Below are 144,179 nucleotides of genomic sequence, written 5' to 3'. Positions count from 1 at the left end.
GAGGTAATGATAATTTCGGTATTAACACCTAGTTTTCATCGTTCATAAATATGTATAAACATGATTTTGAATTCATTTATTTGAAAATTTTTTAAAATTTTTACAAAATTTGGCAAATAAACTAAGTGCAAACCCGAGAGAATTTATAACCCTTCCCCACACTTGAGATCATGCAATGCCCTCATTTGCATGAAATCAGACTCTAATTATAAATTCATGAGGGTGATTAGTGCAGAAAAGTAGTTAAAGATACCCAGTTTTGTAATTACAAAGCTCGTCGAATGATAGATGGCGCACCTCATCGTTCATTCCTTCTTGTTTTATCATACATGTTTTTCTTCAAAAACGGTTGCTTTTCTGAACTGTTTTCTAATCTTTGAAAATGCGTCTTTTACCCTAGCTTATTATGCATGTTTATTAACGAGTTATGCACTAACCCGAACCCCGAATTTAACGTTAAGTGGGGTTAGACTTCCCCACACTTAGCTGACGACATGTGAAGTCGGTAGAATAAGTTCCACGAATTAAAATAGTGAGCCAGTTATTTACATCTCGGGTGGTATAGAATATATCAATGGGTTTAAAGTTTAGACCCACCCGATCGTCACTACTTAATTCTTTTTTAAGTGTAGCTTTTAGTAAATGGATATGTCTCTTTTCTGGTTCTTGGTCAAATGGATCGATATATACCGACATACATATTTCTATAGGGTGGATAATTCCTAACATTTCCTTCCGTTTATTCTCGGGATCAAAGTTTTCACCTCTATTACCCAATTGGGTGAAATTCGAGGTGTCAATATCTATTACAGCTTGTAGTTCATCTTTGGTAGATGACTCGTCTATTGAGAATATTGGGTTGGAAGGTTGTGGAATGGTGAATTTCGGGATCGAAGCAAATTCTTCTTCATTAATGGTACTTATCGGTCCCACCACTTTGGTCTCGGGAGTAAAATTTTCAACGTTATCTTTTTCCCAAGAGTACCAATTTGTCACCCTTACTTCTTATTCATTTATTGATTGATTGATGATTTCGTTGGTAGAGGCTAATGTGTCGATATGTTGTGAAATTGGTAAAGCTGAATAAAAAGTATCATCGGGATAATTGGTGATTTCGGAGCTCTCGAATTCATCAAAATTCGATGATATGAGATTTTCTTGCACAATACTCCTCAGATCAACAGGTGTGTAATCTGATAGAGTTTCAGCTTGCCGATTTACAAACTCTCTCATTTGTTCATTTTGAGCATCGAGTTCTTCGAGTTTGATTTTCATATAATCTAAAGAATTTTCAGGCACATAATTTTCCTCGTCTTCTGGTTGTTGAGTATGGATATATTCTTAGGAATAATCCCAATTTGAATTGTATTCTTCATAATCATTCCATTCAGGTTCCATGGGTGCATAATTTTCCATAGGAACGTAATAATAACATTCCCATATTGAGTGATATTCTCCACAGATTTCACAACCAGTTATTGTTTCGTCATTCGTGATCCAAGATTTACCGAACGAATTGTCATCAACACTCGGTTGAGAGTATTGATTTCGTATGTCGTAAAGAGTTTCCAAAATATCTTCGAGACTTTTCATAATGCGCTTATTACCAAATTTTAATTATCCTATTAGTTATAAATATAAAAATTATATAAGTTATTAAATTAATAGACTTATCTGCTTTTGCCCACGTTTCGAATAGCCAATAGATGCAGCAGGGAGCCAGAACCCTTTAAATCGGAAGCTCACAACTCAGCCACTAACAAATCCAACTATTACTACGAAGCAGAAAATTTGGATGTCTATCAATTTAACCGCTTAAAATAATTTTTCGTTTTGAATTATTAGAGAAGAAATAGAGAAAATTCTAAGTCCTAAAACCTAGAATGACGAGAAATAAGAAAGAAAAAGAGCGCGTCAAAAAATGTTGACAAATAAAAATAAGAAAATAGCGCGTCGTAACTTAAAAGTCTAAAAATTAAATCTAAAAAGTTACGCCTAAAGGTATTAAAGCTTAAAGGAATTCTATATCCAAAACGGCAATAACTTAATTAGGCACTAAGATCTAAAAACGGAGTCGCAAAATTCTAAAGCATCTAAATCTTAGTCTAAAGAAAAAGCACTTAAGGGATTTTACGGCAATGCCTAAAAATCTAGAAGTAAAAATAACTACGGCAAAAACTAAGTTTAAAACTAAGTACGAGCGATAAAATACAAATATTACGCTAAAACAAACAAAAAGATACAAAATACAAAATATTATTATTTTATAAAACTATTAATTTTATATTTTATAAAACTAATTAAACTTAAAAATACAAATTAAATAAATAAAACTAAAGTAATTAATATTAATTAACTAATAAACCCTAATTAGGGTTTTAATAATAATAATTAAAATATACTCCGTAATTAATGCAGTTGCAGAGTCAAACCTGGCGTGTCAGTTGGCTTCATGCGATCGCATGGTTTTACGGCACCCGGCTCATGCGATCGCATGGGTCTGGGTTCCAGGTTTTTTTTTTTTTTTTATATTGTTTTTCTAAAAATGAAATATAAATATATGTATACAAATATATATTAAAAATATAGCGTTTCGCCGAGTCCCCGGCAGCGGCGCCAAAAACTTGATGTGCGAGCGGAGGGATACGAAATACTATTATTTTTATTGCGAAATATTATACAAGTTTTATTATTTTATTTACAGATGGGATATACCTAAACCTTGCTACAACACTATAGGCAGTGTACCTAATCGTAGAGTAGTATAGTTTTTAGTAAGTCCGGTTCGTTCCACAGGGAGCGGGCTTATTGTACACTATATTTTAATTAACTATATTTGTACAAAATATTTATAATTATATATAATAATATATAAAAGGGGGTTTACCGTTTAATGACCGGTTTGTCGATTTTAAAACTTTAGTCGCAGTTAAAACCTAATGTAAAATATTAAATAAATAAAAGACTTAATTTAAAGCGTAAAATAAATAACTATAATGAAATTGCAATAAATAAAAGTGCGATGAAATAAAATTGCGATAATTAAAAATGTGATAATTAGAAATGCAATTAAATATGAAAATAAAGGAATTATGCTTATTTAAACTTCCGTAATCATGATGTTTGACGTGTTGATTTTATTTTATTTCCATGGGTTAATTGTTCTTTGTCCTGGATTATTCAATATGTCCGTCTGGTTTTTGTCCATAACAGTCCATCAGTCATAAATATAAAGTGCGAGTGTCCTCGTCAAATTATCCTTATACCCGAAGTCAAATATTTCAACTAATTGAGGACTTAAACTGTAACAAGGTCTTAATACTTTGTTTAATAATTACACCAGGATATCGACTGAGTGTAACCCAAGGTTTTAATACTTTGTTATCAATTATGCCAAGTGTCCTTGTACATAATTTCACCCCTGTTTTAATAATTCTAGTGACTATTAATTCATTCCCGTGTCCGGTTAAATGAACGATTATTCATACATATAAATATCCCGCCCATCGTGTCCGATTTGAGTGTATATGGTTATTTATAGGTACGTCCAATTGTAAATCTTTATATTAAAATTAACAAACTATCATTTAGTTAAACAAATATAAAGCCCATTAATAGCCCATAGTCTAATTTCCACAAGTGTCGTTCTTTTGTCCAAACTCCAATTATGGTACAAAGCCCAATTACCCAATTTAATATTTTTAGCCCAACATCATGATTACTTCGTCTTAAATAAGCATAATAATAACTTAAGTACGAGACATCAATTTAAAAAGGAGAACATAGCTTACATTGATTATTTATCGCGTAGTGTTACACGGACAGAGCTTCGACTTTAAAACCCGTAAAATAACCTTTACATAACCCAAACTAATCTAATATAAAACTACCCTATACTATAATATATATATATATATATATATATATATATATATATATATATATATATATATATATATATATATATATATATATATATATATATATTATTAGAGGAGTATTATTGTAATGACCCGCACTTTTTCGATCATTCTATATTTATAAGATTAATATTTACATAAATTAAACCTTACCAACATGACAAGCAATCCAAATTGTTGAGACTTATGTCTTCGAAAAGAGTTTTACACAACGTTTGACCGTCCAATTTGACCGATGATATCACGAACTATATAACATACGATAATTATACGTTTATGTATATATATATGTATTTATATATATTTAACATGATCTAAGGATGTTTAACATCTCATTGGGTACTAATAACAATGAGTTATAAGTATATTTTGAAACTACTAACTTAAGTTTTCAAAACGATAACTATACGTAACGTTCTTCGACATAAATACTTATAACCTATAATACTTATACATGCATCGTATAGATATGTATTTTATCACTTTTAAAGGGCTTACATACATAAAACAATATAAGTATATTTACAAAAGATAGCTATATTTGAATCCTCGTTCCGTTTTCTCAAAGATTTCTACACGTATATCTAGGGTATATGTACCCGTATCATACGCAGCTTCTAGATGTATTTACTATTGGTATATACCAATAAAAATCTGCTCCTTAGCAGCCTTAAATGATTAAGAAACATGTGGAACCAACCATTTGTCAAGTAGCATGAATTATTTAGCAAGAAAACAAAGTTAGGTATCTTTTTTTTCCTTTATAACCTAAAAATGTTTTTATGCATGCACACCATTTCTTCACCCCATTTTCTCATACTTACACTCCCATTTCTCTCTCAAAATACTCTTAACTTCATACTTGATCATCTCCAAGCATTTTCCCCATCATTTAGCTTCAAAAACATCACTTAATCACCATAAGAAAACCCTTACAAAAACACTTCAAGAATCCTTCCAAGAACACAAACTTACTTCCAATCTTTCATCCAAATTCCATCACCCTTTTAGTTCTAGGTTCTTACTCCTCTTTTACAGCAACCTTGTACAAGGAACTTGAGGTAGTAACTATGTTCATAACCTTATTCGATTCATATATATATAACTATCTTATTTTGTGGTATAAAATTTTAACAACAAGAACATAGTTTGAAAGTTTTCAAACTTGTTTGCAAACTAAATAGATCCTTCTAACTTAACTTTTAAAATACTTCAAGACCTGTAATATAACTTAATTACATGCTAATTTAACAAGGTATAACTTGGTTTTTCAAAGAACACCTTAAAAACTATTTTTACGACGTCGGAGTGCAACCGGGGACTGTTTTGGGTTGGATAATTAAAAACCATCTTAAACTTTGAATTGGAAGTTTATCTTCTGGAAAAATGATTTTTAATATGAATATGATAACACATAAAAATTTCATGATTTAATTAAAAGTATAAGTATTTTTAGAAAAATAATCATTTAAGGTTGTTTACATAAAGGAAAATGTTTAACTTCATAAGTTTCACTAAAGTTTCACCTATGCCGTGTGATTTTGAATACAAACCAAGTTATTTTCAGTTCATAGTCTTAAAGAGGAACTCGATCCAAGGAGATGGCAAGTTGAATCAACGAAAACGGATTTGTAACGAAGAAACTATGACCGAAACAAAATTGGTTATCCAAGACTTGTTTAACTTCGGGATTAATTGGGAAAAATTAAATAAAATCACATCTTTCTAAGATAACATGATATTTTATATATATGTACTTATAATTCAATTTTATATGGTTCAGGATCACCCATAAACAATACGAGAAGATTAATCATAAGATCCCATGTTTGTACGCAACACGTCATTTGACAACACCGGTACTTTATGTACGCAACACGTCATTTGACAACACCGGTACCGTGGGTCAAGATTAATCTCGACCAATACATATACGATGGGGGTTTTTATTTATTTCATTGGGGGTTTATTAAACACCTAAAAATGAACCATTAAAATTGGATTACTAACATCGGACTGCTAACTACGGACTAAGGAATTATTAAAAGTATTAAAAGTATTATAAGTATATATATGTGACGTTTGTTTAAAAAGAAAAGATATTAATATATTATATATGGATAGGTTCGTGATATCAACCGGAGACCAAGTCAAAATATATATCTTCAAGGCAAAAGTGAGTATATAGTCCCACTTTTAAACTCTAAATATTTCGGGATGAGAATACATGTATTTTATGTTTTACGTTATGGACACAAGTAACTGAAAAATATATTCTACGTTGAGTTGTACCACTGGCATACTTCCCTGTAGCTTGGTAACTAATATTTACAGCGGTATTGTAAATGCGAATCCTGTTGATAGATCTATCGGGCCTGACAACCCCAACCGGACTGGACGACCAGTATTCAACGGTTGCACAGTACTTCGTTTTGTGACTACACTTGGTACGGTGTAGTAAGATTTCATATTAAAGGGAATATGCGACGTGATTAAATGTTAAGTATGGTTACCAAGTGCTCAACCACTTAGAATATTTTTATTAAACTGTTTATATACGAAATCTTGTGGTCTATATATATATATTGCTGCCGGCACTAAACCTATATCTCACCAACTTTATGTTGACCTTTTAAAACATGTCTATTCTCAGGAGATTACTAAAGCTTCCGCTGCATAATGTTGAATTTGAGCAGGATCTTGCGTACGCATATTTGTGTCAAAAATAAAACTGCATACCCGAGGATCTGTGTTGTAAAATATGCTAGAAACCGTGTTGTTATCATTATATGTAAAGTTTGTAAGTCGAAGATTATCGCTAAACGATAATCATTTTTATGTTGTCCAAAGCTTGTAACAAAAATAAGAATCATGGTTTGTAATGTATAATATATGCAGTTTTTCTTTTAAAAATGTCGCATATAGAGGTCAATACCTCGCAATGAAATCATACGTTATTTAACACGTTCTTATGGTTAAGGACGGGTTATGACATGTGGTATCAGAGCGGTGGTCTTAGCGAACCAGGTTTGTATTAGTGTGTCTAACTGATAAGTCGTTAGGATACATTAGTAAGTCTGGACTTTGACCGGGTCTGATTTAAAAACCATTGCTTATCATTGTTGGTTAAAATTTATATGTAAATATTATGTAGTACTAATGGGTTAGTTGTTGTGTGATAGATGTCGGGCTCAAAACTTGTTATCACATTCAGCGACTCCGAACCAGAATCTTCAGATGGTGTTCCAGTCATTAACCTATCCGATGACGAAAATGATATCTTTGGGGAAGACTCACAAATTCCGGATGAACCAACTATAGAGAACCCGGAAAGTGAACCCGAGGAGGAAAGTGAACCCGAGGAGGAAAGTGAACCCGAGGAAGAAATACAGGAAATTACAAAAGACGAGTTCGAACTAGGAAAGAAACGAAAGGCTAATGAATTAGAAAATTCAAATCCCGAGTTTAGTAAGGATGATGTGGCACCAACTCCACTAGACACTACCACCCCTATTCCTGCTATTCCTATTCGTTCTATCCCGGCATCCAGTTCTTCAGTCCCACAGCCAAAATATAGGCAGACAGCTAGGATAAGCGTTAAGCGATTCTTTGAACCTAAACGTCCTAGAAAATAGACCAAACGATGCGCTGCCGTATTAAACCATGGGATCATATAATGTTTTGTATAATATTATTAGTGTGGTTTGTTTAATGTTCGATGTAAGATAAGCATATGTAAAATAGTGAAGTGTGAAATGCAATAATTTTCCATGGTTAAGTATTATTTAGATGGTAGTAATTGATTCTGTACTAAGCTATTAAGTATGGACATTAACGGGTAGGTACTACCCTAGATATAATTATAAAACGCTAATAAGAAGAAAAGGCTTTTATAATAATACCTGGTTCATATTATTAATAAGCTATAATGTACTGTAAATATACACTACATCTATAATATTCCATGAGAATAATTATTTTCTTTTCATTCTTATAGAAGAATATGGCGCGATTGAACCGAATGACGGAACAAGAAATCCAGGAACTCATCAATCAGCGAGTGAACGATAGAATGTTATGGGTCGAGGCTGCAAGAGGTACTGCAGTTAACCCAAATCCTCGTGTGGGGTGCACTTACAAAACTTTTCAAGCTTGCAAGCCCTCATCATTCAGTGGAACAGAAGGACCGATCGGTTTAACCCGGTGGATAGAAAAGATGGAGACTGTGTTTAAAATCAGTGGTTGTGTTGAAAAGGACATGACCAAGTATGCATCGTGCACTTTACAAGATAGTGCACTCACGTGGTGGAAAAATTATGTGAAGGCTGTAGGAGGAGATGTAGGTTATGATACTCCGTGGGAAGAATTCAAAACAATGTTAATCAACGAATATTGTCCAAGGAACGAGGTTAGGAAGTTGGAAGATGAGTTACGAAGTCTGAAGGTTATTGGTACTGAAATCACCAACTACAATCAGCGATTCATGGAATTAGTTTTGCTATGTCCTGAATTGGTTCCAACCGAAGAACGGAAGATTGAAATGTACAAAGATGGTTTGCCCAAAAAGGTCAAGGCAAATGTTACAGCATCGAAACCTAAGACAATTCATGAAGCTATAACCATGGCAAACGAGCTAATGGATCAGGTCATCATGTATAAGAAAGTATCCAATACTGATGTGAAGGTATCAGGTAACAAAAGAAAGTGGAATGGAAATTATGATCGAGGTAACCAACAACAATCTTTTAAGAAACAAGAAAACACGCAAGGTACGGGTAGTGGTTTAAGCTTTGGTTATAAAGGACAAAATCCTTTATGCAACCGATGCCACAAACATCACTCTGGTTACTGTAATGTGGTATGCAACAAATGTAATCGAAAGGGTCATCTTGCTGAAGATTGTAGGGCTCTCGTTACAAATACAAATGGTACCAAGACTCCTGCCACCAATGCAAATAGAACTGCTTTGGCTACCATTACTTGTTTTGGGTGTGGAAAACAAGGTCACTATAAGAGCCAGTGCCCGAATCCAGAGAAGAATATCGGACCTGCACGTGGGAGAGCATTTGTTATTAATGCTAGAGAGGCATGTGAAGACCCGGAGCTTGTTACGGGTACGTTTACCATTAATAACTTATCCGCATCTATTATATTTGATACTGGTACTGATAGAAGTTACGTATGTAGAAACTTTCACGCTAAATTGAATTGTTCATCATTACCTCTAGATGCTAAGTACATGATTGAGTTAGCTAATGGTAAACTAATTAAAGCCGATAAAATTTGCCGTGATTGTAAAATAAATTTAGCCGGAGAAACATTTAAGATTGATTTGATACCCGTAGAATTAGGAAGTTTTGATGTAATAATCGGCATGGACTGGATGTCCAAAATAGGAGCTGAAGTTGTGTGCGCCAAGAAGGCAATTCGCATTCCTCGTAAGGATAAAACGCCAGTAATGATTTATGGAGAGAAGGGTAACTCAAAGTTAAAACTCATTAGTTATTTGAAAGCTCAAAAGTGCTTGAAGAAAGGGTGCTATGCTATCTTAGCACATGTTAATAAAGTCGAAAAGAAAGAAAAAGAGAAGTGCATCAATGACGTGCCTGTGGCAAGAGATTTTCCTGAAGTATTTCCGGAAGAGTTGCCGGGATTACCTCCATTTAGATCTGTAGAATTTCAAATAGATCTTGTACCAGGAGCTGCACCGGTTGCCCGTGCTCCATATAGACTTGCACCGTCCGAGTTAAAAGAACTTCAGAGTCAGTTAAAAGAATTACTGGATCGTGGATTCATACGACCAAGTACTTCACCGTGGGGAGCTCCAATTTTATTCGTCAAGAAGAAAGACGGATCTTTCCGAATGTGTATAGATTATCGTGAATTAAATAAGTTAACAATCAAGAATCGGTATCCACTACCGAGAATTGACGACTTATTTGATCAACTCCAAGGATCATGTGTGTACTCGAAAATTGACCTAAGATCGGGCTATCATCAATTACGTGTCAAAGAAGAAGATATACCGAAAACAGCTTTTCGGACACGCTACGGTCATTACGAATTTTTGGTTATGCCGTTTGGATTGACGAATGCGCCATCTGTATTCATGGACCTCATGAATCGAGTTTGTAGTCCATATTTAGATAAGTTTGTTATCGTTTTCATTGATGATATTCTTATCTATTCCAAGAGTGAGCAAGAGCATGAGCAGCATGTAAGGTTGATATTAGAGTTGTTAAGAAAAGAACAGCTATATGCTAAATTTTCTAAATGTGCTTTCTGGTTGAAAGAAGTGCAATTTCTTGGCCACGTTGTTAGTAGCAAAGGAATTCAGGTTGATCCAGCAAAAATTGAAGCCATTGAAAAATGGGAGACTCCTAAGACACCAACGCAGATACGCCAATTTTTGGGTTTAGCCGGTTATTATAGAAGGTTTATTCAAGATTTTTCCCGAATAGCTAAGCCGTTGACAGCATTAACGCAAAAAGGGAAGAAATACGAATGGACCTCGGAGCAGGAGAACGCATTTCAATTACTGAAGAAGAAGTTAACTACGGCGCCTATTTTATCGTTACCTGAAGGGAACGATGATTTTGAAATATATTGTGACACTTCGCGACAAGGTTTTGGTTGTGTTCTTATGCAACGAAAGAAAGTTATTGCATACGCATCTCGACAATTGAAGATTCACGAGCGGAATTATACGACGCATGATCTAGAACTGGGAGCAGTCGTGTTTGCGTTAAAGATATGGAGACACTACTTATATGGGGTTAGATGCACTGTGTTTACTGATCATAAAAGTCTTCAACATATTTTCGATCAGAAACAGCTGAACATGAGGCAACGTAGGTGGGTCGAGCTGATAAACGACTACGATTGTGAGATTCGCTATCATCCCGGGAAAGCGAATGTAGTGGCTGACGCATTAAGCAGAAAGGAACGAGAACCAATTCGAGTACGAGCGATGAACATAAAAATTCGCATGAATCTCAACTCACAAATCAAAGAAGTTCAACGAGAAGCACTTACTAAAGAAAATATAGGAAATGAAATAATGAAGAAGTATGAGAAGCAACTCGTTATGCGGGAAGATGGAATTCGATATTTTGCAAATCGTATTTGGGTACCGAAGTTGGGTGGATTAAGGAAGTTGATATTGAACGAGGCACATAAGACAAGATATTCGATACATCCTGGAGTTGGAAAGATGTACCAAGATCTTAAGACACATTATTGGTGGCCTAATTTAAAGACAGACGTTGCAACATATGTTGGGGAGTGTTTAACTTGTTCCAAAGTCAAAGCAGAACACCAAAAGCCGTCAGGGCTACTTCAACAACCAGAAATCCCAGAATGGAAATGGGATGGTATTACCATGGATTTCATCACAAAGTTACCAAAGACTGCATGGGGATACGTGTCATAACCCGTCCTTAACCATAAGAACGCGTTAGATAACGTATGATTTCATTGCGAGGTATTGACCTCTATATGAGACATTTTTGAAAGAAAACTGCATATATTATACATTACAAACCATAACCATTATTTTTGTTACAAGCTTAAGACAATAAAAAGAAGATTAACGTTTAGCGATAATCTTCGACTTACAAACTTTACAAATGATGACAACAACACGGTTTCTAGCATATTTTACAATACAACATCTCGGATATGCAGTTTTATTTTTGACACAAACATGCGTACGCAAGATCCTGGTTAGATCCAACATGATGCAGCGGAAGCTTTAGAAATCACCTGAGAATAGACATGTTTTAAAAGGTCAACATAAAGTTGGTGAGATATAGGTTTAATGCCGGCAGCAATATATATATAGACCACAAGATTTCGTATATAAACAGTTTAATAAAAGTATTCTAAGTGGTTGAGCACTTGGTAACCATACTTAACATTTTCACGTCGCATATTCCCTTTAATATGAAATCTTACTACACCGTACCAAGTGTAGTCACAAAACGAAGTACTGTGCAACCGTTGAATACTGGTCGTCCAGTCCGGTTGGGGTTGTCAGGCCCGATAGATCTATCAACAGGATTCGCGTTTACAATACCGCTGTAAATATTAGTTACCAAGCTACAGGGAAGTATGCCAGTGGTACAACTCAACGTAGAACATATTTTTCAGTTACTTGTGTCCATATCGTAAAACATAAAATACATGTATTCTCATCCCGAAATATTTAGAGTTTAAAAGTGGGACTATATACTCACACTTGTCTTGATGATATATATATTTTGACTCGGTCTTCCGGTTGATATCACGAACCTATCCATATATAATATATCAATATGTTTTCATTTTAAAACAAACGTTATATATATATATACTTGTTATACTTTTAATATTTTGAATATTTCCTTAGTCCGTAGTTAGCATTCCGATGTTAGTAATTCAATTTTAATGGTTCATTTTTAGATGTTTAATATACCCGCAATAAACAAAACCCCCAACGAAATAAATAAAACCCCATCGTATATGTATTGGTCGAGATTAATCTTGACCCATGGTACCGGTGTTGTCAAATGACGTGTTGCGTACATAAAGTACCGGTGTTGTCAAATGACGTGTTGCGTACAATCATGGGATCTTATGATTAATCTTCTCGTGTTGTTTACGGGTGATCCTGAACCATATAAAATTGAATTGTAAGTACATATATATAAAATATCATGTTATCTTATAAAGATGTGATTTTATGTAAATTTTTCCAATGAATCCCGAAGTCAATTAAGTCTTGGATAACCAATTTTGTTTCGGTCATAGTTTCTTCGTTACAAGTCCGTTTTCGTTGATTCAAATTGCCATCTTCTTGGATCGAGTTCTTCTCTAAGACTATGAACTGTAAATACCTTGGTTTGTATTCAAAATCATACGGCATAGGTGAAAGTTTAGTGAAACATATGAAGTTAAACATTTTGTTACAACAAAATCATTTAATGACCATTTTTCCAAAAATACTTATACTTTGAAAAACCAAGTTTTACCTTGTTAAATTAACATATAAATAAGTTATGTTACATGTCTTGAAGTATTTTAAAAGTTAAGTTAGAAGGATCTATTTAGTTTGCAAACAAGTTTGAAAACATTCAAACTATGTTCTTGTTGTTAAACTTTTGTACCACAAAATAAGATAGCTATATATATATGAATTGAATAAGGTTATGAACATAGATTCTACCTCAAGTTCCTTGGATAAGTTTGCTGTAAAAGAGGAGTAAGAAGCTAGAATCAAAAGGGTGATAGAAGTGGATGAAAGATTGGAAGTAAGTTGGTGTTCTTGGAAGGTTTTCTTGAAGTGTTTTTGTATGGTTTTCTTATGGTGTTTTAGTATGGTTTTTGAAGCTAGATCTTCAAGGTTTCTTGCTGAATGTTTATGGAGGTTAAGAGTGAAGAGAGAGTGTGTGTTTATCTTAAGAAATTTGGAGTTAAAATGAAAGAAAATGATGATACATATATAGCTAAAAAAAAACGTGAATGGGGGGGCATGGAGACAAAATTTTCAAGCTATCATTTTATGTATCTAGTCTTATTTGCATCTAAGTTCAATTACCTAGCTCTAAGGGCAGTAACAAGAGTAGGTTTGGTGGTGATTTGATGTGTATTTACTATTAGTAAATACGTATAGGAGCTTGGTATGATACGAGTACAAATACTCTAGGTATACGTATAGAAATTTTGTGAAAAATGGAATGAGGATTCAAATATAGCTATCTTTTGTGAATACACTTATATGGTTTTATGTATTTAAGTCTTTAAAAGTGATTAAATACATTACTTATACAATATATGTATAAACATTATATGTCTTAAGTATTTATGTCAAATAACGTTACGTATAGTTATCGTTTTGAAAACTTAAGTTAGTAGTTTCAAAATACACATATAACTTGTTGTTATTAATACAAAATGAGATATTAAAACATTTATTAATCATGTTAAATATGTATATATACATTTATATACAAAAACATATAATTATCATATATTGTATAGTTCGTGATATCATCGGTCAAACTAGACGGTCAAACGTTGTGTAAAACTCTTTTCGGAAATATAAATCTCGACAATTTGGATTGCTTATCATGTTGGCAAGGTTTAATTTATGTAAATATTAATCTTATAAGTATAGTATGATCGAAAAAGTGCGGGTCGTTACATTACCTCCCCGTTAAATAAATTTCGTCCCGAAATTTTAAAATTGTACCTATTTTGCGTCATCGAGAAACAAATGCGGATACTTTCGTTTCATCTGATCCTCTCGTTCCCAAGTAAACTCGGGACCTCTTCTAGCATTCCAACGAACCTTAACAATCGGTATATTGCTCTGTTTGAGCTGTTTAACTTCACGGTCCATGATTTCAATTGGTTCTTCGACGAATTGTAGTTTCTCGTCGACATGGATTTCTTCAAGAGGAATGGTGAGGTCTTCCTTTGCAAGACACTTCTTAAGGTTTGAGACGTGAAAGGTATTATGTACTCCGGCGAGTTGTTGCGGTAACTCGAGTCGATAAGCTACCGGTCCAATGCGTTCGATGATCTTGAACGGGCCTACATATCTTGGGTTCAGTTTACCTCTTTTACCGAAATGTATTACACCTTTCCAAGGTGACACCTTTAGCATAACCATGTCCCCGACCTGAAACTCTAATGGTTTCCTTCGAACATCGGCGTAGCTCTTTTGGCGACTACGAGCTGTTTTCAATCTCTCCTTGATTTGTACTATCTTCTCGGTCGTTTCATGTATGATCTCGGGACCAGTTAATTGTCGATCTCCTACTTCATTCCAACAGATAGGAGATCTACACTTCCTTCCATACAATGCTTCGAATGGCGCAGCTCCAATGCTCGCATGATAACTATTATTATACGAGAATTCTGCTAACGGTAGATATTTATCCCATCCGTTTCCAAAATCGATCACACATGCCCTGAGCATGTCTTCAAGAGTCTGAATTGTTCTTTCACTCTGCCCGTCGGTCTGCGGATGATATGCGGTACTCATATCCAAACGAGTTCCTAGTGCTTCCTGTAGTGATTGCCAAAACTTTGAGGTAAATCTACTATCACGATCGGATATAATGGAAATAGGTATTCCATGCCTTGAAACAACTTCCTTTATATACAATCGTAATAGTTTCTCCATTCTATCCGTTTCCTTTATAGGCAAGAAATGTGCAGTCTTGGTGAGACGATCAACAATCACCCAAATTGTGTCGTATCCCCAGGCAGTCTTTGGTAACTTCGTGATGAAATCCATGGTAATACCATCCCATTTCCATTCTGGGATTTCTGGTTGTTGAAGTAACCCTGACGGCTTTTGATGTTCTGCTTTGACTTTGGAACAAGTCAAACATTCCCCAACATATGTTGCAACGTCGGTCTTTAAGTTAGGCCACCAATAACGTGTCTTAAGATCTTGATACATCTTTCCAACTCCAGGATGTATCGAGTATCTTGTCTTATGTGCCTCGTTCAATATCAACTTCCTTAATCCACCCAACTTCGGTACCCAAATACGATTTGCAAAATATCTAATTCCGTCTTCCCGTATAACGAGTTGCTTCTCATACTTCTTCATTATTTCATTCTTTATGTTTTCTTTATTGAGTGCTTCTTGTTGAACTTCTTTGATTTGTGAGTTGAGATTCATGCGAATTTTTATATTCATTGCTCGAACTCGAATTGGTTCTCGTTCCTTTCTGCTTAAAGCATCGGCCACCACGTTCGCCTTTCCGGGATGATAACGAATTTCACAATCATAGTCGTTTATTAACTCGACCCACCTACGTTGCCTCATGTTCAATTGTTTCTGATCAAAAATATGTTGAAGGCTTTTATGATCAGTAAACACAGTGAATTTAACCCCATACAAGTAGTGTCTCCACATCTTCAATGCAAACACGACTGCTCCCAATTCTAGATCATGCGTCGTATAATTTCGCTCGTGAATCTTCAATTGTCGGGATGCAAATGCAATAACTTTCTTCCGTTGCATAAGAACACAACCAAAACCTTGTCGCGAAGCGTCACAATATATTTCAAAATCATCGTTCCCTTCTGGTAACGATAATATAGGCGCCGTAGTTAACTTCTTCTTCAGTATTTGAAATGCGTTCTCCTGCTCCGAGGTCCACTCATATTTCTTCCCTTTTTGCGTTAACGCTGTCAACGGCTTAGCTATTCGGGAAAAATCTTGAATAAACCTTCTATAATAACCGGCTAAACCCAAAAATTGGCGTATCTGTGTTGGTGTCTTAGGAGTCTCCCATTTTTCAATAGCTTCAGTTTTTGCTGGATCAACCTGAATTCCTTCGCTATTAACAACATGGCCAAGAAATTGCACTTCTTTCAACCAAAAAGCACATTTAGAAAATTTAGCATATAGCTGTTCTTTTCTTAACAACTCCAATATCAACCGTAAATGCTCTTCATGCTCTTGCTCACTCTTGGAATAGATAAGAATATCATCAATGAAAACGATAACAAACTTATCTAAATACGGACTACAAACTCGATTCATGAGGTCCATGAATACAGCTGGCGCATTCGTCAATCCAAACGGCATAACCAAAAATTCGTAATGACCATAACGTGTCCGAAAAGCAGTTTTCGGAATGTCCTCTTCTTTAACGCGTAGTTGATGATAGCCCGATCTTAAGTCGATTTTCGAATAAACACATGATCCTTGCAATTGATCAAATAAGTCATCAATTCTCGGTAGTGGATACCGATTCTTGATAGTTAACTTATTTAATTCACGATAGTCTATACACATCCTAAAAGATCCATCTTTCTTCTTAACAAACAAAATTGGAGCTCCCCACGGTGAAGTACTCGGTCGTATAAATCCACGGTCCAGTAATTCTTTTAACTGACTTTGAAGTTCTTTTAACTCGGACGGTGCAAGTCTATATGGAGCACGAGCCACTGGTGCAGCTCCTGTTACTAAATCTATTTGAAATTCTACCGATCTAAATGGAGGTAATCCCGGCAATTCTTCCGGAAAAACTTCAGGAAAATCTCTTGCCACAGGCACGTCGTTGATGCAATTTTCTTTCTTTTCGACTTTATTAACATGTGCTAAAATAGCGTAACATCCCTTTTCTAAACACTTCTTGGCTTTCAAACAGCTAATGAGTTTTAGCTTTGAATTACCCTTCTCTCCATAAATCATCACCGGTATTTTATCCTTACCAGGAATACGAATTGCCTTCTTAGCACAAACAACTTCCGCTCCTATTTTGGACATCCAGTCCATGCCGACTATTACATCAAAACCTCCTAATTCTACGGGTATTAAGTCGATTTTAAACATTTCTCCGGCTAGATTTAATTCACAACCACGACAAATTTTATCGGCTTTAATTAGTTTACCATTAGCTAACTCAATCAAGTACTTAGCATCTAGAGGTAATGATGAACAATTCAATTTGGTGTAAAAATTTCTACACACATAACTTCTATCGGCGCCAGTATCAAATAAAATAGATGCTGATAAGTTATTAATGGTAAACGTACCCGTAACAAGCTCCGGGTCTTCTCGTGCCTCTCTAGCATTAATAACAAACGCTCTTCCACGTGCAGGTCCGCCATTCTGATTCGGGCACTGGCTCTTATAATGACCTTGTTTTCCACACCCAAAACAAGTAATGTTAGCCAAAGCAGTTCTATTTGCATTGGTGGCAGGAGTCTTGTTACCATTTGCATTTGTAACGAGAGCCTTACAATCTTCAGCAAGATGTCCCTGTCTATTGCATTTAGTGCACAACACACTACAGTAACCAAAATGATGTTTGTGACAACGGTTGCATAAAGGACTTTGTCCTTTGTAACCAAAGCCTGAACCACTACCCGCACCTTTCGTGGTTTCTTGTTTCTTATAAGGTTGTTGTTGGTTACCTCGATCATAACCTCCATTCCACTTTTTCTTATTCCCCAATACCTTCACCTCAGTATTGAATGCTTTCTTGTCCAAAATGACCTGATCCATTAGCTCGTTCGCCATGGTTATAGCTTCATGAATTGTTTTAGGTTTCGATGCCGTAACGTTTGCCTTGACCTTTCTGGGCAAACCACCTTTGTACATTTCAATCTTCCGTGCTTCGGTTGGAACCAATTCAGGACATAGTAAAACCAATTCCATGAATCGCTGATTGTAGTTGGTGATTTCAGTACCAACCACCTTCAAACTTCGTAACTCATCTTCTAACTTAATAACCTCATTCCTTGGACAATACTCGGTGATTATCATTGCTTTGAATTCTTCCCATGGAGTATCATAAGCTACATCTCCTCCTACCACCTTCACATAATTCTTCCACCATGTGAGTGCACTATCTTGTAAAGTGCACGATGCAAACTTGGTCATGTCTTTTTCATCACAACCACTGATTTTAAACACCGTCTCCATCTTTTCTATCCATCAGGTTAAACCGATCGGTCCTTCTGTTCCACTGAATGATGAGGGCTTGCAAGCTTGAAAAGTTTTGTAAGTGCACCCCACACGAGGATTTGGATTAACTGCAGCAGCTCTTGCAGCCTCAACCCATAACATTCTGTCGTTCACTCGCTGGTTGATGAGTTCCTCGAGTTCTTGTTCCGTCATTCGATTCAATCGCGCCATTTCCTAATGAAAGAAAATAATTATTCACATGGAATATTATAGATGTAGTGTGTATTTATAGTACATTTATAGCTTGTTAATAATATGAACCAGGTATTATTATAAAAGCCTTTTCTTCTTATTAGCGTTTTATAATTATATCTAGGGTAGTACCTACCCGTTAATGTTCATACTTAATAGCTTAGTACAGAATCAATTACTACAATCTAAATAATACTTAACCATGGAAAATTATTGCATTTCATACTTCGCTATTTTACATATGCTTACATCAAACTTTAAACAAACCACACTAATAATATTATACAAAACATTATGTGATTCCATGGTTTAATACGGTAGCGCATCATTTGGTCTATTTCCCAAAACATTTATGTCCAGGGAATCCCCCAACGCGAATCCTAGCTGTCTCCCTACGTTTTGGCTGAGGTGCCGAAGAACTAGATGCCGGGATAGCACTAATAGGAATAGCGGGGATAGGGGTGGTAGTGTTGAGTGGAATTGGTGCCACATCATTCTCATTAAACTCGGGATTTGGATTTTCTAATTCATTAGCCTTTCGTTTCTTTCCTAGTTCGAACTCGTCTTTTGTAATTTCCTGTATTTCTTCCTCGGGTTCACTTTCCTCCTCGGGTTCACTTTCCTCCTCGGGTTCACTTTCCGGGTTCTCTATAGTCGGTTCATCCGGAATTTGTGAGTCTTCCCCAAAGATATCACTTTCGTCATCGGATATGTTAATGACTGGAACACCATATGAAGGTTCTGATTCGGAGTCGCTGAATGTGATAATAAGTTTCGAGCCCGACATCTATCACATAACAACTAACCCATTAGTACTTACATAATATTTACATATAAATTTTTAACCAACAGTGATAAGCAATGGTTTTTAAAATCAGACCCGGTCAAAGTCCAGACTTTACTAATGTATCCTAACGACTTCTTGGTTAGACACACTAATGCAAACCTGGTTCGCTAAGACCAACGCTCTGATACCACATGTCATAACCCGTCCTTAACCATAAGAACGCGTTAGATAACGTATGATTTCATTGCGAGGTATTGACCTCTATATGAGACATTTTTGAAAGAAAACTGCATATATTATACATTACAAACCATAACCATTATTTTTGTTACAAGCTTAAGACAATAAAAAGAAGATTAACGTTTAGCGATAATCTTTGACTTACAAACTTTACAAATGATGACAACAACACGGTTTCTAGCATATTTTACAATACAACATCTCGGATATGCAGTTTTATTTTTGACACAAACATGCGTACGCAAGATCCTGGTTAGATCCAACATGATGCAGCGGAAGCTTTAGAAATCACCTGAGAATAGACATGTTTTAAAAGGTCAACATAAAGTTGGTGAGATATAGGTTTAATGCCGGCAGCAATATATATATAGACCACAAGATTTCGTATATAAACAGTTTAATAAAAGTATTCTAAGTGGTTGAGCACTTGGTAACCATACTTAACATTTTCACGTCGCATATTCCCTTTAATATGAAATCTTACTACACCGTACCAAGTGTAGTCACAAAACGAAGTACTGTGCAACCGTTGAATACTGGTCGTCCAGTCCGGTTGGGGTTGTCAGGCCCGATAGATCTATCAACAGGATTCGCGTTTACAATACCGCTGTAAATATTAGTTACCAAGCTACAGGGAAGTATGCCAGTGGTACAACTCAACGTAGAACATATTTTTCAGTTACTTGTGTCCATATCGTAAAACATAAAATACATGTATTCTCATCCCGAAATATTTAGAGTTTAAAAGTGGGACTATATACTCACACTTGTCTTGATGATATATATATTTTGACTCGGTCTTCCGGTTGATATCACGAACCTATCCATATATAATATATCAATATGTTTTCATTTTAAAACAAACGTTATATATATATATACTTGTTATACTTTTAATATTTTGAATATTTCCTTAGTCCGTAGTTAGCATTCCGATGTTAGTAATTCAATTTTAATGGTTCATTTTTAGATGTTTAATATACCCGCAATAAACAAAACCCCCAACGAAATAAATAAAACCCCATCGTATATGTATTGGTCGAGATTAATCTTGACCCATGGTACCGGTGTTGTCAAATGACGTGTTGCGTACATAAAGTACCGGTGTTGTCAAATGACGTGTTGCGTACAATCATGGGATCTTATGATTAATCTTCTCGTGTTGTTTACGGGTGATCCTGAACCATATAAAATTGAATTGTAAGTACATATATATAAAATATCATGTTATCTTATAAAGATGTGATTTTATGTAAATTTTTCCAATGAATCCCGAAGTCAATTAAGTCTTGGATAACCAATTTTGTTTCGGTCATAGTTTCTTCGTTACAAGTCCGTTTTCGTTGATTCAAATTGCCATCTTCTTGGATCGAGTTCTTCTCTAAGACTATGAACTGTAAATACCTTGGTTTGTATTCAAAATCATACGGCATAGGTGAAAGTTTAGTGAAACATATGAAGTTAAACATTTTGTTACAACAAAATCATTTAATGACCATTTTTCCAAAAATACTTATACTTTGAAAAACCAAGTTTTACCTTGTTAAATTAACATATAAATAAGTTATGTTACATGTCTTGAAGTATTTTAAAAGTTAAGTTAGAAGGATCTATTTAGTTTGCAAACAAGTTTGAAAACATTCAAACTATGTTCTTGTTGTTAAACTTTTGTACCACAAAATAAGATAGCTATATATATATGAATTGAATAAGGTTATGAACATAGATTCTACCTCAAGTTCCTTGGATAAGTTTGCTGTAAAAGAGGAGTAAGAAGCTAGAATCAAAAGGGTGATAGAAGTGGATGAAAGATTGGAAGTAAGTTGGTGTTCTTGGAAGGTTTTCTTGAAGTGTTTTTGTATGGTTTTCTTATGGTGTTTTAGTATGGTTTTTGAAGCTAGATCTTCAAGGTTTCTTGCTGAATGTTTATGGAGGTTAAGAGTGAAGAGAGAGTGTGTGTTTATCTTAAGAAATTTGGAGTTAAAATGAAAGAAAATGATGATACATATATAGCTAAAAAAAAACGTGAATGGGGGGGCATGGAGACAAAATTTTCAAGCTATCATTTTATGTATCTAGTCTTATTTGCATCTAAGTTCAATTACCTAGCTCTAAGGGCAGTAACAAGAGTAGGTTTGGTGGTGATTTGATGTGTATTTACTATTAGTAAATACGTATAGGAGCTTGGTATGATACGAGTACAAATACTCTAGGTATACGTATAGAAATTTTGTGAAAAATGGAATGAGGATTCAAATATAGCTATCTTTTGTGAATACACTTATATGGTTTTATGTATTTAAGTCTTTAAAAGTGATTAAATACATTACTTATACAATATATGTATAAACATTATATGTCTTAAGTATTTATGTCAAATAACGTTACGTATAGTTATCGTTTTGAAAACTTAAGTTAGTAGTTTCAAAATACACATATAACTTGTTGTTATTAATACAAAATGAGATATTAAAACATTTATTAATCATGTTAAATATGTATATATACATTTATATACACAAACATATAATTATCATATATTGTATAGTTCGTGATATCATCGGTCAAACTAGACGGTCAAACGTTGTGTAAAACTCTTTTCGGAAATATAAATCTCGACAATTTGGATTGCTTATCATGTTGGCAAGGTTTAATTTATGTAAATATTAATCTTATAAGTATAGTATGATCGAAAAAGTGCGGGTCGTTACAATACGACACCATTTGGGTAATTGTTGATCGTCTTACCAAATCTGCAAATTTCTTGCCTATAAAGGAAACGGATAGAATGGAGAAACTATTACAATTATATATAAAGGAAATAGTTTCAAGACATGGAATACCTATTTCCATTATATCTGATCGTGATAGTAGATTTACCTCAAAGTTCTGGCAATCACTACAGGAGGCCCTAGGAACTCGTTTGGATATGAGCACCGCATATCATCCGCAAACTGACGGGCAGAGTGAAAGAACAATTCAGACTCTTGAAGACATGCTCAGGGCATGTGTGATCGATTTTGGAAACGGATGGGATAAATATCTACCATTAGCAGAATTCTCGTATAATAATAGTTATCATGCGAGCATTAAAGCTGCGCCATTCGAAGCATTGTATGGAAGGAAGTGTAGATCTCCTATTTGTTGGAATGAAGTAGGAGATCGACAATTAACTGGTCCCGAGATCATACACGAAACGACTGAGAAGATAGTACAAATCAAGGAGAGATTGAAAACAGCCCGTAGTCGCCAAAAGAGCTACGCCGATGTCCGAAGGAAACCATTAGAGTTTCAGATTGGGGACATGGTTATGTTAAAAGTGTCACCATGGAAAGGTGTAATACGTTTCGGCAAAAGGGGTAAATTGAACCCAAGGTACGTAGGCCCGTTCAAGATCATCGAACGCATTGGACCGGTAGCTTATCGACTCGAGTTACCGCAACAACTCACCGGAGTACATAATACCTTTCACGTCTCGAACCTTAAGAAGTGTCTTGGAAAGGAAGACCTCACCATTCCTCTTGAAGAAATCCATGTCGACGAGAAACTACAATTCATCGAAGAACCAATCGAAATCATGGATCGTGAAGTTAAACGGCTCAAGCAGAGCAACATACCGATCGTTAAGGTTCGTTGGAATGCTCGAAGGGGTCCCGAGTTTACTTGGGAACGAGAGGATCAAATGAAACAAAAGTATCCACACTTGTTTCCCGATGACGCAAAATAGGTACAATTTTAAAATTTCGGGACGAAATTTATTTAACGGGTAGGTACTGTAATGACCCGCACTTTTTCGATCATTCTATATTTATAAGATTAATATTTACATAAATTAAACCTTACCAACATGACAAGCAATCCAAATTGTTGAGACTTATGTCTTCAAAAAGAGTTTTACACAACGTTTGACCGTCCAATTTGACCGATGATATCACGAACTATATAACATACGATAATTATACGTTTATGTATATATATATGTATTTATATATATTTAACATGATCTAAGGATGTTTAACATCTCATTGGGTACTAATAACAATGAGTTATAAGTATATTTTGAAACTACTAACTTAAGTTTTCAAAACGATAACTATACGTAACGTTCTTCGACATAAATACTTATAACCTATAATACTTATACATGCATCGTATAGATATGTATTTTATCACTTTTAAAGGGCTTACATACATAAAACAATATAAGTATATTTACAAAAGATAGCTATATTTGAATCCTCGTTTCGTTTTCTCAAAGATTTCTACACGTATATCTAGGGTATATGTACCCGTATCATACGCAGCTTCTAGATGTATTTACTATTGGTATATAGCAATAAAAATCTGCTCCTTAGCAGCCTTAAATGATTAAGAAACATGTGGAACCAACCATTTGTCAAGTAGCATGAATTATTTAGCAAGAAAACAAAGTTAGGTATCTTTTTTTCCTTTATAACCTAAAAACGTTTTTATGCATGCACACCATTTCTTCACCCCATTTTCTCATACTTACACTCCCATTTCTCTCTCAAAATACTCTTAACTTCATACTTGATCATCTCCAAGCATTTTCCCCATCATTTAGCTTCAAAAACATCACTTAATCACCATAAGAAAACCCTTACAAAAACACTTCAAGAATCCTTCCAAGAACACAAACTTACTTCCAATCTTTCATCCAAATTCCATCACCCTTTTAGTTCTAGGTTCTTACTCCTCTTTTACAGCAACCTTGTCCAAGGAACTTGAGGTAGTAACTATGTTCATAACCTTATTCGATTCATATATATATAGCTATCTTATTTTGTGGTATAAAATTTTAACAACAAGAACATAGTTTGAAAGTTTTCAAACTTGTTTGCAAACTAAATAGATCCTTCTAACTTAACTTTTAAAATACTTCAAGACCTGTAATATAACTTAATTACATGCTAATTTAACAAGGTATAACTTGGTTTTTCAAAGAACACCTTAAAAACTGTTTTTACGACGTCGGAGTGCAACCGGGGACTGTTTTGGGTTGGATAATTAAAAACCATCTTAAACTTTGAATTGGAAGTTTATCTTCTGGAAAAATGATTTTTAATATGAATATGATAACACATAAAAATTTCATGATTTAATTCAAAGTATAAGTATTTTTAGAAAAATAATCATTTAAGGTTGTTTACATAAAGGAAAATGTTTAACTTCATAAGTTTCACTAAAGTTTCACCTATGCCGTGTGATTTTGAATACAAACCAAGGTATTTTCAGTTCATAGTCTTAAAGAGGAACTCGATCCAAGGAGATGGCAAGTTGAATCAACGAAAACGGATTTGTAACGAAGAAACTATGACCGAAACAAAATTGGTTATCCAAGACTTGTTTAACTTCGGGATTAATTGGGAAAAATTAAATAAAATCACATCTTTCTAAGATAACATGATATTTTATATATATGTACTTATAATTCAATTTTATATGGTTCAGGATCACCCATAAACAATACGAGAAGATTAATCATAAGATCCCATGTTTGTACGCAACACGTCATTTGACAACACCGGTACTTTATGTACGCAACACGTCATTTGACAACACCGGTACCGTGGGTCAAGATTAATCTCGACCAATACATATACGATGGGGGTTTTTATTTATTTCATTGGGGGTTTATTAAACACCTAAAAATGAACCATTAAAATTGGATTACTAACATCGGACTGCTAACTACGGACTAAGGAATTATTAAAAGTATTAAAAGTATATATATGTGACGTTTGTTTAAAAAGAAAAGATATTAATATATTATATATGGATAGGTTCGTGATATCAACCGGAGACCAAGTCAAAATATATATCTTCAAGGCAAAAGTGAGTATATAGTCCCACTTTTAAACTCTAAATATTTCGGGATGAGAATACATGTATTTTATGTTTTACGTTATGGACACAAGTAACTGAAAAATATATTCTACGTTGAGTTGTACCACTGGCATACTTCCCTGTAGCTTGGTAACTAATATTTACAGCGGTATTGTAAACGCGAATCCTGTTGATAGATCTATCGGGCCTGACAACCCCAACCGGACTGGACGACCAGTATTCAACGGTTGCACAGTACTTCGTTTTGTGACTACACTTGGTACGGTGTAGTAAGATTTCATATTAAAGGGAATATGCGACGTGATTAAATGTTAAGTATGGTTACCAAGTGCTCAACCACTTAGAATATTTTTATTAAACTGTTTATATACGAAATCTTGTGGTCTATATATATATATATATTGCTGCCGGCACTAAACCTATATCTCACCAACTTTATGTTGACCTTTTAAAACATGTCTATTCTCAGGAGATTACTAAAGCTTCCGCTGCATAATGTTGAATTTGAGCAGGATCTTGCGTACGCATATTTGTGTCAAAAATAAAACTGCATACCCGAGGATCTGTGTTGTAAAATATGCTAGAAACCGTGTTGTTATCATTATATGTAAAGTTTGTAAGTCGAAGATTATCGCTAAACGATAATCATTTTTATGTTGTCCAAAGCTTGTAACAAAAATAAGAATCATGGTTTGTAATGTATAATATATGCAGTTTTTCTTTTAAAAATGTCGCATATAGAGGTCAATACCTCGCAATGAAATCATACGTTATTTAACACGTTCTTATGGTTAAGGACGGGTTATGACAATTATATATATATATTTTTTACTCGTCGAATTCGTTGGTTATTTATAGATGTGGCCAGGATTTTGGCCCCATGCTATCGCATGGCTTTTTGCCTTCCAGGCCATGCGATCGCTTGGCCAGCTGGATCCAGCCACATTTGCTTGTTTTCTTCTTTGTCGACATAATATATAAATATATATAATATATATATAATATATATAATTATATATATATTATATTATATTCTTGTGCATAGTAGACTCATAATTTTTGGTCCGTTGCGTCGCGCGTTGATAGTTGGCTCAGGTCCCGGTTTCGGATTTTTGAACGTCCTTTCGTATAATTTAATATCTTGTACTTTGCGTTCCGCAACTTGTACTTTTGTCATTTTTAGACGTTTCTCATCAATAAATTGAACCACTTGGATTGTATCTTGTACATTTGAGCTTTTTGATCATTTGAATCTTCAAATCGTCGTTTTCGCCTTTTGTCTTCGCACTTATTTAATATAAACGATTACAACTTAAAATAGGACAATTACAACTAAATAATTTACATATTGGGAGGATATTGCTACTAAATATATGTTCATTTGGAGCACTATCAAATATCCCCACACTTGAACGTTGCTTGTCCTCAAGCAAGACAGAACTTGAAATTAAATCACACGAATCACTTCTTTATTCTTCACACTTTATACATTAGTGATTTTGATACGGCGGTATAAACAATGATAGTAACGATGTGGTTTACAGTCCCATATGACTATAAAAATTTAGATCCTTAAGGAAATTGGATCTTTATGAAAACATTTGATCTTTTGAAAATTCATTCTAGCTTTTACCCTAGATAAGTTTTCCGGAATAACCCTTCACCGGTGTTTGCAAAATATTTTTGTGGATTTTGTGGGTTTCAGATTTTAAAATTTTAGCTCAAAACTTACGGTTTTGTGTCACCCACTTGCTAACCTTGTATTAGGAAAGCAACACGTCCAGTATACTTGCTCCGTATATTACCTTTCGGCAAACTACCGTCCGGTTGTAAAGGAAAGCGTTGAACAAGCAATTGTTAAGGCAATGTCTAATGACATGCATTTGTTCATGGTCTAAAACGTGTCGGATGCAATTACTATCCTTTGTAGGAGCAATAGTAAAGATCATCCTATGAATTTTTCGGTCTGGCACAATATAGGTAATATAACCCTAAATTGAAAATATTGACGAAGTATATATGCTTGCCAACAGTGAAGGATCAAGAGATAACTAAGAGTGAGAGAGAACTCATAAACCCACAGATTGAGCTAAATCTGCACACAGATTGAGTTAATTCGCACCACAAATTGAGTTTGATCTGTGAGTTCTCTGAGTTCTCTCCCACCTTGGTTCTCTATGGATCCTTACCCCTGCCAACAAACCGTCCCCAAAAGTCAGCAAACAATTATCCCTAATTTTTCCTTACTCTCAAATCTAGGGTTACCACTATCCCTTCTTCCGCACTTCATGTTTGATTTCATCGGTATGAAGGCAATTATTCTAGATTACATGATTCCATTTCCAACATACATGATATATTCTTGATATCTCCAAAGGTTAGTTGTTTAAAGTTCACTTTTATGCAAAATCTTTTAATGTTAAAGAGGTTGATTGAACGGTGTTAAATTTTGTAAAATAACGTTACTACCAAAAACGTTGAATTCTTTCAATTTGTTTTGTACATATCCGTTTTATGGCGAATCAATTGTGCACTAACTAACTTATATGTTGATACTTTCATTTATTTGGTCGTCGGATAGATAGATCGTTTCTTTTCCTTTTGTTAGGAGTGTTGATTCTTCCTTGTTAGCATTATGTGGGTTTCCTTGTTTTTGGCATTTATTTTGTTATAATGTGGCTTCGTCTTTGTAGCCTTGTAATAGTGATGGTTTGATCGAGGCTCGGGTTTAGTTAGCTTACCCTCGATGTTTAGAGTTATGGGTCGTTTTTCTGCTTCCGAGCCTTGTGGTTTTTTTTTTGTTGGTCCGATTGTATCTTCGTTCGTCTTTTTCTTCTTAGAATGAAAAGACTTTGTTTTTAATTTTATCGTTATTTTAGCAAAAAAAAAGAAAAAAAAAATCATATATGATGAAACTAACTGTTGTGAAACTAAATCCATCGATTCACTGCAAAAATCGATGTCCGATTTTTGTAATGACATATATGTTCCATTAATATCTCACCACAAAATCAATGGTTTCAACATCTTTTGGCAAGAGCGATGGTTTCAAAGTTGATTTTGTGGTTAATTGAGTGGTAGTGGAATCATTATGTGAGTTCATTCGTGTTTATTGGTCTAAAATTAAAGCATTTTGTTGTATTATTATTATTATTATTATACTTGTTAGTATGTATTCTAACCACCACCGTAGACAACAAACTTTAGTGTTGTAAAGTCAAACTACCTGCAACATGGATAAAATTCATATTGTTAATTGTTGCATATTACAATACAATAGCGCAACTTCACTACTACAAAAAAGGAGAAAAGAAACCGATTTTTAAGGCTTTAAGAACCGGTTTTAAAGCCGATTTCTATGTATAGGAGTTTCTAAAGTGGATACTGTTTTTAAAATCGGTCCTAAAACTTGACTTTAGGAACCGGTTTTTTTTTAAAAGAAAAAAAGATCATATTCTTGACAATAAGAACCTTTTTTTAAAGGTTACAATCTAAAGGAAGATTTGTTTATGTACAGGTGATAGAGATTCAAGTCCATGGTGTTTTGACTTGAAAAGATAGCAAAATTATAAAAGATGAACACTTTCAGCAAAGTTTCAACTTATTTATCCTTGCAGGCTGAAGCAACTGGACTCTTAGTTCAACCTTCACTTCTTATAATGGTTGTTGATGTACATTGAAATGGAGCTCTTTCAAAGCAGACTACACTTTATTTCTTTCTTTGTTTCATTGTAAGGCATTTGTTTATTAACTTCATTCATACTTCTTGATACATGAAAGTTATAACTGGTATATGGACGGGTCATGCAAATTAAGTGTTCTATGGCTGGATTTGTTTGTCTTCGTGTTACTCTACTAATTAAGTGTTGTTGCATCTGATGATGGAGTGGTTACTATTGGCTTTCTGAAACATTAAATAAGATTATACTAGTGAAATTACCCGTGAAATCACGAGTTTGTTTAAACGAAACAGTTTAATGATATGTTTTAGGTATTAAGTGAACGTAAATGCTAAAGTTATTTAGTTTAATGACCCGTGGAATCATAGAGTCCGACTAAGAAACTCGTGAACTGAACATTTTATCAAACACCTAAAATTCATATTAAACAATCCACATCCAATCATAAGAGATAATATTGATTGTCATTTTATTTTAAAATTGTAAATTAAAATATAAATTTAGAATTAATTTTCTTCTGCCTAGCTTTTATACCTTTTCGTACTCAATACAAAATAATTAATTAAAATAATTCAAAATTATTTAATTTTAATAATTAAAATAATTATTAATAAGATTTAATAATAATTAATTAATAAGATTTAATTTTAATTTAAAATTATTTAGATTAATGACATCACCCACCATGCTTAGATTATTTTTTTTTCTTGATTTTTTCTTAACAAGTGAATTATCTTAATAATGACATTATCATTATAGGATTTTAATATTAACTATAGATAGATTGATGTCCAAGGAATCAATGTTTTCCACAAGAATAGGCTCATCAAGGTATGACTAAGGTTTTAAATTTTGATGCTAATTTCAGATTGAGTGGATACTAATTTTGATGCTAGCCATTGTTACTAAAACCTATAATATGTTTTCGATCGATCTTGAATCAATACATGTTTATTAGTAATACATTCATTGAGGGTGAAAATACAAATGGAAATGGAGACATAGTATCTATGTTGAGATAAGAGGTTTAGTAGAATATATTAGTATGTGCTTATTTTATCCACAAGATCTCTATTCTTTATAACACCGTTAAGGATCTGCTAAAGATTTATTAAAAATTTAATTCATTAATGATACCGCAACCCGCATGCGCACCTCATATGCATGCGGGCGCTTAATAGTGTGCGTATGTGTGTGCTTGTGTGCGGTATGCGGATTGTATCTGATTCCTTTGTTCCCGGTACGGCGGTTGCTTAGTTGTCAAGTAAATATCTTTTTCATAATTATATCCGTGATTCGGGGGAGTCAGTTATGGATGAGATTAACGTGATCTGGGACGGTTCTAGAATTAGGGTTTGCCTATAAATACAACCCTAATCATCATTTACCAGACACGGCATATTACGTAACTATCGCACACGAGATACATTACGCAAAACAGCATCATTCAGCATCTCTTCAAGGTTAACAGGTTAGTCTTTCGTAAGCTAGTACCTACGACCTTATTTGGGGCCTCTTGATCGACGACCGTTATCAGAGGTGGACTTAATCACTTGGCCACCCCGCCGACATCATCATGTCGGCCAGGGTTATTCACGGTAGCCGGACCGGAGAGCCACGTTCTAAGATCCTTAAACCCCTCCTTATGTATTGAACAGGCATATTAAACCCCACGGTTAAAATATGCATGATCAAGTGGTGCTTTCATTGAGAGTCGAATTAATTCAAGACTGTTTAATTGCTTTTTCTTTTTAAGATTTTGAATTGTATGACTCGTTATTTACAAAAATTTTGAATTTTTTCTTTAACAGTATCATGACTTCCGAGGAATCATCGGAACATACCCAAACAGATGTTCAGAACGCACCGTCTGGTAGTCAATAGACACCGGTTATGACTACGGGGGCCGCTATTCAGGCGGGGTACACGATGTACCCTCCACCTATATCCGGAGAACCCTTTCAGAGGTACAAGCCGATATATTCAGACGGGGTTACACCGCCAAGAGCAAACTCACCAGTCACAACCACGCGGCTGAACTTTTCATCAGTGGATCCAAGGGTCATCTTTGCAGGCACTAGCGGTGGAACAACGGGGCCGCATGTGGTTTGCTGCGGCCAGGTACCTATTTACAGTACCACTGTTTCAATACCTCTGCATACGCAGAGCATTCAGCAGAATTCGTCATTTACACCGTTGCAACCTTGGCAACCACCGCGCCCAGTTTCACAATTTTTAACTCCTGTGGATGCGCAGGCGTTACTTAATAGTTGGGGATTTGGTGTCATCCCAGATGCAAACTCTCATTGGGCGCCGATAACAGCGCAACAGCAAAGCACAGCGCATACAGTTGGGCTTTTAAGTGTGTATCCTCAAGTTTCGCAGATATCTGCGCCACAGGTTTCGCTTCCTTTACAGCCACCTGTGTACTCTGCGTCTTCAAGTTATCCCTCTTTTCCAACGCAACAGCCTTGGTTATATCCGCAGACGCAGGGTCAACCTTGGCAAAATGTTCAAGGGCAGGCAAATCTTGCAAGTCAATTCATGCAGGCTGCACCTCCTGATATGGTTCACTTATTTTCACAACCTGACTTTGTTCAGGACATGATGAAGCGTTTCTTTGCAAACTTGAAAGGGGATCCTGTTAAACCACCCTTCGAGCTACCGACTACCTTTGACAAGTTTCCTCCGCATATATCCGCATACCCGTTTCCATCAGCACCAAAGATACCTAGCACGTTGGGTACTTACAATGACCTGACCGATCCAGATGATTTTTTACAGCGTTTCGAAGGCGCAATGCGTTTTGAAGGCGCAATGCGCACTCAAGGCTGGGTGGATCCGGTTGCGTGTCAGATATTTCCTATGACACTACAGGGTATTGCTCGTGAGTGGTTTAATAAGTTGTCGGAGGGTAGTATTGCCGGGTTTATGGATCTGCGGATAAAGTTTTTGCTGCAATATCAGAATCAGAGACCACGCAAGCGCACTCACATTGAATGCCATGACATCGTGCAGAAGTCCAAGGAATCTTTGGGCGAATTTCTCACAAGGTATACTAATGAGTGCCTGCGTATACCAGATCTCAAACCAGAGCAACAGATTTCCGGACTCATACATGGTATAAACTCAGAACGTCATCCAACACTGCTAAGGCGTCTGCATCATACAGTCCCAACAACTTATGCTGAGGCGCTTAATGAATGCCACGACTATATGCGGAGTGGCGAAGATAATGACATCCCAACGGCTAGCTCACGCAACGAGAGGAAGGACGATGATGATCGTTCGCGCGATCAAAATCGTGGTAACAACTCTCGCGGAAGGTATCCTAGTGGTGGTCCTATCAGGAATGATAAAGGGAAATCAAGTGGCAATTATCGAAACAATAATCAGCGCGGCATCTATAATCAGAACTATGCGCTGCTCAAAAGTTTATCCAAAACGCCCAAGGAAATTTTGGCAACGGAGCCAGTATGCGCGACCTTCGCGGTTCCAACTCCGCTTACAGAATTTGGCAAGCAGGACAAAACAAAGTATTGTGAATTTCATGATGATTATGGTCACGACACCAATCGGTGTAAAAACTTGATGGAACGGGTTCTGGAGGCGCTTCGCGCGGGCAAATTGGATCATCTAAAACCACCTAAAAAGGATAAGGGAAAGGCCGCAGAAGGGGGTTCGAAGTCTAAAACTTTCGCATGGCAGAAAGTGGACAAAGCGAAAGATGCTGACTTAACCATTAACATAGTTGACGTAGAGAAAATCAGCCAGCGGAGAAAGTACAATGATCACCAAGATTGGGAGCTTCTCCCAATCACTTTCCCTCCTGTAATGTCAATTGATTCTATTAATGAGCCCATTATCATCAAGTGTCGCATCCCTGATTGCGGAATCCAGGTTAAGCGCATGCATGTTGACACTGGCAGCGGTGTCGATATTATGTATGAGCATTGTTATCGTTTCCTTCCGGCAGAAGTCAAAGCGCAGTTACGCCAGCCTGATATTACGCTATCAGGGTTTTCCGGAGAAAACTCGTGGCCGCTAGGCCGAATAGAATTAATGGTAGAGCTTGCGGATGACAGGAACCCGCAGATGATCAGGCATGAATTGGTCAATTTTTATGTGGTTCGTTCAACTTCACGATATAACGCACTGCTAGGGAGAAACTTCATACGGCGTTTCAACATCATACCATCGGTAGTGCATGGTTTGATCAAGTTTCCCATAGTAGGAGGCGTTGCCACGGTTGCGTCACATCAAACAACCGAGTTGTGTGGCTCAGTTGCGCCTATAAGCACTCCTAGCGTGGGAGATCAACTGGAAAATTGTGCAGTCATAGCAAATCGCTTGCATCCAGATAAGCGAATTAAAATCGGTGCAGGCTTGTCAGCCGAAACAAAGGCCAAATTGCGTGGAATTTTGTCCGCAAACGCAGATGTTTTCGCGTGGCGTGAGTCAGACATGACTGGGGTTCCGCGTGATATTGCGGAACATAAGTTAAATGTTAATCCATCATTGACACCCGTTAGGCAAAAGAAGCGGCATATGGCTCTAGACCGCAGTGATTGGTTGTGCGCAGAGGTGGACAACCTTGTCAAAGTAAGCATTCTGTGGGAAGTGCGTTATCAGACATGGGTTGCAAATCCTGTATTGGTAAAAAAGGCTGATGGTAACGGGAGGATGTGCGTTGATTTCAAAGATATTAATAAGGCATGTCCCAAGGACAATTACCCTCTCCCGGAGATAGACTGGAAGGTAGAATTACTATCGGGATTTAGGTACAAGTGTTTTCTGGACGCATACAAGGGTTATCACCAAATCTTAATGGCTGCGGAAGATGAGGACAAGACTGCTTTTCATACGCCGCAGGGTATTTATTGTTACACGAAGATGCCTTTCGGTTTAAAGAATGCTGGAGCGACCTATCAGCGTGTAATTGACGCAGTATTCAAGCACCAAATCGGTAGAAATCTTGAAGCGTACGTCGATGACTTGGTAATTAAAAGTAACACCGAAGAAGACATGCTCACGGACATCCTAGAAACGTTTGCATCTCTGCGCAGGATCAACATGAAGCTTAACCCGCTTAAATGTAGTTTTGGGGAAGAGGAAGGCAAGTTTTTAGGTCATGTGGTGACAGCGCGGGGTATCAAGGCCAATCCCAAAAAGATTGAAGCCATTGATAATTTGCCATCTCCGAAGACAAAGAAAGATGTGCAGAGTCTAACGGGAAAGCTTGCGGCTATCACACGGTTTCTGTCGAAAGCCGCAGAACGACAGTTACCATTCTTCAATACTTTGAAAAAAATTTTGAAGAAAAAAGACTTCGTATGGACTCAGGAAGCAGAATTAGCCTTTCAGGAGATGAAAAAGGTGCTTGCAGAATTACCAACACTTACTGCGCCAGTATCAGGAGAAATGCTAACACTGTACCTCGCGGCATCGAAGGAAGCTGTCAGCTCAGTCCTCATCGCGGATCGCGGAAAGGTAATCCATTAATTTACATGCTTTATTTATATCGCAGAAACTTAACGACTGAGGTTTTTCTCAGACGCAAATGCCGGTCTACTTCGTAAGCAAGACGCTGACATCAAGCGAAGTAAACTACTCACCGATAGAAAAGCTTGTATATGCGATGGTCCATACGGCGCGGCGTTTGCGCCGATATTTTCAAGCACATCCAATCGTGGTTCTAACTAATCAACCAATCAAACAGGTTGGTAAACGCCTACTTTGCGGCAATGACCGGGGTTACCGCATTGACAAACACAATCATTTTTCTTTCAGGTGTTATACAAGCCTGAGATTTCTGGCCGAATGGCTAAGTGGGCAGTTGAATTAGGTGAACATGAAATAAATTTCTCTTCGCGCAGTGCGGTTAAGGGTCAAATACTTGCTGATTACCTAGCAGAATTACCTGCGGATGCCGAGGCGTCAGCAGAACATCAGGATCCACCTGCACCAACATTGTCACCATGGGAATTGTACATCGATGGTGCGTGCAGCGCATCTGGTGCAGGTGCGGGTATAATTTTAACAGGCCCAGATGGCGAAGAGCATACATACGCACTGCGGTTTAATTTTGCTGTTACGAACAATGAAGCAGAGTATGAGGCTCTGTTAGCAGGTATGCGCATTGCGCATAGGTTAAATGTTAAAATTTTGCACGCATATGTGGATTCAAAGCTAGTATGCAGTCAGGTCAGCGGAGATTTCAAAGCGCATGACATAGCCATGCAGCAATATCTATCGCTTGTTCACAACCTCGCTGACCAATTTGAAGCTTTTCAAATCTCACACGTAATGCGTGGGCAAAATAAGAAGGCGGATGCGCTAAGCAAACTGGCTGCCTTGGCTTTTGATCATATGGGAAAGAAAGTTCTAATAGAAGAACTCAATGCGAAATACATTATTATGATGCCTTTAGTGGCACCAGTTGAGGAATCAAACTCAACATGGATGACGCCCATTGTGGCTTTTCTGCGGGATGGCACATCTCCTGCGAATTCCGCTGATGCAAAGAAAGTCCGCGTTAAGGCACCGCTGTATGCCCTTGAGGGTGACGTCCTATATCGAAAGAATTATTTGGGACCGCACTTAAGGTGCATTGGCCCGAAAGAGGCAGAGGAAGTTGTACGCGAGGTGCATGAAGGTGCATGCGCACTCCATTCGGGGCACAGATCCATTGTGTCAAAAATAATGCGGCTAGGATATTATTGGCCCACCATGTACGCGGATACTGCGTGCATACTTAAGCAATGTGAATCATGCCAAATACATGCACCTATTAGCAGAGCACCTGCGCATCCAATGATACCAGTCTCCTCACCGTGGCCATTCTGCAAATGGGCAATCGACATAGTCGGACCATTCCCAAAAGGCCGAGGTAATTTTATCATTTATTTTCTAAACATGTTACTCACATCAGTACCTTACGCACATTCTGCACACGCAGGAAACATCAAATTCTTGATTGTTGCAATCGACTATTTCACAAAGTGGGTCGAAGCGAGACTGCTGGCAGCAATCTCAGGAAAAAGGGTGCGAAATTTTGTATGGGAAGACATCGTCTGTCGATTTGGTATACCAAACGAAATTGTTAGCGATAACGGTACGCAGTTCGCGGGTGACCCTTTTCGCAGCTGGTGCGCGGAGCTTAATATTAAGCAAACTTTTACATCTGTTGCGCATCCGCAGGCGAATGGCCAGTACGAAGTCACCAACCGGGATATAGTAGCTGGAATCAAAGCTAGGTTGGGTCATGGTCGCGTTGGTTGGGTGGATGAACTACCGAAGGTTTTATGGGCGCATAGAACAACACCCAAAGCAAGCACTGGTGAGACCCCGTTCAGTTTGGTCTATGGATCAGAAGCTGTTGTACCCGCAGAAATTGGGGTACCAACATTCCGCATACAAAATTTTGATGAGCAAAATAACTCTGAAGCTTTGCGGGAAAATCTTAATTTGCTGGAAGAGCGCAGACTCTCTGCGGCTGTCAACGAAGCAAATAACAAGCAAAAAATTGCAAAGTACTATAATTAGCGTGTGCGTTCGTGCTCTTACAAGTGCGGTGACTTGGTTTGGCGTCAGAACGACGCAAGTCATGCGGAGGATACTGGGAAACTGGGCCCCCGTTGGGAAGGTCCATACATGGTAGCGAAGGCAAACAATACCGGGGCGTACCATCTCGAGACATTAGATGGAAAACCTATGAAACGCACTTGGCATGCGACGTTATTGAAAAAATATTATATGTAGCTAGGTGGACCTGATCACTCCAGTTTATTGTAGCACATTATTTTTTCTATGTATTTTTCGTCCGTTTGGATGTGTCGCGGTTGTAATTGTGATTAATGCCAATTAAATATTTACTCGCGCATACTTTTGTTGTTTAAATCTTTTTTGTATGCGGTTCCTGCCTACTTAAGGGGTGTCCTCTAGCCCCCGTGCGGCAGAAGCCTGTTTGGTTACAAGGCTAGATGCTAACGGCAGGCAAAGGGAATTGGTTTTCCCCTAGCCAAGCGCCACGCAGACTAGATGGCTGCAAAGTCGACTTAAAAAATTACAAGCATTGGTTTGCTTGTGCGTAATTACTCTCGCATTGGTTTGCTTGAGGAATTCAAAGCATAAAAATATTGGCTTGTTTTTAGTTGCGTTGCTTACCATACAGCTATAGTGCACCTCTAGTACATGACAAAGCGATAACGCAGTAGCTTTCGAGTCTAAATTATTAAAGGGTAAAATTGTTAAAGTATTGGTTTATTTTACGCAGTAATACCCGCATACGCATGAGTTTTGGTTAACTATGCGCATGGGCATGCGGTTCACCTTTTGTTTTGATTCGCGATATATAAACAAACAAACTACGCATGCATAATAGTAAGATACATATACATTGAATTAAGTTATTACATAAGTGGTAATTGTTTCAAATGCCTGCCCGACACGGGACTTAGGGCTCAAAAATACATTTACAATTGCCTGCCTAAGCATAGGACTTACGGCGCAAACCATCACAAACACAAACTAAAAATCCTCCTTGAGAAACCCATCAATCGGCATGTTTGGGTCCGCCGCAAATGCATCGATTAGAGGGATATGAATGGTGGTGGTAGCATTCTCCGCTTCCAGCAATGCCGCAGCCGTACCCTCCTTCAATTTCTTCTGCACAGCGTCAGGGTACGGTGGTGTGAGGCTGCAGGCTTGAATCACCTCTAAGACTGCCTTGTTGACTTCGTGGTCTTTCACCGCGTCAACATAGGCATTGAACTTATCGGTAACTGGCCCAGAATCCATCACCTTTTGCGCAATGGTGGGGAGTGCAGTGCGCAGCTTCGCCAGATCCGCCTCTGCCAGCTCGCGGTTGGTTACCGCGTCATCCCTTTCCCTCGTCACCCTTTCCAGCTCCACCCGCAGACGCTCCGCCTCCCCCTTGGACTGGTCAACCGCCCCAACCAGCTCATGGTTTTTCTTTCTCTCTTCAATCAGTGCAGTTTTGGTTTCCGTCGCGGTTAACTCCACCGCCTTGCGAGCTTCTTCTGCGGCGTCCCTGTCTTTCTTCACCTGATCAACCCCCGCTTGCAGCAGCCCTAGCTCTGTTTCTTTCCGCAAGGCCACTTGATAGAAGTTAGTGGAACGGTGGGCTTGATCCGCAACCATGCCAAAAAAGATGAGGCCGTTTTGGACGAAGGCGTTGAGCGCCTGATTAAAAGGCAGTGCGGCTAGTTGGTTGCGGAACTCAGCCGGGAAGATTTATTGGAGGAAGGCGGACTGCTCTGCGGCGTTTTTCGCCGATGACTGGGTGAGCTGCGCCAGGTTTGCCAATCGGAAGCTACCGTGTGGCGGGGTTGGTGTGGACTCGGAGTTCAGGTGTATCGTCTTATCCTTTGACTCGGCAGTAGCTTCGAGGTCCGGATTGACCCACGATGGGGTGTGATGAGTTTCTTCCGCATGCCCTGTGTATTAATAAGTGGTTAAATAAGTGCAAACTTAAATGTGCGGTATGCGCGCAAGCAGAACTCTTACCAGATGATGGGGGAGGTAGATCCGCAGAACGGGGTTCGATGGGAATGAAGTTATCGTTCCGCTTGTCCTCCCTCTGTTTGGGAGTGAGTTTCTTCTTCTTCTGTTGGGATTGGGAGGCTTCAGCGGTCTTGCGCTTATTGCCGGAGGTGGCAGGTGCATTCTCGCCAGTCTTCTCCTGCTCTAACGGCTGGTTCACATTCTGTTTGCGGAAGGCGATGCCCGCAATCTCCTTCGCAGTCAGTACTCTCTTCATCTTCATCTCTGCAAACATGCACGCATGCGTTAGAACACATAAATAGCAAACTGTTGTTAGTACGTGATTATACTATTCCTACCCTTTCCATCCGGTCCGACTATGGCTGGACGCACATCCTCCCATGGCCAGTGTGCGGATATCTTCCCTAGCCGCAACATCACGTTCCCGTATGACCGGTGCACCAGCTGTGCGTTAGCGCACTCCGCTAACAGCTTTGTTTCCTTGTCATCAAGGACCGGGGTTTTGTTCACATCCTTTTCCACCTTCTCGCACCATATAAGCGTTTGCGGAAAAGCGGTACCAACTACAGTTTGGTCAATGAAAAAGAAAGTTTCTTTCCAGTTACCCGCATTCGACTTTGGGGTTTTGGTGAAATTTTGTCGGGCGAAGAAGGTGAACCAGGATTTGTGGTGATTGGCTAGGCGGTATAGATGACAGAAAACTTTAACCAACGGTACCCTGTCGATTGCGGCGCACCACATTTCAAACAGAACTATTTTGCCTATGGAATACGGGTGTAGTTGCCCTAATCCCACTCTGAAGTGATCTAATAAGCCTAAGAAGAAGTCAGAGGGAGGAACCCTAAAGTTACCATGCTTGAACGCATGTTCATAGATGGCCACTTTCTTCTCCGGTGGCTCGTGAGCACGCTGATGGGGTAGGGGTGGCACCGGATTGTACTTGGCTAAGGGAGGATACTGTTTCACTAAGTAATCTATGTGCTTCTGCTCTATAACAGACTCTACGCTATCTACATACGCCTCGTTAGCTTTAGTCATTTTCTAGGAGTAATCGAATGAATACTAACCTTTAAATGGTGGCCGGAATGTTTGATTTTTGATCGGAATTCAAATTGGCAGCGTAACGAGGAAGCTTGAAGCAGGAAAGTGGAAATGAGCTGCAAAATGGGGTATTTATAGGGAAGATTGGGAGTCATGGGATGGAGTGGTGTGATCGTGGCTGTACACGTGTTACGCAATCGACGGCCAGCACTTTATTTATGCGCGTGGATGCCAGTTGGGTATGATTACATGTGCGCGCGTGGTTGGCACGCGCCTGACACACTGCTACTTTATGTCATGTCCGCCGAATGGGCTTCTGCGATTGTGACAGGCATTTAATGGCATCGAGGAGCACGCGAAATATTAAATGCTAGCCGTTTTCTTGTTTTTTCCGCTTAATAGTTTGATGTCATGTGTCTTGCGTCATATAACATCAAACTGGGGGGACATAATGATACCGCAACCCGCATGCGCACCTCATATGCATGCGGGTGCTTAATAGTGTGCGTATGCGTGTGCTTGTGTGCGGTATGCGGTATGCGGATTGTATCTGATTCCTTTGTTCCCGGTACGGCGGTTGCTTAGTTGTCAAGTAAATATCTTTTCCATAATTATATCCGTGATTCGGGGAAGTCAGTTATGGATGAGATTAACGTGATCTGGGACGGTTCTAGAATTAGGGTTTGCCTATAAATACAACCCTAATCATCATTTACCAGACACGGCATATTACGTAACTATCGCACACGAGATACATTACGCAAAACAGCATCATTCAGCATCTCTTCAAGGTTAACAGGTTAGTCTTTCGTAAGCTAGTACCTACGACCTTATTTGGGGCCTCTTGATCGACGACCGTTATCAGAGGTGGACTTAATCACTTGGCCACCCTGCCGACATCATCATGTCGGCCAGGGTTATTCACGGTAGCCGGACCGGAGAGCCACGTTCTAAGATCCTTAAACCCCTCCTTATGTATTGAGCAGGCATATTAAACCCCACGGTTAAAATATGCATGATCATTCATTGATATAATAGCTGAATGTAACATCTAAAATCTAAAATTCTATTTATGCTTTGTCATCCCATTTCAACCCACATATTGGAATATCCAACCAAACACCATGACCATCCGGTTTCAATCGCAAGTATCAAACTATCTCGATATCTCCCACTATCGATTTCAACACGAATGTATTCCTGTCGTTACCCAGACACCCAAACCTGAGACAAACCATCTTCTTGAGCTCTCATAACAAAGCAACATCCCCGAAAATACAGCCTGTATCATTGGAAGTTTCCGAGACAAGACCGTCTCACACTCACATCATCAAACCCGAATAGTTCTTCCTGAAACTCCAGCAACTTCAAAAAATCATATCTGAAAATCCAACTGTCTGATCGTCATCAAATTTTTAAGAATTCTCTAAATCTTTGTGTCATGTGTCTAGAATCTACAATCCTAAATTCAAGTCGATCTGACAGTTAACGAATAAGAATTTTCTCTTCTAGCCGCGCATGAACATCCAAATTTAGCTCAATCATTCCTTCGCACGGGATAACGAGGAAAGAGAGCTCATATCTAACACCTGGATGTCCCGAAAAGTCTCTCCTACAAAAACCCACCGTACTGACCCCTAACTCCATAACCTCCCCGAACAAGGAAAACCTTCTACATTTTACCTTTTACCTTTTACCTTTTACCAATAATGCAACTAGCGCCTGGCGCGCACCGTTACATAATTACCCGCCAGAAGCAGACAAAGCCCGTTGTGATCAACTTTCCTAGATACACGGACATACCCCCTAAGTTACCGCGGTCAACTAAGTCTATATCTCGATACATGTTGCAAAAACATAAACCCTAGTCGTCGGTTGTTAACCTAATGAGAACGTTGAATCATCAACATATCATATACGTGCTTTCGATTTTCCATCGTGCATGGTCTTCAAACCTTAACTCTGATACCACTTGTTAGAAATTGTGAGGACCCAACAAGACATGTGATTTACCATAATCACAAACCCACGACAGCCAACAAATATATTAAAGCATAAAATGATAAATACGGAGTAAATTATAAACGACATAAATATTTCACGTAGTTATATCCCATCTCCAAACATAGCGAAGAGTTTAATCCACAGACGTAAACCTGAGATTTTCAGTAATAATTTTCGTTCAGACAAGTTAGGAAGGCTAAGGTTACAATTTATAGGGAGAATACATTAAAAGGAAACAAATCGAATACTTTCTGTCCAAGTCAATTGTCGACATTGAGTCGCGATTCGCGACTTACCTCTTGATCGGTTTCTTAAAACACTTGACACATGTTTTCGCGTTTCAACATCACACCTCGCGTACCTGCTTACGGTCGCGTTTCGCGAAATACCCCTCACCACATGAGGGTTCATCTGTTGTTGTTTTGTTGTTCAAACTCTCCACATATCTCAACATGAGTGACATATATTGATAATCATTCACTTGAGTCTTGAAGTCTTTGACAAGGACTTTTGATAATGCTAAAAACGAACATATATTTCATAGCATTATTCCTCAAGAAAGACAAGCTTTTAGTTGCAATTGTTCTATTTACAAGTAATATTCGTTTAAATAATAAAAGGTGAAGACAAAAGACAGATTCGATGATTTAAAGACGCAAACGACCAAAAAGCTCAAAAGTACAAAGTACAATCAAAGTGGTTCAAATTATTGATGAGAAACGTCTAAAAGTTACAAGAGTACGAGCCGCAAAACGCAAAGTACAAAATATTAAATAGTACGCAAGGACGTTTGAAAATCCGGAATCGGGACCAGAGTCAACTCTCAACGCTTGACGCAACGAACTAAAAATTACAAGTCAACTATGCACATAAATATAATATAATATATAAATAATTCTTAAAATTATCTATATATTATATTATAAATTAAAAAACCGACGGCAAACTAGGTGACAAACGAATGTGAGCTGGATTCCCAGGCCATGTGATCGCATGGCCAGAAGGCACAAATGCCATGCGATTGCATGGAGCAAAAAGTTTGGCCGCATTGCTATAAAAGGCGCAGTTTCAGTCGAATGTAACACATCTTTTTCTCCTCTCTATCTCTTACGATATATATATATATATATATATATATATATATATATATATATATATATATATATATATATATATAATAATTTTAATTTTAATTTAAGATTAATAATAATAAGGGTATGTTAGCGAATGTTGTAAGTGTGTAAGTCGAAATTCTGTCCGTGTAACGCTACGCTATTATTAATCATTGTAAGTTATGTTCAACCTTTTTAAATTAATGTCTCGTAGCTAAGTTATTATTATGCTTATTTAATGCCGAAGTAATCGTGATGTTGGGCTAAATATTAAGACGGGGTAATTGGGCTTTGTACCATAATTGGGGTTTGGACAAAAGAACGGCACTTGTGGAAATTAGACTACGGGTTATTAATGGGCTTTATATTAACTAAATGATACCTTGTTAATTTAATATATAGACTTATAATTTGACGTATTTATATATAACCACATACGCTTGACTGGGTACGGTGGGCGGGATATCTATAAATACCAATAATTATTCATTTGACCGGACACGGGGATGGATTAATAATCAATAGACTCATTGAAACAGGGGTGGATTACATTCAAGGATAATTGGTGTAATTGTTAACAAAGTAGTAAAACCTTGGATTACACGCAGTCGATAACCTGGTGTATTAATTAAACAAAGTATTAAGACCTTGTTACAGTTCGAATCCCCAATTAGTTGGAATATTTGACTTCGGGTACAAGGATAATTTGACGAAGACTCTCGCACTTTATATTTATGACTGATGGACTATTATGGACAAAACCGTATGGACATATCAAACATTCCAGGACAAAGGACAATTAACCCATGGTACTAAACTAAAAACAACACGTCAAACATCATGATTATGGAAGTTTAAATAAGCATAATTCCTTTATTTCATATTTTATCACACTTTTATTTACTGTCATTTTATTTATCGCACTTTTTATTATCGTACTTTTTAATTATTGCAATTTTATTTATCGTACTTTTTATTTATCGCACTTTTATTTATCGCAATTTCATTTATCGTTATTTACTTTACGCTTTAAATTAAGTTTTATTTTTAATATTTTACATTAGGTTTTAACTGCGACTAAAGTTTTAAATCGACAAACCGGTCATTAAACGGTAAAAAAAATCCCTTTTATAATAATAATACTACTTATATATATATATTTATATATTTACAAATATAGTTTTAAAAATATAGCGTTAAACTTGGCTAGCTCCCTGTGGAACGAACCGGACTTACTAAAAACTACACTACTGTACGATTAGGTACACTGCCTAAAAGTGTTGTAACAAGGTTTAGGTATATCCACTTTATAAATAAATAAATAACTTGTGTAAAAATGTATCGTATTTAATAGTATTTCGTAACAAAAATATAACTATTTCGTATACACCTCTACGCACATCAAGTATTTTTGGCGCCGCTGCCGGGGACCCTAAACGCCGAAGCGAGAATCTATAAAAAAATTATTAAGTTTTAATTTCTTTTTGTAAAAATACGTTTTAAATATTAAAAATACAAAATATAAAAAGAGAAAAACAAAATATATATATTTTTAAGAGTTTGTTAAATATATATATAAAATTATAAAGTTTCTTTATTTTTATTTTAGTTATTAAAATATAAGTTTTTATTTGTTTATATAAATATTTTATAAAAACAGAAAAATTAAAAAATTAAAAATTTTCGGGCCTGGTACTGTAGCAGCCCATAATCAACCCTAACCCATGCGACCGCATGAAAATATAACGCGATATCCATGCGATCGCATGGCCTGATCTGACACGCCAGGTTTGACCTATTTCTGCATTATTAGGGAGTATTAATTATTATTATTATTAATTAAAACCTAATTAGGGTTTTATTTATTTATTAATTAGTTTTAGTATTTTAAGTTTTATCTAATTTTATTATTTATATAAAAACTAATACTTTTATAAAATAAATAATATAAAAATAATATTTTTATAAAAATTGTATTTTTATAACTTTAGTTTTATTTATATATCTTCGTATCTTTTTAATAGTTTAATCGTAATATTTGTAATTTTCGTTCGTAATTAGTTCTTAATTTAGTTTTTGCCGTAGTATTTTATATTTCTAAATTTTTAGGCTTTGCCGTAAAATCCCTTAAGTGCTTTTTCTTTAGACTAAGATTAAGGCGCCTTAGAATTTTACGACGTCGCTTATCGCCTTAATATTTAATAAATTTTAGTACTTTTTAAGTTATTGCCGTTTTGAATATAGTATTTCTTTTAAAATTTAATACCTTTAGACGTAAGTTTTAATTCTTAGTTTTTAGACTTTTAACTTTCGACGCGCTACGTTCTTTTTATTATTTTTCGACCTTTTATTTTTTGACCTTTTTCGACGCACTCTTTTTCTTTCTTATTTCTCGACGCTTTAGTTTTTAGGACATAGAATTTTCTATTTCTTCTCTAAAATTTCTTTAAATTTCGACGAAAAATTATTTTAAGTGGTTAAATTAATAGACATCCAAAATTTTCTGATTCATAGTAATAGTTGGATTTGTTAGTGGCGAGTTGTGGGCTTCCGATTTAAAGGGTCCTGGCTACCTGCTGCATCTATTGGCTATTCGAAACGTGGGCAAAATCAGAAAAGTCTATTAATTTGATAACTTATATAATTTTTTTCTTTTATAACTAATAGGATATTCAGTGAATGCACCGAGCAAAACGTTCACCACCTTTTATACGTTCACCACCTGTAACTCGATCAAGACATATAGCCAATATTGTCGCCGTTGATTTTTCTTTAGAATCGTCATCTAGTCGACCAAGTACTCCAATTCAAATTTCCGATAATCCATTTTTTGAACCCGACCTCACAATTGAGAATCCGGAGGATATTCAGGGACAATTCAGAGATCCTGAACCATTAATCTTTCCTCCGGAACCACCAATCATTCAAACAGAGATTGTCGAGGAACAAACCATTAAATCAGAATCCTCTAGTGATTCAGATTCAACAAATTCAATCATGGAAAATCTGGAACCTCTAAGTATGGAAGGCCGAATGAGAGCTAAACGCACTGGCCAAGGTCACGCAATTACTCAACCAGACATTAATTCGCCAGATTATGAAATCAAAGGACAAATCCTACACATGGTGACTAATCAATGCCAATTTAGTGGTGTGCCGAAGGAAGATCCAAATGAACATCTTCGAACCTTTAATAGGATCTATACTCTATTTAAAATTAGAGAAGTGGAGGATGAACAGATCTATCTCATGTTATTTCCCTGAACTTTAAAGGGAGAAGCCAAAGATTGGTTAGAATCGTTACCTGAAGGGGCGATTGATACATGGGACGTTTTAGTTGAAAATTTTCTTAAACAATTCTTTCCGGCATCTAAAGCCGTGAGACTTCAAGGAGAAATAGTTACGTTCACACAAAAGCCAAATGAAACTCTATATGAGGCGTGGACAAGATTTGGAAAGTTGTTAAGAGGATGTCCGCAACATGGTTTAGACACTTATCAAATAGTATAAATATTCTACCAAGGATGCGACATCACTACACGGAAAGACATCGATATAGCAGCTGGTGGTTCCATTATGAAGAAAACCGCAACTGAAGCTTACAAAATTATTGATAACACTGCTTCCCATTCACATGAGTGGCATCAAGAAAAAGATATCATTAGATCATCTAAAGCAGCTAGAGCCGATTCTAGCCATGACTTTGATTCCATTTCTGCAAAGATAGATGTTGTCGAAAGACGAATGGAAAAGATGACTAAAGATATTCACTCAATACGAATTAGTTGTGAGCAGTGTGAAGGACCACATTTGACAAAAGATTGTCTCAATATTGAACAAACAATGGAACAAAGAGAGAATGTTTCATACATGAACCAAAGGCCTGGAAATAATTATCAGAATAATTATCAACCGCCATGACCAATCTATAATCAAAACCAGAATTATAACCGAAATGTTCCATACAACAACCAGCAAGGTCCTAACAATCAACAAGTATCTAACAATACTTACAACCAGCAAAGACCTATTTTTCAAAATAAACCACCACAAACCGATGATAAAAAGCCAAATTTAGAAGATATGATGTCGAAGCTAGTTGAATCTCAAATGCAATTTTTCACATCTCAGAAACAAACTAATGAACAAAATACTCAAGCATTTAGAAATCAACAAGCTTCTATTCAAAATTTGGAACAAGAAGTGAGTAACTTAGCAAGGTTAATAGGTGAAAGAAAACCATAAAGTCTACCTAGTGATACAAATGCTAACCCCCAGAATGAAACAGCTAAAGCCATTACCATGAGAAGTGGTATTACACTTAAACCACCTGAAATGCCTGAAATTTCTGATGACGCTATTTATACTACACAGGAACTACAACCTGATCAAGATAAGGAAACAGAACCGGTAGTTGAAAAAGTTAATGAAGATAACACAGTTAAGGCTAAACCTTATGTTAAACCATACCAACCACCACTTCCTTACCCGAGTAAAATGAGAAAAGAAAGACTTGAAGCCGAGTAATTCAAATTCTTGGATATGTTTAAACAGATAAATGTCAATCTTCCTTTCATTGATGTGATTTCAGGAATGCCTAGATATGCTAAATTCTTAAAAGATCTAATCACAAATAGAAAGAAAATGGAAGAACTCTCGGCTGTAACAATGAATGCTAATTGTTCTGCAGTGCTGTTGAATAAGAAACCAGAAAAATTATCTGATCCAGAAAGTTTCACAATTCCATGTTTTCTGGGTAGTCTTAGTTCAATAGAAGCATTGGCAAACTTAGGTGCTAGTATAAATTTAATGCCGTATTCACTATACGCTAAACTAGACCTTGGAGAATTAAAACCAACATGAATAAGCATACAACTAGCCGATCGATAAGTAAAATATCCTAGAGGGATAATGGAGAACATGCTAGTTAAAGTTGGTACTTTAGTATTTCCAGTAGATTTTGTTATTCTGGACATGGAAGAAGATTCTCGAGTTCCTCTCATATTAGGAAGACCATTCTTAAACACGGCTAAAGCAATAATAGACGTATCCGGTAAGAAATTGACCCTAAGTATAGAGAACGAGAGTGTTACCTTTTCTTTTGATAGAGCCATGCAACAACCGTAATCTGCAGATGATACATGTTATTATATTCAAACTATAGATTCACATGCAGAATTGTTAGAAGAATTTCCAGAATTACAAGAAACGGGAGAATATTCTTTAGGAGAAGGAACTGAACCAATTGATGAAGCTGAAATGTTAGCCACACTCATGGCTAATGATTATGAACCAACAACAGAAGAACTTCAAATGCTAAAAGAGGAAGACAGATATCGATACAAATCATCGATAGAAGAACCACCGACATTAGAGTTAAAGCCACTTTCAAACCATCTGGAATATGCTTATTTACATGGTGAATCTGAATTACCTGTAATAATATCATCTTCTCTTACGAAAAATGAAAAATCTCAACTCATTTCTGTGCTAAAAGCTCATAAACCAGCTATTGCATGGAAGATTCATGATATTAAAGGCATAAGTCCTTCATATTGCACACATAAAATCCTTATGGAAGAAGGTCATAAAACGTATGTGCAACGCCAAAGAAGACTAAATCCTAATATGCAAGATGTTGTTAAGAAAGAAATTATTAAACTGCTCGATGCAGGTTTAATTTATCCAATTTCTGATAGTCCATGGATAAGCCCAGTTCAATGTGTACCTAAGAAGGGTGGCATGACTGCCATTACAAATGAAAAAAATGAGCTTATTCCTACTAGGACTGTAACAGGATGGCGTGTTTGTATTGATTATAGAAAATTAAATGACGCCACCAGAAAAGATCACTTTCCCTTACCTTTCATTGATCAAATGTTGAAAAGATTAGCCGGAAATAGTTACTATTATTTTCTTGATGATTTTTCTGTATATTTTCAAATTCCAATAGCACCCGAGGATCAAGAGAAAACCACATTCACGTGCCCTTATGGTACTTTTGCTTACAAACGCATGCTATTTGGACTTTACAACGCCCCTACAACCTTTCAAATGTGCATGATGGCGATTTTTCACGACATGATAGAAGAATGATGGAAGTTTTCATGGATTACTTTTCAGTCTTTGGTGATACATTTGAATCATGTCTAGTTAATCTTGAACGAATGCTTATTAGATGCGAATAATCAAATCTAGTTCTTAATTGGGAGAAATGCCATTTCATGGTTAAAGAAGGCATCGTTCTTGGTCATAAATTTTCAAAGGAAGGAATTGAAGTGGATAGAGCTAAAGTAGATGTAATTGCTAAACTTTCACATCTCACCAATGTTAGAGAAGTTAGGAGTTTTCTAGGGCATGCCGGTTTTTACCGACGTTTCATAAAAAAAATTTCTAAAATTGTCACTCCTATGAATAAACTCTTAGAAAAGGATGCTTCATTCATCTTTTCAGATGAATGCATCAAATCTTTTAATATTCTTAAAGAAAAACTCACTAATGCGCCGATCATGATAACTCCAAATTGGAATCTACCGTTTGAACTCATGTGTGATGCAAGTGATTTTGCAATGGGGGCCGTTTTAGGACAAAGGGTTTCAACCTATTTATTATGCTAGTAAGACGTTACAAGGAGCACAAACAAATTACACAACTACTGAAAAAGAACTCCTTGCTATTGTCTTTGCTTTTGATAAATTTCGTTCATATCTAGTTCTAGCTAAAACGGTGGTCTATACCGACCATTCTGCTCTTAGATACCTATTTTCGAAACAAGATGCTAAACCACGATTAATCCGTTGGATCTTATTCTTACAAGAGTTCGATATTGAAATCCGAGATAAAAAGGGAGCAGAAAATCTCGCCGCTGATCATCTTTCTCGTCTTGAAAATCTCGAATTAGAAGTTCTAAATGAATCGGCCATACAAGATAACTTTCCTGATGAATATCTTTTGAAGATCGATTTTAATGAAATTCCATGGTCTGCAGACTATGCAAACTACTTAGTATGTGGATTCCTTAAAAAAGGGTTGTCGTACCAAAAACGAAAGAAATTCTTTAGTGATATAAAACACTATTTTTGGGAAGATCCACATTTGTTTAAAAGTTGTCCCGATGGAATAATACGCCGATGTGTATTCGGGGATGAAGCTAGTAAAATCTTAAACCATTGTCACACAGGACCAACAGGAGGGCATTATGGGCCTCAACTCACGGAAAGAAAAGTCTATGACGCTGGATTCTATTGGCCTACAATTTTCAAAGACGCACACCTTATTTGCAAATCCTGTGATGCTTGTCAAAGGGCCGGAAAAATAAGTCAACGTGATGAAATGCCACAAAATGTCATTCAAGTATGTGAAGTATTTGACGTATGGGGTATTGACTTTATGGGTCCATTTCCAAAATCTCATAATAATCTCTATATTCTCGTTGCCATTGATTATGTATCTAAATGGGCGGAAGCACAAGCTCTCCCAACTAACGATGCACGAGTTGTAATCAACTTTTTAAAACATCTTTTTGCAAGGTTTGGAACACTGAAAGCTTTAATAAGTGATCGGGGTACTCATTTTTGTAATAATCAACTTGAGAAAGTTCTTAAAAGATATGGAGTAACTCATAAAATCTCGACCGCTTATCATCCACAAACAAGTGGACAAGTTAAAAATACCAACCGAGCATTAAAACGTATTCTAGAGAAAACCGTAGGATCAAATCCGAAGGAATGGTCCATAAAATTGGAGGATGCACTCTCGGCTTTTAGAACAGCCTACAAAACTCCAATTGGAACCACACCTTTTAGACTCGTTTACGGAAAAGCATGTCACCTTCCAGTAGAAATTGAATACAAAGCATTTTGGGCTTTGAAGACATGTAATCTTGATTTACATGAAGCTGGACGTCTACGGTTAAGTCAACTAAACGAATTAGAAGAATTAAGACATGAAGCATACGAAAATTCGTTAATCTATAAGGAAAGAACGAAGAAATGGCATGATAAAAGAATCAGAAGTTCAAAAGAATTTAAAGAAGGATACAGAGTTCTTCTTTTCAATTCACGATTCAAGCTATTTTCTGAAAAATTGAAATCAAGATGGTTTGGACCATTCATAGTCAAAAGAGTTTTCCCATATGGAACAATAGAGTTAATAAATTCAAATGGGATTGAATCTAAAGTTAATGGTCACAGAGTTAAACATTACATACATGGTCCGATGGAAGTCGACAATGAAGTCAATCATAATTTCACTACCCAAGAAAACCCTCGGAATGAAAACATAAATATGTTATCAACAACATATGAAAAACCAAAATTGAAAGACGGGGAAGCTTCAAATTGGAGTGATGAAGAAGAATTCTTATACAAACCTCCCATTCCAAGAAACGAAGAAAAATGTGAACAAGAAGTTCAAGTAGAATTGAAAGAACCAAGAAAAGATCACTTGGAAAAGGGTAACAAACCAACTCTACTTACTAAAGTAGGAGACCCAGGTGAATTTATCATTTCTTGCTTGCTTAACGATGGTGCTATGTATAATGGACTAGCAAATTTAGGAGCAAGTGCAAATGTTATGCCTCTTTCCTTATATAAAAGATTAGGTGTGGGTATATTAAGGCCAACCATAATAGGTAGGGCTGTGCATGGTCCATACCTGGACCGGACCAGGTAATACCCGGACCGGACCGAAACTCAAACTTTTATGAAAATAGGAACCGAGGACCGGACCATAAATATATGGTTCGGTCCGGTCCAGTTTTAACGTTGGTCCAAACGGTTCGGGTAAAAACCCGACCCGTTTTATCATTTTGAAAAAATAATAAATATATTATTTTATTCTCATATTTATAATGCACTTCATATAATTATCATTATATGATACACATAAATGAATAAAATTAACATATAGATAAAACTAATCCAAGTTTAAAATAAAAATAGTAATCAGAACTTCAAATAACTATATCACGATACTAACTAATAGAATAGTTCTTGTTTACAATAGGTGCCCAATCACAATAACTATTACAATTGTTATCACGTACAAGTTTTGATTATTCAAAATCTACTATGAACATAATGTGTATCGAATGAGGAAGAAAACAAGAAACACAAGAATACAAGATACATGCATATTAAACGTAATATAGTATTAAGAAATCGTAGATTGTAATTCGCAATTGTATTGAAAAAAGAGATGATATATAGTAACCTTGGAGTTTTTGATCGAGTATTGAAGCAAAGAAAATTAATTATACGGAGTATGTTAATTTATGGAGAAAATAACTCTGAAGAAAACATGTATATATAAGACCATTTACTATACATACTAAGGCATCGGTATTTAGTACAAATTTTACAATATATATATAGTTTTTATATATCCAGATAAGAAGATTATGTACATATATATCGGTCCGGTCCAAAACCATGGTTTTTTCGGGTATGACCTGGACCGGACCGAAACCCAAAATAATAAAAATATATGTACCAAAGACCGGACCAAATATTCTCGGGTATTTCGGTTTCGGTTCGGTTAATCCTCGGTCTTCGGTTTTTTTTGGTTCTACCCGAACCATAAACACCCCTAATAATAGGTGTTCAATTATTTGATCAAACCATTAAACACCCGGTTGGAATAGCAAACAATTTACTTGTTAAAGTGGGAAGTTTGACCTTTGTTGCAAATTTCATAGTTATTAATATGGAGGAAGACCTAGATATTCCTCTAATTTTAGGTCGCTCATTTTTAGCAACCACCGAAGCGTTCATTGATGTAAGAGAAGGTAGAATAACACTAAGGGATGGTGACAAATCGGTTACCTTTATGAACCGAAAGTTTAGATCTCCCCCAACCAAAACTGTTGAACCAATAAAAACGCCTAAGTGTGGGGAAGATAAAGCAACAACCAATGATGACCTGATAACAAAGAACCCCGTTGTTGATACGAATTTAGATGAACCCGTTTTCAACAGTTCAACGAAGAAACTTTATAAACGGATTCAAGATGCTAGGATTAAGGGGAACTTTAAGTTATGTAACCGATTAGTATCCAATTTATCGCCTAAAGAAAAGGCAATGTTAGTTGAATTTGTGAAAGTTACAGAGGAAATCAACAATTGGCTTGAAGTAAAAGTCAGAGATATACAAGTTGTTGATAGTCCAATTGAAAACGAAGTTAATCACAATTTTGACACCACAGCTAACTAAGTGTGGGGAGAATTGAATCTTTTTAGGGTTATATATATTTCTGTTAGAGTTAGATATTCTGTTTTCGTGTAGTTTCCGAGAATGGAATCTGAATGGTCTTTCCCTAGCAGACCCTAAAGAACTAGTCTTCTCCCTCCATTCTGAATTTTTATTTTTTTAGGTTTTACGAGATGAAGAATTCCTTTGATCTGAACCATGGCCTAATGCTACACGCTTTGATTACTAAACGTAATAATGACACACTCCCGAGTGACTTGGTGTCAGTAATAAGAAGCAGATGTGACGAAGTAAGGAAAGAACTCAACAAAGATCATCATAAGATGCATTTTGGTAAAGGAAAATCAAAATTCGCAACAAAAAGAAGAGCACGACACCTTGAAAGATGTTATAAATGAGGAAAATGGTCACACGAAGGTAAATGTTCAAATAATCAAACATATTCAAATACCGAATTTGTTACTCTATGCAGAGAAGGACCGTTCATATGTTTAGAAGAAAAGATATTGAAGAATCGAGGTTACGCTTACGTAGCTATGGAAAATCAAATTATGAGTCGGCTAAAGCAGGTTTCTGAGAATTCTATCTCACAGGTAAGTATGTACAGTTTTTTTTTATTGCTTTTTACCTTTTGATAATAAACGCTGAATCGATCGCTATAAAGTATTAAATTGGTATTCAATAAAATTAGGTATGCGTAACCGAAATTATTGATATCATACAAAAATTTATTACATCACTGCGAAATTTACCGTTTATTCTTAAGGTATAAATATCTTTAATAAATCAACCCAAAATATTTCAAAAATTCGTCAGGAGTAAAACTAGGTTATGGATTTGAAATTACTTAACCGAAAAGATGGGCGTATATTTTTGATAATATTTGATTGATTAAAGTGGGATAAAAGACTAAAAACAATTTTAATTTTAATTTTTACCATGTTTTTAAATTTAATATATAAATATTAAATTAATATTGTAAACTTTTTAAAATCAATATATTTAAGTTTGTAAATATTTGAAAAATTAATATTTTTAATATAAGTTGGTATGTATAAAAATGATATTTATATGAATTTTTAATTTTATGCATTTTAAATTTAAGTTTGGTGTGAATTTAAAAACAAAAATGTACTTTATTTCATTAAGTTAAAAATGTGATTTCTAAAAATTCGTCGTGAGTTGAAAACTAGGTCGTTGAACCGAAATTGCTTTACACGAGGGCGGGACGAGAAATTTTATTATCATTATTTTCTAATCTTTTTGAATTAAAGTATGCCAAATATATATATATATATATATATATATATATATATATATATATATATATATATATATATATACCTGCACCCCATGCGATCGCATGGGGTTTGAACTGTCAATCCATGCGATCGCATGGCCATGAAAACCTAGGCAGAAATAAAGAACAGCTCGTCTGTTCTGTCTCATTCCACAACACACACACATACGCAAATACCTCTCAAAAACACCTCAAAAATTCCCAAATTTTCACCAAAATTCATCATATTTCGTCCTAAAATCAACTCTAATCATGCCTAGGTTCAGATTTTTTTGCAAGAAGGTAAAAATTACACCCCTAAACTCTTAAATTTCTTAGTTTTTGTGATAATTATCAATAATTTACCTAATTTAATTTTGTTAATTTCTAGTGTAATTAAAGTTAAATTGTTAGTATATTATGCATGTATAACCTAGATTGATGCTATTTAACATGATTTGAAGCCAAAAACTTCAAAATTATTAGGAATCTAGGGTTTGTGTTCTTGAGCAATTTGGGGCTTTTTGATATAAACAGGTTATGGCCGATTTTTGTCATGAATTATTGCTAAATTAAGTAGTGTAACATGTTTAGGTAGCTAAATGATCCAAACTTTGATCCTTAACATGATTTTTGAGAATTAAAGTAGACTTTTTAGGTCTAAAATTCATGAACTTGATTAAATTGATGTAAATGCCATTTGAAACTTGTTTAATTGCTAGTAATGATTATTTTAATATGTTATTTGAGTTGAATGCTTATGAACTTTGTAAACATTTTCATAAATGCTTATTTGAAAAAGTGTAGAATTGTTAAAATTGTGAAAATATGTATAAGTTTAATTTTGATTAAACATGTTATTGTAATTGTTTCAAGTTGTTATTTTGCTAACACTAATGCATATTTGGATGCACAAATTTTGTGTTTGATGTGTTTTGCAGAGAAATACCGATACTGATGGCGCATCATCATCATCTAGGCAACCTGCTCCAGAACCTGAACCAGAAATGCAATATGAGCCACAATATGAACCAGAACCTGAACAGGAGCAACAACAGGAACAACAACAAAAACCTGATCAATACGTACCATATTATGATCCGCAACAAGAATATGTTAATGCCTATGTAATTTTTCCGATTCATCCGATAGTAGAACACCCTACGATTCATGAAGAACAGTTGCATCCTAATTTGAGATTTGATAGAAGCTGGAGAGATTACCCGACGTATCAAAGTAACAAATTCAAACTGGTAACGAAAAATGTAGAAGTGCCGAGGGTAATCAATTGGGAGCCTTTGGAAAGGGTCCAACTAGTTAACTCAGTTAGACAGCATTTGATCTAAAGGTATGGAAGCTCTTCTTTTCCCGATTGGGAACGTTTATTCACCATTCGTAGGCCTGTATATAAGGAATGGTCTGTTGAGCTTATGAGTACTATTTCACTTAATGCGGATGTAGTTATGTTAGATGATAGAAGTTTTCTTAGATTTTTACTTGGCCGTAGGATGTACAGGATGTCCATGCTGGACATGGCCAGGGCTTTACAGATTTACACTCCTGGTGAATTACTACTACCCGATTGTACAAATTTGATTTATCATGGGGAGCGGGTAGATAGGAATTTTGACACAGACGCCATCTGGAGGCATCTGTCAAATTATAATGTTTTTTCGCTGAGAGGAAGACACTCCTATTTAGATATTAACAAAGCAGAGCTACGTATTATACATAGATTTTTAGCTAATTCGATTACACAGAGAGGTAAAAACAAGGAGAAGATGACCTTACACGACTTATTTTACCTTAAGTGTATTCGAAACACTAGAAACTTTGTTAATATCCCCTACTGTGTTGGTTTTTATCTGTCCAAAGTAGTGGCAGGAATACAGGACTGGAGAGTAATAGGAGGAGGTATTTTTGTTACTCTCATTGGAGAGTATTTAGGTGTAGATAGGGATCAAGGGGGTTCACTGATGGTGTGTAGGGAACAGGTTGATACTTTAGGATTGAAGGTCTATCAGGGTGCTAAGGTATTAAAGAGCAGAAGCAATCAGGCAGTACCATATGATGGTAGTCATCCTCAGATAGAGAGAGGTTCAGATGAGGAAATGGAGGAAGCGGATGACATTAGGGATGTCATTAGGGAGGCTATGACTAACGTCTACCAGCGTATAGATGAGGTAGAAATGATAAACGACGATAGACATAGTCGGTACGAGCAGTGGCAAGCCGAGAATGTGTACGAGCATTCCAGGCAACGACAGCATGATATATGGCACTATCATCAGCATCAGATCATGAGCCATCTATCACCTCAAGTACCAAATAACTACGTACCGACCCGACCTGCTTACTATCCTCCACACCAGCCCGATATGCGACCACCATTTACTCTCTACGACCCTAATCAGGCCTATCAGAACACCTATAACCAACCATGGAACTCGCCCGACGACATGAACTGGAACCCCTATCCAGATTGATATAGTTCCCGTTGGTGATTTTTATCTTTTATTATTTTTATTTATTTATGTTTAAACATATAATATTGTGATACTTTTAATGTAATGTTTAATATTTTTATTATGTTTTACTAATATTTCATATTTGATTTGAAAGTGGGATTTTAAGTCCCATTTCAAATTACCATGCATGTTTATATTTGTATTGTATGTATTTTTACACAACAGGGTAAAACATCACATTTTCAAAGACTGGCATTAAGTTCAGTAAAAGCTACTAATTTTGACGACAAAACAAAAAACAAATGTGATGTAACAACAAGACGGAATGAACAAATGATGTGCACCATTTATCATTCAACGAACAAACGCCAATATGTTTAAAAACTTTGGTAAAATTTAATCATTTTTCTACGGTAATCACCCTCAATAATTTAAATTGTTATTGATTTCTTGCAAATGAGGGCATTGCAAGATCTTAAGTGTGGGAAGGGGTTAAATTCTTTCAGATTTTTAAAATTTTTGACTTATACACTTGGTTACCATTAAAAATACTAGTAACGCAGTAGTTGTATTAGAATCTAGTGCTCTCTGATAATAAAGAACAGCCCTAGTCTTATATACTGACTGCCCAATTCTAGTAAACTTTTTTAAAATTTTCAATTAAATGAACTCAAAATCATGTTTATACATATTTATGAACGATAAAACTAGGTGTTAACACCGAAATTATTGTTACCTCGTAAAGGACATAAATTAAGAAACAACTCAAAATGTTAGAATTCATTTAAAATGGAATAGAGAAAAATAAAAAGGCAAAGAAAGAAAAATAAAAGCCAAGTGTGGGAAAAATTTACCAAGTTATTTATAACATATGTCACATATTTTTGTACAAATAATTGAAGATACTTTTGTTTTGGACAAAATTAACTGTTTTAATCGGTAAATTGTAATATATTTGAAAGAAAGATGGATCTACACGATGAATCAATTCTATCATTAAAAGGAAGTAAAGTCTTCTGAAAAAGACACGCGCTTCTTGATTTAGGTCAGGAAGTTATCGTCCAGACCAGTTGTAGAGTCTACGAAAAACCTTGAAAAGTTTTCTCGAAAATCAGCTGGAAATCCACGGACCTCAGCATCAAACAGGGTCGCCAAGTGGTCAGACTTATCCTAACCATGAGAGGATCTGTCTCGTACAATGGGGGGGCACCATGCAAATTAGCTTATAAGACTAATGAATCAGATCCCCAGAAAGGATAATCTCCTTAAAGATCAAAAATCAGCTTTTAAGACTGATATTACTCAATCCTTGAGATTGACCTTAAAGACTGAGAATTACAAACCTATGGAATTCGATGATATCTAAACTCGAGTTTGAACGAGAAAATATTTTGATCAAATTACAAACCGATTTGTTTTCTGAAAACTCATTTTCAATGCGTTCATTACCATTGAACGTAAAAACCTAGGAATTCACCTGGAATTCATTAGGTCACCTGAACCAAATCGGGTGTCAACCATAAGAACGGTGGTTACATAGCATGGTCAAAGACAGGACCTTATGCCAGACCAAAAAACTATAGGGTGATCTTTACTATTGCTCCTACCAAGGATAGTAATTGTATCCGACACGATATAGACCACAATCAAAAGTATGTCACGGGACATTGCCTTAACAGTTGCTTGTTCAACGCTTTCCTTTACAACCGGATGGTAGTTTACCAAAAGGTAATATACGGAGCAAGTAAACTGGATGTGTTGCTTTCCCAATACAAGGTTAGCAAGTGGGTGACACAAAACCGCAAGTTTTGAGCTAAAATTTTCAAATCTGAAACCCACAAAACCTACAAAAACAATTTGCAAACACCGGTGAAGGGTTATTCTGGAAAACTTATCTAGGGTAAAAGCTAGATTAATTTTTCAAAAAGATCAAATGTTTTTATAAAGATCCAATTTCCTTAAGGATCTAAATTTTCATAGTCATGTGGGACTGTAAACCACAACGTTACTATCATTGTTTATACCGCCGTATTAAAATCACTGATGTACAAAGTGTGAAGAATAAAGAAGTGATTCTAGTATTTTTATTTCAAGACTATATTGCTTGAGGACAAGCAACGCTCAAGTGTGGGAATATTTGATAATGCTAAAAACGAACATATATTTCATAGCATTATCCCTCAAGAAATACAAGCTTTTAGTTGCAATTGTTCTATTTACAAGTAATATTCGTTTAAATAATAAAAGGTGAAGACAAAAGACAGATTCGACGATTTGAAGACGCAAACGACCAAAAAGCTCAAAAGTACAAAGTACAATCAAAGTGGTTCAAATTATTGATGAGAAACGTCTAAAAGTTACAAGAGTACGAGCTGTAAAACGCAAAGTACAAGATATTAAATAGTACGCAAGGACGTTCGAAAATTCGGAACCGGGACCAGAGTCAACTCTCAACGCTCGACGCAACGGACTAAAAATTACAAGTCAACTATGCACATAAATATAATATAATATATAAATAATTCTTAAAATTATATATATATATTATATTATAAATTAAAAAACGTCGGCAAACTAGGTGACAAACGAATGTGAGCTGGATTCCCAGGCCATGCGATCACATGGCCAGAAGGCACAAATGCCATGCGATCGCATGGAGCATAAAGTATGGCCACATTACTATAAAAGGCGCAGTTTCAGTCGAATGTAGCACATCTTTTTCTCCTCTCTATCTCTTACGATATATATATATATATATATATATATATATATATATATATATATATATATATATATATATATATATATATATATATATATTATAATTTTAATTTAAGATTAATAATAATAAGGGTATGTTAGTGAATGTTGTAAGTGTGTAAGTCGAAATTCTGTCCGTGTAACGCTACGCTATTATTAATCATTGTAAGTTATGTTCAACCTTTTTAAATTAATGTCTCGTAGCTCAGTTATTATTATGCTTATTTAATGCCGAAGTAATCGTGATGTCGGGCTAAATATTAAGACGGGGTAATTGGGCTTTGTACCATAATTGGGGTTTGGACAAAAGAACGACACTTGTGAAAATTAGACTATGGATTAATGGGCTTTATATTAACTAAATGATACCTTGTTAATTTAATATATAGACTTATAATTTGACGTACTTATATATAACCACATACGCTTGACTGGGTACGGTGGGCGGAATATCTATAAATACCAATAATTATTCATTTGACCGGACACGAGGATGGATTAATAATCAATAGACTCGTTGAAACAGGGGTGGATTACATTCAAGGGTAATTGGTGTAATTGTTAACAAAGTAGTAAAACCTTGGATTACACGCAGTCGATAACCTGGTGTATTCATTAAACAAAGTATTAAGACCTTGTTACAGTTCGAATCCCCAATTAGTTGGAATATTTGACTTCGGGTATAAGGATAATTTGACGAAGACTTTCGCACTTTATATTTATGACTGATGGACTATTATGGAAAAAACCGTATGGACATATCAAACATTCCAGGACAAAGGACAATTAACCCATGGTACTAAACTAAAAACAACAAGTCAAACATCATGATTATGGAAGTTTAAATAAGTATAATTCCTTTATTTCATATTTTATCGCACTTTTATTTACTGTCATTTTATTTATCGCACTTTTTATTATCGTACTTTTTAATTATTGCAATTTTATTTATCGTACTTTTTATTTATCACACTTTTATTTATCGCAATTTCATTTATCGTTATTTACTTTACGCTTTAAATTAAGTTTTATTTTTAATATTTTACATTAGGTCTTAACTGCGGCTAAAGCTTTAAAATCGACAAACCGGTCATTAAATGGTAAAAAAAAAAAAACCCCTCTTTTATAATAATAATACTACTTATATATATATATATATATATATATATATATATATATATATATATATATATATATATATATATATATATATATATATATATATATATATATATATATACAAATATAGTTTTAAAAATATAGCGTTAAACTTGGCTAGCTCTCTGTGGAACGAACCGGACTTACTAAAAACTACACTACTGTACGATTAGGTACACTGCCTATAAAGTGTTGTAGCAAGGTTTAGGTATATCCACTTTATAAATAAATAAATAACTTGTGTAAAAATGTATCGTATTTAATAGTATTTCGTAACAAAAATATAACTATTTCGTATACACCTCTACGCACATCAACTTTACAATGAACTAAAATGTGTCTGAAACGGTGAGCAAAAGTGTTTATAATTTATATAAATATAGAAATTACTCATAATTATTACTCGACGTCTATCATTGTTGTTTCATCTCATTTTCATCTGCAGACGTGTATCAGGGTATTACTTCTATGGTAGCCTAATTAGTAAATTAGATTCAAAAAGAATATAACACATGGTAAATTTAGTAAAACGCGCTGTGAATTGTTCATACTGAGGCTCACACATTCGCTTGTTAATTGTTATCAACAAAATGAACACAATGAGTTAAAAACAAATGATGAATATCCATCTCAATTTCCCCTGTACATTCAAAAGCTAGCTTCTTGTTTACACGTAGAAGCTCACAATCTAAACTTTCACCACTCAAAGTTTACAAATACATCAAGATTCATCTTTTACGCCTCTTTCGCCAAAGAGGGCCACAATCTCTTTAATTCCCAGAAAGCGTTTGGACGATGGTGTTGTGCCATGGGTCCGATAAATGTTGCAATAGGTTATCAAATGGCCCTTTTCCAGTCACATTGTGCTGAATCACGAACCCCAAGAACGCCAACATAGCCAATCTCCCTGCATTAGTAACACAAAAATTTACTCAATAATGTTTCAACATAACAATTATCAATAACTAGTTATATGAACCCACCCATGTGGTCAAGTGGTTCACCCTTTGCACTTTGTGCATTGGGATGGGGGTGGGGAGGTCTCAAGTTCGAGTCTCTTCCCTTAAAAATATTCGTGGTATTTATTTCCTGAAAGCCGAATTGCCCCGGGGAAGGTTTTACCGACCCATATCATTTGCGTGGCAAATGAGAGTATTCGATGCCAACAACTTGCCTTAAAAAAAAAAAAAAATAACTAGTTATATACTTATATATAACATTTTATACCGTTAGCAATTTCTTTGTCTTTAGCCTCTGCAGTGGGTGCGAAATTGAGGGGATTAAAGATACCACCAGGGTACCCAACTTCATTAGGAGGTAAACTATAACTTTTAAAGATTGGATCTTGATTAACACTTCCTGGATTCTTGATATCTTGCCACCTTCTGATTTCGACGTAGTGGAACAAGATGAACTCGATAACTAACAAAGTAGAGGACGATGCGAAGTATTCCGATTTTCCTGCATCATACCACTTAGGTACGTTGAGTATGCCAATGCTTGTCAAAACCTCTGGCAACAACATTCCGGCTACACCCAACATGGCCCACCTCCCGTTCACAAGCTCAGCTTGCACGAACCATTTTAAGCTCTCCGGATCCTCAGCTAAACCCAACGGGTCAAATCCATTATCACCTGCAAGACTGTATACAAAAGCATAAAAGAGTCTATTATAACCTCACAATAAATAGTATGTCTTAATTACATTTTAGAGTACTAAATGAATGTTTTTGATTGTAACAACGTTATTTAACGTGTGGCGACCCGTTATACTGACCATACAAGTTATGTGACCAGTTTAACGGGCCGCATTACATTTTAATGGATCAAGGTAAAAAAATATTAGTTTCTGGGTTTACCTTCCATCAAGGTAACCAGGAGAGGCTAGTCCGGGTAGCCATTCACCTTTCTTGGCTTCAATCTTGAATGAGACAGATGAAGTGGTTGGTCTAATGGCCAATGTGCGGGCTAACTTTCCGGATGAACCCGAAAGAAAGGTGGACCGTGAGGCCCATGGCCGGATAGCGGCAACGGATGCTTGTGTGACGGTGGCCATGTTTTATGGTGGTAAGTTTGTTTAAAGAGGGGATGTTGTAGGTATTTTTGAGGTGAGTTGAAGAAATGTGATGTTTGTGTTCATTTTGTAGGAGTTTTTTTACTAGCATACTTGTGGTTGTGGTTAGAGTGAGTTTGCTTTGGTATATTTTTTGGGATCGGACGGTTGTGATTATGTGTTTTTTGAATATTGACCAATGAAAAGTAATGGGCCTTATCCTTATCTTGGGAGCCATATCTTGAAATCTAATACCTTATTCTTGTTGGTGACAATTGTGTTGAAAGGGTCCCCTTGGATCTCTTGTTAGCTGAATAAAAAATAGACCTTGAGTTATTTTTGCATTGTTAAATGAGTGGCGTACATAGGCCGGCCAAACTGCCTAAACCTTTACTTTGTATATGGTGTTATCAACATTCATTTAACTTTTTAACTAGTTTTTAACTTGTTTGATGTATGGTGGATCAAAAATCAATTTAAAAATTAAATAATGATCAACTCGTAAATTAATACTATAGTACTCTTATTTAAAAGAGTGCAATATAAATGAAAATAAGATAAGATGATATATATACTAAGAGGTATTTGAACCTTGTTTTTAAAATATGTATAAATTTTAAATATTTGTGTGTGACAAATGAAGTAATACGTATAATAATTACTCCAATTAGATGTTTGCCAATACAGCAAGTGAGGAGGATGAATAATAATCCTCTCACAAAAATGCTATGGGCGTGAAGAATGGAAGGCTCGCGCTAGGGGAAGCAGTTCACTTTACCACTTGTATCTTTTGCACAATATATTTTAATATGCAAAAATAACCGTCAAATATAATCAAATACATGAATTTACTATTATTTATCACTTTTAACGATCAATATGTTATCAAAAGAATTTGTAACATTCATCTTGAATATAATTTGGAGTAATTAATAGTAATAACAATCGATGGTACATGTTGTTTTAAAATTTCAAATTTGATCAACTAATTAAACAGAAAATTTTGCCCATAATTTACATGTGAAGTTTTTTTTTTTTTTTTTTTTTTTTTTTTTTTTTTTCAATCTTTATTTTAATTTTTATATAAGAAATTATTATATCATCATCATCATCATTACATATGAAAAGTAAATGAGAATATATGTCATACTTATACTTACCAAAAGATATCAAATCCAGTGTATTAGGCAAGTATATATTACTAATTACTATTAATATAATATATAAATGTAATAAAAATTTTAATACACTAAAAATTGTCATACTTACCAAAAGAGATCAAATCTAGTCTATTATAATCACATTAATAAAGTATTTGGATTGCATGAAGTTAAATTAAAGATCATGTGTAGTAATGAATCAAGATGAACATCAATTGCACGCATATAATAAATTCACTATTGTTAGGTTTAATCGAAGATCCCTCGCTTATAAGAATTCAATTGTTAATTACATGAAAGCTTAGTCAAAAGATTGATTTTCAGCTAGTAACTTGAATTGATCAGATTAGGTTGATCATCCTATCTATTTGTCAGTCTGATTGAATGTCGCCTTAGTCCACACCACAAGATTAGGAATACATTTAACATGTGATTATTTGAATACTGTAAGGTAATATGTGCTTTAAATCCTGCTTTGTGAACTTTTAACTAGCTTAACCTTTTTAGAGATGATAATTGGTCTATGATTATTGTTTTGCTTTTTATTAATATAGGTAATGAAATTATCTAATAATGATTCTCTTATGATTTATTAAGTCCTAGTAACCACTTGCTTTTTAATTGCTTTTGTTTCTTTCTATTTTGTTTAATTAATTTTAATTCAAATCAATTCATATTCTATCTCTCTTGAGATAGTCTTATAAAAGGTAAAACAGAGACAAGCTATAATAATAATAATAATTTAACATTTAAAATAATAATTTAAATAAGAACAACTTATATCTGCTACTCGTGATCTTATGGGACGATACCTAACTTACTAATTGATATACTACCTTGATCGGGTTTTGTTGCTCGTTAGGGTATTAAGAGTGAAAAGTAATTAAGGTAATATAAATTTAAAAGTTAATTGCAATTAAGCACATCCACACACACTTTTTGCACATCAGTAACAGTCGTTAACTCTTAAATATATATGCAATTATAAAGGCTGAAACATGATGGATGTTTGCTCGCATATATATAAATATATTGGAACGACTAGTACATAAGCGGCCACTTGTTTCTACGAAATCGCAACCGGAAGGTACTAGTTACTACACTAAGTGCTGGTATGTATATTCGTGACATTGATAGGTCATATGCTTATCACTTCGGATAATGACTTGGAATATGGTTAACGCTGATCGATAGAGATCTCACTATATTTTTATATATTGTATTTTCACTGCATCAGTGCATATTATGTGTGCTATTGTGTACACAAACACTAAGCCTTAGGCTTATGCATTTACGTGTATATCTCAGGATTCCATTAGATCGCTCGAGGATAAGGTATGGTAGGACCAGATGGCACCCGAAGACTTATCATTTTTATTTTAGTTATCCTATAGACTAGTCGAAATAATGTAAACGCTTCCACTTGTAATGTATAAAGTTTGTTTTATGAATAAAATTGTCATTTTTTTGGAATGAATATCGGGCGTCATACATGATGATTCAGACAAAGTAAGGTTTTTAGCTTTGAATTTGTCAATTCATGTTTGAAAACATTAACCTCTTTAGAAAAAACATCATTTTCTTGATATTTTTTCTTGCAAATCATAGTTCATAGAATCAATATTCTCTTTTAGGTATGTGTTTTCTCTATTCAAGCTGACAACTTTACTGTGCAAACTTTTTGACATTTCGGTTAGTGCAATAAATTCGATATAGGATGGCATCTCAGAGTTGGTGTCCTCTATTTCAGATTTAGCAGAACCGGATCCTTTAACATCATTTGATGATGTTTGTTGATCCATATAACATAAGCTTGCTTGATGATATATGTTCTCATTTTCTGTCGAAGCTTTCTGTTTGACTAATAGCATCATAGTAGTTTTCATCCTTTTCCACGGGCCTCGAACAATCTCGCGAAAAATGACTTTTGAACTCTGACTTCTGATTAAATGAAGATGTGGACAAAACCCGTAGATGGTTTTTTCTAGATTTGAATTTTGAGATTTGATGATTCACAGCTTTGGTGAACAAGGCAAACATCTTGAAAAAATCTGAGTCTCTTGTATCCGTTCCGAGAGCCAACGAATTTTCGGTTGTCATCGTCGAGACTTGAGTTACATTGAAAATCTGAAATATAAGTGAAATACCAAAAAATCAGACAAAAATCGAATATCAAACAATTGACTTTCAGAGTCAATTAGATATTATATATTTGTTTGGGACTAAAATGTAAGTAAGTAAAAGAGTGGGGGTGGTTTGTGAAACTTGTGGGTTACTATTCGCTTGTCCTTTGCCTTTTAGATAGAAGGTATAATATGTAGAGTTTAATGGTCAAAGTATAAAATGTTAAAAGTTTGTGATAAGTTTGTAAAAACCATAAAGCTAGATATTATATGTTTGTTTGGGGCTAAAATGTAAGTAAGTAAAAGAGTGGGGGTGGTTTGTGAAACTTGTGGGCTACTATTCAATTGAGCTTTGCCTTTTAGATATAAGGTATAATTTTGATAATTGTATCAAGTTTTCCCGCGAAAACTGATAAAACCTGAAAAATCGAAAGAATACTAAAAAGTTCTGTAAAAAATTCGTACGAAAAAAATCTCAAATAAAACGTTTTTCGATTAAAACTTTGAGAATTTAATGTGTTAAGTCCAACATTAGCTTTGAACGAAAAATGTAACTTGTGTTAGACTTTCGTTAAAACTTAACAAAAAAAGAAAAAGAAAAAAACTAACAATCCATCAGTCCTTCCATTAATTGTTACCTGGAAAGTTAACAAATAGTTAACAAAAGTTAACTAAAGCTAATTGGTCTGAAACAGATTAGCTGGGCTTTATGAATCAAAGAAAGTTAACAAAATGGACTTTAAATATATTGTAAATAAATTTTAATATTAAAAATAAAATATCCCTATAAATATAACTACAATTCTTATCATTTTTTGCACAAAACTTACACAATTCTATCATTTCTCTTTACAATTTCTCAACATTTTTTACATTTCACTCAACAACTCCATGGCTCAAAACCGTATTTCGTTTGACATTCATTACGGGGGACAACACTAGGCTGACTGGAAGTCATATGTTGGCGGTACATGACTGTCATTTAACGATTTTGAAATTAGTGACTTTGGTCTAAAACAGTTGAAGGCATTGCTCAAAAAAGAAATATCGTTCGTTTTTACGAATATTCTGTATTTCGACGAAGAAAAGACGGAATTGACGAACATGTTTACAAACGACGCCTAGAAGAAGCGACTTCGATTGTATGTTATCGATTTAAGCATGTGAAGAGTTAATCCGATCCCTTCCATTTCTGAAAGTAGTCCCGAATCAGGAACGACGATTTAATGGTAGTTTTAATAATTGTAATTTTCTGCCAATGAGGCCTTGCTTCATTGGTATCCATGTTTCATGGATTCGAGAGTGACCCAGGTTCGAGTCTAACAACTAACAACTAACCTTGCCTTTCAAAAAAAAAAAAAAAAAAAATAATTGTAATTTTCTATTTTTAGAACTTTTAATAAAGTAGTAATTTAGGACTAATTTTATGTTTTTAGAACTTTAAATAAATTGTAATCGTTTTATTTTAATTAATTTTAGTGTGTTTTATTAATTTAAATAATTTTTACTTTAAAAAAAATAAAAGTATATATAAATTAGTCAAAACAAAAAAATGAGAAAGAAAATAAAAAATGTGAGACCATACCATTAGAAACTCGCATTCACGTGTCTCACCATCAGCACCCGCCACACCCAAAAAAAAAAAAAAAAAAAAAAAAAAAAACCATAACCTTATCATGCCATCACCATAATTATATTATATTATATCCCTATATCTAAAAGGTACAGTGAAACTGAATAGTACTATTCATTTTTTCACTTTTCGCAAACTTAACCCCCTAACTTTCTTTAAAATACAAATCGAACCCTCCACTTTATACGTATATTTTTTCCCAAATTTCACAAGCTTAACCCCCTAACTTTTATTAAAATACAAATCGAACCCCCACTTTACTAATTTTTTTTTTTTTTACTAATATTCAATTTTCACAAACTTAACCCCCTAACTTTTATTAAAATACAAATCGAACCACCACTTTATACGTAAAGTTTTTTCAAATTTCACAAACTTAACCCACTAACTTTTATTAAAATACAAATCGAACCCCCACTTTACTAACTTTTTTTAAAAAAATAAAACCCGAACGCTAAAAGAAGCAACTTTCACAAAAGGAACAACCCTTCAATGTTATGTCCAAAAAAATTCTTTTTTACAAAATAGATCAAGACTTTTTTTTTAACTCGCATTCAAAACAGAGCCCCCGGCGCGAAGCGAGGGCTCCACAACTAGTTATTACTATTATCGTTAGCCTACCTTTTACATTTTTTAAAGAAACAACAAAGTTTTAATTTTTACAAAATAGCCACAAAACCTTATATTATTATTGTTATTAGCCTACTTTTTACATTTTGAAAAGAAACAACAAAGTTTTAGTTTTTACAAAATAGTCACAAAACCTTATATTATTATTATTATTATTATTATTATTATTATTATTATTATTATTATTATTATTATTATTATTATTATTATATATTATCTTATATATTTACAAAAGTAGCCAAAGCTTTCTATTATTATTATTATTATTATTATTATTATTATTATTATTATTATTATTATTATTATTATTATATTATACACTATCTAATAGACAAAAAACGTGAATAGTAACCAGAGGCACTTTCGTCCTTTCACTTTTTTTTTTTTTTTTTTTTTTGTGTTTTCACCTTTTTTTTTCCTTTTTTCAAAAAAAACCCCAAACTTTGTTCTAAAATTAAAAGCAACCCCCCAAACAGGGGATAAAGTGTCAAATAACCATTTTCATAAAAAATCTTAAATAAACTCCACCCAAATATTCAACGGGTCATATCTTCTCGCTCGCAACGAGTTAAATTTTCCCGACACCATCGTTAAACACAATGTCACTAACTATACGCAAAACAGACGCTTTTTAAAAAACGCTAAATATTTGAGGTACTTTTCATACACGTTGATTTTGCGTTAAATTTTTAAAAGTCGACAACTCCATAGCGAAACGCGGAGATGCACATATATTGTTAATTTAAAATAACATTTAAATTTTTAACGGATTATACCTTTTAGTTCGACTCGAGTTGCGCTTCAACGACATTATCGTTAGCCACGAAATAATTTTACAAACTAAACGCAATAAAATACATTGAAAACCGAACACCCGGCGCAAAGCGAGGGTTCGTAAACTAGTTATAGACTAAATTTTTAAAAACCTAATAATGCACTGACCCATAAACACCCTTCCTCCACTGGAACACCCGTCCTTTCTACGGTCTCCGTAAAACATCTGAGTAAAAACATCAAAACTCACAGTCATCAAGGTAACTCTTTGTTTGCTTAGGTTGAGCTTCATTTTCATTAAGTTTGGGGTTTTCGTTAGATAATTTTTAATACTATTTGTTTTCGCTCGCTTTCTGTTAACTCTGCAGATTTTGTTAATTAAGCTTTTGAATGTCTACAGAATTTTTTCTGATGATAAAGACACAATCTGTTTGATAAAATGCCAAAGAGAAAGAACTAATAAATAAAATATAATTGATTTGTGTCTCTGGATTTATATTTGCAGTTGGTAGGTATTTTGCTTCAACTATCATTAGTATCTTGGATTCATGGTGTTTGCTTCACTTGATCTATATTATAATATGCTGTTTTTGTATGAAAATATATAAGTGTCTTCATTTGCGGGCGAATTATCCTCTTTAGCTACATTAAACTTTGTGTCTCATATGTGTATACTAAAAGAGAGTAAAGCTTTTGTTAGTAATAGTAGATAATGGACGATTAATTGTTTATCAGCTTAAAAATATATTGCTTACTTTTCCTCAAATTGTATAGCATTGTTATAGCCTTTTCTTATGTTCACAGATATGAACCTTGCAATTGAGAGAAGTTGAATTTGTGTTTAAAGCATTCTATGTGGCTATGATTGTCTGATACATAATTTAATTTTTATGCTCAATATAATAGGGTTATTGAAGTAAAAATTATGCTATATTTCGCCTGAATTACCAATACATATGAAGCAATGTCTGTTAGGTTTAACTGGGTGGGCGAATGACCCAAAGTCAATGGGGGTGGTCTAATTAGGTCGGGTTTAAACGGGTAATATAGTGGTTGAGGTTTTCAGCAGTAGGGTTGTCTGAAGGTGCTTTGGTCAATTGGTCTGATCCTTGAAAAGAAAATTTTTAGTAGTCTACAGTTAGTGGAAGTTAAGATGAAATGGTGGTTGTAGCATGTTGATATTGATTGTAGTTTGTGATTTTATTGAGTGCTAATTAGTCTAGAACTGTATACAAAGTGTTTGTGTGCACGATCATGTAAATAATAGATTATAAAGTAAATGTTGACAAAAGTATCAAGACAACGATTGTTATTTTTTTGGTTGCTGAAATTGGCACTAACCAATGCTTTCAAGTCTCAACAGTCAGATTTACGAATTTCAGACCCGAAGTCAGGTCCTCACAGTGTCGAACATACGGAACTAATGTACTAATATCAATCGAGGTTCTCTTTTGGCAATCAAAATAAGGAGGAAAATGGAAACACGGCTCAATCGACATAGCGCGTGTACAAGCTGGATTTGGGGTTGTTCCGTTTTCAGGTCTGTACAAGATCCATGGGTATAACCCACCAAGACTTTGAGCCACGTACCCGAAAGTTGATCATGAGCTTGTGACTAACTTATCACTCAAACTCAACAAGTATATTTCTGACCATGCTTTCCTGTCATGTATCTTGTTTTCAAATTGTTGGTTTTCTTCATGGCTAGGTTGAAAAACCTGAATAACTTCACCTGTTAATGTTCCATGCTCTGAATACATTTCTCGTAATTTGTCGAAGTAACCTGAGCTTAACGAAGTTACAAGAACAGCTTTATAAATTTGAGTATTATTCACCTTGATAAAGGATTCATTCACATTGATTTGTGGTAGCAAGCCATTGTTTAAAGAGCAATTATCATTTCTAAAGTTTGCTGAAAGGGATCCGTTACCTTGATGTGATCGAAAACTCTGACTTGGATCCCGATTCTTTCATCGGCTCGTGCTAAATAAGAATTATAATACCTTGTTATAAGTCCCCAAACATGGGTTGTGGGTGAATAGAGATACTTGCCTAAAAAGTGAAAAACTGTTTCTTTTTCGGGGAAGAGCGAATGTAGTTCTTGTTCGAAAGATGGCATGAAGAAAAGTGACGGGACGAAGTAAAGATTAGATCTAATAATTACCCACGAAACGTTTTGAAGAAAGTTTTGATCTTGATCACAAAAGAAGAGCTTATCATCATAACTGTAATCATGTCTCAGATGAACATAAACATACATTGATGATGATTTCGCTGATGAGTTATTATTTGATGACTTTAAAATATTACCAAACATTCCAGGGGATCGCCAATCAACGCTATAGAATTGCTTAATCATTGGGAACTCAAGAGGAAGTAACCAGGAAGATTCTGGAAACGGTTCTGTTAAAATACAATGCAAATTTGGTATTATAAAATAATACGGAATTAGTAGATGTATATATGTAAAATATGTAGATATTAATATGTATAAGAAAATATCGAGATATTAGAATATAAAAGAAAAATCTAGAAGATAAAATGTAAAAGAAAAATCTAGATATTTTTATGTGGTAAAAATATCTAGATATTTATCCATGGAAATATCTAGTGTGTAGAACTTTCCATGGAGTAGTATAAATATGAGTAGTGATTTCATTTGTGTGAAAGGTGTGAGAGTTGTGAGGAAGTAAGAAGAGTGTGAGAGAAGAGAAAACTTATAAGTAATATTGTAATTGTATTTTGTATTAATAAAAGTGTTCTTTGTTAAGTTTCCCGGTTAAGCCTTAGTTCGTGTTTAAGTTCTTAGTGCACTTGTGTTATTTTTATTATATGGTCGGCTCTGCCGCCTAAGTGATATATGGTCGGTTATACCGCCTGAATGATATATGGTCGACACTGTCTCCTAAGTATTATTGTGCACTAATGATTTATAAAATTAAAGGCTAACCAATGTCAAAGTGTTGGTGTAGTGAGTGAATATAACATAGGTCCTCTATAGTGGGTGTGTTGGGCTCGTCGAAGCTTCCAACAATTGGTATCAGAGCGGGTCGTTCGGGACCATTTATAGTGGAGGAAATCGGTAAACGTTGGACGTTTACATCGACTTGTTTTCACCAAGGCTCTAAGGGAGATTCTGTCGGAGCACAGTTAGGAACTGTGAAAGCTCATCGGTCAGGGACCAAGCTTAATGGCAGATCTTGCAAGTACGAGCAGTGGTATCAAGAGTCTCAATAACCACAACTATGGTTATTGGCGGACTTGTATAGAATCCTACCTACAAGGACAGGATTTATGGGAAATAGTTGCTGGCAGTGACACAACGCCTCCACCAAAAGAAAATGCCGAAGCCTTGAGAAAATGGAACATCAAGGCTGGGAAAGCTTTATTTATACTGAAGACTACAATCGAGGAGGATCTATTGGAGCACATCCGTGACGAGAAAACACCAAAGGAAGCTTGGGAAACTTTTGAAAAATTATTTTCAAAGAAGAATGAAGCACGCCTCCAGCTCTTGGAAAATGAGCTTGAGGGTATCACACAAGGAAGTCTATCTATTTCTCAATATTTCACCAAGGTGAAATCTATTTGTCGTGAGATATCTCAACTTGCTCCTGAAGAGAAAGTGAGTGATGCAAGGATGAAGAGAATTTTCATCCACGGCTTAAGATCCGAGTATAATGGATTTATAGCCGCTGTGAGAGGATGGTCTACTCAACCATCAATAATAGAGCTGGAGAATTTATTGGCTAATCAAGAGGCATTAGTCAAGAAGGTGAATGAAGTAATCATAAAAGATGGAGAAGATGCACTCTTCACCAATAAGAAGAAAGCAACATCTCGAAGACAAGAGGCGATGAAAGAAAGTAAGACATATGGGTGGAAGGGTCACCCAAAATCAAAAGGCAACGCTTCAGGGGGAGCTCAACAAGGAAGAAGCGATCATCGCCAACAATACGGGGAAAATGATAAGAGAAAGAATGGTGAATGCTTCAATTGTGGCAAGAAGGGTCATTTTGCTCGAGATTGTAGATTCCCCAGAAGGCGAACTTTCGAAGGAAATGTGGCCGCCGCAAGAGATGAGAAGAAAGAGGTCACATTCGAAGCAACCATTAATGAGGAAACTTGGGATGCAGAAGCAGGACTCTCCGTTGAAGCTGACATGGATGATCAAGCTCTTGCAGCAACCTTAAAGTAAAAAATAAACTACAAAGATGATTGGACCATTGATTCTGGGTGCTCAAATCAGATGACCAATGATGAGACGAAGCTGCAAGAAATGGATGATTACAAAGGAAAGAGAGTCGTGTTGACAGCTGATGTTATGCGGGGTGTATATAAAATAGCTTTTAAATTTTACAAGGAAATACTATTAAATACGATACAATTTTACACAAGATATTTATTTATTTATAGAATGGATATACTTAAACCTTGCTACAACACTTATAGGCAGTGTACCTAATCGTACAGTAGTGTAGTTTTTAGTATGTCCGGTTCGTTCCACAGGGAAAATCTTTAAACAAAGCTTAACGCTATATTAGTTTACTTTTATAAAAATACAAATATATATATATAAGTAATATTATTATTATAAAGGGGGGTTTTTACCGTTTAATGACCGGTTTGTCGATTTTAATTCTTCAATCGCAGTTAAAACCAAACGTAAAATATTAAATAAAAGACTTAATTTAAAGCGTAAAGTAAATAACGATAATGAAATTACGAATAATAAAAGTGCGATAAAATAAACTTGCGATAATTAAAAAGTACGATAATTAAAAGTGCAATTAAATACAATAACAATAAATAAAAGTGCTATAATTAGAAGTGCAATTAAATATGAAATAAAGGAAATTAAATATGAAATAAAAGAATTATGCTTATTTAAACTTCCGTAATCATGATGTTTGACGTGTTGATTTTAGTTTTATGCCCATGGGTTAATTGTCCTTTGTCCTGGATTATTTAATATGTCCGTCTGGTTTTTGTCCATAACAGTCCATCAGTCATAAATATAAAGTGCGAGTGTCCTCGTCAAATTATCCTTATACCCGAAGTTAAATATTTCAACTAATTGGGGACTTAAACTGTAACAAGGTTTTATTACTTTGTTTAATAATTACACCAGGATGTCGACTGAGTGTAACCCAAGGTTTTAATACTTTGTTAACAATTATGCCAAGTGTCCTTGTACATAATTTCACCCCTGTTTTAATAATTCTAGTGGCTATTAATCCATTCCCGTGTCCGGTTAAATGAACGATTATTCGTACATATAAATATCCCGCCCATCGTGTCCGATTGAGTGTATATGGTTATTTATAGGGACGTCTAATTGTAAATCTTTATATTAACATTAACAAACTATCATTTAGTTAAACAAATATAAAGCCCATTAATAGCCCATAGTCTAATTTCCACAAGTATCGTTCTTTTGTCCAAACCCCAATTATGGTCCAAAGCCCAATTACCCAATTTTAGTAATTAGCCCAACATCATGATTACTTCGGATTAAATAAGCATAATAATAACTTAGCTACGAGACATTAAATTAAAAAGGTTGAACATAACTTACAATGATTAAAAATAGCGTAGCGTTACACGGACAGAATTTCGACTTACACCCTTACAACATTTGCTAACATACCCTTATTATTAGGATTTAAAATTAAAATTAAAATTAAAATATAAATTATATATATATATATATATATATATATATATATATATATATATTTACGTATATATTGAGAGAGAGATAGATATGTTTTTGTGGTGCACCAAACTGCGAATTTATAGGAGATGTGGCCTGACTTTTCATGCCATGCGATCGCATGGACTTTCTTCTTCCTGGCCATGCGATCGCATGGCCAGCTGGGAGAGATCACATGTTGCTTGTTTCCTTGTGCCGACGTTTTATAAATATAATATAATATATATATTAATTTTAAGAATTAATTATATATTATATTATATTTGTAGTGACCCGAACTTTTCCATGTTTATATATATTAATTGAGATTGATATTTACATGATTAAATGTTTCCAACATGTTAAGCAATCAAACTTGTTAAGACTTGATTAATTGAAATATGTTTCATATAGACAATTGACCACCCAAGTTGACCGGTGATTCACGAACGTTAAAACTTGTAAAAACTATATGATGACATATATATGGATATATATATAGTTAACATGATACTATGATAAGTAAACATATCATTAAGTATATTAACAATGAACTACATATGTAAAAACAAGACTACTAATTTAATGATTTTTAAACGAGACATATATGTAACGATTATCGTTGTAAAGACATTTAATGTATATATATCATATTAAGAGATATTCATACATGATAATATCATGATAATATAATAATTTAAAATCTCATTTGATATTATAAACATTGGGTTAACAACATTTAACAAGATCGTTAACCTAAAGGTTTCAAAACAACACTTACATGTAACGACTAACGATGACTTAACGACTCAGTTAAAATGTATATACATGTAGTGTTTTAATATGTATTTATACACTTTTGAAAGACTTCAATACACTTATCAAAATACTTCTACTTAACAAAAATGCTTACAATTACATCCTCGTTCAGTTTCATCAACAATTCTACTCGTATGCACCCGTATTCGTACTCGTACAATACACAGCTTTTAGATGTATGTACTATTGGTATATACACTCCAATGATCAGCTCTTAGCAGCCCATGTGAGTCACCTAACACATGTGGGAACCATCATTTGACAACTAGCATGAAATATCTCATAAAATTACAAAAATATGAGTAATCATTCATGACTTATTTACATGAAAACAAAATTACATATCCTTTATATCTAATCCATACACCAACGACCAAAAACACCTACAAACACTTTCATTCTTCAATTTTCTTCATCTAATTGATCTCTCTCAATTTCTATCTTCATGTTCTAAGTGTTCTTCATATATTCTACAAGTTCTAGTTACATAAAATCAAGAATACTTTCAAGTTTGCTAGCTCACTTCCAATCTTGTAAGGTGATCATCCAACCTCAAGAAATCTTTGTTTCTTACAGTAGGTTATCATTCTAATACAAGGTAATAATCATATTCAAACTTTGGTTCAATTTCTATAACTATAACAATCTTATTTCAAGTGATGATCTTACTTGAACTTGTTTTCGTGTCATGATTCTGCTTCAAGAACTTCGAGCCATCCAAGGATCCGTTGAAGCTAGATCCATTTTTATCTTTTCCAGTAGGTTTATCCAAGGAACTTAAGGTAGTAATGATGTTCATAACATCATTCGATTCATATATATAAAACTATCTTATTCGAAGGTTTAAACTCGTAATCACTAGAACATAGTTTAGTTAATTCTAAACTTGTTCGCAAACAAAAGTTAATCCTTCTAACTTGACTTTTAAAATTAACTAAACACATGTTCTATATCTATATGATATGCTAACTTAATGATTTAAAACCTGGAAACACGAAAAACACCGTAAAACCGGATTTACGCCGTCGTAGTAACACCGCGGGCTGTTTTGGGTTAGTTAATTAAAAACTATGATAAACTTTGATTTAAAAGTTGTAATTTTGAGAAAATGATTTTTATTATGAACATGAAACTATATCCAAAAATTATGGTTAAACTCAAAGTGGAAGTATGTTTTCTAAAATGGTCATCTAGACGTCGTTCTTTCGACTGAAATGACTACCTTTACAAAAATGACTTGTAACTTATTTTTCCGACTATAAACCTATACTTTTCTGTTTAGATTCATAAAATAGAGTTCAATATGAAACCATAGCAATTTGATTCACTCAAAACGGATTTAAAATGAAGAAGTTATGGGTAAAACAAGATTGGATAATTTTTCTCATTTTAGCTACGTGAAAATTGGTAACAAATCTATTCCAACCATAACTTAATCAACTTGTATTGTATATTATGTAATCTTGAGATACCATAGACACGTATACAATGTTTCGACCTATCATGTCGACACATCTATATATATTTCGGAACAACCATAGACACTCTATATGTGAATGTTGGAGTTAGCTATACAGGGTTGAGGTTGATTCCAAAATATATATAGTTTGAGTTGTGATCAATACTGAGATACGTATACACTGGGTCGTGGATTGATTCAAGATAATATTTATCGATTTATTTCTGTACATCTAACTGTGGACAACTAGTTATAGGTTACTAACGAGGACAGCTGACTTAATAAACTTAAAACATCAAAATATATTAAAAGTGTTGTAAATATATTTTGAACATACTTTAATATATATGTATATATTGTTATAGGTTCGTGAATCAACAGTGGCCAAGTCTTACTTCCCGACGAAGTAAAAATCCGTGAAAGTGAGTTATAGTCCCACTTTTAAAATCTAATATTTTTGGGATGAGAATACATGCAGGTTTTATAAATGATTTACAAAATAGACACAAGTACGTGAAACTACATTCTATGGTTGAATTATCAAAATCGAATATGCCCCTTTTTATTAAGTCTGGTAATCTAAGAATTAGGGAACAGACCCCCTAATTGACGCGAATCCTAAAGATAGATCTATCAGGCCCAACAAGCCCCATCCAAAGTACTGGATGCTTTAGTACTTCGAAATTTATATCATATCCGAAGGGTGACCCGGAATGATGGGGATATTCTTATATATGCATCTTGTTAATGTCGGTTACCAGGTGTTCACCATATGAATGATTTTTATCTCTATGTATGGGATGTGTATTGAAATATGAAATCTTGTGGTCTATTATTATGATTTGATATATATATAGGTTAAACCTATAACTCACCAACATTTTTGTTGACGTTTTAAGCATGTTTATTCTCAGGTGATTATTAAGAGCTTTCGCTGTCGCATACTTAAATAAGGACGAGATTTGGAGTCCATGCTTGTATGATATTGTGTAAAAACTGCATTCAAGAAACTTATTTTGTTGTAACATATTTGTATTGTAAACCATTATGTAATGGTCGTGTGTAAACAGGATATTTTAGATTATCATTATTTGATAATCTACGTAAAGCTTTTTAAACCTTTATTGATGAAATAAAGGTTATGGTTTGTTTTAAAATGAATGCAGTCTTTGAAAAACGTCTCATATAGAGGTCAAAACCTCGCAACGAAATCAATTAATATGGAACGTTTTTAATCAATAAGAACGGGACATTTCAATATTCATATGCATAGTTGACTTGTAATTTTTAGTCCGTTGCGTCGAGCGTTGAGAGTTGACTCTGGTCCCGGTTCCGGATTTTCGAACGTCCTTGCATACAATTTAATATCTTGTACTTTGTGTTTTGAATCTTGTACTCTTGTAATTTTGAGACGTTTCTTATCAATAATTGGAACCTCATTGATTGTATTTTGTACTTTTGAGCTTTTTGGTCATTTGCGTCTTCAATTCGTCGAATCTGTCTTTTGTCTTCACCTTTTATTATTTAAACGAATATCACTTGTAAATAGAACAGTTGCAACTAAAAGCTTGTCTTTCTTGAGGAATAATGCTATGAAATATATGTTCGTTTTTAGCATTATCAAATATTCCCACACTTGAGCGTTGCTTGTCCTCAAGCAATATAGTCTTGAAATACAAGAATCACTTCTTTATTCTTCACATTTTGTACATCAGTGATTTCAATACGGCGGTATAAACAATGGTAGTAACGATGTGGTTTACAGTCCCACATGACTATAAAATTTAGATCCATTAAGGAAATTGGATCTTTATGAAAATATTTGATCTTTTGAAAATTAAATCTAGTTTTTACCCTAGATAAGTTTTCCGGAATAACCCTTCACTGGTGTTTGCAAAATATTTTTGTGGGCTTGGTGGGTTTCAGATTTGAAAATTTTAGCTCAAAACTTGCGGTTTTGTGTCACCCACTTGCTAACCTTGTATTAGGAAAGCAACACGTCCAGTTTACTTGTCCCGTATATTACCTTTCAGTAAACTACCGTCCGGTTGTAAAGGAAAGCGTTGAACAAGCAACTGTTAAGGCAATGTCCCCTGACATGCTTTTAATTATGGTCTATAACGTGTCGGACGCAATTACTATCCTTTGTAGGAGCAATAGTAAAGCTCACCCTTATAATTTGTCGGTCTGGCACAAGGTCTTGTCTTTAACCATGATATGCAACCACCGTTCTTACGGTTGACACCCGATTTGGTTCAGATGACCTAATGAATTCCAGGTGAATTCCTAGGATTTTACGTTCAATGGGAATGAACGCATTGAAAATGGGTTTTCAGAAAACAAATCGGTTTATAATTTGATCAAAATATTTTCTCGTTCAAGCTCGAGTTTAGATATCATTGAATTCCATGAGTTTGAATTCTCAATCTTTAAGGTCAATCTCTAGGATTGAGTAATATCAGGCTTAAAAGCTGATTTTTAATCTTTAAGGAGATTATCCTTTCTGGGGATCTGATTCATTAGTCTTATCCAGCTAATTTGCACGGCACCCTCCCCATTTTACGAGACAGATCCTCTCATGGTTAGGATAAGCCTGACCACTTGGCAACCCTGTTTAATGCTGAGGTCCGTGGATTTCCTGCTGATTTTAGTGATGACTTTTCTAGGTTTTTCGTCAACCTACAGCTGGTCTGGACGACAACTTCTTGACCTAAATCAAGAAGCGCGTTTCTTTTTCGGAAGACTTTACTTCCTTTTAATGATGGAATTGATTCATCGTGTAGATCCATCTCTTCTTTTCTTTCATCGGGTAAAATAGTTTAGTTTAGTCCAAAGCAAAAGTATTTTCAGTTATTTGTTACAGAAATATGTGACATATGTTTAAGATAACTTGGTAATTTTTCCCACACTTGGCTTTTATTTTCTTTTTTTACTGTCCTCTATTCCATTTTAAATGAATTTTAACATTTTGGTTTGTTTCTCAATTTATGTCCTTTCGGAGCTAACAATAATTTCGGTGTTAACACCTAGTTTTATCGTTCATAAATATGTATAAACATGATTTTGAGTTCATTTAATTGAAAATTTTGAAAAATTTTACTAGAATTGGGTAGTCTGTATATAAGACTAGGGTTATTCTTTATCATCAGAGAGCACTAGATTCTAATACAACTACTACGTTACTAGTATTTTTAATGGTAACCAAGTGTTTAAGATAAAAATTTTTAAAAAATCCGAAAGAATTTAACCCCTTCCCACACTTAAGATCTTGCAATACCCTCATTTGCAAGAAATCAGTAACAATTTAAATTATTGAGGGTGATTAGCGTAAAAATGATTAAATTTTACCGAAGTTTCCAAACATATTGGCGTTTGGTTGCTGAATGATAAATGGTGCATATCATTTGTTCATTTAGTCTGTTGTTACATCACATTTATTTGTCATCTTGTCGTCAAAATTAGTAGCTTTTGCTGAACTTAATGCCAGTCTTTGAAAATGCGCTGTTTTACCCTGTTTTGTACAATCGACAATATACATACATACAAATATAATCATGCATGGCAATTTGAAATGAGACTTAATATCCCACTTTCAAATTCTAAATATGAAATATTAGTACACAATAATAATAAAAATGATAAAAATTACAAATATATCCAATAACATAAGTTTAAACATGAAAAAGTCAAAAGATAAAAACATAAAAATCATAAAAATAACCAAATGGAACTAAATCAGTCTGGATATGGGTTCCAGTTCATCTCGTCAGGTGGGTTCCATTGTTGGTTATAGGTGTTTTGATAGGCTTGGTTATAGTCATACCGGTTAAAGGGTGGTCGGATATCGGGGCTATGTGGCGGAAAATGAGCAGGTCGAGTAGGTACATAGTTATTTGGTACCTGATATGATAGCTGGCTCATGATTTGGTGATGATGAACTAACCAGCTATCGTGTTGGCATCACCTATAATCCTCGTATACTCGCTCGGAGTTCCACTGCTCATACATACTATGTCTGGCCGCGTTCGTCATTGCTTCCTCATCTATACGAACGTGGACGTCAAGAATAGCATCTCGAAAGACATCCCTAATGTCTTCCGCCTACTCCATTTCCTCGTCTGAGCCTCTCTCTACCTGAGGATGAGATCCCTCATAGGGTACTGCCTGGTTACGTCTACTTTTCAATACCTTAGCACCCACATAAACTTTCAATCCTAAGGGCTCAACCTGTTCTCTACAAAGCTGTAATGGACCCCCTTGGTTCCTATCAACACCTAAATACTCTCCAATGAGAGTAACAAAAATACCTCCTCCTATTATACTCCCGTCCTGCATTCCCTCTACCATTTTAGATAAATAAAAAGCAACACAGTAAGGGATATTGACAAAGCTTCTAGGATCCCGAATACACTTTAGGTAGAATAAATCATGTAAGGTAATTTTTTCTTTATTATGACCTCTCTGCGTAATCGAGTTAGCCAAAAATCTATGAATAATACGAAGCTCGGCTCTATCAATATGTGTATAGGAGTGTCCTCCTGCTCGTGTAAAAACATCAAAATGTGACATACGCCTCCAAATGGCGTCAGCGTCAAAGTTACTATCTACCCTTTCACCATAATGAATCAAATTTGTACAATCGGGTAATAGCAACTCACCAGGAGTATATATCTGTAAGGCCCTGGCCATGTCCAACATGGACATTCTGTACATCCTACCGCCAAGGATAAACCTAAGAAATCTTCTATCATCTATTCTAACTATATTTGTATCAAGTGATACAGTACTCATCAACTCAACACACCATTCCTTATATACAGGTCTACGAATGGTGAAAAGACGTTCCCAATCTGTAAAAGAAGAACTGCCATACCTTTGAACTAAAAGCTGTCTAACACGGTCAGCTAGATGGACCGTTTCCAAAGGGGCCCAATCGATTACCCTTGGCACCTCTACATTTTTTGTTACCAATTTGAATTTGTTCCTTTGATATGTCTCGTAATCTCTCCATCTCCTATCAAATCTCAGATTAGGATGCAGAGTGTGCTCAGGAATCGTTGGGAATTCTACTGGCGGCCTCATTGGGAATACTATGAATTCATCAACAAACTGTACCGGATCATAATAAGGTATGTGCTGATCAGGCTGTTGTTGTTGTTCCTGTTGTGGTTCTTGTTCGTGTTGCATTTCTGGTTCTGGTGCTGGTGCTGGTCGTCTAGATGATGATGCTTCTGAACCTCCAGTATCAGCTTTCTGCAAACACATTAAACACAAAATTTGTGCATTCAAATATGCATTAGTGTCAGCAAAATAACAACTTAAAACAATCACTTTAACATGTTAAATCAAAATTAAACTTATACACATTTTCACAATTTTTCACAATTCTACACTTTTCAAATAAGCACATATGAAAATGTATACAAAATTCATAAGCATTTAACTCAAATAACATGTCAAAATAGTCATTACTAATAATTAAACAAGTCTCAAATGGCAATTACATCAAATTAATCAAGTTCATGAATTTTGAACTTAAAAAGTCCACTTTAATCTCCAAAAATCATGTTTAGGATCATTGTTTGGATCATTTAACTATCTAAACATGTTACACTACTCAATTTAGCAATAATTCATGACAAAAATCGGCCATAACCTGTTTATATCAAAAAGCCCCAAATTGCTCAAGAACACAAACCCTAGATTTCTAAAAATTTTGAAGTTTTTGGCTTCAAATCATGTTAAATAGCATCAATCTAGGTTATACATGCATAAAATACTAACAATTTAACACTAATTACACTAGAAATTAACAAAATTGCATTAGGTAAAAAATTGGTAATTATCACAAAAACTAGGAATTTATAGAGTTTAGGGGTGTAATTTTTACCAATTTGCTGAAGAATGAGAATCTAGGCATGATTAGAGCAAGAAAAATGACGAATTACGGTGAAAAATGGCGAATTTTAGAGAGGATTTTGGGGTTGGTTCGTGGTTGAGTGTGTGTTTTGTGGATGAAGAGCAGAACTCGCTGTCTATTTGTTTCTGGCCTGCATTTGGTCCCCATGCGATCGCATGGGTTCCAAGTGCAAACCCCATGCGATCGCATGGGGTGCCGGCTACAGTAATTTCATGTTTTTTTTTTTTTTATTTTTTTTTTTTTTTATTTTTTATAAAACCTTATACTTTATAAAACTTATAATTAATTAAATTTTAAAAATTTTGTTTTCATTTAGGAGCGAGGGCGTTTCGGATCGTTGTCCTAGTCTGTCCCTCGACAAAATTTTAAAATTAGTCAAATCAAAGCGTGGTTTTTAAAAGTAAAGATTTTTGAGTTTTTTTAATGTTTTTGGCATACTTTAATTCAATAAGATTAAAAATAATGATAATAAAAGTTCTCGTCCCTCCCTTGGGTAAAGCAATTTCGGTTCAATAACCTAGTTTTCAACTTACGACGAATTTTAAAAATCATTTTTTTTAACTTAATGAGATAAAGTAAATTTTTGTTTTTAAATTCACACCAAACTTAAAATAAAAATACATAAAATTCAAAATTAATATTAAAAATTCATATTATAAAATCACACTAAACTTATATTATATTTTTCAAATATTTACAATTTTAAATATATTGTTTTTACAAAGTTTACAATATTAATTTCAGATTTATATATTAATTTTAAAAACATGGTAAAAATAAAATTAAAAATCTTTTTGGCTTTTTATCCCACTTTAATCAATCAAATATTATCAAAAATATGCGCCCCTCTTTTCGGTAAAGTAATTTCGGTTCCAAGACCTAATTTAACTCATGGCGAATTTTTGAAATATTTTGGGTTGATTGATTAAAGATATTTATACCTTAAGAATAAACGTTAAATTTCGCAGTGATGTAATAAATTTTTGAATGATATCAATAATTTCGGTCGCCAAACCTAATTTTATTTAATACCAATTTAATACTTTATAGCGAACAAATTAGCGTTTATTATCAAAAGGTTAAAAATAAAAATAAATAAAAAATAAAAACTGTACAGACTTACCTGTGAGATAGTATTCTTAGTTATATGATCTATCCCATTCATAAGATAGTCGGTTTAATTGGTTTCCCATAGCTACATAGGCGTAACCTCGAGCATTCAGTGTTTTTTCTCCTAAACATATGAACGGTCCGTCTCTACATAAAATAACAAATTCGGTATTTGAATAGGTTTGATTATTTGAACATTTACTGAAAGGACTCATTCATATACATTATAAACGATTCACAATAGTTGATTACATCGCGAGGTATTTTGACCTCTATATGATACATTTTACAAACATTGCATTCGTTTTTAAAAGACAAACTTTCTTTACAACGAAAGTTGACGGCATGCACACCATTTCATAATACATCCAACTATAATTGACATAATAATAATCTTGATGAACTCAATGACTCGAATGCAACGTCTTTCAAAATACACCATGAATGACTCCAAGTAATATCCTTAAAATGAGCTAATGCACAGCGGAAGATTTCTTTAATACCTGAGAATAAACATGCTTTAAAGTGTCAACCAAAAGGTTGGTGAGTTCATAGGTTTATCATAACAATCATTTCAATATATTAATAGACCACAAGATTTCCGTTTATAAATATATGTACACTCGCAAGTGTATAAGAGTATTCTATAAATTGTAGGCACCCGGTAACAAGCCTTAACGTTCATGTTTTACCCTATGAAGTACACCAGATCAGGTGTGTTTAAAATAACCTCGAAGTACTAAAGCATCCCATAGTCAGGATGGGGTTTGTCAGGCCCAATAGATCTATCTTTAGGATTCGCGCCTACCGTACATAGACAAGTAGTTTAATGTTACCAAGCTAAGGGTATATTTCTGGTTTAACCCCACGTAGAATTAGTTTTAGTACTTGTGCCTATTTCGTAAAACATTTATAAAAAAACAGCGCATGTATTCTCAGTCCCAAAAATATATATAAAAGGGAGCAAATGAAACTCACCATACTGTATTTCGTAGTAAAAATACATATAACGTCATTTAACAAGTGCAAGGTTGGCCTCGGATTCACGAACCTATATTAATTATATATATTTATATGTTGGTCAATATTTGTCTAACAATTTTTGGTCAAGTCATAGTGTACCACAATCCTAATGCTCGAGACTAATATGCAAAAGTCAACAAAAGTCAACTTGACCCAAAATGACTTCTAAAATTTATACGTGTTTATTATATAACTTAACTATAGTCGTTTTATATATTTAAATATATTTATTAGATTTTATAATAATAAAAGTCATTTATTAATAAAAATTTATATTAACGTTTATATATGATAAAATATACTTTTATATATCTTAAGTAGTAAAATTTATAAAGTTCACTTAATATCTTAAAACTATAATGGTAAGTATTATTAATGTAATTATATTACGCGTGGTGAAAAATATATTTGTATCCCCTATTTATTTGATAAAATAATATTGGTCATAATAATAATAAGTAAAAGTTGTATTATTTTGTAATAATAATTATTATTATTCTATAAAAAAATAACAATATTTATATTTACTAAAAATGTTATTATGATAAAATGATAATACTAACATAATAGTAATAATGATATTTTATAATAACAATGATATTTCTATTAAAATAACAACGACGATAGTAATAATAATAATTTTAACAATAATACTAAAATTCAGTTGATTATAACTTCAAATCCGTTCATCGAAACCATTCGATATCTAAATGAAAAGTTTTTAATTTTTCGCTAGCTTTCCAATGACATGCATATCATATACCCTATCTCAGTAGCATATGTATCTAATTCAGGATTCAACAAACCTATCTAAGGACAATATCGAATGTACAAGCATGCATAATCCTATATACTCGAGCACTAGTCAAGGATACACTATTGATATATAAAAGTTAAGTTATGAGTGCTCACGTATCAATATTGAGATTCAATATTGCAGGAAAGTACGTAGACGCAACGGAGATGATAAACACTAGATTGACCTCACGAGCATACCCATGAACCATACCCATCACCTCCATAACTATAACCCATAATTTCCTTAGCTTCGACTCATTCAAAAAACTATTTTGAAATCACTCGGACATCACTTCGTCGTAATATTTTATGTATACTAATAATATCTTGAAATAATACAGAGCAAATATATATATATATATATATATATATATATATATATATATATATATATATATATATATATATATATATATGTAAATCGATTGAGAGAGTTTAGAGAAATATATTTTCAAGTTTCTATGAAATAATGAAACCTATTGAATTCTATTTATAATAGATTTTTGAATTATTAAAGTGAATTATTAAAGTATGAATTATTAAAGTGAATTATTAAAGTATGAATTATTAAAGTGAATTATTAAAGTGAATTATTAAAGTATGAATTATTAAAGTGAATTATTAAAGTATGAATTATTAAAGTGAATTATTAAAGTATGAATTATTAAAGTGAATTATTAAAGTATGAATTATTAAAGTGAATTATTAAAGTTAAAGTAAAGTAAAAGTAAAGTAAAAGTAAAGTTAAAGTATAGTAAAAGTATAAAAATTATGTATGTATAATACGCGTATAAATATATAAAATATTAATTTAAATTGTTATATATATTTAATGAAATAAAATATAAATATCGTTATATTTATTATACTGGTTAAGTAATGAGTTGTCAAAAGTGATTCTAGATATTTATAAAAGTTATATACGTTTTAATAATAAAGTTCTTTTTAAACTGAAAACGTTTTTGTACGTTTGAAAATAGATTAATAGAATATTATGGAAACCAATTCTCCACTAGCTTTTGTCTAACTTTCGTAAATGACACTTTTTATTTTTATTTATAAATAGCTTTACAAATTATTCCGAATATCGTTAAGAGGAATAGATTTCTCAAATCATAGTGGACCTCTCAACAGAGACTTGTAATCATAATTCAATGTTTCTGATAATTCAATCATTTAATATATATATTTTTTTAATTTCATCGATAATCATATTGAAACAAATACGTTCATATAAAGCATTATACTTTTAAATACTTTGTTGACATTTTCAATTTATAACATATACACATATACATACATATTCATATATGTTCATTTAATGGTTCGTGAATCATTGGAATTTGGTCGAGGTTTAAATGAATGTATAAACATAGTTTAAAATCCTTGAGATTTAACTTAACAAACATTGCTTATCGTGTCAGAATAATATAAAGATAAAGTTTAAATTTAGTCGGAAATTTCCGGGTCGTCACAGTACCTACCCGTTAAAGAAATTTCGTCCCCGAAATTTGATAGAGGTCGTTATGGCTAACAATGAGAATGTTATTATGACGATTATGAAGTTTTATCATGTCTAAGAAGTATGGATAAAATAATTCGATTACTCAAAGCGTATGAGGGAAGTTATCGTAAATAAAGGAAATAAGATTATAGTGATTCGTCATATCTTTTGACGTCATCACAATTGATCTCCGAATTTAAAGAAAATCTTTGTAATCTATGTTGGATTTGATGCTTCAGTGATTAAGAAGATTATGATTCTCTTCGAATTAATACGATAATCCATCTTGATTTCTCTGTCGGGTATTTCACTATAAATCCACCTCCTTCGTTTCCTTACAACTCACACCTTCTATTCTTTCTCCCTCAACTCATATTTTAAAGTATTTGTCAATATGCTTCATCCAGTACTGATTCTCGATATACTCCTCACTTTCATATCTGTCGTTCTTCTTTTTCATCTGCCTCCGGAAGAATCTATTTATTTCTACTATACTCACGGTTTTATAGTGTTTTTAGTTCTTCCGTGTCTTTATATTGCTATATGCATCGATATATACGGTTTATAATTTTTGGGTGGTTGTTGGGTTTTATATCTTCCCTTATATTTCAAAGCCCCTGCTTTTGTCTTCTATAATCATTGACATCCACAGTTAATGCTCCCTTCTATTTGCTGCGATTTATACTCCAATTTCTATTTTGGAGTTTTGTCCTTTCGTTTCTTCTTCTTGCGATTAAGCAACGTTTGTAATGGTCCAGTATTCGCAGATATGAATTTCAGAATGAACATAGTTAATGTTCTAAGAAGGAAATGGTAATGGCACGATCTTGATTTGTTAATTTACCAGAATACCCTGAAAAGACCGAATCATCAAGAAAATATATTCTTGATATTTTTAGAGATTAAATAGAATACAAGAGTCGTGTAACATGGAACATGATGACGGCATGGTCTGTGAATCGTCATGTCCCATTAGAAACTCAGCATGACTTACTGTAATATAATCACGTTGATCAAGTGTCATTATATTATACTAACTCATGCTTCAGTTCCCAACACTACTTCAAAACATTCATAATTTAAACTCGAAAGTTTATAGAATATAGAAACTAATAGTTTCTTATATGATGTAACACTGATAGCGCAAAGAGATAAATGACTTCAGATAAGATTAGTTGTGAAAATATCTTCAGAAATATCGCAGATATTTATAATGAAAGATATGATAATATCTTAGAATTTCTAATATTGATGGATGATAATGAAGATTTGTCTGTAAAGGTTTAGAATAAAGAGTAAGGTATTCGTTAATGACTTTAGCAGGCACTGAATCATTTGGATTCTTTGAAGGCAGATTTAGTCTTTGTGATTTGTCCACAGCCTCCTTCATAGTCTGTTCTATCCGTTTTCCAGTTCCAAACCTTCTCTTTTTCTCAGCTTTTCCACCTTACTATTCTTTGTCATCAAACTTTTTACTGTTAAGATCGTTTATAGTTTTTGATGCTTTGTCAGCATTTCAAGAACTAGTTTGCAGTTCAAAATATTTTTCAGAACTTCACATTCAAAGTATGTAAGTCTAGGAGATAGACGTTTTACGTACACATATAACTGTTGGCGTAGACATGCTGCGAGATTTCAAAATACTGGTTACTCTTTTTCGATGATTCATATGACAATTCTCGTTACAAGATGCGAATGAGTAAATGATGTGATTTCAATAAATATAATGATTTTTCGAAAAGTCAAAGATAATTGAAGTTGTTGGTAAGTTTATTGCTAAGGTGGCGAGATATGAAAGGTCCCCAGTAACGATGACGAAAGGGCAACGTATCTATCGAGGTTATAATAAGACTAGTCCGATTGAAAAGTCGAAGTTGACTTGCTGGAGCTGTGACAAAACTGTCTACTTTGAAAAGGAATTGAAAAGTCATTTTAGCTAATAAATGCCAAAGGGTCTGACACGGATACGCGTCGAACTATGACTTTGGCTTCGAGAGCTTTTTAGGTACCTAAATGTGGGTAATATGTGGTTGGATCATCATCTCGATTTTTCATTGTTTGAAGTGTCTTCGAAAACTTCGAAGAGTTTGAACACAGTTTGTAATCATTAATATACATATGATGTTCTAACACGGTTTTGAAGTCAAAGTATAGCTTTGAAAGATGTAGGAATCTAAGAGTGATCTCTTCTGTTAAATCATGACTTGGATTTTGATTTGTCAAAATCAGAATGCGTAATCAAATTTGGGTGAGAATGGTTGCTTTGATTTCTATACAAGAATGTATATTGTTGTGAGATTTTGGGAGTATAGTTGATGATTTGCTTAATCAGATTCGAAAAATGTAATATATTAATTGTGAATTTATATATCTCTCGGGTATTACCTACCCGTTAAAAAAAAAATTCACAATTAATATTTTGTACAACAGAATTTTATTACAGTCTTTATGAAAATATATATGTGCATATTTTCTTCAGATGTAACATAGATTTAATGAGTTAATATTAAATTAAACTCATTTGATTTACGGTTGAAACTAGAACTGAATAATCCCTAAAGACTTTAGAAATTACATAACTTTTACGGAGTATTTATTCAATAAAATTGAAATTATGAATTAATACTTCGTTATTTGTTGGTGTTTGTAACCCTTGCACCATATTCTCTAAAGCCACTACTCGAGCGCGAAGCTCGTTGACTTCTTCTATTACACCGGGGTGATTGTCGGTTCGGACGAACGGATAAATAAAATCTAGAATTTGATGTAGTATATAATCGTGACGAGATACTCTGAAAATGAGAGAGAAAATGGTGTTTCGGACCGGTTCGCCGGTAAGTGCTTCAGGTTCATCGCCAAGAGGGCAATGTGGTGGATGGAAGGGATCACCTTCTTCTTGTCTCCAATTATTGAGGAGGCTACGAACCTATCCCCAATTCATCAAGAATAGATGATGGCTAATTGGTTGATCCATTTCGGTCACACTGCTTTCGGAGCTTGAGTGGGATTCTATATCGGAATTCGAGGGACTTGAACTAATGACGAATTCCATTTCGTTCGATTGAATAAAGAATTTTTCGATATGAAATGATTTTTCGGCTATCGGGTGGTATTCTAATTACATAGAATATCTATATATATAGCGCAAAAGATTTCGTAGATTACGGAGGAAATTACGGGATATGTCAGGCAAAGTTTACAGTAACAGATACGCTAAGATATGGATTAGCAGATACGCTAAGATATGAATTTTGTCTATACACTATTCATGCAATCAATGCAGTAAGACGTGTCTAGACTAAGAATGATAAGTAGGCAATTTCCGACAAAAATGATAAGCAAAACTTTTGACATGCAGACACGGTCGAAGTCCAGGCTCATTAATGCATCCTAACGACTATCAGTTAGACACACTAATGCAGACCTGGTTCGCTAAGACCACCGCTCTGATACCAACTGAAAGTTGGGGACACATCCCACTCAGTGCCTTCTCAGCTAACCGCCTGTGACCACTGAGCGTACCTCAGACACTGATTTTACGGCCCGCCTCTCGACAGTACAGCCAACCCTAATAGGGACCGCGAGGAGTAAGAGCCAATGCTTCGTCACAGGTAACACTGTGAGAACCCCCTCTACGATTAACCCGCTAATAAACGGCATTAAACCAGCTCTGATACCAACTGAAAGGACTCGTTCATATACATTATAAACGATTCACAATAGTTGATTACATCGCGAGGTATTTTGACCTCTATATGATACATTTTATAAACATTGCATTTGTTTTTAAAAGACAAACTTTCTTTACAATGAAAGTTGACGGCATGCACACCATTTCATAATACATCCAACTATAATTGACATAATAATAATCTTGATGAACTCAATGACTCGAATGCAACGTCTTTCAAAATACACCATGAATGACTCCAAGTAATATCCTTAAAATGAGCTAATGTACAGCGGAAGATTTCTTTAATACCTGAGAATAAACATGCTTTAAAGTGTCAACCAAAAGGTTGGTGAGTTCATAGGGTTATCATAACAATCATTTCAATATATTAATAGACCACAAGATTTCCGTTTATAAATATATGTACACTCGCAAGTGTATAAAAGTATTCTATAAATTGTAGGCACCCGGTAACAAGCCTTAACGTTCATGTTTTACCCTCTGAAGTACACCAGATCAGGTGTGTTTAAAATAACCTCGAAGTACTAAAGCATCCCATAGTCAGGATGGGGTTTGTCAGGCCCAATAGATCTATCTTTAGGATTCGCGCCTACCGTACATAGACAAGTAGTTTAATGTTACCAAGCTAAGGGTATATTTCTGGTTTAACCCCACGTAGAATTAGTTTTAGTACTTGTGCCTATTTCGTAAAACATTTATAAAAAAACAGCGCATGTATTCTAAGTCCCAAAAATATATATAAAAGGGAGCAAATGAAACTCACCATACTGTATTTCGTAGTAAAAATACATATAACGTCATTTAACAAGTGCAAGGTTGACCTCGGATTCACGAACCTATATTAATTATATATATTTATATGTTGGTCAATATTTGTCTAACAATTTTTGGTCAAGTCATAGTGTACCACAATCCTAATGCTCGAGACTAATATGCAAAAGTCAACAAAAGTCAACTTGACCCAAAATGACTTCTAAAATTTATACGTGTTTATTATATAACTTAACTATAGTCGTTTTATATATTTAAATATATTTATTAGATTTTATAATAATAAAAGTCATTTATTAATAAAAATTTATATTAACGTTTATATATGATAAAATATACTTTTATATATCTTAAGTAGTAAAATTTATAAAGTTCACTTAATATCTTAAAACTATAGTGGTAAGTATTATTAATGTAATTATATTACGCGTGGTGAAAAATATATTTGTATCCCCTATTTATTTGATAAAATAATATTGATCATAATAATAATAAGTAAAAGTTGTATTATTTTGTAATAATAATTATTATTATTCTATAAAAAAATAACAATATTTATATTTACTAAAAATGTTATTATGATAAAATGATAATACTAACATAATAGTAATAATGATATTTTATAATAACAATGATATTCCTATTAAAATAATAACGACGATAGTAATAATAATCATTTTAACAATAATACTAAAATTCAGTTGACTATAACTTCAAATCCGTTCATCGAAATCATTCGATATCTAAATGAAAAGTTTTTAATTTTTCGCTAGCTTTCCAATGACATGCATATCATATACCCTATCTCAGTAGCATATGTATCTAATTCAGGATTCAACAAACCTATCTAAGGACAATATCGAATGTACAAGCATGCATAATCCTATATACTCGAGCACTAGTCAGGGATACACTATTGATATATAAAAGTTAAGTTATGAGTGCTCACGTATCAATATTGAGATTCAATATTGCAGGAAAGTATGTAGACGCAACGGAGATGATAAACACTAGATTGACCTCATGAGCATACCCATGAACCATACCCATCACCTCCATAACAATAACCCATAATTTCCTTAGCTTCGACTCATTCAAAAAACTATTTTGAAATCACTCGGACATCACTCCGTCGTAATATTTTATGTATACTAATAATATCTTGAAATAATACAGAGCAAATATATATATATATATATATATGTAAATCGATTGAGAGAGTTTAGAGAAATATATTTTCAAGTTTCTATGAAATAATGAAACCTATTGAATTCTATTTATAATAGATTTTTGAATTATTAAAGTGAATTATTAAAGTATGAATTATTAAAGTGAATTATTAAAGTATGAATTATTAAAGTGAATTATTAAAGTATGAATTATTAAAGTGAATTATTAAAGTATGAATTATTAAAGTGAATTATTAAAGTATGAATTATTAAAGTGAATTATTAAAGTATGAATTATTAAAGTATGAATTATTAAAGTTAAAGTAAAGTAAAAGTAAAGTAAAGGTAAAGTTAAAGTATAGTAAAAGTATAAAAAGTATGTATGTATAATACGCGTATAAATATATATAATATTAATTTAAATTGTTATATATATTTAATGAAATAAAATATAAATATCGTTATATTTATTATACTGGTTAAGTAATGAGTTGTCAAAAGTGATTCTAGATATTTATAAAAGTTATATACGTTTTAATAATAAAGTTCTTTTTAAACTGAAAACGTTTTTGTACGTTTGAAAATAGATTAATAGAATATTATGGAAACCAATTCTCCACTAGCTTTTGTCTAACTTTCGTAAATGACACTTTTTATTTTTATTTATAAATAGCTTTACATTTATTCCGAATATCGTTAAGAGGAATAGATTTCTCAAATCATAGTGGACCTCTCAACAGAGACTTGTAATCATAATTCAATGTTTCTGATAATTCAATCATTTAATATATATATTTTTTTAATTTCATCGATAATCATATTGAAACAAATACGTTCATATAAAGCATTATACTTTTAAATACTTTGTTGACATTTTCAATTTATAACATATACACATATACATACATATTCATATATGTTCATTTAATGGTTCGTGAATCATTGGAATTTGGTCGAGGTTTAAATGAATGTATAAACATAGTTTAAAATCCTTGAGATTTAACTTAACAAACATTGCTTATCGTGTCAGAATAATATAAAGATAAAGTTTAAATTTAGTCGGAAATTTCCGGGTCGTCACAGTACCTACCCGTTAAAGAAATTTCGTCCCCGAAATTTGATAGAGGTCATTATGGCTAACAATGAGAATGTTATTATGACGATTATGAAGTTTTATCATGTCTAAGAAGTATGGATAAAATAATTCGATTACTCAAAGCGTATGAGGGAAGTTATCGTAAATGAAGGAAATAAGATTATAGTGATTCGTCATATCTTTTGACGTCATCACAATTGATCTCCGAATTTAAAGAAAATCTTTGTAATCTATGTTGGATTTGATGCTTCGGTGATTAAGAAGATTATGATTCTCTTCGAATTAATACGATAATCCATCTTGATTTCTCTGTCGGGTATTTCACTATAAATCCACCTCCTTCGTTTCCTTACAACTCACACCTTCTATTCTTTCTCCCTCAACTCATATTTTAAAGTATTTATCAATATGCTTCATCCAGTACTGATTCTCGATATACTCCTCACTTTCATATCTGTCGTTCTTCTTTTTCATCTGCCTCCGGAAGAATCTATTTACTTCTACTATACTCTCGGTTTTATAGTGTTTTTAGTTCTTTCGTGTCTTTATATTGCTATATGCATCGATATATACGGTTTATAATTTTTGGGTGGTTGTTGGGTTTTATATCTTCCCTTATATTTCAAAGCCCCTGCTTTTGTCTTCTATAATCATTGACATCCACAGTTAATGCTCCCTTCTATTTACTGCGATTTATACTCCAATTTCTATTTTGGAGTTTTGTCCTTTCGTTTCTTCTTCTTATGATTAAGCAACGTTTGTGATGGTCCAGTATTCGCAGATATGAATTTCAGAATGAACATAGTTAATGTTCTAAGAAGGAAATGGTAATGGCACGATCTTGATTTGTTAATTTACCAGAATACCCTGAAAAGACCGAATCATCAAGAAAATATATTCTTGATATTTTTAGAGATTAAATAGAATACAAGAGTCGTGTAACATGGAACATGATGACGGCATGGTTTGTGAATCGTCATGTCCCATTAGAAACTCAGCATGACTTACTGTAATATAATCACGTTGATCAAGTGTCATTATATTATACTAACTCATGCTTCAGTTCCCAACACTACTTCAAAACATTCATAATTTAAACTCGAAAGTTTATAGAATATAGAAACTAATAGTTTCTTATATGATGTAACACTGATAGCGTAAAGAGATAAATGACTTCAGATAAGATTAGTTGTGAAAATATCTTCAGAAATATCGCGGATATTTATAATGAAAGATATGATAATATCTTAGAATTTCTAATATTGATGGATGATGATGATGAAGATTTGTCTGTAAAGGTTTAGAATAAAGAGTAAGGTATTCGTTAATGACTTTAGCAGGCACTGAATCATTTGGATTCTTTGAAGGCAGATTTAGTCTTTGTGATTTGTCCACAGCCTCCTTCATAGTCTGTTCAATCCGTTTTCCAGTTCCAAACCTTCTCTTTTTCTCAGCTTTTCCACCTTACTATTCTTTGTCATCAAACTTTTTACTGTTAAGATCGTTTACAGTTTTTGATGCTTCGTCAGCATTTCAAGAACTAGTTTGCAGTTCAAAATATTTTTCAGAACTTCACATTCAAAGTATGTAAGTCTAGGAGATAGACGTTTTACGTACACATATAACTGTTGGCGTAGACATGCTGCGAGATTTCAAAATACTGGTTACTGTTTTTCGATGATTCATATGACAATTCTCGTTACAAGATGCGAATGAGTAAATGATGTGATTTCAATAAATATAATGATTTTTCGAAAAGTCAAAGATAATTGAAGTTGTTGGTAAGTTTATTGCTAAGGTGGCGAGATATGAAAGGTCCCCAGTAACGATGACGAAAGGGCAACGTATCTATCGAGGTTATAATAAGACTAGTCTGACTGAAAAGTCAAAGTTGACTTGCTGGAGCTGTGACAAAACTGTCTACTTTGAAAAGGAATTGAAAAGTCATTTTAGCTAATAAATGCCAAAGGGTCTGACACGGATATGCGTCGAACTATGACTTTGGCTTCGAGAGCTTTTTAGGTACATAAATGTGGGTAATATGTGGTTGGATCATCATATCGATTTTTCATTGTTTGAAGTGTCTTCGAAAACTTCGGAGAGTTTGAACACAGTTTGTAATCATTAATATACATATGATGTTCTAACACGGTTTTGAAGTCAAAGTATAGCTTTGAAAGATGTAGGAATCTAAGAGTGATCTATTCTGTTAAATCATGACTTGGATTTTGATTTGTCAAAATTAGAATGCGTAATCAAATTTGGGTGAGAATGGTTGGTTTGATTTCTATATAAGAATGTATATTGTTGTGAGATTTTGGGAGTATAGTTGATGATTTGCTTAATCAGATTCGAAAAATGTAATATATTAATTATGAATTTATATATCTCTCGGGTATTACCTACCCGTTAAAAAAAAATTCACAATTAATATTTTGTACAACAGAATTTTATTACAGTCTTTATGAAAATATATATGTGCATATTTTCTTCAGATGTAACATAGATTTAATGAGTTAATACTAAATTAAACTCATTTGATTTACGGTTGAAACTAGAACTGAATAATCCCTAAAGACTTTAGAAATTACATAACTTTTACGGAGTATTTATTCAATAAAATTGAAATTATGAATTAATACTTCGTTATTTGTTGGTGTTTGTAACCCTTGCACCATATTCTCTAAAGCCACTACTTGAGCGCGAAGCTCGTTGACTTCTTCTATTACACCGGGGTGATTGTCGGTTCGGACGAACGGATAAATAAAATCTAGAATTTGATGTAGTATATAATCGTGACGAGATACTCTGAAAATGAGAGAAAAAATGGTGTTTCGGACCGGTTCACCGGTAAGTGCTTCAGGTTCATCGCCAAGAGGGCAATGTGGTGGATGGAAGGGATCACCTTCTTCTTGTCTCCAATTATTGAGGAGGCTACGAACCTATCCCCAATTCATCCAGAATAGATGATGGCTAATTGGTTGATCCATTCCGGTCACACTGCTTTCGGAGCTTGAGTGGGATTCCATATCGGAATTCGAGGGACTTGAACTAATGACGAATTCCATTTCGTTTGATTGAATAAAGAATTTTTCGATATGAAATGATTTTTCAGCTATCGGGTGGTATTTTAATTACATAGAATATCTATATATATAGCGCAAAAGATTTCGTAGATTACGGAGGAAATTACGGGATATGTCAGGCAAAGTTTACAGTAACAGATACGCTAAGATATGGATTAGCAGATACGCTAAGATATGAATTTTGTCTATACACTATTCATGCAATCAATGCAGTAAGACGTGTCTAGACTAAGAATGATAAGTAGGCAATTTCCGACAAAAATGATAAGCAAAACTTTTGACATGCAGACACGGTCGAAGTCCAGGCTCATTAATGCATCCTAACGACTATCAGTTAGACACACTAATGCAAACCTGGTTCGCTAAGACCACCGCTCTGATACCAACTGAAAGTTGGGGACGCATCCCACTCAGTGCCTTCTCAGCTAACCGCCTGTGACCACTGAGCGTACCTCAGACACTGATTTTACGGCCCGCCTCTCGGCAGTACAGCCAACCCTAATAGGGACCGCGAGGAGTAAGAGCCAATGCTTCGTCACAGGTAACACTGTGAGAACCCCCTCTACGATTAACCCGCTAATAAACGGCATTAAACCAGCTCTGATACCAACTAAAAGGACTCGTTCATATACATTATAAACGATTCACAATAGTTGATTACATCGCGAGGTATTTTGACCTCTATATGATACATTTTACAAACATTGCATTTGTTTTTAAAAGATAAACTTTCTTTACAACGAAAGTTGACGGCATGCACACCATTTCATAATACATCCAACTATAATTGACATAATAATAATCTTGATGAACTCAATAACTCGAATGCAACGTCTTTCAAAATACACCATGAATGACTCCAAGTAATATCCTTAAAATGAGCTAATGCACAGCGGAAGAATTCTTTAATACCTGAGAATAAACATGCTTTAAAGTGTCAACCAAAAGGTTGGTGAGTTCATAGGTTTATCATAACAATCATTTCAATATATTAATAGACCACAAGATTTCTGTTTATAAATATATGTACACTCGCAAGTGTATAAGAGTATTCTATAAATTGTAGGCACCCGGTAACAAGCCTTAACGTTCATGTTTTACCCTCTGAAGTACACCAGATCAGGTGTGTTTAAAATAACCTCGAAGTACTAAAGCATCCCATAGTCAGGATGGGGTTTGTCAGGCCCAATAGATCTATCTTTAGGATTCGCGCCTACCGTACATAGACAAGTAGTTTAATGTTACCAAGCTAAGGGTATATTTCTGGTTTAAACCCACGTAGAATTAGTTTTAGTACTTGTGCCTATTTCGTAAAACATTTATAAAAAAACAGCGCATGTATTCTCAGTCCCAAAAATATATATAAAAGGGAGCAAATGAAACTCACCATACTGTATTTCGTAGTAAAAATACATATAACGTCATTTAACAAGTGCAAGGTTGGCCTCGGATTCACGAACCTATATTAATTATATATATTTATATGTTGGTCAATATTTGTCTAACAATTTTTGGTCAAGTCATAGTGTACCACAATCCTAATGCTCGAGACTAATATGCAAAAGTCAACAAAAGTCAACTTGACCCAAAATGACTTCTAAAATTTATACGTGTTTATTATATAACTTAACTATAGTCGTTTTATATATTTAAATATATTTATTAGATTTTATAATAATAAAAGTCATTTATTAATAAAAATTTATATTAACGTTTATATATGATAAAATATACTTTTATATATCTTAAGTAGTAAAATTTATAAAGTTCACTTAATATCTTAAAACTATAGTGGTAAGTATTATTAATGTAATTATATTACGCGTGGTGAAAAATATATTTGTATCCCCTATTTATTTGACAAAATAATATTGATCATAATAATAAGAAGTAAAAGTTAATTATTTTTTAATAATAATTATTATTATTCTATAAAAAAATAACAATATTTATATTTACTAAAAATGTTATTATGATAAAATGATAATACTAACATAATAGTAATAATGATATTTTATAATAATAATGATATTTCTATTAAAATAATAACAACGATAGTAATAATAATCATTTTAACAATAATACTAAAATTCAGTTGACTATAACTTCAAATCCGTTCATCGAAACCATTCAATATCTAAATGAAAAGTTTTTAATTTTTCGCTAGCTTTCTAATGACATGCATATCATATACCCTATCTCAGTAGCATATGTATCTAATTCAGGATTCAACAAACCTATCTAAGGACAATATCGAATGTACAAGCATGCATAATTCTATATACTCGAGCACTAGTCAGGGATACACTATTGATATATAAAAGTTAAGTTATGAGTGTTCACGTATCAATATTGAGATTCAATATTGCAGAAAAGTACGTAGACGCAACGGAGATGATAAACGCTAGATTGACCTCACGAGCATACCCATGAACCATACCCATCACCTCCATAGCTATAACCCATAATTTCCTTAGCTTCGACTCATTCAAAAAACTATTTTGAAATCACTCGGACATCACTCCGTCGTAATATTTTATGTATACTAATAATATCTTGAAATAATACAGAGCAAATATATATATATATATATATATATATATATATATATATATATATATATATATGTAAATCGATTGAGAGAGTTTAGAGAAATATATTTTCAAGTTTCTATGAAATAATGAAACATATTGAATTCTATTTATAATAGATTTTTGAATTATTAAAGTGAATTATTAAAGTATGAATTATTAAAGTGAATTATTAAAGTATGAATTATTAAAGTGAATTATTAAAGTATGAATTATTAAAGTGAATTATTAAAGTATGAATTATTAAAGTGAATTATTAAAGTATGAATTATTAAAGTGAATTATTAAAGTATGAATTATTAAAGTGAATTATTAAAGTTAAAGTAAAGTAAAAGTAAAGTAAAGGTAAAGTTAAAGTATAGTAAAAGTATAAAAACTATGTATGTATAATACGCGTATAAATATATATAATATTAATTTAAATTGTTATATATATTTAATGAAATAAAATATAAGTATCTTTATATTTATTATACTGGTTAAGTAATGAGTTGTCAAAAGTGATTCTAGATATTTATAAAAGTTATATACGTTTTAATAATAAAGTTCTTTTTAAACTGAAAATGTTTTTGTACGTTTGAAAATAGATTAATAGAATATTATGGAAACCAATTCTCCACTAGCTTTTGTCTAACTTTCGTAAATGACACTTTTTATTTTTATTTATAAATAGCTTTACAAATTATTCCGAATATCGTTAAGAGGAATAGATTTCTCAAATCATAGTGGACCTCTCAACAGAGACTTGTAATCATAATTCAATGTTTCTGATAATTCAATCATTTAATATATTTTTTTAATTTCATCGATAATCATGTTGAAACAAATACGTTCATATAAAGCATTATACTTTTAAATACTTTGTTGACATTTTCAATTTATAACATATACACATATACATACATATTCATATATGTTCATTTAATGGTTCGTGAATCATTGGAATTTGGTCGAGGTTTAAATGAATGTATAAACATAGTTTAAAATCCTTGAGATTTAACTTAACAAACATTGCTTATCGTGTCAGAATAATATAAAGATAAAGTTTAAATTTAGTCAGAAATTTCCGGGTCGTCACATTTACCTCCATGTGACCATTTTCCGCATTTGTGACATCTTTCAAGGTGTCGTGCTCTTCTTTTCGCTGCGGATTTTGATTTCCCTTTACCAAATTGTAACTTATTATCTTCGCATCTGGATTCTTTTCTTACTCTGTCCAATCTTTCTCTGATTACTGATACTATTTCACTCGAAAGTGTGTCATTATTACGTTTAGTGATCAAAGCGTGTAGCATTAGACCATGGTTTAGTTCACAGGCAGTCTTCATTTCCTAAAAAAATAAAAATTCAGAATGGGGGGAGAAGACTAGTTCTTTAGGGTCTGCTAGGGAAAGACCATTCGGGTTCCATTTTCGAGAACTACATGAAAACAGACAATCTAATTCTAACAGAAATACATATTATTCTTTAAAGACTTGATTCTCCCCACACTTAGTTAGCTGTGGTATCGAAATTGTGATTAACTTCATTGTCGAATTCCATCGGACTATCTATGTAGTGTTTAACTCAGTGACCATTAACTTTAAATTCAATCCCATTTGAATTTATTAATTCTATCGTTCCGTATGGGAAAACTCTTTTGACTATGAATGGTCCAGACCATCTTGATTTCAATTTTCCAGGAAATAGCTTGAATCGTGAATTGAAAAGAAGAACTCTGTCTCCTTCTTTAAATTCTTTTAAACTTCTGATTCTTTTATCATGCCATTTCTTCGTTCTTTCTTTATAGATTAACGAATTTTCGTATGCTTCATGTCTTAATTCTTCTAATTCATTTAGTTGACTTAATCGTAGACGTCCGGCTTCATGTAAATCAAGATTACATGTCTTCAAAGCCCAAAATGCTTTGTGTTCAATTTCTACTGGAAGATGACATGCTTTTCCATAAACAAGTCTAAAAGGTGTGGTTCCAATTGGAGTTTTGTAGGCTGTTCTAAAAGCCCAGAGTGCATCCTCCAATTTAATGGACCATTCCTTCGGATTTGATCCTACGGTTTTCTCTAGAATACGTTTTAAAGCTCGGTTGGCATTTTCAACTTGTCCACTTGTTTGTGGATGATATGCGGTGGAGATTTTATGAGTTACTCCATATCTTTTAAGAACTTTATCAAGTTGATTATTACAAAAATGAGTACCCCGATCACTTATTAAAGCTTTCGGTGTTCCAAACCTTGCAAAAAGATGTTTTAAAAAGTTGACTACAACTCGTGCATCGTTAGTTGGGAGAGCTTGTGCTTCCGCCCATTTAGATACATAATCAATGGCTACGAGAATATAGAGATTATTATGAGATTTTGGAAATGGACCCATAAAGTCAATACCCCAAATGTCAAATACTTCACATACTTGGATAACATTTTGTGGCATTTCATCACGTTGACTTATTTTTTCGGCCCTTTGACAAGCATCACAGGATTTGCAAAGAAGGTGTGCGTCTTTGTAAATTGTAGGCCAATAGAATCCAGCATCATAAACTTTTCTTGCTGTTAGTTGAGGCCCATAATGCCCTCCTGTTGGTCCTGTGTGACAATGGTTTAATATTTTACTGGCTTCATCTCCGAATACACATCGGCGTATTATTCCATCGGGACAACTTTTAAACAGATGTGGATCTTCCCAGAAATAGTGTTTTATATCACTGAAGAATTTCTTTCGTTTTTGGTACGATAATCCTTTTTCAAGGAATCCACATACTAAATAGTTTGCATAGTCTGCAAACCATGGGATTTCATTATAATCTATCTTCAATAGATATTCATCAGGAAAGTTGTCTTGTATGGCCGATTCATTTAGAACTTCTAACTCAGGATTTTCAAGACGAGAAAGATGATCAGCGGCGAGATTTTCTGCTCTTCTTTTATCTCGGATTTCAATATCAAACTCTTGTAAGAGTAAGATCCAATGGATTAATCTTGGTTTAGCATCTTGTTTCGAAAATAGGTATCTAAGAGCAGAATGGTCGGTATAGACCACCGTTTTTGCTAGAACGATATATGATCGAAATTTGTCAAACGCAAAGACAATAGCAAGGAGTTCTTTTTTAGTAGTTGTATAGTTCATTTGTGCTCCTTGTAACGTCTTACTAGCATAACGTCTTTGTCCTAAAATGGCTCCCATTGCAAAATCACTTGCATCGCACATTAGTTCAAATGGTAGATTCCAATTTGGTGTTATCATGATCGGCACATTAGTGAGTTTCTCTTTAAGAATATTAAAAGATTTGATACACTCATCTGAAAAGATGAATGGAGCATCCTTTTCTAGGAGTTTATTCATAGGAGTGGCAATTTTAGAAAAATCTTTTATGAAACGTCGGTAAAAACCGGCATGCCCTAGAAAACTCCTAACTCCTCTAACATTGGTGGGATGTGGAAGTTTAGCAATTACATCTACTTTAGCTCTATCCACTTCAATTCCTTCTTTTGAAATTTTATGTCCAAGAACGATGCCTTCTTTAACCATGAAATGGCATTTCTCCCAATTAAGTACTAGATTTGATTGTTCATCTAATAAGCATTCGTTCCAGATTAACTAGACATGATTCAAATGTATCACCGAAGACTGAAAAGTCATCTAAGAAAACTTCCATACATTCTTCTCTCATGTCGTGAAAAATAACCATCATACACCTTTGAAAGGTTGCAGGGGCGTTGCAAAGTCCAAATGGCATGCGTTTGTAAGCAAAAGTACCATAAGGGCACGTGAATGTGGTTTTCTCTTGATCTTCAGGTGCTATTGGAATTTGAAAATATCCGGAAAATCCATCTAGAAAACAATAGTAACTATTTCCGGCTAATCTTTCCAACATTTGATCAATAAAAGGTAAGGGAAAGTGATCTTTTCTGGTGGCGTCATTTAATTTTCTATAATCAATACACACACTGTAGTGACCCGAACTTTTCCATGTTTATATATATTAATTGAGATTGATATTTACATGATTAAATGTTTCCAACATGTTAAGCAATCAAACTTGTTAAGACTTGATTAATTGAAATATGTTTCATATAGACAATTGACCACCCAAGTTGACCGGCGATTTACGAACGTTAAAACTTGTAAAAATGACATGACGATATATATATGGATATACATATGGTTAACATGATATTATGATAAGTAAGTATCTCCATAAGTATATTAACAATGAGTTATATACATATAAACAAGACTACTAACTTAAGGATTTCGAAACGAGACATATATGTAACGATTATCGTTGTAACGACATTTAAATGTATATATATCATATTAAGATATATTAATATATCATAATATCATGATAATATAATAATTTAACATCTCATTAGATATAATAAGCAATGGGTTAACAACATTAATTGAGATCGTTAACTTAAAGGTTTCAAAACAACATTTACATGTAACGACTAACGATGACTTAACGACTCAGTTAAAATGTATATACATGCAGTGTATTTAGATGTATTAAAATACTTTTGGAAGACTTCAAGACATATATCAAAACACTCATACTTAACAAAAATGGTTACAGTTACTTTTCCATTCTTTTCTTTCATCAAGAATTCTAGTCGTATTCTTACCCGTATTATACACAGCTTCAAAACGTACTTACTATGAGTATATACCAATAGGAACTAGCATGGGATTCCACTCTTGATTATCTCATGTATGACTAATCAATTTTACCTTCTACCATGAGCTAGTCAACTAACTAGAACTCCTTTTAACCCCACTCACCACTCATCATTCACTCCATTTCACTTCCAATTCTCTTTCTAATTCTCTCTCAACACACACACACACACACTATTATGAACGTATTTTTCCAGTAGTTAATCATCATCTTCATCAAAAATCACTTCAAGAATCAAGCTATAATCATCATAGGAAGAACACTTCAAGAACACTTCAAAAATCCCTTCAAGTTTACTAATTTACTTCCAAGCTTTCTAATCCATTCCAAGTAATCATCTAAGATCAAGAAACCCTTGTTATATACAGTAGGTTATCTTTATTATTCAAGGTAATATTCATATTCAAACTTTGATTCAATTTTTATAACTATAAACTATCTTAATTCGAGTAAAAATCTTACTTGAACTTGTTTTTGTGTCATGATCCTACTTCAAGAACTTTCAAGCCATCCAAGATCCTTTGAAGCTAGATCATTTCTTGTCACTTCCAGTAGGATTACCTACTAAACTTGAGGTAGTAATGATGTTCATAACATCATTCGATTCATATATATAAAACTATCTTATTCGAAGGTTTAAACTCGTAATCACTAGAACATAGTTTAGTTAATTCTAAACTTGTTCGCAAACAAAAGTTAATCCTTCTAACTTGACTTTTAAAATTAACTACACACATGTTCTATATCTATATGATATGCTAACTTAATGATTTAAAACCTGGAAACACGAAAAACACCGTAAAACCGAATTTACGCCGTCGTAGTAACACCGCGGGCTGTTTTGGGTTAGTTAATTAAAAACTATGATAAACTTTGATTTAAAAGTTGTTATTCTGAGAAAATGATTTTTATTATGAACATGAAACTATATTCAAAAATTATGGTTAAACTCAAAGTGGAAGTATGTTTTCTAAAATGGTCATCTAGACGTCGTTCTTTCGACTGAAATGACTACCTTTACAAAAATGACTTGTAACTTATTTTTCCGACTATAAACCTATACTTTTCTGTTTAGATTCATAAAATAGAGTTCAATATGAAACCATAGCAATTTGATTCACTCAAAACGGATTTAAAATGAAGAAGTTATGGGTAAAACAAGATTGGATAATTTTTCTCATTTTAGCTACGTGAAAATTGGTAACAAATCTATTCCAACCATAACTTAATCAACTTGTATTGTATATTATGTAATCTTGAGATACCATAGACACGTATACAATGTTTCGACCTATCATGTCGACACATCTATATATATTTCGGAACAACCATAGACACTCTATATGTGAATGTTGGAGTTAGCTATACAGGGTTGAGGTTGATTCCAAAATATATATAGTTTGAGTTGTGATCAATACTGAGATACGTATACACTGGGTCGTGGATTGATTCAAGATAATATTTATCGATTTATTTCTGTACATCTAACTGTGGACAACTAGTTGTAGGTTACTAACGAGGACAGCTGACTTAATAAACTTAAAACATCAAAATATATTAAAAGTGTTGTAAATATATTTTAAACATACTTTGATATATATGTATATATTGTTATAGGTTCGTGAATCAACCAGTGGCCAAGTCTTACTTTCCGACGAAGTAAAAATCTGTGAAAGTGAGTTATAGTCCCACTTTTAAAATCTAATATTTTTGGGATGAGAATACATGCAGGTTTTATAAATGATTTACAAAATAGACACAAGTACGTGAAACTACATTCTATGGTTGAATTATCGAAATCGAATATGCCCCTTTTTATTAAGTCTGGTAATCTAAGAATTAGGGAACAGACACCCTAATTGACGCGAATCCTAAAGATAGATCTATTGGGCCTAACAAACCCCATCTAAAGTACCGGATGCTTTAGTACTTCGAAATTTATATCATATCCGAAGGGTGTCCCGGAATGATGGGGATATTCTTATATATATGCATCTTGTTAATGTCGGTTACCAGGTGTTCACCATATGAATGATTTTTATCTCTATGTATGGGATGTGTATTGAAATATGAAATCTTGTGGTCTATTGTTACGATTTGATACATATAGGTTAAACCTATAACTCACCAATATTTTTGTTGACGTTTAAAGCATGTTTATTCTCAGGTGAATACTAAGAGCTTCCGCTGTTGCATACTAAAATAAGGACAAGATTTGGAGTCCATGTTTGTATGATATTGTGTAAAAACTGCATTCAAGAAACTGATTTCTATGTAACATATTTGTATTGTAAACCATTATGTAATGGTCGTGTGTAAACAGGATATTTTAGATTATCATTATTTGATAATCTACGTAAAGCTTTTAAACCTTTATTTATGAAATAAAGGTTATGGTTTGTTTTAAAAATGAATGCAGTCTTTGAAAAACATCTCATATAGAGGTCAAAACCTCGCAACGAAATCAATTAATATGGAACGTTTTTAATCAATAAGAACGGGACATTTCAGTTGGTATCAGAGCGTTGGTCTTAGGGAACCAGAAAATTTGCATTAGTGTGTCTTATCGAGTTTGTTAGGATGCATTAGTGAGTCTGGACTTCGACCGTGTTTTCTTTAAAAATGATTGCTTAACATTTTTGTTGAAAACTATATATTTTTAACATATGAATATTATGTGATATATTAATCTTTTAACGTGTTTGATATTATGTGATAGATGTCTACCTCTAGAACAAGTCCCATTGACTCACCTAATAATAATGAAGAGTCAAATGTAAATTGGAATGATTCGTGGACTGATTCACAAGTTCCCGAAGAGGAACCGGAAGAAGAGTCGGAACCGGAAGAAGAATCGGAACCGGAAGAAGAATCGGAACCGGAAGAAGAAATAGAACTGATGGGGGAAATAATAAAACGGTTAAGTAAAAGAGAATCCTCAACCAACCGACCAAGGTTAATTATGGTCAATGGTGTTTCCGCCAAGGAAGCAAAATATTGGGAGGATTACCAATTCTCCGATGAATCGGATTCCGACGAGAATTCCGATGATGTTATAGAAATTATCCCAACTGAATTTAAAAAGGCAAAAGAGAATAATAAGGGAAAGGGCATAAAAATAGAGAAATCTAATTCCAACCCCGATGAACTTTATATGTATCGTCATCCCCCGAAGTCCTTAAGTTGTAACAATGACCCGGGAACCTCTAAACCACCAGGTTTTTCTAAACCAATGTGGACAACGACGGCTCGTATTAGGGGAACATCATATATCCCTAGAAACTTGGCAAAACGAACCAAAACCGAACAAGAAGAAACGAGCTAGTCGGAATAAGATAGTTGTATTCGTGTGGTGTAATATATGTAATATAGTGTGCTTATGCTTTATGATATATGTAAAAATTGCTTGTATTAATAAGTATTTTTTTATGAATCTAACTCTTGTCTATTTTACAGTATAAAAACACAAAATGGATAGACAACCCAATATTTTAAGAGACCTACCCGGAGACATGATTGATGAAATCTTGTCTAGAGTCGGTCAGAATTCCTCGGCACAACTATTTAAGGCGAGATCAATTTGTAAGATATTCGAAGAACGTTCCAAGAATGCCTTGGTTTATAAAAGGCTTTCGTTAGAAAGATGGGGGATATCACATTGGGAAATTCATAAGTTACGATGTGTTTACTTTGACGCATATATTGCGGGGAACCCAAATGCTATTTTACGCAACGGGTTAAGAAATTATTTTGACTCAGTATATCCGAATATAGGACTTCGTGATTTAGAAAAAGCGGCTAACATGCAACATAAAGAAGCATGTTATGCTTACGGGTTAATAATGTTCGCTTCTCACCAAAGTGAGAACAAGAACATCGGGCTACAACTATTAAACAAAACGTTCCCATAAGTGACGGAGTCGGTAATTGGGGTAAAAAATGAGGTTTTTAGGTTATTACGAGACTGTTGGTCATTACGTAACCCTCGTCCCTTTGACGACGTTACAACACGCTGTCTTATCAACGACCATAACGGTTATGTTCCACAAGACCAAGGATGGGAAGTAATCCTAGTAAAACCAGAATGCATGACTTGTTTCTGGACGTATGAATTACGTGTCTTTATTGCCTTTGCTGAACGACTTGTGTACTAGCTAGAATTATCTTCACAACTATCTTGTATCAAAGTTATTGTGTGCTATATTTCATGCTTTATGTAAAATAAGCGGTATTGTAAGTTTGTAAAATATTGTATAAAATTTTGAACGCGAAATATTATAACAATCAGTTTTTCATATAGAATTGTAGTAGTTGAATTGTATATTAGCTACTAAGTATGAACTTAACGGGTAGGTACTACCCGAATTTAAACTTATAAAACGCTAATATGAAGAAAAAGCTTTTATAAATGAGTTCATATTATGCTACGAAATACTATTAACTACTCTTAATATTCTCTATGATTAACTTGTTCCATTTGACTATTTTGAAGGAAATGGCACCGACTACTCGACACACTGTGAATATGAATGAAGAGGAATTCCGTACTTTTCTAGCTTCAAACATAGCCGCAGTAAAGGCTGCGCTACATACCAACAATAACCTTGGATCTGGCAGTACAGGAAATCGTGTAGGATGCACCTATAAAGAATTCACTGCCTGCAAACTTTTGGAATTTGATGGAACCGAAGGACCGATCGGATTGAAACGGTGGACCGAGAAGGTCGAATCGGTGTTTTCCATAAGTAAGTGTACTGAAGAGGACAAAGTGAAGTACGCTACGCATACCTTCACAGGTTCTGCGTTAACATGGTGGAATACCTATCTAGAGCAAGTGGGACAAGATGATGCGTACGCACTACCGTGGTCAGCATTCAAGCACTTGATGAACGCGAAGTACCGTCCCAGAACCAAGGTCAATAAGCTCAAGACAGAACTTAGAGGGTTACGAACCCAAGGATTTGATATTACCACGTACGAAAGACGATTCACAGAATTGTGCCTATTGTGTCCGGGAGCATTCGAAGATGAGGAAGAGAAGATCGACGCGTTTGTGAAAGGATTACCGAAAAGAATCCAAGAAGATATAAGTTCACACGAGCCCGCCTCCATACAACAGGCATGTAGAATGGCTCACAAACTAGTGAACCAGATTGAAGAAAGAATTAAAGAACAGACTGCTGAAGAGGCCAATGTGAAGCAAGTCAAAAGAAAGTGGGAGGAAAACGGTGATAAGAATCACCAATACAACAACAACAGCAATTACAACAATAATCGCAACAATTATCCCAACAATCGCAACATCAATCGCAACTACAACAAACGGCCCAACAACAACAACAACAACAACAACAACAACAACAACAACAACAACAGCAACTACAACAATCATCCCAACAACAATAATAACCGCAACAACAACAACAATCAGAAGCAGCTATGCCAAAGGTGTGAAAAATATCACTCGGGGTTCTGCACCAAATTTTGCAACAAGTGTAAAAGAAATGGTCATAGCGCGGCGAAGTGTGAGGTCTACGGACCAGGGGTTAATAGAAAGAAAGGAAAAAATGGTGTCGGAACGAGTAATGGCGGAGCAAGTAGTATCGGAGCAAGTTATGCCAATGTAGTTTGTTATAAATATGGAAAACCGGGCCATATTATTAGAAATTGCCCGAACCAGGAGAACACGAATGGACAAGGCCGCGGAAGAGTTTTCAATATTAATGCGGCAGAGGCACAGGAAGACCCGGAGCTTGTTACGGGTACGTTTCTTATTGACAATAAATCTGCTTACGTTTTATTTGATTCGGGTGCGGATAGAAGCTATATGAGTAGAGATTTTTGTGCTAAATTAAGTTGTCCATTGACGCCTTTGGATAGTAAATTTTTACTCGAATTAGCAAATGGTAAATTAATTTCAGCAGATAATATATGTCGGAATCGATAAATTAAACTGGTTAGCGAAACATTTAAGATTGATTTGATACCAGTAGAGTTAGGGAGTTTTGATGTGATAATCGGTATGAACTGGTTGAAAGAAGTGAAAGCAGAGATCGTTTGTTACAAAAATGCAATTCGCATTATACGAGAAAAAGGAAAACCCTTAATGGTGTACGGAGAAAAGGGCAACACGAAGCTACATATTATTAGTAATTTGAAGGCACAAAAACTAATAAGAAAAGGTTGCTATGCTGTTCTAGCACACGTCGAGAAAGTACAAACTGAAGAAAAGAGCATCAATGATGTTCCCATTGCAAAAGAATTTCCCGATATATTTCCGAAAGAATTACCGGGATTACCCCCACAGCGATCCGTTGAATTTCAAATAGATCTTGTACCAGGAGCTGCACCAATAGCTCGTGCTCCTTACAGACTCGCACCCAGCGAGATGAAAGAACTGCAAAGCCAATTACAAGAACTTTTAGAGCGTGGTTTCATTCGACCAAGCACATCACCGTGGGGAGCTCCTGTTTTGTTTGTCAAGAAGAAAGATGGTACATTCAGGTTGTGTATCGACTACCGAGAGTTGAACAAACTTACCATCAAGAACCGCTACCCACTACCGAGAATCGACAACTTATTTGATCAACTACAAGGCTCGTCTGTTTATTCAAAGATTGACTTACGTTCCGGGTATCATCAAATGCGGGTGAAAGAAGATGATATTCCAAAGACTGCTTTCAGAACACGTTACGATCATTACGAGTTTATGGTCATGCCGTTTGGTTTAACTAATGCACCAGCTGTGTTCATGGACCTTATGAACCGAGTGTGTGGACCATACCTTGACAAGTTTGTCATTGTTTTCATTGATGACATACTTATTTACTCAAAGAATGACCAAGAACACGGTGAACATATGAGAAAGGTGTTAGAAGTGTTGAGGAAGGAAGAATTGTACGCTAAGTTTTCAAAGTGTGCATTTTGGTTGGAAGAAGTTCAATTCCTCGGTCACATAGTGAACAAAGAAGGTGTTAAGGTGGATCCGGCAAAGATAGAAACTGTTGAAAAGTGGGAAACCCCGAAAACTCAGAAACACATACGCCAGTTTTTAGGACTAGCCGGTTACTACAGAAGGTTCATCCAAGACTTTTCCAGAATAACAAAACCCTTGACTGCATTAACGCATAAAGGGAAGAAATTTGAATGGAATGATGAACAAGAGAAAGCATTTCAGTTATTGAAGAAAAAGCTAACTACGGCACTTATATTGTCATTTCCTGAAGGGAATGATGATTTTGTGATTTATTGTGACGCATCAAAGCAAGGTCTCGGTTGTGTATTAATGCAACGAACGAAGGTGATTGCTTATGCGTCTAGACAATTGAAGATTCACGAACAAAATTATACGACGCATGATTTGGAATTAGGCGCGGTTGTTTTTGCATTAAAGACTTGGAGGCACTACTTATATGGGGTCAAAAGTATTATATATACCGATCACAAAAGTCTTCAACACATATTTAATCAGAAACAACTGAATATGAGGCAGCGTAGGTGGATTGAATTGTTGAATGATTACGACTTTGAGATTCGTTACCACCCGGGGAAGGCAAATGTGGTAGCCGATGCCTTGAGCAGGAAGGACAGAGAACCCATTCGAGTAAAATCTATGAATATAATGATTCATAATAACCTTACTACTCAAATAAAGGAGGCACAACAAGGAGTTTTAAAAGAGGGAAATTTAAAGGATGAAATACCCAAAGGATCGGAGAAGCATCTTAATATTAGGGAAGACGGAACCCGGTATAGGGCTGAAAGGATTTGGGTACCAAAATTTGGAAATATGAGAGAAATGGTACTTAGAGAAGCTCATAAAACCAGATACTCAATACATCCTGGAACGGGGAAGATGTACAAGGATCTCAAGAAACATTTTTGGTGGCCGGGTATGAAAGCCGATGTTGCTAAATACGTAGGAGAATGTTTGACATGTTCTAAGGTCAAAGCTGAACATCAAAAACCATCAGGTCTACTTCAACAACCCGAAATCCCGGAATGGAAATGGGAAAACATTACCATGGATTTCATCACTAAATTGCCAAGGACTGCAAGTGATTTTGATACTATTTGGGTAATAGTTGATCGTCTCACCAAATCATCACACTTCCTGCCAATAAGAGAAGATGACAAGATGGAAAAGTTAGCACGACTGTATTTGAAGGAAGTCCTCTCCAGACATGGAATACCAATCTCTATTATCTCTGATAGGGATGGCAGATTTATTTCAAGATTCTGGCAGACATTACAGCAAGCATTAGGAACTCGTCTAGACATGAGTACTGCCTATCATCCACAAACTGATGGGCAGAGTGAAAGGACGATACAAACGCTTGAAGACATGCTACGAGCATGTGTTATTGATTTCGGAAATAGTTGGGATCGACATCTACCGTTAGCAGAATTTTCCTACAACAACAGCTACCATTCAAGCATTGAGATGGTGCCGTTTGAAGCACTTTATGGTAGAAAGTGCAGGTCTCCGATCTGTTGGAGTGAAGTGGGGGATAGACAGATTACGGGTCCTGAGATTATACAAGAAACTACTGAGAAGATCATCCAAATTTAACAACGGTTGAAAACCGCCCAAAGTCGACAAAAGAGCTATGCTGACATTAAAAGAAAAGATATAGAATTTGAAATTGGAGAGATGGTCATGCTTAAAGTTGCACCTTGGAAAGGCGTTGTTCGATTTGGTAAATGAGGGAAATTAAATCCAAGGTAAATTGGACCATTAAAGATTATTGATCGTGTCGGACCAGTAGCTTACCGACTTGAGTTACCTCAACAACTCGCGGCTGTACATAACACTTTTCACGTCTCGAATTTGAAGAAATGTTTTGCTAAAGAAGATCTCACTATTCCGTTAGATGAAATCCAAATCAACGAAAAACTCCAATTCATCGAAGAACCCGTCGAAATAATGGATCGTGAGGTTAAAAGACTTAAGCAAAACAAGATACCAATTGTTAAGGTTCGATGGAATGCTCGTAGAGGACCCGAGTTCACCTGGGAGCGTAAATATCAGATGAAGAAGAAATACCCGCATCTATTTCCAGAAGATTCGTCAACACCTTCAACAGCTTAAAATTTCGGGACGAAATTTATTTAACGGGTAGGTACTGTAGTGACCCGAACTTTTCCATGTTTATATATATTAATTAAGATTGATATTTACATGATTAAATATTTCCAACATGTTAAGCAATCAAACTTGTTAAGACTTGATTAATTGAAATATGTTTCATATAGACAATTGACCACCCAAGTTGACCGGCGATTCACGAACGTTAAAACTTGTAAAAACGACATGACGATATATATATATGGATATACATATGGTTAACATGAGATTATGATAAGTAAGTATCTCCATAAGTATATTAACAATGAGTTATATACATATAAACAAGACTACTAACTTAAGGATTTCGAAACGAGACATATATGTAACGATTATTGTTGTAACGACATTTAAATGTATATATATCATATTAAGATATATTAATATATCATAATATCATGATAATATAATAATTTAACATCTCATTAGATATAATAAACAATGGGTTAACAACATTAATTGAGATCGTTAACTTAAAGGTTTCAAAACAACATTTACATGTAACGACTAACGATGACTTAACGATTCAGTTAAAATGTATATACATGTAGTGTATTTAGATGTATTAAAATACTTTTGGAAGACTTCAAGACATATATCAAAACACTCATACTTAACGAAAATGGTTACAGTTACTTTTCCATTCTTTTCTTTCATCAAGAATTCTAGTCGTATTCTTACCCGTATTATACACAGCTTCAAAACGTACTTACTATGAGTATATACCAATAGGAACTAGCATGGGATTCCACTCTTGATTATGTCATATATGACTAATCAATTTTAACTTCTACCATGAGCTAGTCAACTAACTAGAACTCCTTTTAACCCCACTTACCACTCACCAATTACCACTCATCATTCACTCCAGTTCACTTCCAATTCTCTTTCTAATTCTCTCTCAACACACACACACACTATTATGAACGTATTTTTCCAGTAGTTAATCATCATCTTCATCAAAAATCACTTCAAGAATCAAGCTATAATCATCATAGGAAGAACACTTCAAGAACACTTCAAAAATCCCTTCAAGTTTACTAATTTACTTCCAAGCTTTCTAATCCATTCCAAGTAATCATCTAAGATCAAGAAACCTTTGTTATATACAGTAGGTTATCTTTCTTATTCAAGGTAATATTCATATTCAAACTTTGATTCAATTTCTATAACTATAAACTATCTTAATTCGAGTAAAAATCTTACTTGAACTTGTTTTTGTGTCATGATCCTACTTCAAGAACTTTCAAGCCATCCAAGATCTTTTGAAGCTAGATCATTTCTTGTCACTTCCAGTAGGTTTACCTACTAAACTTGAGGTAGTAATGATGTTCATAACATCATTCGATTCATATATATAAAACTATCTTATTCGAAGGTTTAAACTCGTAATCACTAGAACATAGTTTAGTTAATTCTAAACTTGTTCGCAAACAAAAGTTAATCCTTCTAACTTGACTTTTAAAATTAACTACACACATGTTCTATATCTATATGATATGCTAACTTAATGATTTAAAACCTGGAAACACGAAAAACACCGTAAAACCGGATTTACGCCGTCGTAGTAACACCGCGGGCTGTTTTGGGTTAGTTAATTAAAAACTATGATAAACTTTGATTTAAAAGTTGTTATTCTGAGAAAATGATTTTTATTATGAACATGAAACTATATCCAAAAATTATGGTTAAACTCAAAGTGGAAGTATGTTTTCTAAAATGGTCATCTAGACGTCGTTCTTTCGACTTAAATGACTACCTTTACAAAAATGACTTGTAACTTATTTTTCTGACTATAAACCTATACTTTTCTGTTTAGATTCATAAAATAGAGTTCAATATGAAACCATAGCAATTTGATTCACTCAAAACGGATTTAAAATGAAGAAGTTATGGGTAAAACAAGATTGGATAATTTTTCTCATTTTAGCTACGTGAAAATTGGTAACAAATCTATTCCAACCATAACTTAATCAACTTGTATTGTATATTATGTAATCTTGAGATACCATAAACACGTATACAATGTTTCGACCTATCATGTCGACACATCTATATATATTTCGGAACAACCATAGACACTCTATATGTGAATGTTGGAGTTAGCTATACAGGGTTGAGGTTGATTCCAAAATATATATAGTTTGAGTTGTGATCAATACTGAGATACGTATACACTGGGTCGTGGATTGATTCAAGATAATATTTATCGATTTATTTCTGTACATCTAACTGTGGACAACTAGTTGTAGGTTACTAACGAGGACAGCTGACTTAATAAACTTAAAACATCAAAATATATTAAAAGTATTGTAAATATATTTTAAACATACTTTGATATATATGTATATATTGTTATAGGTTCGTGAATCAACCAGTGGCCAAGTCTTACTTCCCGACGAAGTAAAAATCTGTGAAAGTGAGTTATAGTCCCACTTTTAAAATCTAATATTTTTGGGATGAGAATACATGCAGGTTTTATAAATGATTTACAAAATAGACACAAGTACGTGAAACTACATTCTATGGTTGAATTATCGAAATCGAATATGCCCCTTTTTATTAAGTCTGGTAATCTAAGACTTAGGGAACAGACACCCTAATTGACGCGAATCCTAAAGATAGATCTATTGGGCCTAACAAACCCCATCCAAAGTACCGGATGCTTTAGTACTTCGAAATTTATATCATATCCGAAGGGTGTCCCGGAATGATGGGGATATTCTTATATATATATGCATCTTGTTAATGTCGATTACCAGGTGTTCACCATATGAATGATTTTTATCTCTATGTATGGGATGTGTATTGAAATATGAAATCTCGTGGTCTATTGTTACGATTTGATACATATAGGTTAAACCTATAACTCACCAACATTTTTGTTGACGTTTAAAGCATGTTTATTCTCAGGTGAATACTAAGAGCTTCCGCTGTTGCATACTAAAATAAGGACAAGATTTGGAGTCCATGTTTGTATGATATTGTGTAAAAACTGCATTCAAGAAACTGATTTCGATGTAACATATTTGTATTGTAAACCATTATGTAATGGTCATGTGTAAACAGGATATTTTAGATTATCATTATTTGATAATCTACGTAAAGCTTTTAAACCTTTATTTATGAAATAAAGGTTATGGTTTGTTTTAAAAATGAATGCAGTCTTTGAAAAACATCTCATATAGAGGTCAAAACCTCGCAACGAAATCAATTAATATGGAACGTTTTTAATCAATAAGAATGGGACATTTCACACACGCCATCCTGGTACAGTCCTAGTAGGAATAAGCTCATTTTTTTCATTTGTAATGACAGTCATGCCACCCTTCTTAGGTACGCATTGAACTGGGCTTACCCATGGACTATCAGAAATTGGATAAATTAGACCTGCATCTAGCAGTTTAATAATCTCTTTCTTAACTACATCTTGCATATTAGGATTTAGTCTTCGTTGGCGTTGCACATACGTTTTATGACCTTCTTCCATAAGGATTTTATGTGTGCAATACGAAGGACTTATTCCTTTAATATCATGAATCTTCCATGCAATGGCTGGTTTATGAGCTTTCAACACAGAAATGAGTTGTGATTTCTCATTTTCAGTAAGAGAAGACGATATTATTACAGGTAATTCAGATTCACCATGTAAATAAGCGTATTCCAAATGGTTTGGAAGTGGCTTTAACTCTAATTTTGGAGGTTCTTCTATCGATGATTTGTATCGATATCTGTCTTCTTCTTTTAGCATTTGAATTTCTTCTGTTGTTGGTTCATATCCATTAGCTATAAGTGTAGCTAACATTTCAACTTCATCAATTGGTTCAGTTCCTTCTCCTAAAGAACATTCTCCTGTTCCTTGTAATTCTGGAAATTCTTCTAATAATTCTGCATGTGAATCTATAGTTTGAATATAATAACATGTATCATCTGCAGATTGTGGTTGTTGCATTGCTCTATCAACTGAAAAGGTAACACTCTCATCCTCTATACTTAGGGTCAATTTCTTACCAAACACGTCTATCATTGCTTTAGCTATGTTTAAGAATGGTCTTCCTAATATGAGAGGAACTTGAGAATCTTCTTCCATGTACAGAACAACAAAATCTACTGGAAATACTAAAGTACCAACTTTAACTAGCATATTCTCCATTATCCCTCTAGGATATTTTATTGATCGATCGGCTAGTTGTATACTTATTCTAGTTGGTTTCAATTCTCCAAGGTCTAGTTTAGTGTATAGTGAATACGGCATTAAATTTATACTAGCACCTAAGTCTGCCAATGCTTCTATTGAACTAAGACTACCCAGAAAACATGGAATTGTGAAACTTCCTGGATCAGATAGTTTTTCTGGTATCTTATTTAACAGCACTGCTGAACAATTAGCATTCATAGTAACAGCCGAGAGTTCTTCCATTTATTTCTATTTGAGATTAGATCTTTCAAGAATTTAGCATATCTAGGCATTCCTGAAATCACATCAATGAAAGGAAGATTTACATTTATCTGTTTAAACATATCCAAGAATTTGGATTGCTCGGCTTCAAGTTTCTCTTTCTTCACTTTACTCGGGTAAGGAAGTGGTGGTTGGTATGGTTTAACATAAGGTTTAGCCTTAACTGTGTTATCTTCATTAACCTTTTCAACTACCGGTTCTTTTTCCTTATCTTGATCAGGTTGTGGTTCTTGTGGAGTAGGAATAGCTTCATCAGAAGTTACAGGTATTTCAGGTGGTTTAAGTGTTGTACCACTTCTTGTGGTAATGGCTTTAGCTGTTTCATTCCGGGGGTTAGCATTTGTATCACTAGGTAGACTTCCCGGTTTTCTTTCACCTATTAATCTTGCTAGGTTACTTACTTCTTGTTCCAGATTTTGAATAGAAGCTTGTTGATTTCTAAATGCTTGAGCATTTTGTTCATTGGTTTGTTTTTGAGATGTGAAAAACTGCGTTTGAGTTTCAACTAGCTTCGTCATCATATCTTCTAAATTCGGCTTTTTATCATCGGTTTGTTGTGGTGGTTTGTTTTGAAAATTAGGTCTTTGCTGGTTGTAAGTATTGTTAGATACTTGTTGATTGCTAGGACCTTGTTGGTTGTTGTATGGAATATTTCGATTATAATTCTGGTTTTGATTGTAAATTGGTCTTGGCGGTTGATAATTATTCTGATAATTATTTCCAGGCCTTTGGTTTATGTATGAAATATTCTCTCTTTGTTCCATCGTTAATTCAATACTGAGACAATCTTTTGTCAAATGTGGTCCTCCACACTGCTCACAACTAATTCGTATTGAGTGAATATCTTTAGTCATCTTTTCCATTCGTCTCTCGACAGCATCTATCTTTGCGGAAATGGAATCTAAGTCATGGCTAGAATCGGCTCTAGCTGCTTTAGATGATCTAACGATATCTTTTTCTTGGTGCCACTCATGTGAGTGGGAAGCAGTGTTATCAATAATTTTGTAAGCATCAGTTTCGGTTTTCTTCATAATAGAACCACCAGCTGCTATATCGATGTCTTTCCTTGTAGTGATGTCGCATCCTTGGTAGAATATTTGTACTATTTGACAGGTGTCTAAACCATGTTGCGGACATCCTCTCAATAACTTTCCAAATCTAGTTCACGCCTCATATAGAGTTTCATTTGGCTTCTGTGTAAACGTAACAATTTCTCCTTGAAGTCTTACGGCTTTAGATGCAGGAAAAAATTGTTTAAGAAAATTTTCAACTAAAACGTCCCATGTATCAATCGCCCCTTCAGGTAACGATTCCAACCAATCTTTGGCTTCTCCCTTTAAAGTCCAGGGAAATAACATGAGATATATCTGTTCATCCTCAACTTCTCGGATTTTAAATAGTGTGCAGATCCTATTAAAGGTACGTAGATGTTCATTTGGATCTTCCTTCGGCGCACCACTAAATTGGCATTGATTAGTCACCATGTGTAGAATTTGTCCTTTGATTTCATAATCTGGCGCATTATTGTCTGGATGAGTAATTGCGTGACCTTGGTCAGTGCGTTTAGCTCTCATTCGGTCTTCCATACTTAAAGGTTCCAGATTCTCCATAATTGAATTTGTTGAATCGGAATCACTGGAGGATTCTGATTTAATGGTTCATTCCTCAACAATCTCTGTTTGAATGATTGGTGGTTCTGGAGGAAAGTTTAGTGGTTCAGGATCTATGAATCGTCCCTGAATATTCTCCGGATTCTCAATTGTGAGGTCGGGTTCAAAAAATGGATTATCGGAAATTTGAACCGGAGTACTTGGTCGACTGGATGAAGATTCTAAAGAAAAATCAACGGCGGTAATATTTGCTAAATGTCTTGATCTAGTTACAGGTGGTGAACGTGCAAAAGGTGGTGAACGTCTTGCTCGGTGCATTCACTGAATATCCTATTAGTTTTTAAAAGGAAAGAAAAATTATAATAAGTTATCCAATCAATAGACTTTTCTGATTTTGCCCACGTTTCGAATAGCCAAAAGATGCAGCAGAGGGGCAGGATTCGTTTGGTCTCAATATAATTGAGGACTGTTTGGCTCCAATAACCCGGTCCACGTACAAATCCAACTATTACTACGAACCAGAAAATTTTGATGTCTATCAATTTAACTACTTAAAATAAATTTTCATAATTTTAAGAAATTTAGATAAGAAGTAGATTAAAAATCTATGTCCTAAAAACTAGGATGGCGAGAAATAAGACAGAAAAAGAGCTCTTCGAAAAAGGTCGAAAAGACAAATAAGAAAGAAAAATAAAAGGCGACGGAAAAATAAAAGAAACTTATAAAACTTAAAAACACTTGACTAACCCAACCTTATCACTACAACTAACTTAAAATTATAATCGCAAATTGAGATTACTAATTGGAATGATAATTGATACATAGGTAAAAGGTGTCTAAAAATATTAAAGCTTACAGGAAAAACTAAATCCCAAATAGAAATAACTTAAAAAGAAACTAAAACTTAAAAAGGCGTCGCAAAATTCTAAAGCACCTAAATCTTAGTCTAAAGAAAAAGCGCTTAAGGAATTTTACGGCAAAGCCTAAAAATCTAGAAGTAAAAATAACTATGGCAAAAACTATGTTTAAAACTACATATGAGCTAAAAATACAAATATTACGCTAAAACTATTAAAAAGGGACAAAATATAAAAATATACAAAAAGTTGTAAAAAGTACATTTTTTATAAAAATATTATTTTTATATTATTTTTTTATAAAAGTATTAAATTTATAATTTATTTAAACTAATTTAACTAAATAATACAAATAATAAATAAACTAAACTAAATAATATAATATATAACCCTAATTAGGGTTTAAATATATTAATAATAATAATTACCCGTAATTAATGCAGTACGATGTCAAACTGTGGCGTGTCAGCAGGGCTCATGCGATCGCATGAGTCCTAAGTTACCCGGCCATGCGATCGCATGGACTAGGGTTTCGGGCCACAGAATGGGCTGCTACAGTACCGGGCTCGAGTTTATATATTTCTTTTTTTTTTTGTTGAATAATATATTTATAAAATATATTTATAAATTAAATAAAAATTATATTTTTACAAAATAAAGATAAAGAAACTTTTATAGAACTTAAATATTTAACAAACTCTAAAAAAATATATTTATATTTTTGTTTTTTTTATATTAGCGTTGCGCTTCCGGCTTTTAAGCGTAATCCCCGGCAGCGGCGCCAAAAATACTTGATGTTATGCGAGGTGTATATAAAATAGCTTTTAAATTTTACAAGGAAATACTATTAAATACGATACAATTTTACACAAGATATTTATTTATTTATAGAATGGATATACTTAAACCTTGCTACAACACTTATAGGCAGTGTACCTAATCGTACAGTAGTGTAGTTTTTAGTAAGTCCGGTTCGTTCCACAGGGAAAATCTTTAAACAAAGCTTAACGCTATATTAGTTTACATTTATAAAAATACAAATATATATATAAGTAATATTATTATTATAAAGGAGGGTTTTTACCGTTTAATGACCGGTTTGTCGATTTTAATTCTTCAGTCGCAGTTAAAACCAAACGTAAAATATTAAATAAAAGACTTAATTTAAAGCGTAAAGTAAATAACGATAATGAAATTACGAATAATAAAAGTGCGATAAAATAAACTTGCGATAATTAAAAAGTACGATAATTAAAAGTGCAATTAAATACAATAACAATAAATAAAAGTGCTATAATTAGAAGTGCAATTAAATATGAAATAAAGGAAATTAAATATGAAATAAAAGAATTATGCTTATTTAAACTTCCGTAATCATGATGTTTGACGTGTTGATTTTAGTTGTATGCCCATGGGTTAATTGTCCTTTGTCTTGGATTATTTAATATGTCCGTCTGGTTTTTGTCCATAACAGTCCATCAGTCATAAATATAAAGTGCGAGTGTCCTCGTCAAATTATCCTTATACCCGAAGTTAAATATTCCAACTAATTGGGGACTTAAACTGTAACAAGGTTTTATTACTTTATTTAATAATTACACCAGGATGTCGACTGAGTGTAACCCAAGGTTTTAATACTTTGTTAACAATTATGCCAAGTGACCTTGTACATAATTTCACCCCTGTTTTAATAATTCTAGTGGCTATTAATCCATTCCCGTGTCCGGTTAAATGAACGATTATTCGTACATATAAATATCCGGCCCATCGTGTCCGATTGAGTGTATATGGTTATTTATAGGGACGTCCAATTGTAAATCTTTATATTAACATTAACAAACTATCATTTAGTTAAACAAATATAAAGCCCATTAATAGCCCATAGTCTAATTTCCACAAGTGTCGTTCTTTTGTCCAAACCCCAATTATGGTCCAAAGCCCAATTACCCAATTTTAGTAATTAGCCCAACATCATGATTACTTCAGATTAAATAAGCATAATAATAACTTAGCTACGAGACATTAAATTAAAAAGGTTGAACATAACTTACAATGATTAAAAATAGCGTAGCGTTACACAGACAGAATTTCGACTTACACCCTTACAACATTTGCTAACATACCCTTATTATTAGGATTTAAAATTAAAATTAAAATTAAAATATAAATTATATATATATATTTACGTATATATTGAGAGAGAGATAGATATGTTTTTGTGGTGCACCAAACTGCGAATTTATAGGAGATGTGGCCTGACTTTTCATGCCATGCGATCGCATGGACTTTCTTCTTCCTGGCCATGCGATCGCATGACCAGCTGGGAGAGCTCACATGTTGCTTGTTTCCTTGTGCCGACGTTTTATAAATGTAATATAATATATATATTAATTTTAAGAATTAATTATATATTATATTATATTCATATGCATAGTTGACTTGTAATTTTTAGTCCGTTGCGTCGAGCGTTGAGAGTTGACTCTGGTCCCGGTTCTGGATTTTCGAACGTCCTTGCGTACAATTTAATATCTTGTACTTAGCGTTTTGAATCTTGTACTCTTGTAATTTTGAGACGTTTCTTATCAATAATTGGAACCTCATTGATTGTATTTTGTACTTTTGAGCTTTTTGGTCGTTTGCGTCTTCAATTCGTCGAATCTGTCTTTTGTCTTCACCTTTTATTATTTAAACGAATATCACTTGTAAATAGAACAGTTGCAACTAAAAGCTTGTCTTTCTTTAGGAATAATGCTATGAAATATATGTTCGTTTTTAGCATTATCAACAGCCGACAATTCAAGGTTATCTATTTCTCACATTGGAAAGACAATAATTCCAAATGAAGGCGGCTCTCATAAGCTCCAACTCGAGAAGGTGTATCTTGTCCCTGACCTAAAGAAGAATTTACTGTCAGTACCACAATTGACAGCAGAAGGGAATTATGTGCTCTTTGGACCAGAAGATGTGTCCGTATTCAAGAGAGTGAAGGTGGTTGGCAATCCAATTATGCAAGGAAGAAGAATAGAGTCGGTCTATGTACTATCTGCTGAAACAACATATGTGGACAAGACTCGAAAGAATGAGACGGCTGATCTGTGGCATGAACGTCTTAGGCATGTGGGCTACAATAAGTTAAAGGAAATGATGGTGAAACGCATAGTAAATGGGCTTTCTCAAATTGATAACCGAACAGATACAATACGTGCTGGATGTCAATTTGGCAAAGCTCACCAATTGCCATTCAAGAAGTCAGAGCACTAGTCTAAGGCACCACTAGAGCTCATACACTCAGATGTCTTTGGCCCAGTGAAACAAACATCACTTGGAGGAATGAAATATATGGTGACATTCATTGATGACTTCTCAAGGTATGTATGGGTTTACTTCATGAAGGAGAAGTCGGAGACTTTTCTGAAGTTTAAAGAGTTTAAGAATAAGATAGAAAGTGAGTTCAATTATAAGATTCGGTGCTTACGCACTGATAATGGAAGAGAATATTTGTCGACTGAGTTCAATATGTATCTTGAGAAGCACAAGATTAGAAGGCAATTAACTTGCTCCAATACTCCACAGCAGAATGGAGTGGCGGAACGCAAGAATCGCCACCTTGCCGAAACTTGTCGAAGTATGCTTCAAGGTAAGAATGTACCAGGCAGATTTTGGGCCGAATGTATGAGGACGTCATCGTACGTGATTAACAGACTCCCACAAACAAAGTTGGGATATACTTCACCATATGAAAGATTATGGAAGATCAAGCCAACCGTCAACCATCTCAAGGTTTTTGGATGTGTATGCTACGTCTTCGTGCCAGATCATCTCCGAAGCAAATTTGATAAGAAGGTAATTCGGTGTATTTTTTTCGGTTATGATGAATCAAGAAAACGATGGAGATGTTGTGATCCAAATACTGAAAAGTGCCATACTTTCAGAAATGTGGTATTTGATCAAGCTTCTTCATGGTGGTCACCTCAAAAGATAGAGCTTTCAGAATCTCATGGATTGGAAGAAGTTCCAGAAGAAATAGAAGAACGTAAAGACCAAATAGTAGATCCAACTAAAGAAGGAGAAGAGTCGTACTCTAAAGAAACAATTCCATGGAAACTGGTGTGCGTCAATCTGTATCCAAGGAGGTTCGACCAAGCCAAATGGATGTCAAGGAGCATGTACAAGAATTACGGAGATCAACAAGACCAAGGCAACCTAATCCGAGGTATGCCAATACTGCTCATGTGGATGAATCAATACCTATTGAGCCTTCCACTTATGAAGAAGCAGCACAAAGTCGAGAGTGGAAGAAAGCGATGGAAGAAGAAATTAATGCACTAAAAGAAAACCAGACATAGAGTTTAGTTCTAAAGCCAAAAGATGTAAAACCAATATCTTGTAAATGGGTTTACAAGGTGAAGACTCGATCAGATGGCTCCATTGAAAGGTATAAAGCTCGATTTGTTGCTAGAGGTTTTTCTCAACAATATGAGTTGGATTATGAAGAAACGTTTAGTCCAGTGGCGAAGATCACAACAATTCGAGCTCTACTAGCTTTAGCCGCTAGCAAATCTTGGAAGTTGTGGCAGATGGATGTCAAGAACGCTTTCTTACATGGAGAACTTGACAAAGACATTTATATGGAGCAACCAAGAGGCTTTGAGAACAAGTTCCATCCTGACCATGTCTGCAAATTAAAGAAAGCACTATACGGATTGAAGCAGGCTCCAAGAGCTTGGTACGGGAAGATTGACGAGTTCTTGGTACAAAGTGGTTTCATAGTTGCTCCTTCAGATTCTAGTTTATTTGTGAAACAAGATCAAGGGAAACTAGCCATAGTGCTAGTATATGTGGATGACTTAATCATCACGGGAGATCACTATGAGGAGATACAAAGAACAAGAGAGAATCTGTCTATCAGATTTCATATGAAGGAGCTTGGAGAACTCAAATATTTTCTTGGACTCGAAATAGAGCAGAAAAGAGAAGGATTATTTCTGGGACAGCAGAAATATGCGCGAGATCTTTTACAAAAGTACAGAATGTTTAATTGCAAACCTATCTCAACTCCGATGGATCCGAATACAAAACTACGAGCAGATGAAGGAAAAAGTCTTCAAGATGTTACCATGTATTGAAAATTGGTCGGAAGTCTTATTTATCTCACACTAATCCGGCCAGACATATCTTATGCAGTTGGAGTGGTTAGTTGATACATGAGCAATCCGAAGAAGCCTCACCTTGATGTTGTACGACGCATCTTAAGATATGTTAAAGGCACTATTAACTTTGGTATTTTATACAAGAAAACAAAAGAATGTCACGTGACTGGATATTGTGACGCCGATTACGCTGGAGACTATGATACACGACGATCAACAACTGGATACATGTTTAGTCTTGGATCGAGAGTAATATCATGGTGCATCAAGAGACAACCAACAGTATCCTTGTCAAGCACTGAAGCAGAGTATCGATCGGCATCATCTGCAACACAAGAAATTGCATGGTTGAAACAACTATCTTCTTTGCGATAACCTATCAGCTATACGACTAGCAGAGAATCCAGTCTTTCATGCAAGAACAAAACATATAGAAGTGCACTATCATTATGTTCGCGAGAAGGTCCTTGAAGGGAAAATCAAGATGATGCCAACAAAGACAGATGAACAGGTTGCAGATATATTCACCAAGAGCCTAAGTATACCGAAGTTTACAAAATTCAGAGAAGCACTTGGAATGGTCTGCAAGACATCGTTGGAAGAAAATTTGCATTGAGGAGGAGTGTTAAAATACAATGCAAATTTGGTATTATAAAATAATATGGAATTAGTAGATGTATATGTGTAAAATATCTAGATATTAATATGTATAAGAAAATATCTAGATATTAGAATATAAAAGAAAAATCTAGAAGATAAAATGTAAAAGAAAAATCTAGATATTTTTATGTGGTAAAAATATCTAGATATTTATCCATGGAAATATCTAGTGTGTAGAACTTTTCATGGAGTAGTATAAATATGAGTGGTGATTTCATTTGTGTGAAAGGTGTGAGAGTTGTGAGGAAGTAAGAAGAGTGTGAGAGAAGAGAAAAAACTTATAAGTAAGTAATATTGTAATTGTATTTTGTATTAATAAAAGTGTTATTTGTTAAGTTTCCCGGTTAAGCCTTAGTTCGTGTTTAAGTTCTTAGTGCACTTGTGTTATTTTTATTATATGATCGGCTCTGCTGCCTAAGTGAAATATGGTCGGTTATACAGCCTGAATTATATATGGTCGACACTGTCGCCTAAGTATTATTGTGCACTAAAGATTTATAAAATTAAAGGCTAACCAACGTCAAAGTGTTGGTGTAGTGAGTGAGTATAACATAGGTCCTCTATAGTGGGTGTGTTGGGCTCGTCGAAGCTTCCAACAAGTTCACAGAAGAGATCATCTAAGTGAACTCTGCGTTCAACAAGTAGAACGCGATCTGTTAATATAGCGTACAAAAAGCTTGAACCCAAAGATAACATTCGGTTCCCAAGCCCATCTGACGATAACCAGACCAGATAATTACAATTTGAGTTTTCCTTAATTCTGTCACCAGACGTTAGTTTTGATACAGTTCGGTTGTAGGACTCTGTGTAGGGTCCACAACGTTTGTGAAGAGCTTCGTATCTTCTTAACTTAGAAATAAGGTAAGATGAAGGTTTGTATGGTGATTTTTTTCGTTATGATGATACTTGTTGCCTACTAAGGCAAAAATCTTTGTCAAACAGACTCGAAAACAGGCCATCGTTAAGTAGCTTTTCATCATCTTCAATACTTGAATAAAATAGATTCGGTTCGTGCTTCTCAAATGATGCTGACGAATCGTCTTCTTCACCTATTACAATAAATAAGTGACAATCATACATAACCTAAATCAACAACTAATTTTATTAATTAGTATTTGCTTAAATAATCTAAACAAAGCATAATACAAACCTAATGTATATATATATATATATATATATATATATATATATATATATATATATATATATATATATATATATATATATATATATATATATATGGGCATGATCAATGGGGAAGTAATCAATCGGGGAGAAGCAGGGGGAAGCAAAAAATATTTTTTTTTCATTTTTTTTTTGGAATTTTTTTTTCCAGCATCAAGATCACACGAAAATATGAAAATTTAGAAAAAACACTTCGTGATGAATGTTATTATTTAGACGGGAAAACGATCGACAAAAATAACATTCAAGATAATATTGTTCGTGAAGAATGTGAACGTTTTTTTTCCATGTTTTGTGATGTAAAATTTAGCCCGATTTAGAGTTTAGGGTTTAGGGTTTGGTGTTTTGGGTTTATTCCATAAACCCAAAACACCAAACCCTAAACTATAAACCCTAAACTCTAAACCTTTCGTGTTAAAAACTCAATCTAAATCCTAAATCTAAACCCTAAACCCTAAATTTCTAAACCCTATAAACCATAATATCTAAACTCTAATATCTAAACCCTAATATCTAAAACCTCAACATACGTTCGAAAAACACGATAAAAACACGATAAAAACACGATAAGTGTTATATATTAATTCTTCGAGCGTTTTCCTGCCAAAATAAAAACATTTATCACAAAGTGTCTTTATTAAATGTTCATATTTTCATCAAATCTATAATGTTCGTGAACAAAATTTTTTCAAAAAACGAAAAAAAAAATTTGCATCCCCCCCCGGCCGCCCCGATTAGTTACTTCCCCGTTGATCCTACCACTATATATATATATATATATATATATATATATATATATATATATATATATATATATATATATATATATATATATATATATATATATATATAGTGGTAGGATCAAGAGGGAAGTAACCAATCGGGGGGAAGCAACATTTATTTTTATTTTCGTTTTTTGAAAAAACTTTGTTCACGAACATTATAGATTGGATGAAATTATGAACATTTAATAAAGACACTTTGTGATAAATATTTTTATTTTGGCGGAAAAATGCTCGAAGAACTAATATTTAACAATTATCGTGATTTTCGAGCGTATGTTGAGGTTTTAGGTATTAGGGTTTAGAGGGTTTAGATATTAGGGTTTAGAAATTTAGGGTTTAGATTTATGATTTAGATTGAGTTTTTAACACGAACGGTTTAGAGTTTAGGGTTTAGGGTTTAGGTTTGGTGTTTTGGGTTTATGGAATAAACCCAAAACACCAAACCCTAAACCCTAAACTCTAAATCGGGCTAAATTTTACTTCACAAAACATGAAGAAAAAAAACGTTCACATTCTTCACGAACAATATTAAATTGAATGTTATTTTTGTCGATCGTTTTCCCGCCTAAATAATAACATTCATCACGAAGTGTCTTTTCTAAATGTTCATATTTTTGTGTAATCTTGATGCCTGAAATTTTTATTTTAAAAAAAAAACGAATTTTTTTTCTTCCCCCGCTTCCCCCCGATTGGTTACTTCCCCATTGATCCTGCCCCTATATATATATATATATATATATATATATATATATATATATATATATATAGGGAGAGGTGAGAACTTTTTTAGTGTGAGAACTCTAGGAACTCCAAAAACACTGAAATTCGAGCAAAAAAGGTGCACGGACGAGCAAAAAAAAGAAATTCGAGCAAAAATAAAAAACACGGATGAACAAAAAAATCATAGTCGAGAAAAAAATTTTTTTGTTCCAATTTCAAAATGTAGAACACATTTTTGTTCGAATATCAACATTTTTGTTCGACTACCCGTGTGTTCTACATTTTTTTGTTCGAATATCAAAAATGTAGAACACAAAATTGTTCGCCCTCCTTTTTTTTGTTCGAATATCACTTTTGTATTCGCCTTTGTCCCATTTTTTGCTCGAATTGCTTTTTTTTTTTCGCCCGTGTCCCATTTTTGTTCGAATTTCTTTTTTTTGCTCGAATTTCCTTTTTGTTGCTCGAATTTCAGTGTATTTTTGAGTTCTCAGGGTTCTCACACAAAAAAAGTTCTCATTTGATCCCTCTACTATATATATATATATATACATATATATATCGATCAAGGGTTTTGAGAGAAACCGAAAATCGAACCGCCACTGAATTCAAATTTCGAAAGAAAAACATTAACCAAACTGAAAATCGAATTTGATTTTAGTTCAATTTAAACCAAAATGTAAATAATTAAAATCATATTTTGAATAAAATAATCATAAAACTTGATTTCGAATTGAATTTTCGATATAAAATTCGAGTTATGGTGTACACATATTCATAAAATAATATATACTTTTTGATTTCGGTTTTAAGTTCACTTTCCAGCTGAAATGAATTCAAAAAAATTATATTAAAAATCGAATTTTAGTTTTGTAAACTGATATTAAACATTATAAAAAATTGAACATGAATTCGGTTTGATCTATTTGGTTTGATTTTCGAATTAAACAGCATCAAACCTAATACGTAGTAGTACTTAACAGCCCTAATATAAACAAAAAGAGAAAGTGAAATGTAATTTGATTGGATAGTGAACCTTGTCATGTGAGTTTGTAATAATTTGTTTGCAAACATTTTTTGTGATTTTAGAATTTCTCTTGCAAAAAATGTAAAAGAATAAAACAAAAAATTAAGCGGTTCTCGAAATATTTATGGTTTCTTTTTGCCTCTAGGGCCATACCTCTGGAAGGGGATTCATCAAGAACTTTAACATGATCAACAACGGTCCAAATGCTATTTGCAGCAAAATGCTTATAGATGACAAACATTATTGACAAAACATTAAGAACCAAAAATACAACAAAACCCTCCATGAATCTCAACAGATTCAACACGAATTTGGTCTGTTGATCACGTAATACGCCACCGTTTTCAAGATTCAAAATCTCAGGTTGATCACTTGAATTCTTGTGCAATCTTCTCATATCTACAACAGAAAAAACTACGTGAACGGAAGTCAAAATTGTTGACTAATCATTTATTAGAAGGTTTTGTTTTTGGATTGTTAATAGTTGATTTGAATTAGATTGAGTTTGTGTAGAGGTGTAAGTTTGAGTTTTTTGAATGATTAATATGGTGTTATGTGAATTTAAGAATAATGGGTTGACAATGTAGTGTTTATATTGGTAGCACTTTTGTACGTTGGTGTAAGTTTGAGTTTCGATTTGAATCGAGCCAAAACTATTCAAGATAAAAATGGGGCAAATTAAGTAATACAGTAAATGATTAAAAGTTTAAGTAGTACGTTAATGTAGCCATCTCGTGATATCGTGATATTCTTATAAGAATTATTTGAATCAAACCTCACTAATAATATATTTTAAGTGACTTGAAAAGAGTTGAAAGTGATTAGGCAAGTAACTCAATTAGATAGTGTAAATCTAAATAAAAACACTCGTGCGCAATTAGATAGTGTAAATATGAATAAAATACCCACCCTTTCCAAATAGAAATGAAAAAAAAAAAAAAACAAAAAAAAAAAAAAAAAAAAAAAAAAATCCTGAAAAAATAATAATACTAATACACTAATTTTTTAGAAGTTTTGTACGCTTCTAATTAATGAGTTCAAGTAGTACGATAATAAACCAATATCTGAAAATTCAAGAAACAATGGGGCCTAAAATTAAATTTTAAAAAGCACAAGAGATATGAGGACAATCCCTTAACTCCTTGATCCCAAATTTAACTATTATCGATTGCGTATTACTTTAACGGAGCTAATTTTTTTTTGAACGGCAAGATTGCATCAGTCCGGACCGAAGCCTAGTCATCATTTGCACACACACACGTGTTCGGGCAGAAAACCCGAACCACGATCACAGGGATCCGAACCCTTAAACCATCTCGAGGGGCAGGCGGACCGGACCTTAGTCCCGGATCGGGTCGGCAAAACCTTCCCTTTGGGCTGACCTCATTGGAGCCTATTTCAGTCCATGTTTAATTTGGTCATTCAGAAGCCAGGTTCGAACCCTGGACCTCTTACCCGGCGAGGGTGTTAAACACCACCGCGATACCACTCAGGCAAATGCCTCGGTGGTTTTAACGGAGCTAATTGGTACACTATTTATAATACATCACTTGACAAATTTTTTACACACTTTTAAATGAAGATCATATATGACAAGTAAAATAAAGGGTAATCGTGCTCGGTAAAAATCTTTTAAGACTGTCCTTAAAAAAAATCTTTTTCTCATACAAGTTCTTTTTATTCAAACGGTCAAAAACCAAAAGCCCAGACACACGCATTATCCAACATGCATCCAACAAGCGCGAAGAAAGCGGATGTGAGGACGATTCAACAAGGTGTGTGAGGACAGATTCGATAACACGAGTCCTCAGACAGGGGTGGATGTACTAAGTAGTCACTGGTAGCACGTGCTACCAGTGAAATAAGCCATGTAGTAGAAAACTTTTGTAGCTTTTAATTAGTGACAACATTGAATGCATTTTTATGTAGTTTTTAAGGTAAATGACTCGAAAAGGTAACTTAAGTTACCCAATTTGACAATAAAGGTAATATGCATTTTGCTGATGCCCGAAAAAGATTACGTTTTTTAATTTGCCACAGAAAAGGAATACGATTTGAAAAAATGTGAATTTGAAAGTAAAATTGTCAAATTCATTAACGATCCTCTCAATTAAAATAAAAATTCCAACCAAACACTTCGACAAACCCGTTTCTTTCTCCTCGGCCCGAGTTAAATTTCACCGACCACACTGTTAAACTCGAAATATTTTTATGAACAAAACGAAACTAACTACATTCGAAACGGACACTTTTTAAAACACGCTAAACACAACGACAACCCGTATCTTCCCGCTTGCCGCAAGTTAGATTTTTTCGACATCAGTGTCATACTCGAAATAATTTTTTGAACAAAACGAAAAAAAGTCCGTATGAAACGGACACTTTTTAAAAAACGCTAAACACAACGACAGCCCGTATCTTCCTCCTCGCCGCGACTTAAATTTTTTCAACACCACCGTTAGACTCGAAATAATGTTATCAACAAAACGAAACTAACTACGTTCGAACCGGACAGATTTTAAAAAACACTAAAGACGACGACACCTACAACGACGCTTAACACATGACCCGTTTTTCCTTCTGTAAATACATAAAGCTACGTTAAATATGAATAGGCAGGCCGAAAGCCCCCGCCGCATCGCGCGGACCTGACCGGACTAGTTAATATTAAAACTGAAACCACTTAAAAAATACACGAGGAGAAATTCAGATGTCATAGGTGTTACTCCCTTTGTGATATCTTCACAATAAATATTAAAACTGAAATCACTTAATAAGTAAGAAATAAAGTATCGAAATTGGTGATCAAATATGTAATTGACAATCGAAATTACAGAACTAAGGGGAGTTACTATTACGATAGTTGATTAACTACTCAGCTCTACTATTACACCTACTCTTAGATTATTATTAACGTCGCCTATAACGTTACAGATGTTATAATAATAATAATAATATAGATATGGATAGTCAATTTTGGTGTATACATATAGTCAATTTTGGTACACAAAGTATGTATTTTTATATTGAGATTTTAGGCTATAAATACTCATGAATGCAAGCATTAAACTTGCACCATTTCTCACACTTACAAAGTGTTTCTTTCTTTCTCTCCATTATCATCTTTGTTCTTACACTTCATTATTAGTATTCTAAATCAAGAATCAAACCACTAAAGGTAGTTATAAGCCTACTGAATTATAACATCAAGAATCAAACCACTAAAGGTAGTTATAAGCCTACTGAATTATAACACGTTATCAGCACGATAATCTTAATACTAAATATGGTTGGCTCTGCCACCAAAATGATATATGGTCGGTTATACCACCAAAATGATATATGGTCGGTTATACCACCAAAATGATATATGGTCGATTATACCACCAGAATGATATAGGTCGGTTATACCACCTGAAAAAATATATGGTCGACACTGTCGCCAAATTTTCATTTATGTTTACTAATATTTATATTTTTGTTATATAACATTTATTTATGATTACTTACACATGGTCGACACTGTCACCTACTTATCATTTATGTTATATTAAATTTATGTTTAATGTTTATATACTTATGAATATAAATTGACTCTAATTTATCATGATGTTTGTTTTAATTTTTGATAATAGAAAATGTCGAATCTGGAAAAGCTTAAATTTACTCCTTTAGAATCAACTGGAAACAACTACATGCCATGGGTTATAAAAGTAAAAATGCATCTTAAATCAATGGGCATTCTTGAAACCATAAATGAAAACAACACTTGTTCTGAAAAAGAACAAGCTACGGCATGTTGCTTTATTCATCAACATATTGATGAATGCTTACAAAATAATTATGTGACTGTAGAAGATCCCCATGTTTTATGGGAAGGTCTCAAAAGCAGATTCAATAATCAAAGAGAAATTTTACTTCCAGCTGCAATGGAACAATGGAGAACATTAAGGTTCCAAGACTTTAAGAAAGTAAATGAATACAGCTCAGCTCTGTATAATACATGTTCACAACTTAAATTCTGTGGACATGAAATTAGTGATGCAGACATGATGGAGAAAACTTTCTCCACAATGAATGCTGCAAACATCACAGTGCAAAGAAATTTGAGAATGCTAAAGTTCAAAACATATCCTGAACTTAATTCATATCTCTTAGTTGCAGAGCAAAATGATGAGCTATTAATGAAAAATCAGCAATCCCGTCCTACTGGTACACTTGCAATCCCTGAAGCAAATACTGCAAATAATTATAAACAGGGACAAGGACGCGGGCAAGGTCGTGGTTATAATAACCATCACCATCATCATGCCAAAAGCCATAACTATGGTAGAAACCATCCTTATGGTAATGGTAATGGGCGTGGACGTGGTCGTGGTCGTGGCCGTGGTGGTCAAAGAAATAGTAATCCACGAAAATATAAATATCAACCACAAAACAAGCCCATTAAACAAGATGTTGAAGAAAATTCTTCTAAAAATTCTGAAGAATCTTGCTACAGATGTGGTAGAATGGGCCACTGGGCTAATACTTGCCGAACATCTAAACATCTTGTTAAGATGTATCAGGATTCGCTGAAAGGTAAAGAAAAGGAAGTAAATTTTGTGGATAATATTGATCCAACAGTCACTGAGAAACCATCTGATTTATATGAAGATTTCTTGAATGTTTAAGTTGTGTGTTTTTTTGAAAAATAAACGATTTAATATCGTCTGTCTTTGTCATTATGTTTGCTAAATGTTTCAGTACTATCTATTTGCGTTTAAAATATTGTGTAATATTAATGTACTCACTATTTATTTCTTATATATGAAGTTCAATATGAATTTTGCTGGAATACAACATCAATCAAGTGGTGGAGATCTCTGTATAGCAGACAGTGGAACTACACACACTATACTTAAATCCGAGAAATATTTTATTGATCTAAAACCAACGGAAGGAACTATACATACAATATCAGGACCTGCTAACTTGATAAAAGGGATAGGAAAGGCAAATTTCATACTACCAAATGGTACAAAATTTTTAATAAATGATGCCTTATTTTCTCCCAAGTCAAGCAGAAATTTATTGAGTTTCTCCGACATATACCTTAACGGGTATGATTATCAGTCAGTGACAACAGAAAATGAGAAATATTTAAGTATCACTGACAAGAGTCATGTGGTTGAAAAACTGCCAAGACTTAGTTCTGGATTACATTATACACATATAAATGTACCAGAAATACATATGGTAGTTAACGAAAAATATATTGATCCTGGTGTATTCAGTTTATGGCATAACAGATTAGGCCATCCAGGATCAACAATGATGAAAAGGATTGTTGAATGTACTCATGGACATCCACTAAAGGATAGAAAAATCCATCATGATACAATGGTTCCATGTACATCTTGCTCTCTTGGAAAATTGATAACTAGACCCTCACCACTTAAGGTTGAGAAAGAATCACCAATGTTTCTTGAAAGAATTCAAGGTGATATATGTGGACCAATTCATCCACCATGTGGACCATTTAGATATTTCATGGTTCTAATAGACGCATCTAGCAGATGGTCTCATGTTTGTCTGTTATCAAGCCGTAATGTGGCATTTGCAAAATTTCTTTCCCAAATTATTAAATTGAGAGCTCATTTTCCTGATTACACCATTAAAAGGGTGAGACTTGATAATGCTGGTGAATTTACATCTCAAGCATTTAATGACTATTGCATGTCTATAGGAATTGTTGTTGAACATTCTGTTGCTCATGTGCATACACAAAATGGTTTAGCCGAGTCATTGATTAAACGTTTACAGTTAATCGCTAGACCATTGATAATGAGAACAAAACTCCCTGTATCTATATGGGGTCATGCAATTTTACATGCTGCTGCATTGATTCGCATCAGACCAAGTGCAAGTCATAAATATTCCCCCCTACAACTTGCTTTTGGTCAAGAGCCAAATATTTCCCATCTTAGAACATTTGGTTGTGCAGTGTATGTTCCAATTGCGACACCACAACGTACAAAAATGGGTCCTCAAAGGAGGTTGGGAATATATGTTGGATATGAAACATCTTCAATATTAAGGTATATTGAACCTATGACAGGTGACGTTTTTACAGCACGTTTTGCTGATTGTCATTTTAATGAAACATTGTTCCCTAGATTAGGGGGAGAAATGAAAAATAAAGAAAATGATGTTTCATGGTGTGAACCTCAATTAAAGTATCTTGATCCTCGCACAAAAGAATGCGAGACAGAAGTTCAAAAGATAATGCATATACAAGAACTTGCAAATCAATTGCCTGATGCATTTACAGATACAAAAACGGTGACAAAATCATATATACCAGCAGTAAATACTCCAGCTCGAATTGAAATTCCAAAAGCTGGCAATAACGTCACTCATGAATCTTTGCCACGTCAGAAACGTGGAAGACCAATCGGTTCAAAGGATAAAAATCCTCGAAAAAGAAAATCAGCTGATAATGAAGTAAAAGAAAGTGTTCAAGAAGAACCACAAATCAGTACTCCTACTGCAGAGGAGATTGATGATGTCAATACAGAAATTGCAATCAATTATGCATATTCAAAAATATTATGGAACCGAAATGAAATGAAAAATCTTGATGAGAAATTTTCATTTAATGTTGCATATGACATCATGAATAATGATGATGATCCAGAACCAACATCTATGGTTGAATGTCAAAATAGACATGATTGGGCTCAATGGAAAGAAGCAATACGAGCTGAATTAGAATCACTCAATAAAAGAAAAGTTTTCGGATCCATCATTCTCACTCCTAAAGATGTGAAACCTGTAGGATACAGATGGATTTTTGTCCGAAAAAGAAATGAGAAAAATGAAGTTACAAGGTATAAAGCTAGACTTGTAGCTCAAGGTTTTTCTCAAAGACCGGGAATTGATTATGAAGAAACTTATTCTCCTGTTATGGATGCAATTACTTTTAGGTACTTAATCAGTCTGGCAGTTTCTAAAAATTTAGAAATGCATCTCATGGATGTTGTGACTGCTTATCTATATGGATCACTTGATAGTGATATATATATGAAGATACCTGAAGGATTTAAGGTACCAGAAGCATCAAATGCAAAACCCAAAGAAATGTATTCGATTAAATTACAAAGATCTTTATATGGGTTAAAACAATCGGGACGTATGTGGTATAACCGATTAAGTGATTACTTGATAAGCAAAGGGTATACAAATAATCTTACTTGCCCTTGTGTTTTCATTAAGAAAACAACATCCGGATATGTGATCATAGCTGTTTATGTTGATGATCTTAACATCATAGGTACAAATAAAGAGATCCATGAAGCCATTCAACTTCTAAAGAAAGAATTTGAAATGAAAGATCTCGGAAAAACCAAGTATTGCCTTGGTTTACAAATTGAGCATATGCCTAATGGTTTACTTGTACATCAAACAACATATACTGAAAAGATTTTGAAACGTTTCAATATGGACAAGGCAAAACCATTAAGTACTCCTATGGTTGTTAGATCACTCAATGTTGAAGCTGATCTATTTCGTCCATGTGAAGATCAAGAAGACATTCTTGGACCAGAAGTACCATATCTTAGTGCAATTGGAGCTCTTATGTATCTTACAAATTGTACAAGACCTGACATTTCTTTTGCAGTTAATTTGTTGGCAAGGTTCAGCTCTGCTCCTACCAAAAGACACTGGAATGGGATCAAACACATATTTCGATACCTTCGAGGAACTACTGATTTAGGATTATTTTATTCTAACGAATCAAAACAAGATTTGGTTGGTTATGCAGATGCAGGTTATTTATCTGATCCACATAAAGCTAAATCTCAAACTGGATATGTATTCCTAAATGGAGGTACTGCAATATCATGGCGTTCTCAAAAACAAACACTTGTTGCTACATCGTCAAATCATGCCGAAGTGATTGCATTACATGAAGCTACTCGAGAATGTTTTTGGTTGAGATCAATGACACAACTCATTACTGATTCTTGTGGACTAGAACGCGATAAAAGTCCAACAACTATCTATGAAGATAATGCAGCTTGCATAGCACAGATGAAAGAAGGGTATATCAAAAGTGACCGAACAAAACACATACCACCTAGATTCTTCTCATACACTCAAAATCTCATTAAGGACAACCAGATTGAAATGAGATATGTGCAATCTAGCAAAAACTCTGCTGATCTTTTCACGAAAGCACTTCCAACTGCTATTTTCAGAACACACGTTCATAACATTGGCATGAGACATGTTCAAATGATGTAACAGCTGAAGCGATGTCTACTTGAGGGGGAGTCAACTCCATGCTGCACTCTTTTTCCCTTAGCTAAAGTTTTTTTCCCACTGGGTTTTCTTTAGCAAGGTTTTTAACGAGGCAGTAATTTATAGTTGATCTTCAACAAAATAAAATTGCTATCCAAGGGGGAGTGTTATAATAATAATAATAATATAGATATGGATAGTCAATTTTGGTGTATACATATAGTCAATTTTGGTACACAAAGTATGTATTTTTATATTGAGATTTTAGGCTATAAATACTCATGAATGCAAGCATTAAACTTGCACCATTTCTCACACTTACAAAGTGTTTCTTTCTTTCTCTCCATTATCATCTTTGTTCTTACACTTCATTATTAGTATTCTAAATCAAGAATCAAACCACTAAAGGTAGTTATAAGCCTACTGAATTATAACATCAAGAATCAAACCACTAAAGGTAGTTATAAGCTTACTGAATTATAACAACAGACAAATAGTGTACATTTTAGCAAAAAAGAGAAAAGTGCATGTGACATGGTAAGGTCATCATTTGACCTTTATTAACTCAAAATGTCAAACTTTTGTATCAAATAATTGTAGAGGTCACATTTATTTTATTTTCATTTTTATTATAAATTATTATAAAATTAATGCATTATTTAATAAATACTAGTAATTTAATATTCAACAAAATTAAAAACAAGTTTTTGAAAACTATTAAAATAAAATAATATGTAAAATAAAATAAAAAATTAGCCCTGTGAGGTCTTTGTCCCAAAAAAAAAAAAAAAAAAAATAAATAAAAAAAATGACTTCTAATCATTTAACATACATCTTTTCTCCATCTTTTTCCTTTAACCTACATCTCATCTTCATTATACCATATATCAACCTCCATTTCTTTAAAAAACCAAACTCAAATATGATTTAATAATATATAAATAATACATATGTGTGTGCAACTCTGATTGGCCAAAAACTAGTCACAAACCCAACTCTTTTCGTCAAATATATTACTAACGCTAACGAGGGACTAACATTGCATTAGTCGGCGTCACTTTCCATCAGAAAGTCGAAGGTAGCTGACGCATCTCTTTTAATGCTCGGTTAACATAAGTATTATAGCTACAAACGATTACAACTGCTTCTAACCACTCTTCCAATAACATTGGCACCTAATTATCTTCACGTCCACGCACGTGCATCTATTCAAGGTCACTTTGTTGGTTAAACATCAATAAACTACTAGAAAAGTCAATGATGCTTCCTCTCCCACTACCGAAAATGATTAACAAAAACCGTAACTTAACTCACATCAAACGCGTTCAAATCAGCTCTTGATCTCAACCCCCGACTTCATTCAAATCTCTTCAGCATCTCTGTATATGTACACACTCTAACTGAATATCTCGTTTATTTGTAATTTTTCATCATTTTTTCTGATCCATGCTATTGTAATTAGGGTCAGGTGTATGGTAGTGATTTTAATCATTGAAATACTTAATTATCTGATTATTAAATTAGATAATATAACAATTACTTTTGAGAAAGTAGGGTTTGGTGGATCTGAAGAGGTCACTAGAGGTTCATGTTTATTTGAGGTTCACCTGAGATAAAGGGGATTAAAGTCCAGTGGTCAAAGTTGTAAACAAGTTGAAGGGTTCATAATGAATGAGTCGATACTTGAGGGACTATTATGTAATTTATCTCTTTTTAAGTTGTTAGTCGTTAAGAATCTGTTAGAATCAAACTAGGTTAAATACGATGTTCATTGTACAGTTAAAGCTAATTGAATGAGAATGTAAATGTTTTCCCTCAAATTGTTCATACATTCATACTCAAAATTCACCATTGTAAACGTTTTTTTTTAACGGCATTTTTTTGGCATCAGTAGATCATTTCTTTCAACGACCCTCATCATTTGCACGTAACACACACGTTCGGGCGGAAACCCGAACCCGATCGACGGTACCCGGGAACACATCCATTCGGGCAGTGCACCGGGTAGAAGTCCGTGAACGAATCCGGTAAAACCTCCCTATAGGGTCATTATATACCACCATTATTGGTGTTCAATGATTTAAAGAAAATCATGTCATCCATAAGGATCGAACCCATGACCTCTCTCTATCCCATGACACAAAGTACATGGGGTTGAACCGTTGGGCTATACCCGCAAGTTCTACCATTGTAAACGTTTTCATGGTATCAGAGCTTACAATGGCATTTTAATTGTTCAATTGATTTGTTGTAGTAATTCAGAATTGCCCTAATTCTTGTGAATTACTTGAATCAATCTGATATTGTTGTTTTACGCTTCCGCATTGTTCGTATTGTGAAATGGATCCTCAAGTCTTTCAGAATCCTTTGTTCCTTCATCCTTCAGATGGACCTATACACTATTGATTCAGGAGAAGTTAATCGGTGCTCAAAACTATAGATCCTGGCGTTGTTCACTTGAAATTGCTTTATCTACCAAGCGAAAGTTAGGTTTTGTCACTGGTACTGTTGTAAAATCAGTTGATGATCCTGTTAAGGCTGAAATGTTGGATACGTGCAATAGAATGGTGATAAGCTGGACTATGAGCTTGGTTGTTGACTCAATTGCTAAGTCAATAATGTTCTTAGGTACTGCATCTGAAATTTGGACTCAATTGGAGAAAAGGTTTGCATTGAGAAATGGTTCTAGGAAATACAAACTGCATAAGGAAACCTATTCCTTAGAGCAGTCTGGAATGCCTATTAGTGAATATTGTACTAAGATCAAGTGCATTTTGGAGGAACTTGATTCAATGAGTTAATTGCCTTCTCTTAATGCTGGTACTCCAGAATTTGTAGTGTTCTTGAATGCACTAAATCAACAAAAGGAAGAACAACATCTATTCCAGTTTCTAAATGGCTTGGATGAACATTATAGTGCATTGAGAAGCCAACTGTTGTTGATGAGTCCATTGCCTTCTGTTGAAACTGCATGTTCTATGATTCAACAAGAAGAATCTCAAAGAGAGATGTTTACTAATCTTGAATCTACTACCTTATACAGCAAAGTTGATCAGAAGTCAAAGGATAAATGTGAAATTTGTGGCTATAAGTGGCATCCTCCAGAAAAGTGTTGGGAGAAATTTGGCTATCATGTGTGGCACTATAAGTACAAACAATCAAAGTTGAATGGTCAAGGTAAGTCAAAGAGTTGCAGTTTTACTGGTACTAAAAAGATTGTGGCTCATGTGCTGGGTAACAATGTGATCCTTACCACTGAGCAATTTGAAAGGCTGTTGAAAAGCATTCCACAGATGACTCAAAATGACATCACTTTAGATGATGAGCTTGAGCATCCTTTTGCTGCAGGTATTATGCCTAAATATGTTCATAAAACTGAGTGGATATTAGATACAGGTGCGACAGATCATATGACTCCTTTGATTGACAATATCTTTGATGTTAAGTCTTTGTGCTTTAAGCCTCACATTATGTTACCAAATGGACATACTTCTGTCATTTTACATATTGGTCAAGTAAAATTGGAAAATGGTATAATACTGGAGGATATACTTTCTGTTCCCACCTTCAAGTTCAGTCTGTTGTCTGTTCCTAAAATCACAAAAGATCACTCATGTGTAGTTACATTTTACTCACAGTTTTGTGTGATTCAGGAATTGACAACAAGGAAGGTGATAGGACTGGGTAAAAGGATGAATGATCTATACTTTCTGAAGAATGTACCTCTGCATCAGATTGATAAAAGATTGGTTAAACTGGCTGTTTCTACTATTGATATTGTAGTTTGTTTTCAATAAAGAATGTGATATGTGCTAGTTCTAGTAAGCTTGTAAATGCCTATAGCTTGTGGCATGATAGGTTAAGGCATGTGTATAATTCTAAGCTGAAGCACATTCCTTCATTATCAGATGTTGTTGCTGACTATAATGAAAATGTGTGTATTACTTGTCTAATGGCTAAATTTGTTAAGCTATCATATACTTTGAGTGATTCTCATTGTAATACTGTGTTTGAGCTGATTCATATGGATATATAGGGACCCTACAAAGTGCCAACAGATGGTAAGTTTAAGTATTTTTTTACCATAGTTGATGATTGTAGTAGAACAACTTGGGTCTATTTACTAGTTAAGAAGAATGATTGCTTTAGTGCCTTTAAGTCCTTTGTTCAGTTGGTTAAAACTCAATTTAATAAAGATATCAAGATTGTCAGATCTGATAATGCACTTGAGTTTATTAAAGACAAATTGGGCAACTATTTGAATGATAGAGGGATTGTTGTAAAGACACCGACTTTTTCAACTTATATTTTTGCTCTCTATACTTTCACGAATCTGCGTATATGTGATTACTGAGCTAGTTTATGCTCTGGAATCTTATTTCATAATTAATTACTTTCGTTGATACCTTACAACATGCTATTAAGTGCTTAATCACTTAACTTGATCCTCGAATGCTTTTATGACCGTTAGTGTCACTTGACGTTTAAAGCGAGCTACGTACTTTGTACACGTTTAACTTTTGTTATAATTGGAATATTATGACTACGTAATACTAATTGTTATTTTCTAATGACAATTACTTGGCTTATTGGTTTCTTAATTACGCTTAGTAATTTACTAATGCACACTAGTTAGTCTTATTGGATTTTTTACCTTAATGGACTTAAGTCCACCCTACTCTAGTTAATGGATCATTAAATTAGCCCAACTTAATGGATTTATGATGCATTAAGATGTAGGATAAAAACCCATTAATATGAGCCAACATACTAGCATTTTTGTTAACTATTACTACAAATGTTGCATGAGATCCCAACAATAAGCACCACCTTTAGACCACCACCATGCAAAAAGCAAAAGGTTGTCCCCTCCCCAAAACCGTCCACCTAGCCCTCACCATCCCTATATATATCAAGCCTCATTCACCCATTTTACACTTGATTTCATTCTCATTTTACACACACTTACTCTCTAATTTTCTCTCTAGTCTTTCTCACACTAAAAATGGTAAGTTTTAAATTTTCTTCTTCTTCTTCTTCCCTTCATAAACACGACATCATCATCATCATCATCATCATCATCATCATCATGAGATCAAGCTTTTTAGCTTTTTGATCTTGTTATATCTTGTAGATTCAAACTTTGATTTGAATCCTTCAAGAACATGAAAGATTCAAGCTTTTTAGCTTTGAATCTTCATTACTTTGTTGGATCTAAGTTTTAAAGCTTAAGATCACTTTATTTTGTTAAAAGATCAAAACTTGTGTTTATGATCTTCATGTAACTTGTAGATCTAGCTTTTTGCTTTAAGGATCTTCAAGAACATTAAAGATCCAAGCTTTATAGCTTAGGGTTTCATTATTTTGTTTAGATCTAAGCTTTTTAAGTTTATGATCTCATTACTTTTACTAGATCTTAGCTTTCTAGCTTATGGTCTCATTAATCTTGTAAAAATCCAAGCTTTCTAGCTTAGGGTTTCTTAACACTTGAGATCTAAGTTATTATTGTAGATCTCACTTACTTAGAATCTTTTTATGATTTTTATGGTGATAAAAATCAAGTCTTCATCATCACATATGATGAAGATGCATAAACTTGTGTCAAAAGGACAAAGATTGACGCTTTATTGTGTTTATACAATAAAGAGACAACTTTGATGTTCAAAACTTATAGAAAGTTAGATTTTACTTTTAGTTGTGTGTTGATGGTTAAAACTTGGTCATAATGATGCTAAAACATCAAAGAGTTGTACACTTGAAGCTTATACGCATCAAGGATGAGAACCATGATGAGCATCACTCACTAAGAAA

At 34.1% G+C, this 144,179-nt stretch overlaps 1 protein-coding gene and 1 pseudogene across 1 annotated transcript; both read right to left on the bottom strand.

The window, feature by feature from the left end:
* Positions 1 to 61,461: 61,461 nt before the first annotated feature.
* LOC139892411 (chlorophyll a-b binding protein P4, chloroplastic-like) lies at positions 61,462 to 62,858 on the bottom strand. The gene is made up of 3 exons (XM_071875475.1): positions 62,582 to 62,858; positions 61,950 to 62,365; positions 61,462 to 61,629 (listed from the first exon to the last, which is right to left on the bottom strand). Exons 1-3 carry the CDS (start codon positions 62,776 to 62,778, stop codon positions 61,493 to 61,495), a joined length of 750 nt encoding a protein of 249 aa, XP_071731576.1. The 5' UTR covers positions 62,779 to 62,858; the 3' UTR covers positions 61,462 to 61,492.
* Positions 62,859 to 70,444: 7,586 nt separating this feature from the next.
* LOC139889231 (galactoside 2-alpha-L-fucosyltransferase-like) lies at positions 70,445 to 130,479 on the bottom strand (annotated as a pseudogene).
* Between the last annotated feature and the right edge of the window lie 13,700 nt (positions 130,480 to 144,179).

The sequence above is a fragment of the Rutidosis leptorrhynchoides genome, chromosome 2 (genome assembly GCF_046630445.1).
Source record: "Rutidosis leptorrhynchoides isolate AG116_Rl617_1_P2 chromosome 2, CSIRO_AGI_Rlap_v1, whole genome shotgun sequence".
Taxonomy (NCBI): domain Eukaryota; kingdom Viridiplantae; phylum Streptophyta; class Magnoliopsida; order Asterales; family Asteraceae; genus Rutidosis; species Rutidosis leptorrhynchoides.
This window is presented reverse-complemented; position numbering and strand designations above follow the sequence as displayed.

Coding starts and splice junctions, on each gene's coding strand:
- LOC139892411 (XM_071875475.1), bottom strand. CDS start 62,778: ATGGCCACCGTCACACAAGCATCCGTTGCCGCTATCCGGCCATGGGCC. Junction 62,366..62,581: donor CCTGGTTACCTTGATGGAAG/GTAAACCCAGAA, acceptor TTTTGTATACAG/TCTTGCAGGTGATAATGGAT. Junction 61,630..61,949: donor AGACAAAGAAATTGCTAACG/GTATAAAATGTT, acceptor TTACTAATGCAG/GGAGATTGGCTATGTTGGCG.